Below are 128,265 nucleotides of genomic sequence, written 5' to 3' on the forward strand. Positions count from 1 at the left end.
TCTTCTGAGGTCATTCCATGCTGCTTTCTCCAGCGGCTGCACCAGTCTGCATTCCCACCAAACGCACCCCTGTGTTCTTCGCAGCGTTATGTACAATAGCCAAGATTTGGAAGCAGCCCAAGCACCCATCAGCAGATGAGTGATAACAAGTTGTGGTGATTTACACAATGGAATACTACTCAGCCCTAAAAAAGGAAACCGTACCCTTTGCCACAGCATGGACGGACCCGGAGAGTATTATGCTAAGAGAAATAAGCGAGAGAAAGACAAGTACTGTATGATTTCACTCATATGTGAAATCTAATGTACAAAATAAACAAAATAGAGACAGACTCATAGATGGAGAGCAGACCGACTGCTGTGAAGGGAGGAACTAAAGGGTGGGCAGATTGAGCGAAAAAGAAAACTCATGGACAGGAAACAGTGTGGGGGCTGGGGGGCTGAGGGGCGGGGCAGGTATAGGAGGGATAGAGGGCGATCTAGGGAGACTTGACTTGGAGTGGGAAACGCACAGCACCGTGTACAGGTGATGCGTTGTGGAGTTGTGCACTTGAAACGTGTATAATTTTGTTAACCAGTGGCACCCCAATAAATTCAATAAAAAAGGAAAAAACGAAAAATAAAGGAAATAGGAGACAAAAAAATAAAATTATTAGGAAAAGAGTCTCAAGGTCTCCATTCTTACTAAATGCTATTCTTGCTAAATGTAAAATGTAGCACAGTATTTTGCAGACCAGCTATAAACAGGATAAGATTGACAGGAATCCAACCTGATAAGTAGCCAACTGCAAAGAAGACATAAACATGTGATTAGCCAAATTAAGCAATGGCTGGCTCCCTTCCCACCTGGGAGGTGAATCCGGTCTCCTTGACTTACTGCAAGTAAATAAAACGTCCTTGCAACAACCACGTCTCATTTTTTAATAGAGGGCCCCAAGTAGTGAACCCCTGAGTTCAATAACAAAACCAGAAGTCATGGTGCTCAAACCGCCCGTCGTCCTCCCCCCCTCCCACCACCACCCTCTGTGTTTACTGCCCAGGGCCCCTGAAGAGATGGGGTAGAGCAGGGATCATGCACCTTTCGGGGTGCTTTGGCTTCTGTAAGAAGTGGAGGACAGCTCAGGAGCCTCTTCCCGGAGAAACGCCTGTGCACGCGGACTCAGTATTGTAGGCGGTGGCTCTAATGAGAAGTCCTGCTGCCCAGCTTCCCTCGTCCTTTCGGTTTGACCTAAGGCTCACCCTGATTGGGTTAAGGGAGCTTTCTCTTCTACCTGATGACGTTTCAAATGCAGGGGAACTCATCTGTCAACTTACCCTCAAGGATAATTAATAAAAAATGGCTTGAAAATGTCATAGAAAACTCAGGCTCCATACTGTACTGTATGTTCAGTTGATTAGCATATTTGCTCTCAGGCTAGCCCTTACTTCCAGGATTACATTTCCCACCCTGGGCCCAGCTCTGCAAACTGACATCTGAAGGCAGCCAGCCCTGGAATTCCTGTGAGGAACCCCCTCCTTTTCTCAAACCTTCAAAATGTAGGGTCTTGGATTTCTGCTTCCACTGCTGTGCAATTCTCTGCCTCCTTCAAAATCTGGCCCAGGTGAGTGCTAGGCACTGAAATCTGGAGCCTTCAAAAATTAAGAGTACTAGTAGATGAAGCAAGTTTGCACATACACACATAAATTAATTTGGAGATGACTTCTTAACCTCTGATTCTCTAGAGCAGTGGTTCTCAACCTTCCTAATGCCGCGACCCTTTAATACAGTTCCTCATGTTGTGGTGACCCCCAACCATAAAATTACTTTCGTTGCTACTTCATAACTGTCATTTTGCTACTGTTATGAATCATCATGTAAATATCTGATATGCAGGATGTATTTTCATTGTTACAAATTGAACATAAAGCATAGTGATTAATCACAAAAACAGTATGTAATTATATATGTGTTTTCTGACGGTCTTAGGCGACCCCTGTGAAAGGGTCGTTCGACCCCCAAAGGGGCCGCGACCCACAGGTTGAGAACCACTGCTCTAGAGTGTATTTTGTAAGTATTTAAATAGGCTACAGTGAATTTAAATGTATCAAAATTCACTAAAAATAGCTCTTCCGGAATATGTATCTTATGGGTGTAGGACCCCAAACTTCACCTCCCATGCCTCAGTTTCCTCATCTGTAAAATGAAGATAACAGCAAGTACCCCCTTGAGTTGTTAAGAGGGTTAGATGCGTTAAATGTGAAAGAGCTTAGAGCAGTGCGGGCTTGCACAAAGCACTATTTAAACATTTGTTAGGTGAGTAAAGTGAGATCAAAGCTGGCCCTAGGCAGGATGCTCCCCGCTTCCCTCCTCGGCCCACTCCCCAGGTGGTTCTTACGTGAACAGAAGCCAAGCTTTCTCATTCTAGGTAAGCCATCTACACCCATGTGAGTGGTTTATCTAACCCATGTCTGGAGAATTCACTTCTGTTTAAAACATTCAGCTGAGTAAATTTTAAATATCTTGTTGGTTTCATGCAATAACTCACGAATCAGGCAGCCTCCCATCTAGTAGATGGAAAGGAGCTCTAAGGAGCTGCAGAAAGTGAAAGACTTAATAGGCAGAAGGGACAAGAAATGATACCGCCCCCAAAATGGAGCTGGTCATTGCAAGGTCACTTAGTTTAGGGATTGGCAGGGCCTATCAGGCAGATGACCTCACTGGTGCTGACCACATGATTCACGATTGACTAGCTAAGATCCCATTTCCGGGACACCCCAAACTACTTACACCTCCGTTTGGTGACATGGAGCTTAAGCATAGCTACAAGATTTTGGGCCTGTTGTCTTATTTTTAACTTTCTCTGAGGAAGCAATAAGTATAAAATTTTGGACAGCAGGGAAGAAAGGGGAGTGGGCTAAGACACCTGAACTAGGTCTGGCCTTTCCCACACAGTTCCCGGTAGCAGCCAACCCCAGGGAGACGGAGAAACCATCCACGCTCCCAGAGGCACTGCCGCTGCGGGCTCCATGGTCTGTCCAGTGAGGCACTCCCTTGGTCTCAGTACTTTAGGGAGCAGCACTTCAACCTCCTGCTGATCGCCTCGCATCCAGGCGAGGACAGGTGTGCCTTTGTCAGCTGAGCCAATGCATCATTTATGGGCATCAGTGTCTCAGAGCTTTTGTTGTGGGATATAATTCATAATCTGGCCCTGCTCACAAGGTCACATCTGCTAGGAAATGAAGCTAATAATTAATATACAATGTTGCACTGTTCATATTTAATGTTATTAGAATTACAATCCCACATGAGGACATCATGGAGATGTTAAGAAGTCACCGAGGCCCTTAATTCAGACCTGCATCACCTCTTGTGTGCACAGACCAAGCACAGGGCCCCTGAACACAGCACCGCTTTAAAAAAAAAAATGTGTAGCTTACACGCGGACAGAGTTCTGACCTTGTGGCTCATTACTGAAGAGAATTTGTACGGGGAGCTCTGCTAAGGAAATATTTACTTAGGACTAGATCAGTAGCAAATAACTAACACCAAAAGTGATAAAGCAAAAAATAACAAAGGAATGTAGATAAGGACACAGGTGTGCGCCTCTATCACAGATGGCGCCTCGGAAGCCAGCTTCCCGCAGAAGCGGCTTAGAGGATTGCCTCCCGCCCCAGGTTCCTGCCACGTTCGCCTGAGGCTCCTCCAAGGAATAAGCACTAACAGGCACCAGCCTCAAACCCAAGTTCCTCAGGCGGGGTCCCGGTGGCCCGCCGGGGTGAGGTGCACTGATGGACCTTAACAAGTGTATCCCAGTGGGATCGTACACTTTACACCGCGCCGGCTGAGAATGGGGGTTCAAGTTGCTCTGCATCCCCACCAACACTCTGAGCGCAGTCAGTCCTCTTACCCAGCTGTGTGTCCTAGTCTCTGGGGATGTGGTGAAGGGGAACTGTTCTCAGAGGACCTCTCACCCTGTCCTCTGGGTGCTCAGGAAGTCAGGGTTGCGGGGTTCTCCAGAGGAGATGCCGGGAAGGCTTAGGGAGGGCAGCAGGGCCGCCCCCTCCCTCCCAGCCCCGCCACCCAGCCCTGAGCGGGCTCACAGGTGTGTCAGGGTTTCCCTCTGGTTCCCTGGTCTCTGCTCTTCCTGCAGAGACCACACGCAGTTAGAACCCACCAGCTTTCTTCCCAAGAGGCCTGCAGCCAGGACACAGCATTCACTTCCTCTTGAGTCTGGTGAGGGCATCGGATCAGCAATTCTCACCGCAGCGGGGAGGAAAGGAAATGTTTGCCGTCTTGGCAATTATGCAGCTATAAATAGGTTCTCAGGGCCAGAGCGGCCTCTGATGAGGAACCCGGTTCTGCACAAATGTTGGATCTTCATTATGAGAGCAGATGGCACAGGGTCCAGAGAGGAGGCAGGGCCGAAGACCCCTGCAAACACGTGCGGAAGTGCTTTTCCTGGAGACAACCATGATGCTCCCGTGTGCAGACGTGTTTTATGCATGCTTCCCTTTTTGCCCATTAAAAAACATGTACCTGCAGGTTGAAATTTAATGAAATAATTATTGCTTCATCAAGGACATTCTTATGAGAAATTGGCTTAAATTTCTTTTTTTTGTCAATCCTCACCCAAGGATATTTTTTCCATTGATTTTTAGAGCAAGTGGAAGGGGGGGGGAGGGGGCAGGAGAGAGGAAGAGAGAGAGAGACAGAGGAAGAGAGATGTGAGAGACACACATCAACTGGTTGCCTCCTGAATGATCCCCGACCAGGGCCAGGGATCGAACCTGCAACCCAGCAATGTGCCTTTGACTGGTAATCGAACTGTGACTTCCTGGTTCGTAGGCACTCAACCACTGAGCCACACTAGCCAGGGCCTGGACTTTTTTCTTTTATGTCAAGTGCATGATGGTGAGAATACAATGATTAGGTACAGTTTGGTGTCACTGTCCAGATTCCTGCTACAGTGCTGGGAGTCTTACCCACCACTGCTTCTATACAATGAGAGAGATATTTACACAGTGAGAAGGCAATGCATGTCTTCATGCTCATGAGAAATAGTTTAACCTTGCAGACCTCCCAAAGGGCCTCAGGGACACACAAGCACCTGCAGATCACACCTTGTGAACTGCTGGACCAGCACGAGGCATAAAGTATTTGTTTTTAAAAAATATTTTTATTGATTTCAGAGAGGAAGGGAGAGGGAGAGATAGAAACATCAATGATGAGAGAATCATTGGTGGGCTGCCTCCTGCATGCCCCACACTGGGGATTGAGCCCACAACCTCCTGGGCTTCTGCCCTGACCAGGAACCAAACCTCTTGGTTCATAGGTCAATGCTCAACCACTGAGCCAAGCAGGCCGGGTGAGACAACCAGTATTAACATCAGCTATTGCTAGAAACAGGTAGGGACCCCTTCAGCTTCTAAGTCTAAGGCACAGGAAGGCTTGGTTCGGGTCCTGGGCAGATGGAAGGCCATTAGCTGGGCCTGGTTCATTTAAAACAGACCCGCCCCGCAGCCCTTTTCTGGGAAGCGCTCACACATTCGCTGGAGCAGACGGGGCCAGAACTGACCCTCACTCATGCCCAACTGGATGCTGTGTGAGGTGTGCTCCGGGGAACTCAGATGGAAACCAGGGAGGTTCTGGAGGAGAGAAAGTGGGCCAGGACTTCCTTCGGCAGATTGTGGGAAGGGCACTTTAAATTGTGGGCTCTGACATTATGCTAAGTGAAATAAGCCAGTCAATGAAGGAAAAATACCACATGATCTCACTCATTCATGGATAATAAAGACCATTATAAACTTTTGAACAATAATAGATACAGAGGTAGAGCTGCCTCAAACTGATTGTCAAACTGCAGCGGGAAGGCCAGGGAGGGTTGGGGGGCAGGAGGGAGGGGGGTAAGAGATCAACCGAAGGACTTGTATGCATGCATATGAGCATAACCAATGGACATAAGACACTGGGGGGTAGGGGAGGCCAGGGGATTGTCAAGGGCGGGGAAATAAAAAGGACACATATGTAATACCCTTTGTAATACTTGAAGCAATAAAAAATAAATATATAAATAAATAAATTGTGGGCTCTGAAGTGTGAGTGGCCCTGAGGACAGAGTGGGGAGAGGTGCAGTTTAAGGTCTAGTGACCCAAGATCCAGGATGCGAGGTCAGTCAGGGCTGTAAATGCTAACCAAGGAATGTGGGCTTTATTTAGCAGGCAACAGGGCGTTTGTTCACGATATGTGATCCTATACTTAAGGCAAATGAAAAAAAATTAAGGTATCGATCTGAGTAAACTTTTAGGAATGTTGACAAAATAGTCAGATGTCTAGTTATAATACCTAATTTATTTAGTTACACATGCATGTTTAAAATAACATTATATACAACAATACAGTAATACAAAATATTGCTTTTTCCCTCCATTCACATTTCAAGTAAAAATTTTATTCAAGCTCTCTACATGCATCTTAGGTGTCAATGTCTTCATCATCATCTAGAGCCACAGTCCTGAAGCGCATCTCCCTCACTGCGTCTAAGTTGCTTGGGAGGCAGCGTTTTAAAACACTTGAACGACAGTGTCATTGGGAAGTCTGACCCAAGCCGTGACGTTAGGACAGTCCCGCCCCAACTGATCATGGAGGTGCATGTTTGTGATCCTTACAACAAACTACGTACTCACTTATTGCTTTTGAAATTGCTCTTTAAAAGGCTGGTGTACAAAACTTGACTCTTATAATAATGAGGGAATATCCCCTGGAATAGTTACCAGATTCCTTACCTCCCCTCCTTTAACTCATGCGATAGGAGGAGCTGCTAACCGTGCCTGGACTAAAATAAGAGGAGAAACCAGAGGTAGAGCAGTTGTGGAGTGGACCGCGCCTGGTTATGGGTGTGTCTGTGAGTAAAGTGTGTTTTGGGAACAGAAAAGGAAAGAGCTCTGGGTCCGTTTTTTGGGGTGAAAAGGAAGGCATGACAAAAGGTGGGAGTGGACATCAAGGACTTGGAGAAAGGCAGTGAGGGGTGTCCTGCAGGCAATCAGGTGGCCGAGAGGACGGCCTCCCCAGGGAGTGATGGAGGAGGGAGCAAGGACCCAGAGTCACTGGCCAGGAATGTGTGGCCACGGACAACACTGAGACACAGTCCTGGTCTGGTTGGGGAGGAGTGGCCCGCCCATGTTAGGACTGGGAAGAAATTACACCATCTTGAGGGAAAAGCTACATGCAGATGTCCTGGGGGGACACTGTGGATTAGAAAAGGGGGGGCGGGTCCACCTAGACTTTGCAGGCCCCCAGCCCCCCAACAGGTTCCTTGCTCACTCCCATAATTGGCAGCTGATGAGCTGTCATTATTTGCTTCCTAGACTGCAAGGAGAGCAGGCGGCATGTGTGTCCTGGGTCCGCAGCTGTATCCGCAGCCAGCAGAACAGGCACAAAACAGGCCTCAGGAAACATGTGCTGAAGGAGAGGAGGGAAAACTGAAGAGGGAGAAAGGAAGAAGGAGGTGCCAGCAGCCTAAGTGAGGGACTTGCAAAGGACAGCAGGAGACAGGTCAGAAAGGCACGGCCAGGACCCCAGAGGGCAACTGGCATCAAGGCCCCGGGGGAGAAACTGAAAGGAAATGGACCGACTGCATTTGAGGAAAAGGTGCCCGTGGGACTGTGGGTGTGATCCCAACAGCCTGGTCTCAGCAGGAGGAATGTCACCTGCACCGTCTCCAGCAAAGGCACTGGGGCTGGGGAGCTGAAGACGGTGGGGCTGGGACTGGCCTCTGGTCTCGGACCTGCGCACTGACGACGACAGTGTGAGTGTCTGGGCGCTCTGGGCTTTGATAAGCATCTGAATACTAATAAAGGTTTATGTGCTTGTTTGAGTGGATCGTGAGTAGCAGGTCTCCAATTACATTTCTGAAAAGCCTGGGCTTTCCCAATAAAAAGGAATGAAAATATTCACTTCCCAATTCAGAGACTTTAAGGCAGTGATTCTCAAGTGCGGTCTCTGGAGCAACAGGGGCGGCATCTGGGAATCTGTTAAAAATTCAAAGTCTCAGGCTCCACCCCAGGCCGACTAAGTCCTGCTAAAACCCTGGGCGTGAACAAGTTCCCCAGGGGCCCCGATGCCTGTGAAAGTTTCAGAATGACTTTAAGGTAATGGATGACATGGAGTTAATTTGCATGTGTGTGTGTGGAAAGAGCATACACTGTATTTTTTGAAATTAAATACACTGGGGAAACATTGGTTAATGAGATTACACAGGTTGCAGTGTGTGATTCCACGCTGCATCATCTGTGTGCTCACCACCAGAGCCAGATCTCCTTCACCTTTTATCTGACCCCCGTCACCCTTCACATAGGTACTAAACTTAGGGATTTTGGTCTTAGAGAGGATTTTATGAATTTGACCCCAAAGCCAAGGGAAATAAAAGCAAAAATAAATGAATGGGACTATTTCAAACTAAAAAGCTTCTGCCCAGCAAAAGAAACCATCAAAAAACAAAAAGGCAGTTGAACGAATGGGAGAAGATATTTGCAAACAGCTCCTACAGGGGGTTAATATCCAAAATATATAAAGAACTCAAACAACTCCACACCAAAAAGACAAATAATCCAATTAAAAACGGGCAGAGGACCTGAACAGACACTTCTCCCAAGAAGACATACAAGTAGTCAACAGATATATGAAAAGATGATCAACTGCACTATTAGGGAAATGCAAATCAAAACTACAACGAGATACTCACATCTGTTAGAATGGCTATCATCAACAAGACAAGAAGAGGATGTGGAGAAAAAGGAACCCTCATTCACTGATGGTGGGAATGTAAACTGGTACAGCCACTATGGAAAATAGTATGGAGGTTCCTCAAAAAATTAAGATTGGAGTTACTATATGATTCAGCAACCCCTCTTCTGGGTATTTCCCGAAAAGCTTTAAAACATTTATTCTTAAAGATACATGCAACCCTATGTTCACTGCATTATTCATGGTGGCCAAGAAATGGAAACAAGCAAGTGTCCTGCGATAGAGGACTGGGTAAAGAAGATGTGGCACATATACACAATGGAATACTACTCAGCCGTAAGAAAAGATGAAATACTGTCATTTGCGACAACATGGATGGACCCTGAGAACATCATGCTAAGCAAGTAAGTCAGACAAAGTCAAGAACCATGATTTCACTCGTGAGATATACAACTGAAAGCAACAAATGAACAACAAGACAAACAAAAACTCTAAGACACACACAAAATTATGATGGTTTCCACAAGGAAAGGGGGATGTGTTTCATTTTAAAGCCACAACCCCCTAATTTTTCTTAAGCACGGACATCTGCTATACTAGTCTTTAGCGAGTACCAACCAGCAGCACATGAGAACAGCCAACAGCTGGCAGTAGAGTGGAGCAGTGGGAAGAGGGCGGTCTTGCCGTCGGACTTGATCCCTGGCTGTGAGACCTTGGAGAAATGCCTTTACCTCTTAAGCCTGTCTCCTCACTTACAACATGGTAAAAGTACCATTAATATTGCCACACGGGTCAGGTGAGATGGTGCTTGACACACAGTACGCACTGTTATGCTGGTTATCATCGTCAGCATTACAGTAGAGCTCAGGAGCCCATCACCGCATGGCATCAGCTCAATAGCCAGCTATGTTTCCCCAAGGCCAGGACTTTGAATCACATGCAGAGACTAACGTCAAAGGTCTTATTGGTAGTTCCTAAGAATTCACAGGGCCCCTACCCCTGCAGAGCCCGGGGCTGAGACGATCCCTGGCCTCCTCTCAGCCTTGCCCTGTGCAGAGAGACTTGCCACCATTCAGCCTCAGACAGCAAGGTGCCACCTCTTCCTGTCAACCAGGGCTCAGCACCAAGTGTCTGGTCTTGAGTGAGCAAACGGAGCGGCACAGCAATGGGTCCTGAGGGGCTCTGGAAGGCAGATGCTGAAAAAGGGTGAGGTCAGAGGTCACGGAAGGATGGAGCCCTCTCCTTGAAGGTCTCCCTAAGGGTTAGGAAAACCTGATGACTTCCAGGAGGACTTTGGAAGGACAGGGTGTTGAATAACAGGCTCAAGAGGTCATTTTGAGTCAAAAATACCAGCACACATTTTTGATGGAACTTTCAACTTTTATCTCCTCTGTAGAATGGGAGCTCCAAGTGGCCCGGGAGTTGGTTTTCCTGCTTCCTGTGTCCCTGCACCACGCCTGGCACTTAGTAGACATTAACATGCTTCTGAGAGCGTGAGCACTTGCTAAACCAGTGGTCTTGTCATCCAAAGGAACAAAGGTTGCTCTTTGCCAAACCTCAGGTCGGGGAGGAGCACTGGGACTCTGGTGAGCCCACGAGGCTCGGTCCTGCTCAGAGCCACCCATGTTAGTTGGCGGCCCAGGTGCTCCTCAGCTAGAGCCTTTTCCACAAGGTGAGCGGCATGTGGGACTCTTACTGTGACGCAGGCAAAGGCCAGCTTGGAATCATTTAGGGGTGAGCCCAAAGGTACATTCAAGACAGGGACCCTGGTGCTTGCTCCTTGGCAAATCCTGGTTCCCTTCACGCTGAGCTTAAGCCCTCTCTTCCTAGGCATCGTGCCCACCCCAGAGGGGCCAGCTGCCCAGCCTGTGCTCCTATAGGTGCCGGTGGTGTCGGGGGGTAGGTGGGGTGGATGCATTATCACCCTGAGGCAGGGGCTTGTTTATTCCAGATGAGATCCGACACCCTGCCTGTGCCTGACTAGGTGGTTTGATGTTTGCACAAAATTATGAAGGCAGAAACACCACCCTGTGTGACAGGCAAGATAGCTTCTGCCTCTGAACATAAATGCCCCCAGACCTTTGCTGCCACTGGTCCCTCCAATGCCCTCCATGGCCCTTTCCACATGTCCCAAAGCCACCGTACCGAACTTCCTACTAGGAGCCAACCCCAATCCTCCCTATGCAGAGGCCTCCTCAGTGCCAGTGCTCACAGAGTGACTGTCAGTGCGGGTCTGAGTTGCAACCTTGAAGGGTTTTGCTGGGATTTACGTCCACTCAGCTAATGGCCAGAGACCTTGATCAGCATTTACAAATTTTCTAATTATGCCCTCCACCATTTTAAGTTTGTATCAGTTACCCAATAGAAATGCCCTCTACTTTGTGGGGGTTATTACAGTTGCTAAAAGTGGCGATGGTTTGTCCTTCAGAAGGATGCTGGGAAATATGGAAGGCCTGAGTGCTAATGGGGACTATCCCACAGCAGGGCAAGGACTCGCCCTTTTCCTGGGCCCGAGGAGCTTGTCCCTGCAAAAGAGGGAGTGTCTTTTAGTTCTATTAGTTTAGGACTCCATTTGGAGAGAATACACAAAATGACCAAGATTTACTAAGGACATATTCTCCAGAATTCAGTGGTCCTTGGCACACACAATCATAGAGCAGCCTGGTAGCATTTTACCAAGGGCCTTTGAGTGCATGCAACAAAAGCTCACTTTAGACTGATTTCAAAAAGCCAAAATTCATCCTCAGGCTGCCTGAGGGGTTAATGGAGTCCACAGCAAGGCTCTCGAGCTGGATCCAGACCCCATCAAGTCCTCAGGCTCCCAGGGCAGCTGCTTTTCAGACCCCTTTCTCTCTGTATTTCTACTTCTAAACCGCTCTGCCTGTCCATGCAGTGCTGGCGAAAGTGTCCTACCTAACTTTTAAGATGGTGTCCGGTATCCCTTATTCCCCCTGCAGAATTCTTAAGATAAAGAATTTTCTTGGGCATGTTTGGATCAGGAGTTCAACCCTGGTCCAATTGACTGCTATGTGGGAGAGGGGAGGGAAAGGTCAGTGTATGCGAACATGGGCCCCACTCCTGTCAGAGTGAGGGCAGGGTCCGGGTGAGCCAGGCAGGCACCCTCACTCATTAGAGTGAGGTCAGCCACTTCAGGTTCTTAGCTATCAGTACTTCAATGAAACAGCAAAGTATGTAACTTTCTACGATTCAGTGACCTTCCCCTCCAAATTCCTACTGAACTAGTCAGTTTCAGTTCCGTAAATTACTTACATTTCATAAAGCTCTACTGAATACTGCTTCCTGTTTATTGCTCTTCACTGGACTGGAGCAAGTTAGATGACCTGGAGCACGGAACTCCAGCGGAGAAGTCCTAATGCTCACATTTGCTTCTTACTTTTATCAAATCTTTCAGGAGTGATAAGGATAGATCAAGTTGCAAAAGCTATCACTTTCTCACTATTTTCCTAACAATATGCATTGATCTCAACAACATAAGGATGGATATTTAACTAATTCCTTGAACCTATAAAAACCCTGCCAGGGAATCATTTCTTTTTTTTAAATCCTCACCCAAGGATTTTTAGAGAGTGGAGGAGAGAGGGAAAGATAGAGAGAAATATTGATGTGATAGAAACACATAGATTGGTTGTCTCCTGCACGAGCCTGACCAGGGCCTGGGCCGGGGAGGAGCCTACAACCAAGGTACGCACCCTTGACAGGAATCGAACCCGGGTGCTCTACCTACTGAGCCCAACGGGCTGGGGCAGGAATCACATTTTGTGGGCGCACTGCACACAGTCTGAAACACAGTGGGTAATCAAGATAAGTACAAGGATCTACTTTAGGTCACATATTAAATCTGGCAAATATTTCAGGTCACATTCTGCTTCTGTCCCATGGCAGGTGGGGCAGACAAAGTAATCGAGTCTCAAACTTGCTATTCTTCCTAGAAGAACCCTACAACTACTAACATCCTTAGCTCAGAAGCACAAAATGTACACAAAGAATTGATCAGATGGTATCTTAATGAAAAGCACTAATTTAAATAGCCTAGAGCTTCACAGAAATTGTTACTCCAAAACATGCAGAGGCAGCAAGAGTCACCTAAAACCACACTTTATCCTATGACCTTTATGTTGCTTTTCTTTAATTTAAAGATTGAAGCAAAGTGAAATGGATGGAGATATTTTGTTAAAAGAACAAAATGAGTTAGTCACAGAACATACACCTCATAAAACATTAGGTCTAAGTCTAGCAGTAGCTCATATTCTGGGTTTTTGTAAAGCAAATGGAAATATTTGGAAGAATCAACAATTTTAATAAGAGCTATAAATGCCCTGAAAGCAGAAAGTTGACACAATTTTAAATATAATTCAGATATATATTTAAAATCAAACACAATTAAATAGAATATGGTTTAAGTACATGAATACTTCAGCTCTAGAAGAATAACAGAGGTGGTACATAGTACCAAAAACTTATACACAGCCTTCTTGCTTCTTCTGTTGATGAAAGAGTGTGCCTCCCTCTATACAATCAAATATTGCAGTGGAATAAATTCTCTATTCATTCAAGACTTTCTCAAGGACAGAGGTGATTAATAATTACATATATTTATATATATCTTTTAAATCTTTTTTTTGTGTGTTTTTTTTTTGCAAAGTCTAAGCACAAGCAGTCACACCTAAGAACACTCTTTCCTCTCAGACAGTCTTATGTGGTGGGAACCGCTACATCGCCTGGCCAGCGGAGTGCGTTCGCCAACGCGGCAGCCCAACAGCAGACCCAGAAGCCAACGGAGCAGAAGTGCAGCAAGGCAGTCTATGACTGTCCTAGAGACAGGCAGGAGGGAGGCCACCCGCTGCATACTTTCCAGCTCAGAGCAAAGAAAGAGGAGACAATTAAAAATGAGTGCTTTTCCTCCCCCCAGACCCTGCTCTCTCACCTTCTTAAAAACAAACAACCATACAATCCAGCAATAAACATTGCTCAAGGTCCCACAGGGGGACACTGGAGTGACCGTTAGGATGTTTTCTGAAGGGAAGTTAGATGACCTGGAGCACGGAACTCCAGCGGAGAAGTCCTAATGCTCGCAGCACAGGAGATTCGCCCTGTGGCTAGCGGGGGAGAGACCGGCTGTAAGTATACTGCATCTCAGGAGCCATTAAAATAGGAAAATTGGATAGTGTCGCCAAAAGGAAGGACAATGTCACTTGGACTTGACCTGTGACATATCAGCTTCCTTCCAAACCAATGCCTTTGTGCAGGCAGACTACACAGTGAGCCTCGCCCCGTGCCACTGAGGAACAGGGTCTGAGCACCGCACCGCCACCCTAGCTGCCCGGCTCTCTCGGAGGGGCTGACTCCCACTTGTTTCAAGAGGCCAAAGCAAAGCACCTCTGGTACCCACTTCACGATGCCGTTAAGGGTGGGCGACCACTACAGAATGTGCATCAACTACCAGCTCTACGCTTACCTGCCTGCCACAGTATGTGGTCCCTGTCTGTTCCAGTGGACTAAAACTCTCTCATAAATGGGTTATTGCCATTAGAAACTACTAATGTTCTAATAATGTAAACAATACCACTTTGTCTCTTTATGACTTTCGCTTGTGAACATCTTGTGCAGCAAATACGTCTACGTGTCACTCTGCTTATGGTGGAAGTCCAGGATTGTCTGCCACTCTGCTGGGATCAACAGCTGATACATCAGAGAAAAGAAACACAGAGCTTTGTTTTCATTGGCCGTGTGAGAAATCCAACCAAAGGAAAAACGTTCTTATTTTTCAAAAGCAGATTTCCTTTATCTCAGGGATTGAGTCATAGCTGAAAAAAAGAAAAAGAAAAAGGTCAGATTCATTTCTATAACCAGGGATACAGGATGTTACAGACTAAGGAAGAAGGGAACCAACACTTAGTGAATGTTTACTACACACCAGTTCCGACTACCACACGAGAGGTAAAACACTACAATTATCTTTATTTACAAATGTGTGAATGAAAGTTTAAAGAAGTTAAGTAACTTATCCTAAGGTTACTACATAATAAGGACTGGCACCCAGAATTGCTTTTATCTTTCCGTTTTGGCAATAGATATTAGAACAAAATATCTACTTTCTGACAGACTAATTCTGCCTCTAGGAATGAACCCAACAGCATACTCCTAAGAGAGGGCAAGGACTTACATATACAGACTCTCATTAGAATATTGTTTGTAACAGGGAAAAACCCAAAACAACCTAAATGACCAGGCACAGCGGATTCATTAAGTGAAGGAAGAACCACGATATGAAAGTCAAATGCCCTCGGAAGAAAAAATGACCACACTTGTGAGGCCGAGAGCCTGTTTGCTCGCAGGACTGGGAGGAGACAAACATCACAGAAGACATCATGGTCCGTGTTATTTGTGAGGTGGGGCATCCACACAGGAAACAATTCGGTAATGCTTGTAAGGCAGTTTATGTTCAATGCCAAGTGCTCTTTCGGCAAATGCAGAGTAGCCGATTCAAAGCAGAGAGGTAGCAACACAGGATAAAGAGGACTTCTCACGTTCATAAAATCATGGAATGAGAGAAGGGGATCTTAAGAGATTTTTCTTGTCCAATTTCTCTGATTTCTGGTGAGAATATAAGAGACTGGAAAAGGATAGTAATTTGCAAAAGGCCACACGTACTGACTGAAATGCGCTTCTGGTGAACCAGTGCTGCTGGCCGTGTGCTTTCCCACCAGGCACTGCTGGTCCGAGAGGGCACGCAAACAGACACCCTGGCAGCCAAAGAGAAGGCCCAGCAAGCCTAAAACACCCAAACACTGCAAAATATATCTGTGCACCTTAAACATGAAAAGCACATGGCAATAACATCTGAATATACCTCGAATGAAAAGCCTAATTTTATACATATGCTTTCCAAAATGGTTTTTCTTTTTTTAATACAGTGGAATCTCAGTTCTTGATCTTAATTTGTTCTGGAAGGCTGTTCGAGAAGTGATTTGTTCAAAAACAAAATCACTTTCCCCCGTTAGAAATAATGTCAATTAATTCGTTCCAGACCTCCAAACAATTCCATTTTAACCTTTCTTATATACAGTAAAAGTCTAATGCACTATTTAATCTATAAACAAACACTTCATTTCTTAAATTTATCGAACCATCCCTACTAGCCTTAAAGCAGCGGTTCTCAACCTGTGGGTCACGACCCCTTTGGGGGTTGAACTACCCTTTCACAGGGGTCGCCTAAGACCATCGGAAAACACATATATAATTACATATTGTTTTTGTGATTAATCACTATGCTTTAATTATGTTCAATTTGTAACAATGAAAATACATAACAGTAGCAAAATGACAGTTATGAAGTAGCAATGAAAATAATTTTATGGTTGGGGGTCACCACAACATGAGGAACTGTATTAAAGGGTCACGGCATTAGGAAGGTTGAGAACCACTGCCTTAAAGGAATCACTTCCAGCACTCATTCCAGGAGTGTCTTTCACGATTCAGCAGGTGGCTTCTTCTCTTGCTGTCACTGGCTACCTGCTTTTCATTTATCCAAATCAATAACAGTTTTGTTTTTTAAATATACTTTTATTGATTTTAGAGAGAAAGGGAGAAGAAGAGTGAGATAGAAACATCAATGATGAGAGAAAATTATTGATCAGCTGCCTCCTGCACGCCCCACACTGGGGATCGAGCCCACAACCCGGGCATGTGCCCTTGACCAGAATCGAACCTGGGACCCTTTAGTCCACAGGCTGATGCTTTATCCTCTGAGCCAAACCAGCTAGGGCTCAACAATCGTTTTTCTACCTCTTTATTTGCTTGTGATCATTGTTTCCTTCACACCTTAGCAACATTAGCACTCTTGATTGCCTACGTTTTAAAATTGTGCTCATTTCTCTAGCAACAACAACAACAAACCCACAAAAATATTCACAGCACAATTTCTTGAGATGTTATGGTAAACTGACTCATACTAGCACATTCTCTCCTTTGTGGCCTGAGAAACACTTTTTGTCATGCTGATGTATCAGCCAGAAAGGGTTGTAGAAAACCAAGCTCTTTCAATAACTGAGACATTTTTTCCACGTGAACAACTTGGTTGAGAACGCATTGTTCGAGATGGGAGATATTTAAAAACCAAGGTTTGACTGTATTTTTATTGATTTTTAGAGAGAGATGAAGAGAGATGGAGGAAGAGAGAAACATCGATGTGAGAGTCAAACATTGATTGGCTGCCTCCTGCATGCCTCCCATTGGGATGGAGCCCAATGGAGCCATAACCTGCGCATGTGCCCAATTGGGAATCCAGCCAGCAACCTTTCAGTGCACGAGACAATGCCCAACCAACTGAGCCACACCTGCCAGGGTCCAAAATAGTTTCTAAAAAACATTTTCATATTCACAAACATTTGACCATCAACATAATGGGGAATCACAAAAAAACAACTACCTTGCACTTCTTAATACACCTTTATCTTGCTCTCTGCTATTCTAGGTTTGAGGGAGCCAATAACATTAAATATAGACAAAAATTATCACCCTCAAGAAGAAAAGAAGATAGAGTCTGCAAAACTGAACAGAGCTTTGGCAAGAATCAGCTCAGTAAAAACATAAAAATTAAACCAAGCTCTGTATATCAACTGTAATTAAAAAATTAAAGTTAACAAAATTAAATCAAGCTCTGCTAATGACAGTTCTTAGAGTGACAAGTTGGCTAGAAAGTTAACAAGGAAAAAGTGGTATTGGACCTAAATCTAAATTCAAGCCCTCCAAACTATTGAGGGTTATATGGGATGTTATTTGAACATATTTAATGATTCTTAATTTTTGGTAATGTAAATGATAGAGGAGTTTAATGATGTCACAAAAATATGATGAGAAATTCTCCTATCACATTAAATTTTTGTGACTCAACTGAAGTTAGAGAAAGCAACATGGTTGAAGGTTGAACTAAGAATGTTCGGCTTGAAGAACAGACTGGGAGGGAACTAAGTGGCTGTCTTCAATTTTCTAAAGGTTACTTGTGTGGTTCTTGTGGGCAAAGCTAGAACTAGCTGGTGAAGCTATAGAGAAAGAGTATTACTTCTTGGCAAGTCAGAATTCCCTAATCACACCCATTCAATTCACTCCTTCTTAAAATAGCACTATTAAAATGCCACACTACTTCAGATATTAAAATGCCACACTACTTCAGATGAACGAAAATACTGACAGGAGAGGAAACAACAACAAAGCTGCAAAAGCTGGAAGCAAGTGGAGTAACAGAAAAGGGAAAAAAGCTGGGAAGCAACCTGATTTACAACCCGGAGCTCCTCATAGCCAGGGGATTGGTGTCCCCAGTACTTATGGTAAAGGGAGTAGGGTGGATACAAACATAGGGATTTCTTCAAAGCCTGGTTTTAGAAATTAACACTCTACAGCTATTCCAACATTCTGATCAGCCCGAAAACCAACACAAGCAGAATCATCTGAGACTGCTTCTCTGAGCAGATTAAAATTTAGGGTCATATATTAGGCAAGACCAAGGACAAGGGTGCTATACTGAAAAGAGAACAATTGGGGGGGAGGGGTATAAATAATGAATACTGAGCCTTCTCTAGCTTTTTTCCACGTGGCTCCCAGAACATAACATTAGCAGTCTGATCTTTGTCCTCCAGGCAGGAGACTGGTACAGTTTTCATTGAGGAATATGATCAGTCCAACAATAAAGAACTTAGTTCCCTAAGGAAACCTGCGTAGCTTATGTTTCACTTATTAAGAAACTACCAAATGGTTTTTCAAAGTGGCTGTAGCATTTTACATTCCCACCAGTAGTGTATTGAAGTTCAAATTGCTTTACAACCTTGCAAACACATGATACTGTCAGTCTTTTTAATTTTAGCCATTCTATTGGGTATGGAGCTGTATATCACTGACTTTACCTTGCATTTCCCTAATGACTAATGATGTTGAGCTAGCTCTTTGCATGTGAATATTGGCCATCTGTATATCTGTGTGTAATGTCTGTTGATATCTTTTGACCATTAAAAAAAACATCAGATCGTTGCTCTTCTTAATGAGTTGAAAAGTTCTTTGTATTATTTTGGATACAATTCCTTTATCAGAAGGATGTTTGGCAAATATCTTCTCCCAGTTCATAATTTGCCTTTTCATTTTCTTCACAATGTCTTTTAATGAGTAGTTTTTAGTTTTAATGAAGTTCAGTTTATCAGTTTTTCTCTTTTATATCTCATGCTTTGTATGAACTAAGAAACTTTGCCTAACTTAAACCACAAAGATTTTCTCCTATAAGTTTTATAGTTTTAGTTCTTACATTTAGGTCTATGATCCATTTGGGGTTGATTTCGTATATGCTGTAAGGAACAAGACTCATTTTCTCCTCCCTTCTCCATATGTATATCTAGTTGTTTCTATACTATAAACTAAAAAGACATTATTTTTCTCATTGAATTACCTTGGCACATACAGGGCAAAAGGAAGTTTACAGTTGTTGGTATGGAAAATAATACAATAATTCATAATAATACAAGAATAAACTTTGTTTCGTGCACTCACAACTGTAAACCTACTTTTGCCCCACCCTGTATATAAAAAATCAATTGACTTCATAATTAGGGTCTGCTTCTGCACCCTATTTGTTCAACAATCTTTGTCTACCCCTATGTAATATTACACCACCTTGATCATGTAGCTTTACAATACGTGTAAAGCCAAGCAGTGTTAGTCTTACAATTTTGTGCTCCTTTTCCACAACTTTTTTGTTATTTTAGTTCATTTACATCTCCCAATAAATATTATTATGATCTTGTCAATGTCTATAAAAAAAAGACTGCTGGAACACTGAATCTATTAGTAATCCTATATAATAAAAGCTAATATACAAATTTTCTCCCTTGGAAGTTCAACCACTCACTATGACGTGTGCTGACCACCAGGGGGCAGTGCAGAACAAAGGAAGGCTCTGGCCAGCAGCCAGCAGCCGGGGAAGGAAGGCCTCGATCAGCCTGATCGCAGGCCAGGCCTAAGGACTCTACCTGTGCAAGAATTTTGTGCACCAGGCCTCTAGTCTTGAATAATGTACAACATAGTAACTATAATTAATACCACTGTATTGTGTATTTGAAAGTTGCTAAGAGAGATCTTCAAAGCTCTCATTACAAAAACAATTGTAACTGTGTATGGTGAATTAAGTAGACTTATTGTGGGGATCATTTCCCAATGCAAACAAATATTGAATCAATATGCTGTATACCTGAAACTAGTATTATATGTCTATTATACCTCAATCATCATCATCATTGGGAGAAATAACACCTTAGCCACATTCTTTTGATTCACAAACATGATGTTTTTATTTAAATCTTTAATTTGGCTCAGTTGTTTTATAGTTTATATTGTACAAATCTTATACATATTTTGTTAAACATATTCCTAAGAATTTGATGGTTTCCAATGCTACTATAGATTGTATTGTTTTTAGATTTTCAATGTCCAATTGTTAATTGCTAGTATATAGAAATGCAATTCATTTTTGTATGTTAACCTTATATAATGCAGCATTGCTAAACTTAGCAGTTGTAATAGCTTTTCTGTAGATTACTTAAGACACTACTGCCCAACAGAACTTTCTGTAATGTTCTGTATCATTCATACATGGCTCCTCAGTCACTACCATATTGGATAAAGCAGCCTTAGGAATTTCTAAAGAAATAATGATGCCTTCTGCAAAGACAGCCAGTTTTAGTCCTTCCTTTATGATCAATATGCCTTCTTGCACTGGCTAGGATCTCCAGTGCAAATGTTTTAAAATGGACATCCTTGCCTTCTTCCTACTTAAAAAGAAGCATTCATTTATATGCATATATGCATAACCCATGGACACAGACAAGAGGGTAGTGAAGGCCTGGGGCAGGCCAGAAGGAGTTATGGGGGAAAAGGAGGATGTATGTACTACTTTCAACAATTAAGATAAAAAAAAAATAGAAGCATTCAGTCTTTTCCATTAATATGATTTTAGCTGTCAGTTTAATCAGGTTTAGGAAGTTCCTTTCTGTTCCTTGTTTCCTTATAGTTTTGTAATCAACGATTGTTGATTTTTGTCAATTTTTTTCTGCATCTATTGCAGCAGTTCTCAACCTGTGGGTCGCGAACAATGAAAATACATCCTGCATATCAGATATTTACATTATGATTCATAACAGTAGCAAAATTACACTTATGAAGTAGCAACGAAAATAATTTTATGGTTGGGGGTCACCACAACATGAGGAACTGTATTAAAGGGTCGTGGCATTAGGAAGGTTGAGAACCACTGATTGAGATGATCATGTTTTTGTTTTTATGATGAATTACTATAATTGATTTTGAAATATCAAAACAACCTTGCTTTCCTGAAATGTACTATCCTTTTTATATATTTCTGATGTATTTCCTTATATTTGTTAAGGATTTTACATGTATGTTCATGAGGTATATTAGTCTCTAGTTTCCTTTTCCTGTAATGTCTTTGATGTTTGGTGTTACAGTAATACTGGCCTCATTAAATGTACTGAAAAATATTACCTCTTTAATTTTCTGGAAGTCTGTCTAGAATTGGTACTATTTCTTCTTTAAATTCTATCTAGGCCTGGAGTTTTCTTTGTGAAAAGGTTTTTAACTACAAATTCAATTCCTTTTATCTCCCTGCCCCTGCAATTTGACTGATATCATGTAAATTTAAGGAATGTAACATGATTTGATACACATATGTAATGCAAAATGATTACCACAATAAGATTAGTTATTATATTTATCACCTTACATAATTATTATTTTTTAAAATATAGAATCTGCTTTTTAAAAAAAAAAATATATATATATATTTTTTTTTTAAATATATTTTATTGATTTTTTACAGAGAGGAAGGGAGAGAGATAGAGAGTTAGAAACATCGATGAGAGAGAAACATCGATCAGCTGCCTCCTGCACATCTCCCACTGGGGATGTGCCCGCAACCCAGGTACATGCCCTTGACCGGAATCGAACCTGGGACCTTTCAGTCCGCAGGCCGACGCTCTATCCACTGAGCCAAACCGGTTTGGCAAAAAAAAATATATTTTTTAAAATTGATTTCTGAGAGGAAGGAAGAGGGAGAGAGAGAAAGAGAGAGAGAAAAAAACATCAATGATAAGAATCATTGATTGGCTGCCTCCTGCAGGCCCCACACTGGGGATCAAGCCTGCAAACTGGGCATGTGTCCTGACCAGGAATCTAACTGTGACTTCCTGGTTCATAGGTCGACGCTCAACCACTGAGCCTCGCTGGCCGGGCCATAATTATTTTTTTAAATAGTGAGAATATTTAAGATCTACTCTATAAGTAACTTTCAAGTATATAATACAAAACTGTTAACTATAGTCACCATGGTGTGCATTAGATCCCCTGAACAAATTCCTCCTATAACTAACTAGAAGGCTGTACTCTGTGACAAATGTTTCTCCATTTCCTCAAACCCTCAGCACCTGATAACCACCATTCTTCTCTTTATTTTTTTTAAATATATTTTATTGACTTTTACAGAGAGGAAGGGAGAGGGACAGAGAGTTAAAAACACTGATGAGAGAGAAACATCAATCAGCTGCCTCTCGCACATGTACCATGGTTGCAGGCACATCCCCTTGACCAGAATCGAACCTGGGACCCTTCAGTCTGCAGGCCGACGCTCTATCCAGTGAGCCAAACCGGCTAGGGCTGAGTTCAACTTTTTAGATTCCATGAAAGTAAAATCACACAGCATTTCTTTCTCCATCTGACTGTTTCATTTAGCATAATGTCCTCAACGTCCATTCACATCGTAACAAATGGCAGTATTTCATTCCTTGTTTTGGCTGAATAATATGCCATTACACACACGCACATATTTTCTTGGCCCATTCATCTGTTGATGAACACTTAGGTTATTTCCATATCTTGGCTATTGTGAATAATGCTGAAATGAACATGGAGGTGCAGATATCTCTTCAAGATATCCTCAAATATATTTCTAGAGGTGGGATTGCTGGATCATGTGGTAGTTCTATTTTTAATTATTTGAGGAACCTCCAAGTGGCTGCACCATTTTACATTTCCACAAATAGTGAACAAGGGTTTCCTATTTTCTATATCCTCACCAACACTTATCTCATGTCTTTTTCATCACTGCCATCCTAACAGATATAAAGTAATATCTCACTGTGGTTGTAATTAATTTGCATTTCCCCGATGATTAGTAATATTCATGTACCTGTTAACCATGTGTATGTCTTCTTTGGAAACAGGTCCTTTGTCAATTTTTAAAAAAATATATTTTATTGATTTTTTACAGAGAGGAAGGGAGAGGGATAGAGAGTTAGAAACATCGATGAGAGAGAAACATCAATCAGCCGCCTCCTGCACACCTCCCACAGGGTATGTGCCCGCAACCAAGGCACACGCCCTTGACTGGAATTGAACCCGGGACCCCTGAGTCCGCAGGCCGACGCTTCATCCATTGAGCCAAACTGGTTAGGGCACTTCGTCAATTTTTAAATCAGAATATTTGGGTCCCTTTGGGCTTCTGAGTTGTCTAAATTCCATATATATTTTGGATATTAAACCCTCAAGTTCAATTTTTTATATTAACCCCTCAAATTCAGCATTATTCAGGTTATCTATTTCTTCTTGATTGAGAAGAAATTTGTTTTTCAAGGAATTTCTCCATTTCAACCAAGCCGTTGAACTTATTAGCACGAAGTTCTAATATTACCCTATTAGAATTTTAATAATTGTTGGATTTGTATTGATGTCTCCTTTCAATCCTGGTATTGGTAATTCATGCTTATCTCTTCCTCCTCCGCTCCCCCATCTAGTCTGGCTAGAAGTTTATCAATTTAACTGGTGTTTTAGAGAACCAGGTTTTGATTTTTCTCTATTGTCTGCCTGTTTTCTATGTAATTGATATTCACTTTTATCCTTATAATTTCCTCCCTTCTGCTTTCTTTGGGTTTTACCCATTTCCTAGATTCTTGAAACAGACTGAGACCTTTCTTCTTGTCTACTAAATTTAACGCTATAAGTTTCCCTGTAAGTACTGCTTTAGCTGTATCCTCCAAATACTGTTTTAATTTTAATTCAATAAAAATATTTTCCAACTTCTCTTTTAATTTCTTCTTTGACTAATGAGTTACCTTAAGAAGTATGCTGTTTAATTTCCAAATATTTGGGGATTTTCTACATATCTTTCCATTATTGATTTCCTGTTTAATTCCTTTATGGTCTGAGAACTGTATGATTTAAATCCTTTAAAATTCATTGAAACTTGTCTTATGGGCCAGAATATGGTAAATGTTCCATGTAAATGCCAAAAGAATATATGTTCTACTGTTGCTGGATGCACTGTTTTATAAATGTCATTTAGGTCCTTGAGGAACTGACCTTCTTACCAGATAAATGTCCTTTGTGCATGGTAATATTCCTTATTTTTTTTTGAAGTTTACTCTGACTTGTAGTAACATAGCTATTACAGTTTACTTTTTAAACAAATGTTTTTATTGATTTCAGAGAGAGAGGAGAAGGAGAGAGAGAGAAACATCGATGTGAGAGTGGAACATCAATCAGCTGCCTCCTGCATGCCCCCTGTCAGGAATTGAGCCACAACCTGTGCACATGCTTGACTGGGAATCAAACCAACAACCCCTGGGGGCACGGGTCGATGCCTAGTCTACTGAAGCACACCAGCCAGGGCTAGTGGGTTTCTTATAGTGCAGATTGACCCTGAATGATACTGGGGGGGCAGGTGGCCACAATTGCTTGTACAGCTGAAAACCAGCATGTAACTTAAGTCAGCCTTTCACATACATGGACTCCCAACTTCCAGCTGACCCTCACTGAACACCACAGGTTTTTTTGTTTTTTAAATCCTCACCCAAGGATATTCCTCCATTAATTTTTAGAGAGAGTGGAAAAGAGAGGGAAAGATAGAGAGAAACACATCAATTGGTTGCCTCCTGCACAAGCCCTGACCAGGGCCTGGGCCGGGGAGGAGCCTGCAAGCAAGGTCTGAGTGGAATTGAACCTAGGACCTTTCGGTCCACAGGCTGACACTCTATCCACTGAGCAAAACCGGCTAAAGCTAACACAGGTTTTGGAATTCCACGGAAAAACTGAACTGCAGTCAATGGAAAAATTTTGTGTGTAAGTGGACCTATGCAGTTCAAATCATGTTGTTCAGGAATGAACTGTATATAACTGGGTTCTGCCTTTTCAATCTGATAATGTTTGTGTTTCAACTAGACCAGTGGTTCTCAACCTTCTGGCCCTTTAAATACACTTCCTCATGTTGTGACCCAACCATAAAATTATTTTCGTTGCTACTTCATAACTGTAATGTTGCTACTGTTATGAATTGTAATGTAAATATCTGCTATGCAGGATGGTGTTAGGCGACCCATGAAAGGGTCGTTCAACCGCCAAAGGGGTCGCGACCCACAGGTTGAGAACCGCTGAACTAGACTATTTAAATCACTTATGTTTAATATAATTATTAGTATGATTTAGTTTAAATCTACCATTTTACTATTTATTTTCTATTTGTCCCATTGATTCTTTCTTCCTTTTCCTCCTTTTTCCTGAGTTCTTTTGTATTCAGTATTTTTTATATAGTTTGTTTGCTACACATTGTGTTTCTCCTGATTATGAGTCAAGTTTTTCTGCTTCCTTGCATGCCTGGTAATTTTTTGTGTGTGCCTGGTAATTTTTGATGGGATGTCAGACATTGTATTTTTACACTGTTAAGTGCTGAATTTTGTTGTTCATTTAAGGAGGGTTGGCCTTTGTTCTGGCATGCAGCTGTTACTTACAGAGCAGTTTGATCCTTCCAAAAACTGCTTTTAAGCTTGGTTAAGGTGCTTTATTCTAGGGCTAAATTAGCTCAGATAGTAAGGCATGTTTCCGAAGACACTCACCAATGACTTGTGTATTACAAGATCTGTCCACAACGGTTAGTAGAAACGTCAAATATTCCTAGCCCCATGTTCCAGGAGTTGTTTAGCATGCTAATTTCCAGTATTCTTTCCCTGGCCATGGACATTTTCACCCAACACATGTACACAACCAAGGCTTGAAGGGACCTCTCTAAATATCTTTGGAGCCTTCTTTCTGTGTAGCTCCTTTTCTGGAATCCTGTTCTATGACTTCTAGCCACCCTGGCTTGGGCTCTCCAGTTCAGTTTATGACTCGTCAATTCAGCAAGACTATGAACTCTGTTAGGTTTTCCCCTACCTGCACTTTAGAAATTGCTTCTGAGAAGTGAGCTATGGATCACCTCAATGTTATCCTTCTTTTAAGGATTACAGCCCTCTCCTTCCTGTTGCCCAATATCTGGAGATAGTTGTTTCATTTAGTTTGCCAGTTCTCTAGTTGTTTATGATGAGAGGGTAATTCCTGTAGTAATTCATCCTTCAAAGGCAGAAGCAGAAGCTCTTTTATGTCTTTTTTAAAATACACAGAACCTGGAATCTAATGCTTTCCAGTTTTAAACAAGCTACATCAGAACAAAAATCATCCTTACCTTCGTAGACTTCTCTAATGGTTGATCATATTGCGCCTGCTGCATAACATCACTAACTATCATTTTAGCAATCTTCCAAGCTAGCTCTTCTTGGGCCTAAAAGAAATAATTGAAACTGTTGATAACAGTTATTAAAAGAATCAAGACATACATTTCAGTGCTCTAAACACAATTGTATATGCATATAATTTCTACCTGTTTAGATAAGCACACTGCCATGTCTGAAAGAACCTGGGCCACCCTCTGGCTATGATATATATATATATATATTTTAAATAAATTAAAAAAAAATATATTTTATTGATTTTTTTACAGAGAGGAAGGGAGAGGGTTAGAGAGTTAGAAACATCGGTGAGAAAGAAACATCGATCAGCTGCCTCCTGCACACTCCCTACTGGGGATGTGCCCGAAACAAGGTACATGCCCTTGACTGGAATCGAACCTGGGACCCTTGAGTCCGCAGGCCGACGCTCTATCCACTGAGCCAAACCAGTTAGGGCTGGCTATGATATATTAATATGCTACTCATTGTCTTCCAAAATCAGCTACCGGTACCTGACATGACACAATCTTCATGTTAGTTCTCAAAACAAAAACATTTTTCTTTCTCTACTCCCATCTCTCAATGTACTTTACTATTCAAAAAGGAGGCCTCCATTCCTGAAAGTAAAAATGACAGTGAGAAAGGAAGCTTTTGTGTCTACACTGATTACTGATGCCTGCTGTTTGATAGAAACTTAATTACAAGGTTATCTGTCAGTGGCCAGAATCTCTGGGCTGAAGATACCTCCATAGCCTCCACCAGGCAATTATGAGTTGTTAAGAAGGCCCACCCTTTCTTGTTACGTTCTGGGTAAGGGAGTAATGATGTGCCACGCTGGTTCAACATGGCAACTAAAGAAAGAGAAATCTTGAAACCTTAATTAGACAAGGTGCTGCTTACAAACGGGAATCTCTTTACACTAAAAGTAGAATTTACCTCATCAGTATTTCCTTGCACCCATTTCTTCATAGCTTGTGAGAACATGGACCCTAGTAAACAAAGCCAAAGATGAATGTAGATTTCATGCATAATTTGACATTAAAAATGCTGTTAGTTACAAGCTACTTCCAGACATGGAGGACATTCTTTTTTTTTTTTTTTTTTTTTTTTTTGGTACAATCTTCTCTAAAACATTAAGGAATACTACTATTGACAGAAACTGATTATGATGTCTCCATAATAGAGTATTTAACTGTCAAACATCATGCTTTGAAAAACCTTTGAAAACCTGTTTCTGAGTTCTGGATTTTTCTTCTATTTGATATAAGAAACTTTCATGTGGTGCTAGATTTGCAGCAAACTAAAAGAGCAAAAGCAAACCGTGGCTTAGATTTAATTCTGGGTAAGAATCTAGGAGATATAATCTACTTGCTTATGTAAGCAAACCTTCCCGAGCAACTACTATACAAAAGGGCTTCAAGTGTAGATTATGCTGCCACATGCTGTATGAATTAGCTGAGTAAGTGGAGTTTTAAATAGTCATCCTCTGTCCAAGTCATAGTACACCTCAACTTCCTAGTAGACACACAAGCCTATCTCCAACTGTACTCAGATGCTGAAAAATCACCAAGGCAGTAGGTTAGCCTCTATCTCCATGAATGAAATACACAGCTTTCCCTTTCATTAATACAAATAGGTTCAAGTCCTAACTTTGCCTTAAACCAAGTGGTTGGTAGATTATTTCTTAGGCAAGGTCCTGATTAATTCAAGGACTGGGATAGAACTATACATAGCATTCATGAAAAATACAAAACCTGATTCTCTGCCCTTAATGATTTGTATTTCTAGCTAAAAGTTTGAATACTGTGTAGTTAAATTTTATGGTCAAGCAGAGTCAGCAGAGCCACACCATCACATGCTCTGCCTGGCGTCTCAGATGGCTGTCACTTACCCAACGCATCCTCTCTTCAGGCTCCCCCGCAGTCGCACTGTTGACAAGCTCCTACTTGCTAACACTCTCCCCTTTACTTTTACTCCCCACACCTCTGACTCTCCTCTGCGTATTCCCTCCTCTTTAACCTGGGCTTCTCCAGGATCCCATTCCAGCCTTCTTTTCTCCCTCTTTGCTCGGTGGGGCATCTCATCCCTTCCTGTGTGTTTACCTTCCTTCAAAATGCAAATAACTAAAACTGGTCCTTAGGTTTCAAACCCATGCTTACAAATTCTCCTAAATGCATCCCAAACTTAACATGTTCTGAATGGAGCTCTGTCTCCCACCTACTTTTTCTCATCCTCCACCTCAGAAATTAACTTAATCCTCTATTGAAAATTAACATAATTGTTCATCCAGGGAACCCATGTTTAAAAACTCAACCTACCTCTCTCATTTACTCTCCATATGAAGTCTGTCACCAAATTCTACCTTAAATGCAGTCTCTTAAATTCCACCCTGGAAGTCTTATAAATCTGACCTTCTTTCTAATTCCTGCTACTACTATCTACCTTCAAATCCTCTTTTTTTTCTATCTACATTATTAGCTAACCCTACTACCTGACTGGTTTCTCTAATACCAGTCTCTCCTCAACTCCAATTCATTCCTATACTACTACCAGAAAAATGTATCTAGTCAGTATTCTGCTTAGAAATCCCTGATGCCTACATGACAGGAATCGGGTTTCTCAATATGACATGCAAGGGCTTTCGCAATATAAGACAGCTTCTTCTCCCACCACTGCATCCAACACCAGGAACAGCCACTCCAGGGACCACATGTTCACAACATCCTTTAGAATTCCTTCTTGATACACTTTCACATTTCAAGGTACCTTGCTTGCCCCACAAGCAAAGTTGTCATACTCTCAGAAGCCTCCGAGATAGACCCTTCTCAAACTCAACCTTGTCCTCTGTGCTCTATTATCAGAGTTTCAAAATCCAAACTGGCCCGGCCAGTGTGGGTCAATGGTTGAGCATCGATCCAGGAAGCAAGAGGTTACCAGTTCAATTTCTGTTCTATTCCCGGTCAGGGCACAAGCCCCGGTTTGGGCCTTGATACCCAGTAGGGGGTGTGCAGGAGGCAGCCGATCTATGAAGTTTCTCTTTTATGGATCTTTCTATCCCTCTCCCATCCTCTCTCTATAAAAAGTCAATTAAAAAATATTTTTTAAAAAACAAACTGCAAATTGATCCTACAGACTGGCAAATAATGAACACTCTTTGCAGCAGCCCTCAGCAAAGGAGGAGAAGAGGGAGACGGGGAGCCAAATTGCAAACTGTTGTCAAAATGGTATTCTGAACCAAAGCTGGAGTTGCTTTTAATCTTGCCATGTGATCCCTAACAAGTTACAATTTCCCTCACTCTGGACTTCTTCGTATATAGATTAAGGAGGTGGTATCCACAGATATATCATCTAAGATTTGCATGAGCTTGAAAAATGCTAAGAAATCTCTACTGTATTGGGGTCTGAGAAGGGAGAGTGTGGCTCTGTGAATATTCTCAGAATAAGAATGTAATCTGAATAAGAAAATTTAGTGTCCATGTCAGTTTTAAAAATGATTTTTAAATTAAATAATTAAAATAAATATGAGAGAAAATCTCTACCAACTCTTCTAGATTAATTAATCCAATCAACAAATATGTAATGAGTGCCTACCATGTGCAAGGGTTAATTTTTGAATCAGGGAATATAGTGTCAAATATGAGAGACAAAATCCCTACTTTCAGAAAGGCAATATTCTAGCCATGAAAGAGAAAGAGACTATAAAACAAGTATGCAAGAAATGAGCAAGACAGCTTCAGCGCTCTCCCCTAGGGAGCATGCGGCACCTTTCCTCGCCCCTCCTTTTTCAAACCCTTCTCTCTCCTAAGCTCAAGGGGTCCTTTGTTTGCCTCTGTAACTTGTTTCCTGAACCCATTTCTTCTACAATTCACTTCTTCTATCTCTGTGACTTTCTAAATAAACTTTCTCTTATAAAAATAAGTTCAGACAGTGACTAAGAAAATGAAGAAGTGGTATGTGAATGGTCTGAACGATTTAGTTCATTTGGGCTGGGGAGTCCTCTCTGAAGGGAGAATACTGCGATGAGAAGGATCCAGGCGTTGTGAAAGCCATGGAAGGACTTTCATGGCCAGAAAACAGCTATGTGGAGGCCCTAACAGGGAAGGGACTTCAGAGAAAGCTTAGTCAGTGAAAGGAAGAGTGGTGAAAGGTAACCAGGGGATACCGATAGGTTACAGCAAAGAGTTGATAGGAAGCCATGGGGGAAGAGATGGGTGGGTGATTAAGCAGCAAAACATGCCGGTTAAGAAAATTCAAAAAGTAAAGGAAAAGGCTATAATGAAAAGTAAAAGGTACCTCCCTCTCCTCATGCTATACTTTTGAGTGTATTCTTTTAAAAATACCATATACAACATCACCTAGAATCTAGGTCCTAGATGTACTCTAAACAAATTATCAAGACCGAAGTACAACTAAGAGTTTACAAGAAATACAGGAGAGAAAGGAATAAACTAAATAATGCAACAACAACAAAAAATCCAGAAGGTTAGGCATTTCATAGGAAAACTAGGGTGATAGACTTAGCAGTCAAGGTGACAAAAAAATGGGAGTAAACTAGATTAAAATAAACCGACATTACTGGTACATCCTCTTGTTTATATCTTTGGCATCTACAGTGTCTGCACATAGAAATCATTTAATTGCCTTCTGAGTCAATTAACTGAATCTGCAGGCTCCTACATTACATAATTTACTTGCCCCAAAAAAACCACAGCACATCACTTAAAGAGACATCTAAACAACTAAAGGAAGCACCAGGCATACAGACTTATTTCGTCAACTGCAGACATGACTATTCATTGTTCTACATAGGCATGTCTCAAATTAATAATGCAGGTAACTCAATGGATGGGCTTGCTGTTGGAGATACAATCCTGTTGCCTCTATCTTTACATATAACCCAAATCTGGCCATTCTCCCACTGCCGAATCCACCACCACCACCACCACCACGCCTTATGTAGACCATAAGTAGGACAGCAACATTCCCCACTTCTCCTCTTAAACTCCTACACTCTACTTTCCAAACATCTGTCAGAACCGCCCCTTTAAAACATAAATCACATCATGGTCCTGCCCTGCTCGAACTTGCAATATGTCCCCTGCACTTTAAAGTCCCCACCATGGTTTGTGGTAACCCTCCGACCTCATTTGCCTTCTGTCGCCTATCCTTTTCCTCACTCCTCTTCAGGTCAAGGGTCCTGAAGTAAAGGTTTAATATTAAGTATAAAAACAGCACAAACCTTTTGATTTCTTTACATCAGGTTCAGGCTCAGATTCTCGGATGAACTGCCCCACATCACTGACTCTTCCAAATGTCATCTTCCTATGTAAGTATGAGAAGAATATAATTTCTAACAATTAACTTTAAATTAAAAAGAAAAAAATCAATTTTAAGTATCTCATGTTTTCCAAGTGAGGCTTATTTTAAATAGAAAGCAAAAGAAACTTTAATTCAACGCAATTTTATTCATAATCCTAAAAAGGTTTATGAAACATGCCGAGTTAACAGGTAATTCACATTTCTAAAATTCAAAGAGAAGAGAAAAGGCACAAGAACAGCCAAGGTAACTTTGTAAAAGAAGAGATAAAAAGGTAGGACAAAATGTCTTATAAAACTAGAGTAACACATAATTACTAGTATATTACTATGCTATAAAGCTATAGTAAAAAAGCAAAATTAAAAGGCAAAGCACACAGTGAAAGGTCTTATTTTTAAGAGATTACTACTAACCAATGTATATATATAAAGAGCTAGGGGCTGTCACCTCCGAAACAACCGAACGGATGACTGAACAGGCTGAGTGGGATGACCAGGCCGGCAGGGGGGTTAGTGAGGAACAACCAAACTACTGAGCAGCAGGCTGCGTGGGGTGACCAGGCTGGCAGGGGGGCTAGTGAAGGACGACCAAATGAATGAACAGCAGGCTGCATGGGGCGATCAGGCCGGCAGTGGGGGCAGTGAGGGGCAACCAGGCCGGCAGAGGAGGCACTTGGGGGCAACAAGGCCAGCAGGGGGCACAGTTAGGGGCAATCAGGTTGGCAGGCAGAGGTGGTTAGGGGTGATCAAGGCTGGCAGGGGGGCCAATTAGGGGCGATCAGGCAGGCAGGCAGATGAGCAGTTAAAAGCCAGCGGTCCTGGATTGTGAGGGATGTCCAACTGCCTAAACCGGCAGTTGAACATCTCCCAAGGGGTCACGGATTGGAGAGGATGCAGGCTGGGCTGAGGGGACCCCCCAGCCCCCATGCATCTCTAGTAATTAATACTCATAAACATACAGAATTCCAACAAGTCATTATGAAATCATCCAACAGCCCAGCTGGTGTGGCTCATGGTTGAGCATCGACTGCAGTTTGATTCCCGGTTGGGGCAGATTGTGGGCTAGATCCCCAGCAGGGGGTGTGCAGGAGGCAGCCGATCAATGATTCTCTCTCATCATTGGTGTTTCTATCTTTCTCTCCCTCTCCCATCCTTTCTGAAATCAATAAAAATATATTTCAATAAAATCACCCAACAGAAAAATGTGAAAATGAGATAAAGAGTCAATGCACAGAAGAAACACCTCAACAACCAACAAACATACCAAAAGAAGCTCTATTGCCCTGACCAGTTTGGCTCAGTGGATAGAGTGTCAGATTGCGGACTGAAAGGTCCCAGGTTCGATTCCGGTCAAGGGCATGTACCTTGGTTGCTGGCACAACCCCGGTGGGGAGTGTGCAGGAGGCAGCTGATCGATGTATCTCTCTCATCGATGTTTCTAACTCTCTATCCCTCTCCCTTCCTCTCTGTAAAAAATCAATTAAAATATATTTAAAAAAAAAAAAAAAGAAGCTCTATCTCATGAGCAATAATACAAGATTGGTAAAAAAATGTTGCCCTAGCTGGTTTGGCTCAGTGGATAGAGCGTCAGCCTGCGGACTGAAGGGTCCCAGGTTCGATTCCGGTCAAGGGCATGTACCTTGGTTGCGGGCACAACCCCGGTAGGGGGTGTGCAGGAAGCAGCTGATCGATGTTTCTCTTTCATCAATGTTTCCAACTCTCTATCCCTCTCCCTTCCTCTCTGTAAAAAAATCAATAAAATATATATTTAAAAAAAACCGTAAAGTTTGATATTATTTAGTGTTGATGTAGATGTGGGGAAAATTAGTACCTTTATTAATGACTGATAAAAATGTAAAATGTACAGGTACTTTTAATGGTAAATTAGTAAGATCTATTAAAATTTCAAATCTGCTTTTTGGTACAAGGAAGTATATAAAAGGAAGTGCTTTGCTATACTGGGTATAAACGTGAAAAATAAAAACAACTGAAACAATATCAAAATGACCAAATAGTGGCACAACACATTATGTGGAATATTTTGTCACAGTTATAAGCTATAATTAAAATTACACATAGAAACTATGACACAGTTAAAATGAGGTAAATCTATAAAACTCACTATGAATGAAAGCACAAGATACATACAGTGTAATATTAACTACATAAAAATAAGCAAAGAAAAAAAATACACTATAACAATGAGTAGGAAGAAGAGAAAATAAGGATAGGTGTGTGATCAAAGAGACATTAGCCTTATCTACCAATTAATTTTTATAAGACACTAGAGGCCTGATGCATGAAATTCGTGCAAGAGTAGGCCTTCGCAGCCACGGCGGCTGCCTGAATCCCTCCCTTGCAGCCACGGCGGCTGCCTCGGTCCTGCAGCTTCATCCGGAAGGTCGTCCAGTCTAATTAGCATGTTACGCTGTTATTATTACAGGTTAATATATTTGTACTTAAAAGTTAATTCAAAAAAGAAAACAGATTTTATGATGTCTCTATATTATCTCCTTTCAGGCAAAGGGGATCTGATTTTAGAGACGGCCTCCCAATAAGTCATCACTTCATATAGAAGCTTCACTACCCCAACTGCTACCATGTTTGCCTTGATAGAAATTTCAGGAGGCTGCTGAAATCATAAAATTAAAACAAACACTGGAAACTATCTTTAAAGATGGGAGAAAAATTATTTCTACTTATGACCATTTTATTAATTAGAAAAAAAAGAGAACTCATGGGCCTGGACAACAGTGAACAGTGGGTGATTGCAGGGGTGGGAGGTGGAGGTGGAAGAGGGCATAGAGGGGATAAATGGTGATGGAAAAGAATGAAAGTTAAAAATAAAATAAAATTCACAAAAAATTATATTTTACACACAAAAACACCTATGAAAGCAAAACATCTTGCAATTGATACTTCCTTAAGCAAGGTTTTAAACAAATGAGCCAACCATTCCTTAAGAATAAATATCTTTGGAAATTAACTCATCTAGGCTTATTGTCCACCATTTCCTAAAAGAAGAAATAAAGATTACTATAATGCCAACACAACTGAAGTGTGCTTTCCAAAACCAATGTGATCCAAGGACCTTTCACTTACCTCAAGTACCTTTCAGACTCCTTCGTCTCCCAACTATCATTGTTACTTTCAGATAAAAACAATTAAACATGTTGAAATCCCTTTTTTATGGCACTGCTAGGCCTAGGTTTGGGGTGGAGTAATGAAGCCTTTGCACAGGCTTATGTGTTAATCAAGCCATCTTTAGGGAAGAGGAATTACTTTATGATTTGATCTGTGGTAAAGTTTAATAAGTGGCATATCCTATGAATCACTATCTTTTTGTTGTAGAATGAAATAAACCAAGTTAATTCTAAAATACAAAGGAACAATTTTATTCCATTTTCCAAGTATTAGTTATACAGTCCATATAAATGATATTGGCATCTTTGTACTGAATTTTTCTTTTTGCTTTTAAGACAGAAATTTTGAAATCGCTAACATATGAACGAGACAGCCCAAAACATACCACACAAACATCACACCTAATCAATATCGCCTGAGGTGATGGAATAATGATGTAATATTTGTGGAGTGCTTACTGATACTAGGCCATGTACTAAATTCTTTTATGTGTGATCTCATTTAATACTCTCAATAACCCAATGAAGTAGTAATATTATCCTCACTTTATAGATGAAAAACTGAAACACAAACAGATGAAGTAGCTTGGCAATAAGTGGCTGAGACAAGACTAAAACCCAGGAAGTCATTCCTAAGCCTTCACTCTTACCATGTTCCACTGCATATTATATGTAAACGTTCTGGGCGCATAATAATAGATTAAGATAGTTCAGATTAAAATGCAAAAGATGCAAAATTTAATATACTTGATAAAATTCTAGACATGTGCCAAGCTTACCCTGCATACGTCCGTTGATATAAAGATTCTGGATCCAGACTTGCAGCATCCACAATTATTGCTTCATCAAAATTTTTCAGAATTTTAACACTAGCTTTTTTCATACTGGACTACAACAGAAATTGTAAAATTAGTGGTATATTATTTAGGAATCAAATCACTCCTGGGTTTGGAATATGACAGATTGGTACAAATCTTCAGTGTTTGAAATATATGTAATTTTCATTCAACCCATCATTTCTGTGATGAAACAGCAATGATTCTGAAATGTAACATCAATATATAACTACAGGGGGAGTGCAATATTAAAATGCACACCATATGCATTCACATGCCAAATGTTTTTCTCAAGTTCCATCCACCGATGCATATGCATCTTGACTAATACATGTGAAGCTCAACTTTTACAAGATAAGCCTGAATGCTTTTGATTCTCAGTGAGGCCATGTGACAAAAGAGAAGCTGAAGTTAACTTTCTAAATTAACCAGTTAAATAAGTGTAATAAGTTCCCCTCCACCATTCTATGTCCCCACTCCTAACTCCCACATAAAAAGCAAGTCAAAATGGATAGACCTGCCCAGCTGGGTGTAGCTCAGTGGTTGAGCGTCGACCCAGGAACCGAGAGGTCACCGGTTTGATTCCCGGTCAGGGCATATGCCCAGGTTGCGGTCTCAATCCCCAGTGGGGGGCGTGCAGGAGGCAGCCGATCAGTGATTCTCATCATTGATGTTTCTATCTCTCTCTCCCTCTCTGAAATCAAGAAAAATCTATTTAAAAAAAAATGAAATACAGAGCCATGGTTTGACCCACAAATTCCACTTCTAAAAATTCAATTACAGATGCACATGCAAAATGACATATACAAGATTATTCACTGCAGCATTGTTTAAAATAACAAAAGACAGAAACACGCCTAATATCCACAACTAAGGTATAGGTTAAATTAATAAAATAAATAATTGAACAGATACTTATAAACATTCTTTGGGGGTGAAGGTGAGGAAAGAGCTTTTTTTTTTGTAGCCAAAAGGGCACAGAATTAAAAAGAAAAGAGCCCTAGCCAGTTTGGCTCGGTGGATAGAGCGCCGGCCCTCTGATTGAAAGGGTCCTAGATTCAATTCTAGTCAAGGGCACGTACTTTTTTTTTTTTTTTTTTAAATATATTTTATTGATTTTACAGTGAGGAAGGGAGAGGGATAGAGAGTTAGAAATATCGATGAGAGAGAAACATCGATCAGCTGCCTCCTGCACACCTCCCACTGGGGATGTGCCCGTAACCAAGGTACATGCCCTTGACCGGAATTGAACCTGGGACCTTTCAATCTGCAGGCTGATGCTCTATCCACTGAGTCAGACCCGTCAGGGCAAGGGCACATACTTTAGTTGCAGGTTCCTTGGCCCTGGTCAGGATGCAGGCAGGAGGCAACCAATCAATGTGTCTCTCTCACATTGATGTTTCTGTCTCCCCTCTCCCTAAAAAATCAATGAAAAAATATCCTGGGATAAGGATTAACAGCAACAACAAAAAAATAAAATAAGAAAAGAGGCAACAGAATAAAGGAGTGGGAATACTTCTATGAGGCCATTGTTACTCAGATTCCCAAACCAGACCAATCTCTGGAGTTTAGACCCAAAATCCTCAATAAAATACTAGCAAACCAAATCCAGAAACATACGGAAATAATTATACACCACAACCAAGTGGGATTTATCCCAAGAATGCAAGCTTGGTTTAATAAATGGTAATCAATTAACGTTTCAAGAGTAAAAACCAAAAGCCTGCATAATCATCTCAGCTAATACAGAAAGAGCATTTGACAAAACCCAACATACTTTCCTTTTTTTTTTTAATCTTCACCTGAGGCCTTAGCTGGGTTGGCTCAGTGGATAGAGCACCGGTCTGTGCACTGAAGGGTCCGGGGTTTGATTCCGCTCAAGGGCACATGCCCGGGTTGTGGGCTCAATCCCTAGTATAGGGCATACAGGAGGCTACCGATCAATGACTCTCTCATATCATTGATGTTTCTCTTTCCCTCTCCCTTCCTCCCTGAAATCAATAAAAAAATATTTTTTAAAAAAATCTTTACCTGAGGATATTTTTCCATTGATTTTTAGAGAGAGTGGAAGGGAGGGGGCAATGTGAGAGAGACACATCGATTGGTTGCCTCCTGCACACACTCCAAACAAGGCCGGGGACCGAACCTGCAACCAAGTTATGAGTCTTTGACCGGAATTAAACCTGGGTCCCTTCAGTCTGTGGGCCAACACTCTATCCACTGAGTCAAACTGTCTAGGGCTCAACATACTTCCTTGATAAAAGAACATTCAACAAATTAGGAATAGTAGAGTACTTCCTCAACTTCATAAAGAGCATTTATTTATGAAAAACCCACTCTGAACATCTTACTATATGATAAAAAAATGAAAGCTTTCCCCCTGGAAGTTCCAGCCAGAGCAATTAGGCAAGAAAAGGAAATAATAGGCACCCAAAGTGGATAGAAAGAAAACTTTCTATTCACAAATGATGTGATCTTATATACAGAAAATCCTAAATAATCCACAAGAAAACTATTAGCGCTAACATGAATTTAGTAAAGTTGAAGGTAGATGACACAAAAAGCAGTTATAGTGCTATGTATTATCAATGATGAATCAAAAAATGAGATTAGCCTAACTGATGGGCGCAGTAGTTAGAGCACTGGCCTGAACACTGGAGGGTTGAGGGTTTGATTCCCAGTTGAGGGCATGTACCAGGGTTTCAGGTTTGATCCCCAGCCCCACAGTTGGGGCACATGCAGGAGGCAATCAATCTATGTGTCTCTCTGACATTAATGTCTCTCTCCCTCCCTTTCACTCTCTCTAACAAGCAATGAAAAAAAAAAAAAATCCTCAGGTCAGGATTAAAAAAAGAAAAAGAAGTAGTACAAAATGGCAGTCACAAAATAGTCATGGGGATGTAAAGTACAGCATAGGGAATATAGTCGATGATACTGCAATAACTCTGCCCAGTGCTAGGGGGGCACTTGAAATATCAGGGAGATCACTTTGTAAAGTATATGATTGTCTAAACCACTCTGCTGTACACCTGAAACCAATATAAAATAATATTGATGTAAACCGTAATTGAAAAATTAAATAAAAACCAATCCTATTTGTAATAGCATCAAAAAGAAAAAAATTCTTAGGAATAAACTGATCGAAGAAGGTATACCACTTATACACTGAAAACTATAAATGTTGCTGAAAGGAATTAAGGACAGCCTAAATTAGACAGAATGTCATTCCATATTCATGGACTGGAAGACTTACAATTGTTGAGATGACAATACTCCCAAGCAATCTACAGATTCAGTGTAATCCTGATCAAAATGGAAAGCTGATTCCAAAATTTACATTTGAAATTGCAAGGAACTCAGAATAACCAAAACAATCTTACAAATGATAAAAACGAAGTTGAAGGACAAATACTTCCCGATTTTAAAACTTACAAAGCCATTGTAATCAAAACAATATAGTACTGGCAAAGGGGTAGACATATAGGTAGGTTGACAGAGTAGAAATGAGAGTCCAGAAATACACTCATATATCTAGTTAAATGACTTTCGACAAGTATGTTAAAACCATTCAATAGTGAAAGAATAGTTTTTTTCAATAAATGATGCTGGGAAAACTGGATATCCACATGCAAAAGAATAAAGTTGGACCCCACCTCACATAATATGTAAAACTAACTCAAAATGGATCAGGGGCCTAAAACTTAGAAGAAAACGTAAGTGGCCATGGGAAGTCACTGCTCAAAGGGCACGAGGTTTCCATGTGGGATGATGAAAAAGTCTGGAACCAGATAGTGGTGATGACTGCATAACACTGTGAACATTCAAAATGCCACTGAATGGCTAAGTTATGTTAAATGAGTTTTACCGCAACAAAAATAATTACTTGCATTTCTATACACTTATAATATGAATATGAAATTAAGAAAACAATTCCATTTATAATAGCATCAAAAAAATAAAATATTTAGGAATGCATTTTTAAAAATACAAAACTTACACTTGAAAAGTACAAAATATTGTTGAAAGAAATTAAAAAAGATTTGAGTAAGTGAAAAGAAATCCATGTTCATGGATGTTCAAAATATTTAATATTGTTAAGATGGCAATACCCCAAATTAATCTATGGAGTCAATGCAATCTCGATCAGAATCCTGACTGGCTTCTTCATAGAAATGGACAAGCTGATCCTAAAATTCAAATGGAAACAGGAGGATTCCAAATAGTCAAAGCAATCTTGAAAAAGAAGAAGTTGGAGGAATTTCACTTCCTGATTTCAAAAGCTATTACAAAGCAACAGTAATTAAGGCAGAATTGAACAGTTATCAATGAATTCAGCAATTCTATTCCTATGTATATACACAAGAGAAATGAAAACATATATCCATACAAAAATTTGTACAGTAGTGTATATATAAAAGCCTAAGCGACCATTATGACTGGACTGGCCGGTAGCTATGACGCACACTGACCACCAGGGGGCAGACGCTCAATGCAGGAGCTGCCCCCTGGTGGTCAGTGCACACTCACAGCCAACCTCCCATCGCCCCCGCTGCCCCCCCCCCCCCCCCGCCTGGTTGGCCCCAATCGCCAGCCAGGCCAAGGGACCCACCTGTGCACGAATTCGTGCACCAGGCCTCTAGTTATTCATAATAGCCAAAGGTAGAAACAACCCAAATGTTCATCAACTGATGGATAAACAAAATGTGGCTGTGTCTGCATGATGGACTATAGTATGATTTAGCCATAATAAGGAATAAATTTTTTTACAAGCTTAATAGGGTTAAACCTTTAAAATATTATGCTAAGAAAAACCCCACATTATACTAAGTAAAAGAAGCTAGTCACAAAAGACCACATGTCATTTGGGTCCATTTATATGAAATATCCAGAATAAGCAAATCAATGGCACAGAAAGCAGAGTGGCAGTAGCCTGCAGAAATGGGAGATTTGGAGAGTGACAGTTTAAGGATACAAGGTTTTTCCAGGGTGAAAACCATGTTCTAAAATGGATTGTGGTGACAGTTAAGCAAGTCTGTGAATATACTAAATGCCATAGATTTATACAATTTAAATGGGTGAATTGTATGGTATATGAATTATATCTTAATAAATCTGTACACAAAAAAAAGAAAAATAAGACACACAGTTATAAAATGACAAGAACAGATCACACTAACCTAGGCCCGCGGTCGGCTAACTGCGGCTTGCGAGCCACATGCAGCTCTTTGGCCCCTTGAGTGTGGCTCTTCCACAAAATACCACAAAATACCACGTGCAGGCGCGCATATACAGTGCAATTGAAATTTCCTGGCCCATGTGCAGAAGTCGGTATTTTGTGCAAGAGCCACACTCAAGGGGCCAAAGAGCCACATGTGGCTCGCGAGCTGCAGTTTGCCGACCACTGACCTAGGCCAACAAAAGTTGGATTGTAACCACCCTTGCAGGGGGAGGCTAGTGACTGGAAGGGGATATAAGAGAGTTTCTGACATACTGATAAAGTCCTGTTTCTTGATCTTGATGCTGGCTATGTGGGTAGTTCTGTCTATGAGAAGTCTTCAAGCTATATATAGTTACGATAATGGCAAGTTTTCTGTATGTATATTATAAATGTAAAAATATATTTTACAGTTAGCACCTAGGTCTTTAAAGTGCCTAAAAGCCAAAACATTCCATCCAGCCTGTATGAAAAACAAAGTGGCAAACAATGCAGCAGATTTGCTCCAAGGTAACCTTAAGAGTAGGGAAATGTACAAGAAGAGCCTGTTGATAGCATTAAAATAGTTCTGTTTTATAAATTAAGAAAATTTGTCCAAGGCCCAGTGTCCAAAGAGATGAGAAAATAATTATGCTATATTATTAAACTTATGGTGAAAAAGACTAGACAGGGAATATAGTTCTGGCTCTCCCACTTGCTGTGTGATTTCAATAAAAGCAGTTAGCTTAATACCTCTTTAAATCTCTTCTCTTGAGGATAAACCACTTCCTGTGATTTTGGGGAGACTCAGGTAAGGTCTGATATATGAGAGCACTCCAAAACCAAACCAAAGATTAGGAAATATACAATTTGGAGGGTGACAGTTTGAAAATAAATTATTTAACAATATATACAAATTGTATATATTGAATTGTATATAATTCAAATGAAATTAAAAGCTCTTCAGTGAAATACAATAAGAAATCTAACAGTTCACTCAATTATTCTATAAAATGTATCCCAAACAATTGCATAAAGAGCTCTTCAGAGGCTATAAATGTATACTATATTTTGTGATTATTGAAAGGAACAGCTAGTGTCAAGCAGGAAAATGGCCTGAGTGAAACAGCATGATACCTTATAATATAATATACACAAGTACTTCGATTAGAATATATAGTAAGGAGGCTAATTTTATTTCACCTTTGTTTCTTCAACAACTTAAAACTTACAAATGGGATCTGTTACTGGTATTTAAAGGAAAGGATGTGTACACCTTTCTGGCAGAGGCAAATCGGTGAATACCTGAGATGCTGAGCTGTCAGAACCACCTTGGTGAGAGTCGTCAGGAGCACCAACGGAGCCATGAGCAGTCAGTGAAACATTCCCTCCCAGAAATTCATCTCCTCGAACCGAATGGATGAGATCATTCAAATATTTATAATACAGATTGCTGGACAGAAAGCCAGGCAAAAACACCTGAAAGAGAGGACAAGCATTATTTTAAATGCTGAAATCAAATACAACTAAAATTCTATTTTTAAAACAAAATTTCACAAATGACTTTACTTCTCCTTTTTACACTCCAAGTAATATCCCTTTATACAGAGTTTACACTGTAACTAAAATTACAACATGTATAATTCATATTTTTTTCCACAAAAAACCCCACTTTACTATGAAACTATTACATAGAATAGATATTTAGATTTCTTGGTGACCAGAAAATTGTCTAGGGAGTGAATATATATTGAAACTAGATTTTTCTGGTTTGTTATAAATATTAAAATCTTTGTGCATGTATTGATTTTTTACTTTTGAACCGATTTCCTTATGATAAATTACTAGGAGTGTGATTACTGAATTAAATAGTATGAACATTTTAGCTTTAATATATATGGGCAATTTACCCTTCACAAGGATGTTGTCAACTTGTTCCACTAGCAATATATCAAGGTATCTGTTTTTTTGTGTGTGTGTTTTAAATGATTTTAAACTAAAAAAAGAAAAAGAAAAACAGATAGAGGAAGGAAGAGGGAGAAAGAGAGAAACATTGATGTGTGGGAGAAACAATGATCGGCTGCCTCCCACAAGCACCCCTACTGGGGATCAAACTTAAAACTTGGGCACGTGGCCTGACCAGAATCAAACCAGAGGCCTTTCGATGCACAGGATGATGCTCAACCAACTCAGCCACCCTGGCCAGGGCAAGGTATCTGTTTTGACACAGGCTATCAAACACCAGGTTGTGGTTTTTCTTTTTTCTTTTCTTTTCTTTTCTCTTCTCTTCTCTTTTCTTTTCTTTTCTTTTTTTCTTTTCTTTCTTTTCTTTTCTTTTCTTTTCTTTTCCTTTTTCTTCCCTTCTCTTCTTTCTTTTTTTTAACCTTTAATTTAATGTTAATCCTCACCTGAGGATATGTTTCCATTGATTTTCAAAGAGAGAGGGAAAGACAGATAGAAACATCAATGTGAGAAAAACAGGGCCCAGGCCGGGAGTAGCCTGCAACAAAGGTATGTGCCCTTCACCAGAATCTAACCCTGCACCCTTCAGTCCACAGGCTGACACACTACCCACTGAGCCAAACCGGCTAGGGCCAGGTGGTGTTTTTCAAATTATTGTCAAATAAATGTCTAATAACTATGGGTGTTTTTATTTGCATTTAAAATTAAGAAAGATGCTGAATAAATTCCCATGCTTATTACTGGCTGTTGCTATTATCAACTTTTCCTTCACAGCACTTAGCACAGTTGTAAGCATTTGTCTGTGTGTAGCTGTGCCTTTTTTAGACAGAGCCCCGGGAGGGCAGAAACCAGGTTCCTTTTGTCTACCACTCTAACACCAACAGCCAGCACAGAACTACGCAAAGCACTGGCGAATGAATCACCTCTGCCTTTTTTCCATTTATCTACTTGATTCATTAAATTAGTTTAAGTTCTTTACAGACACATACATATTAATAAGAATTTTTTTTAGATTTTGTTTTTCTCTTTTTTTTTTAAAGGGGAGAATGATGATTTTTATTTTTATTTTCTTTTAATATATTTTATTGATTTTTTACAGAGAGGAAGGGAGAAGAATAGAGAGTTAGAAACATCGATGAGAGAGAAACATTGATCAGCTGCCTCCAGCACACTCCCCACTGGGGATGTGCCTGCAACCAAGGTACATGCCCTTGACTGGAATCGAACCTGGGACCCTTGAGTCCGCAGGCTGACGCTCTATCCACTGAGCCAAACCATTAGGGCCTCTCTCTCTTTTAAATGTAATACAGACTTGAAACTTTTTCTTTAAGATCAGAAAGATTATAATTTAAACATGGAAAAATTATTTTCCCAGGGCAATAGCTGATACTCTATTCAGTTTATCACTAGCTTTTCAATGATTTGATTTTTATATTGAACTCTTCCCTATCCCGGAATTCCGTTGTTCCATGGGTAGTATGTAACAGTGCGTGCTTAACCACTTCCCCTAGATACACACGACATACATAGCAACCTAACTTCATGGGCTTCTCCTGGGCTTTGCAATTCCTGGTAAAAGCTGCTCCAGTTATTGGAAGAATAAACCATTCACAAATTCTAATACTTCACTGTTGATAAGCTACTACTAATACCCTAATTAGTGATCATGATACTACACAAAACTAATGCTCCACACCTGTTGAGGGATATTGTTGAAATATTTGGATCATTCCTAAGCTAACTTTGCCCAATACTGCTCTCTAATTAATAAGCACTTTATTCATATATATATATCTTACCTCATTTTTATCCTCAAAATAACTTTAAGGTAAATTTCTATTACCCATAACATTCCCATTTCACAGATGAGGCATCAAAGAACTTCATTAACTGCCTGAAGCTACTTAGCCTGTAAAGATTAAGATTAATACATACCAAGTCAGATTCAAAGACTCTGCTCTTAATCACTATCTGCACTACTTCACTTTTCCACTGTCCAGTTGCATATCGTTTTTCTCATGCTCTATGTTCTGGTTCCGACAGTAAAAACTTCTGATAGGTTAATACTTTTGATGTTCTTGGTTACCTTCTCCATGGTTGTCCAGGCCTGACGTAATGGAGTTGTAAAACAGTTGGGGAGTGGCCCACCTTCCCTGCAGATATTAGATTCAATTTCTAATCTTACAATATCATCAAATCCAAGAGGATGTGTGGCCTGCAGGGAGAAGTACCTATGATAGAAAGACAGCCAAAGTAAAACCAAATCCCAAAGCAAATACAAGCAACTTCTGATGCCTACACCAGAGGATCTTCTGAAGGTACTTGGTTCAGCCTGCAGACCTAGCACTATTACGGCCTTGCTGCAACTGTTCCCCCCACCCCCCCAAGATCTCTGAGTCAACTTGCTACCTCCCTATCTGCCTTCCATCATACTTAGTTTTTGTTTAAGATTTTCAAGGGCCAGGCTACAACTGAGGTAAAGAAATCAATCAATCACACATATTTAATGGGAACCTATTCTCTGTTCAGCAACTCATAGAAAGAAATGGATTGAAAGAGGGTAAAACACTGTAATTTCTTCTAGAAACAGAGCAGAAAAAAATCCCTGCACAGGATTCAATGAGAACACACCATTGTAACTAGAAGGTATACGTAATTTACATATAGGAATTCAAACCAAATACTACTGATGGTAAAGTGGATGTATTTGATGTATTTGGATAGAATAATAGGACTTGCTGGTGATCTGGTATACAAGCGAAAAGTAGTAATCAATATCCTCAAAGATTTGTTTTAAAAATCTTCCCCTGTGAATATTTTTCCCATTGATTTTCAGACAGAGTGGTGGAAGGGAGGAGAGAGAGAGAGAGAGAGAGATGAGAGAGACACATTGGCTGCCTCCCCATGTGCCCTGAGTGGGGCCGGGGGTTGAACCCTTTGGTCTAAGGACTGACACTCTAACCACTGAGCAACTGGCCAGGGCTCAAAGATTTTTTTTTAATCCTCACCTGAGGATATTTTTTCCATTGATGTTTAGAGAGAGGAAGGGAGAGGGAGAGACAGAGAGAGACACCGATGTGAGAGAGACACATCAATTGGCTGCCTCCCATATGCCCCCAACCAGGGCCAGGAACCTGCAACCGAGATACATGCCCTTGACTGGAATTGAACCTGGGACCCTTCAGTCCCAGGCCGACACTGTCCACTGAGCAAAACTGGATAGGGCCAAAGCCTTTTGTAAAATCCTCACCCAAGGATATGTTTTTATTGATTTTCAGAGAGAAAGAAAGGCAGGGGGAGGGGGTGGGGGTGTGTGAGAGAGAAACACCAATCTGCTGTCTCACGCACGCCCTGATTGGGGATGGAACCTACAACCTAGGTATGTGCCCTGACCAGGAATTGAACCCTCAACCTTTTGGTGTACAGGACGACGCTCCAACAAACTGAGCCAGTAACTCAAAGATTTTTAACTTAACAGGACATAATGCAACTGGTGTTTTGGTAAGCTGATTATAAAGTGGATACTAAATAAAAGCATTAAAGGAGAAAAACATATATAGGGTATCCCTAAAGAATGTACACATACACTTTGAATAATTATAAAGGTAGTATTTATTAAAATACATTTCATTTGCAAAATTGAGCTACTAGCTGTTCAAGTGAGTACACTTTTTTGGGGGACACCTTGTTATGTTCCCTTCCAAGCATTCTAGAGAGTCTAACTCCTGTCTATAATACAAATACAGAAAGACTGATGAGGCATGATTACGATGATGCATAAGTAAGATATAAACCAAACAAGTTGGGACTGTAAAGTCAAATTTGGCACAACGAACTTGCCAAAATGACAGTGCAGCGGGATACGAACCAGTAAGCTTCATTTAGAAATGGCTCCTAGAGTGAGAATGGGATCCAGTGGGAAAACAGGGTCTCTGCTCCATGTAGGACTGCGTTCCAGCCAGTCCTTGCTAGTGCACTCTCCCGCTCCAGCATACAGAAAACGCTTCTTTTTTGTTATCAGTGTTTTCTTAACAAAAAGTGAGTCTTTTGTCTTATAACAAGTTCATAAATATTCCTCTATGATTTGAATTTGGGGCACCCCAGACTAAACTTCTAAATGTAAACACCTGCCATTTCTATGACCATGTAACAGTTCCCTACATAGTATCTTCCACAAATATACTAAAATAACACTGCACAAGCACAAAGCATTGCATTCCAGTCCAAATGCAGCCACTAACTTACCCTGTGACTTGGAGAAAGTCACTACCTCTCTGGGCCTTAACTTTCTTATCTGCAAAATCTGGCTATTCATCAGAATCAGCGGGGGTGTTTTCTAAAATGAAAGCTTCCTAGGTCCCACCTCAAACCTGCTGAGTCAGCATCTCTGAGAGAGGAGGACGAGAAACCCATCTTTAATCAGCTGCTGGGGAAGTCCTACGGACCTAGGTGCTCTCAGCTCCTTCCAACCCTGACATCCATGGAGTCTTCTCTACCTGCAAGTTATCCTGAGCACTTGCTTCTGGATACAAATAACACATTGCTTTTCTTTACAGAATAAGAAAAGTTCAGTGAAGCTGGCCACAGCTTTATCACTTGCCTGATGGGTTCAATTCCGTTCACTATAAGACTGTGCCACCCTCTGCTTTTCAGTGAAGACTAATGAAGAGCTATTACTCATTGAATAGTTAAACTGGCCGAGCAGATTTGCACCAGAAATTATGATACATCCATACACAGATCTATAGGACCTTTTACAATATATTCTAATTACTTGCATCTTTCTCTAATATTCCATACCCACGCTTCAATTACCCAAACTTGTTTCTTGAACGTGCTACATTTTGCAAATGTCCATGACTTTGCTTGTGCCAATGCCTCTGCCCAGGATGTTCTTGTCTGCCTTCTCTGGCTAGCAAAATTCAATTCATTCTTCAGGACCCAATTTAAATCTTTCTTCTGTGGAACCCTCCCTGAACTACACATCACTGTCCTGCCTGCCACACGCAAACCTCCCCTATTCTCTAGCAGGAAGTTTTATTCTAAGAGCCTCCAAAACTTGACACACACCATATAAAAAGCAGCTTGTATGCTGCTGCCTGTGAGTTCCTTGAAGCAGAGATTGAGTGTTTGCAGCTTTATTTCTGAAGTGCATATCGAATCCTCAATAAACAAAACTCACTTGTCATATAAAATCATGGCATCGTTTTGTGCCTCCTGCCCATCATACTGGCCCTTCTTGGCAGCAAGCTGAGACTGGAAGTTATCTGCTGCCAACCAGAACTGCAAGACATTCACTGCATCTTCTTTTTCCATGTACTAGAAAGGAAAAACACAAAAGAGGGAAATAAGACTATAAACAGATTTCACTTACCATCCCTAATTTATAAGCCCTAACTATTTATAGGATATAATTAACAAAACAAAACCAACAAAAAAACCTAACAGGTCCACTTGTTCAGTCAATGCCAATCAGTAATGTACAGTCATTTGAGATCGAAAAGTTTAAAAACATTCTTTTAGAGGGGGTAAAAAAAAAACCTAACAAAAACACAACCAGTACACAGCTGGATGCAATGTTAGTGAACTGGAGTAAAAATTACAGTAAAGGTGCATTAGTGCAGACTGGTGCAGCCACTATGGAAGGCAGTATGGAGGTTCCTCAAAAAATTGGAAATGGAACTCCCATTTGACCCTGTGATCCCACTACTAGGAATATATCCCAAGAAACCAGAAACACCTATCAGAAAGGATATATGTAACCAGATGTTCATAGCAGCACAATTCACCATAGCTAAGATCTGGAAACAGCCTAAGTGCCCATCAGTAGATGAATGGATTAGAAAACTGTGGTACATCTACACGATGGAATACTATGCTGCTGTTAAAAAGAAGGAACTCCTACCATTTGCAACATCATGGATGGAACTGGAGAGCATTATGCTAAGTGAAACAAGCCAGTCAATGAAGGAAAAATACCACATGATCTCACTCATTCATGGATAATAAAGACCATTACAAACTTTTGAACAATAATAGATACAGAGGCAGAGCTGCCTCAAACTGATTGTCAAACTGCAGTGGGAAGGCCAGAGAGAGTTGGGGGGCAGGAGGGAGGGGAGTAAGAGATCAACCGAAGGACTTGTATGCATGCATATAAGCATAACTAATGGACATAAGACACTGGGGGGTAAGGGAGGGTAGGGGTTTGTCAAGGGCAGGGGGGAAAAAAGGACACTTATGTAATACCCTTTGTAATACTTTAAGCGAAAAAAAAATAAAAAATAAAAAATAAAAAAAAAAAAGTGCATTAGTGGTTCCTCACTGGCAAACATGCGAAGAGTAAAGTAACCAGACCAAATCTTTTATACCTGATCATTTCCATCACTCCTTGCAGCCATATTAACCTGAATAAATGCTGACTTAGCCCTGGCCGGTGGTGCTCAGTGGACAGAGCATTGGCCTTTGCACCAGAGGGTCACAAATACAATTCCCGGTCAGGGAATCCGCCTGGTGACAGGTTCGATCCCTGGCCCACGAGGGTGGGGTGGGGGGTGGGGGCACAGCCAATCGATGTGTTTCTCTGAAATGGATGTTGCTCTCCCTCCTTCTCTTTCTCTGTCTCTCTCTCCCTACCCCCTTCTTTCCACTTTCTCTAAAAATCAATGGATAAAATATCCTCAGGTGAGGAATAACAAAAAAAAAGCTCACTTAAACTGTGGCAAACGGAGTGGAACATAAATCATTCTTGTGAAGAGATAGGATAGGTGCAAGTGTGTATTTCAGTTACCGCTTTGTGAGTTACCTCTTATCTCTACTTAATAGTCATGTGCTGTGCAACAAAAGATTTCATTTTCTGAAGCCTACAAATACAATTACACTAAAATGTGTGCCTCGAAGACATTAATATACTCACTGCTTTTTGCAAATGCTTTCCTGGGCAATCCTATGAAGTGGCTAAAGCAAAGGTAATGACAGTAGGAAAAAATTTATGACTTTTCTTTCTCTCTTCTCAAGTCTGATCTGAAAATATTTGCACTGGGATCAAGTATCAAACCCTGTGATTTTAAAACAACTCCAAATAATTTAAAATATACATTCTCTTAATTCCATTTTTCCAAATTAGAGTTATTTTACATTGCATTTTCATCGTCTCTCTTTAATCTGACTAATATGTCATTAAAATTCTCTTGCCACCACATACACCTTAAAACAATTACGCAATGATTCAAATCCAGCTATGTTATTTTCTATATACAGGGCCCCGGCATTAGTTTAGAGCAGTGGTTCCCAAACTTATTTGGCCTACCGCCCCCTTTCCAGAAAAAATATTACTCAGCGCCCCCTGGAAATTAATTTTTTAAAAATTTTAATAGCAATTAAACAGAAAGATATATGTATTAATGTTTCTACCTTTTTCGTAAAATATAGTAAAAAAAAGGTGTAAATTAGAAACATTGATGTTTGAAATTATGAAACTATTTCTTGAACTCAGAATAGAAAGGTAATACAAAAAAAGTTAAAACAAATGCACCTGTGGCCATCACCGCCCCCCTGGATCGCTGCAGCGCCCACCAGGGGGCGGTAGCACCCACTTTGGGAATCACTGGTTTAGAGGCTGAATGCTCTAACAGAGAATGAGGAAACGCAGACTTTACCTCAGAGAAATAAAAGAGGGCTGACTCACAGAAGAGAATGTCAGCCAGGTAAACAGTTCCGCTGGTCAGCACTTCAATCTGGTATTTACAGAAATGGTGACTCCGCAGAAACTCACTAAAGTGCCTGCACATGGACAAAAAGGGACACTTTGAGGGAACGACCAAGGGAAAGAACGTAATAGGGAAAAACACACTCTTTCCACATTGTGCCTGTTTGATCTTAAGAGCCTCCGTCAACACTCCCTCCCTTCCCATGGCGCTGTTCCTGAGCCCCCCACTCTGACGGACTCTGCAGCTCCCCTCTGATACTTAACACACGTGACCTCATATTACAGTAACAAAAGAACATGCCCTCTTTCTTCTATTAGGCTGTAACTTCCTTGCACAAAGTACCATTTTCACAAATGCTAAATGAATATGTAGGTTCTTTTTAAGGGTATGAAGCAGTAATTAATAAAAAGAAAAAAAGCCTTTGGAGGCCGTTTCAACAAATCTATATGGATTTAGTATTATGGCATACATTAAGCTTAAAGCATGCACTAACAAATTAGAATATCCATCTGAAGACATGCATTGTTTAAATAAACAAACCAATTCTAATAGTCACAATCACCCCCAAATGACTTTAGAATTAAAAATAAATTATTTTAACTTAGGAGGTATTAACATTAAAAATGAAATTTGTTTTATTTATTTTTATATTTTATTTTTTTGACCAATGTCATGCCAATAAATTTAATAAAATAAAAAAGCTAAAATAAAACAAAATATAAAAATAAACAAGAATACAAGAATATTCCATTAGCCTAAATACCTAATTGTGGCAAACTAATACTCTACATTGCATTTCCAAGTTAACTTGTTAGTCATTTACATGTAAAACAAAATACATTTTTACAAGAAGTGTCTTTAATTATGTTCCTGATTTTAAGGAAATCCTCACAGTCTTTTTATACCAATTGTATCAATATTTTAATTGAGTTCACAATGTACTTGTTTAAAAAGTCCATTAAAGTATGCCTATAAGATCCTGTAAACATTCAAAATACTTAAATCCTCAAAGTTAGTTTGTTTTTAGTTGTGTGAAGCCCATTCCAACACTAAACCCAAATTCTCAAGAATGCAAAATGTGAAAGTACGACATCAACTTACTCTTGCTCCATTGCACTAAAGACTACGGACTGTGCCAGAAGAAAACAGTTGGGGTCCACCTGCCCATCTTCACCACAAATCTTTGCTGTAAAACAAATGGTAAATAATTCAATTTCTATTAAATCCAAATGCACACATTTGTGAATCAAAGTAGGAAATGACTGTAAAGGCATATAAATTAGGTTTTATATGAAACTAAGAAAAAACACAGGTGAATAGCTGATCTTGAGGTAGAGGTCTTTCTAAGCATATACTAGTACATATGCAAAAGCAGAGACCAAGATTTAACATAAGCTTAATTCTATACATTAAAACACCCCCAAAACAAAATTAAAAGGCAAATTAGGGGGTAAATTTGCAGCATGTATAACAGGTTCTTCTCTGTATAACAGTATCACTCATATATCAAGACATTTTTTTTACAAATTAATAAAAAACATCTCAAAAGGAAAACTGAGCAAAGGATATGAAAAGACAATTCGTAAAGAACAAATATAACAGGGCCAATATGGAAAGATATGGATGCACACTAGTAATTAAATATAGTTACAGAGTAAAATAGGAAGGTACTCCAACTTTTGTCTAGGAAACAGGCACAAAAGTGTTTTAACAATCCATATGTTTAGTTGCTTACATACATACGTTTTAGCAAAGGCATGCGAAAAGGAACACCAGTGCTAGTGAGAATATAAACTGGTGTGTATTTCTGGAAGGCCATTTGACAATTTCTAGTCTAAGCTTTAAAAATGAACATACCCTTCCAATCAGCAATTTCATTTCTCGAACTGTAATACAAAATTATGGATTTGTGGAAAGATTTATCTACAAAAAAAGTTTATTAATAAACAAATGGGACTACATCAAACTAAAAAGTTTTTACACAGCAAAGGAAACCACCAACAAAATAAAAAGACAACCCACTGAGTGGGAGAACATACCATATTCACCAATGATACTTCTGATAAGGGGTTAATATCCACAATTTATAAAGAACTTATAAAACTCAAAACCAAAAACCAAACAATCCAATTAAAAATGGGCAAAGGACTGGAATACACTTCTCCAAAGAGGATATACAGAGAACCAAGATGGTGAGCAGGTAAATGCCAGTACTCGCATCTTCAGACAACCACATTGAAATTACAACTAAAATACAGAAAAACCATCATTCAGAACTGCCTGAAAGCTGGCTGAATGGAAGTCCCACAATGTGAGAGGTAAAGATGGAAGTACATAGAGACTGGTAGGAGGGGTGGAGGCACGGAAGCAGCTGGTCCAACACCCACGTGTGGCATGTTTTTAATCAGAGTGATATCGCCGTTGTTGAGGCCTCCTGGAGAAGCAAGAGGTCCCAGCCCCACACCAGACCCCCCAGCTCAGGGTTCTAGAGCTGGGAAGAGAAGTCCCCATAACTCTGGTTGTAAAAACCAGCAAGGATTGTGGCTGAGTAACATGGAGGCTGCTGGAGACCTAGGCAGTTCCTCTTAAAGGCTTGTACACGATCTTACACTGTCCTGCTTGCTTTGAGCTCCATCGCCAGGTGCCAGCATTGGGGGAACCAGGGAAATATGGGGAGGAACTGGATTGTTGGGATGGGAGCAGGAACTCGGGAGAGGATTTTTTTCAGACAGGGGTGCTCGTGGGGGTCATTGTTCCTGTGCTGGCACCTCCCTTGTCACAGAGCTGACTGGCAGCCATATCTGAGTTTCCATCAGCATGGCCCATGCTGTTTGTTCTGCCCTGGTGATTCCCTGAGACCCTGCCACATCCAACTTGCAGCCCCACCCAAACTGTTTGCAGCTTCCATATGAATGGCTTGCCCTGGCTCAGGCTTCAGACTTTTCTAAAATCTCTTAAACAAGCAGCAGCTGGCAGCAGCTGGCAGCAGCATGTCCAAGACCCAGCACTAGCACCAGCCTGCCTTGCTTCACAGCTGGGCCTCACCCAGGCACTTCCAAACCCAATACAAGTAGCAGCCACCTGCAGATTGCTTGGTAGCTCCTGCAGGGTGGCCCCAGGCAGTGGTTGATTTTGCACCTCCCAGCAAGCCCTAGAGCCAGTGAACCCGGTGGAAAGCTTCAGACCATAGCAGATTGCAACTCTACACATCCACAGCAACACACTCAAGGGGCAGACTCAGTGAACACCAAAGCCCCACTGAAGCAAGTCCTGCTCCAAAGGGTTGTCTCCTGCACAGCAGCTCTCCCACTGTAGTTGCAGCTGGTCCTCACAGCCAATTGGCCTGGAGGTGAATTCCTCCCAGTGACACCAACAGCAATCAAGGCTCAACTACAACAAGGCTGTGCACATAGCCCACACAGGGGCAAACCTAGAGTGCCCAGCTCAGGTGACTGAAGAGGCTGTACCACTGGGCCCTACAGGACACATATTGCACAAGGCCACTATGCTAATTCCAGCAGACACAGCTACTCATCCAATATGTAGAAACAAACATGGGGAATCAGCCAAAATGTGGAGACAAAGAAATATGTCACAAATGAAAGAACGGAAGAAATTTCCAGAAAGAGAAATAAATGAAATGGAAGCAAGCAAAATACTGGATACAGAGATCAAAACAATGGTTTTAAGGTTGCTCAAGGATCTTAATAAGAGTGTCAAGGGACTTAGTGAGAGTATAAAAGACATGAATGAAAAAGGACTAGTGAGAAAGTAAGCTTACACTAACTGAAATAAAGAATAATTTACAGGGATTAAACAGTAGAGCAGAGGATTCTGAGAATCAAATCAACTATTTGGAATATGAGGAAGTAAAAACACCCAACCAGAAGAACAAAAAGAAAAAAGAATCCAAAAATATAAAGATAGTGTAAGAAGCCTCTGGGACAACTTCAAGTGTACCAACTTTCACATTATGGGGGTACCAGAAAGAGAAGAAAGAGAGCAAGATATTAAAAACCTATTTGAAGAAATACTGAGCCTGGCGGGCGTGGCTCAGTAGTTGAGCATCGACCTATGAACCAGGAGTTCACGGATCGACTCCCAATGTGAGGTGTGCAGGAGGCAGTTGATCGATAATTCTCGTTCATCACTGATGTTTCTATCTCTATCCCTCCCTCTCTGAAATCAATATATTAAAAATAAAGTGAGAGATTAAAAAAATAAAAAAAGAATGAATGACAGAAAACTTTCCCTACCTGGTGAAAGAAATACTTACAAGTTCAGAAAGCCCAGAAAGTTCCAAACAAGAGGAACCCAAAGAGGCCTACATAAAGACACATTACAATGAAAATGCCAAGGGTTAAAGACAAAGAGATAATCTTAAAAGCAGCAAGAGAAAAGCAGTTAAGTTACCTATAAGGGAGCACCTACACTACTGTCAGCTGATTTCCAACAGAAACTTTGCAGGCCAGAAAGGAGTGGCAAGAAATATTCAAAGTGATGAAAAGCAAAGACCAAAGACTTACAACCAAGATTTCTCTACCCAGCAAAGCTATTATTTAGAATTGAAGGCCAGATAAAGAGCTTCACAGGCAAGAAAAAGCTAAAGGCGTTCATCATCACCAAAACAGTATTACATGAAATGTTTAAGAGCAAGAAGAGCAAGAAGAGGAAGAGGAAGAAATATGAACAATAAAATGGCAATAAATACATATCTATCAACAATTGAATCTAAAGGTCAAAATAAACAAGGAACCTAATGAACAAAATAAATGGATGAATGAAACAGAACCAGAGGCATGGAAACATGGAACAGATGAATGAATCTCAAAGGGTAGGAGGGTGGGGAGAGAATAACCAAAGAGCTTATATGCATAAATGCATTACCCAAGGACACAGACAATAGGATGGTAAAGGCCTGGGATGGGACAGGAACCAGGTGGAGAGAGACACTGGGGGGAAAAATGGGGACATCTATAATACCTTAAACAATAAAGATTAAAAAAAGAAAGAGGATATACAAATCACCAATAGACATATGAAAAGATACTCAATGTGACTAATCATCAGAGAAATGCAAATTAAAACTACAATGAGATATCATCTCCCATTGGGCAGAATGGCTTTCATCAATAAATCAACAAAAACAAGTGTTGGTGAAGATGTGGAGGAAAGGGAACACTTGTGCACTGTTGGGAATGCCAAGTGGTATACCCACAGTAAACTCAAAAAATTAAACACGGAACTGACTTATGACAGAGCGATTCTACTTCTGGGAATATATCCGAAGAAATCCAAAACACTAATTTGAAAGATTATATGCACCCCTATGTTTATTGCATCATTATTTACAATAGCCAAGATCGGGAAGCAGCCCAAGTGTCTAGCAATGAATGAATGGGTAAAAAAGCTGTGGTATATTTACACAATGGAATACTAATTGTCTGTTAAAAAAAAGGAAATCTTACTCTTTGTGACACCATGGATGGACCTGGTGAGCATTACGCTAAGTGAAATAAGCCAGTCAGAGAAAGACAAGTACCATATGATTTCACTCATATGTGGAATCTAATGAACAAAATAAACTGATGGACAAAATAGAAACAGACTCATAGACAGAGAAAAGACTGACAGCTGTCAGAGGGGAGAGGGTTGCAGGGCTGGCTGAAAAACATGAAGGTATTAAGAAAAAAACAACACAACCCTCATAGACACAGACAACAGCATAGTGATTACCAGAGAGAAAGGAGGATGGGGGAGGCAGAAGAGGGCATAGGGCAGATAAATGGTGATGAAGGATACTTGGCTTGGGGTAGTGAACACATAATACAAAATGCAGATGTGTTGTAGAATTGTGCACCTGAAACCTATATAATTTTACTAACCAATGTAGACTGTATATAGCTGGTGAGAATAAGGCAATAACGAAGAAAATTTTGATGTAAGAGAAAAGGGGGACAAATTCAATAAAAATTGAATTTCACCTCAACAAATTCGATAAGAAGTTTACCAAAATGTTATTCAATTGAAATTTAAAAACATAAAATATGCTAATATTAGGAACTGCCTAAATAAACTGTAGCACATCAATAACCTGATTAGCTAACTATTAAACATGGCTAAAAAAACTCATACAACCATGATGGCTGGTTTCACTTTAAGTTCATGACCTCAGTGGGACCTTAATGAAACCAACGATTGTACTAGTTTCCTGGTCCATTTACTCTCATATTCTCCTAGCCAGTGGTCGGCAAACTCATTAGTCAACAGAGCCAAATATCAACAGTACAACGATTGAAATTCTTTTGAGAGCCAAATTTTTTAAACTTAAACTACATAGGTAGGTACATTGTTATTAACTTAATTAGGGTACTCTTAAGGCTTGGGAAGAGCCACACTCAAGGGGCCAAAGAGCCACATGTGGCTCACGAGCTGCAGTTTGCTGACCACGGTCCTAGACAATACAGGGCACATCTTACCCTTTCTCCTTTAATGTCTTAACACCTCTTCCCCTATTCTCTTTGTTGATGACTTTGCTTCCTACTTCACTAAGAAAACAGAAGCAATCAGAAAATTATTTCTATCACTTCTCATCACATCTATCAACCAACCTGCACCTCTACCCATGTGTCCTGTTACTACAGCTATACTGTCCTCACTCCTATCTGAGTAACTATTTGAGCACTGGACCTCATCCTCTTTTGCTTTTTCAAGACTTCTTTCCTACAGCAACAGTCCCCCTTTTCTCTTACATCAAAATTTTCTTCGTTATTGCCTTATTCTCACCAGCTATATACAGTCTACACTTGTTTGTATGCTATCATACATCTTATCTTATGTAATAAAGAGCTAATATGCAAATGGTCATCATGCTGTAACAGCTCAGACACTCAACACTGGGGAGAGAGGAATGTGGACCAGCCAGGCACAAATGAGCTTGCAAGAGAGGAATGGGGACCAGTAAAGCTGCGGCCCAGGAGAGGGACAAGCCGCCCGCCCATAGTCCCCTGCAACTGTGGCCAGCCCAGGTGAAGCCAGCCCGGGTCCTGGGTGCCTGCGGCCAGCCAGAGGGAGGGAAGCTTGGGTCCCGGGTGCCTGTGACCGGCCAGAGGAAGGAATCCTGGGTCCCAGGTGTGGGGCGAGGCAGAGGCGGTTAGGGGCAATCAGGTCAGCAGGGGAGCAGTTAGGGGCAATCAGGCCAGTAGGGGAGCAGTTAGGGGCGATCAGACAGGCAGGCAGAGGTGGTTAGGGGCGATCAGGGCAGCAGGGGAGCAGTTAGGGGCAATCAGGCCGGTAGGGGAGCAGTTAGGGGCAATCAGGCCGGTAGGGGAGCAGTTAGGGGCAATCAGATAGGCAGGCAGAGGTGGTTAGGGGCAATCAGGCAGGCAGGCAGGCAAGTGGTTAGGAGCCAGTGGTCCTGGATTGCAAGAGGCAGCTGGACATCCCCCAAGGGGACCTGGATTGGAGTGGGTGCAGGCCGGCCTGTGGGACACCCTTCTCGCCCACCCGCAACGAATTTTGTGCACTGGGCCTCTAGTATGTTTATAATATGCCACCTTAAAAACAAAGAACAAAAATCATTGTTCCTTGGCTTAACAACATCCCCTTTTAGCTCATCTTTAGAGCAAAATGCTTCATAAGAGTTTCCCATATTTGCTGTCTTCATTCTTCCTCCCATTCTTTCTTAAGCTCCTCCAATTAAGTTTTTGCCCCTAAAGGTCCACTCTAATTAAGCTGACCAGGGGCCCAGTTGCCCATAGGGTTGCCAAATCCATTTCATTCCCACTATTCATCTTACTTAACCTATCAGCATGATTTAACACCTTTGATCACTCCCTTTTTCCCCAGGAACATTTTTCACTTGACTTCCAGGAAAAACTTCTCTCTTGATACTAATGGCTAGTCACTTTGCTAGTTCTTCCTCATCTCACAGACTCTAAATGTTACGCCTGTCTCAGAATTTGGTCCTTAGACCTCTTGTCTTCACTCATTACACTCAGTCTGATGGTAATCCAGTTTCATGACTCTGAACCCATTTATATGCTGATACTTTCAAACATAAATCTCCACAACCTGGACCTCTCTCATGAACTCCTAATGTTGATGTCCAACTGCCATTTGGATGTCTAAAACCCAAACTCCTGATTTTCCCCACATCTTATAAATGGCAACTCCACTCTCCCAGGTACTCAGTCATGCTTGATTCGTTCTTTCCTCTCATACCACTCACTTCCAAACTAATAGCAAATTCTGTCAGCTGTACCTTCAAAGTTTTTTTTAAATTCTACAACTTGCCTGGCTAGTGTTGCTCAGTGGTTAGAGTGTCAGCCTGTGCACTGAAAGGTTGGGGGTTCAATTATCGATCAAAAACACGTACCTGGGTTGCAGGTTCGCTACCCACTCCCACTCCCTCCCCTTCCCATTGAGGCTTGTGCGGGAGGCAACCAGTCATGTCTCTCCCTTTCCCCTCCACTCTCTCTGAAAAGCAATGGAAAAAATATCTTCAGGTGAAGATAACAAAATAATAATAAAAATATGTGACAACTTCAAGGATTTGTGGAAAATGGAAGAGGGTGTGGTAGTATAGTTTTGGTGTTATTCTGAATCCCCACATAAAGACAGAGTAATTAGATAGCAACATCAAAAACCCACCAATAACATTTACAATAAAATTAGGCTGGTGCAACACAGAATAATAATAGCTAAAGTGGGGGCTTCTTCAAATGATAACTTAAAATACAGCTATATTAAAATATTCCACCTGAAACAGGAGACAAATAATTAGGACAGGATTCAGAAGAATGAATTTCAAAAAGTAAAAGTGACTGCTCTATAAAGATATATATGTAATTAACATCTAAAAATGCATAACAGACACTGGATGGAAACTTTCTCAGATCCCCTGATCCTTCAGAAGATTTTCTCCCTCAAGGGATTACATCATTAATTTGATAAAGTTTAAGAGAAGGAAAATTAGAATTGCAATGACATTTCATTTCAAATGTTTTACTTGGCTCAAAACTCCTTCCTTTTCTCCCTACACCAGCCTGGTTATCAACTGGTACAAACAAACCTCCTATGGAATCACTAGCCAACCAATCCCTTAAACAGTCAAATTCTAATCAGGTAAGACACCCCAGTTGTATTATTAGAAAAAGTCAGTCTAGGGAAGTCTGGAAGATGGGAGCAACAAATTCCTACATGAAAATAGACAAAGGAACTACACAGAAAAACCAAAATGCCATGACAACTCTGCAATAAAACTGGGTGGAAAATCCCAAAAGATAAGCAGATAAGGACAGATGACCAAGAGTCATTAAGACCTGTGTTAGAGGAATCTGTGTGGGAGAAAGAAAGGGAAAACAATGCAGGCATCTGATGGACCCCAAAATAGCCAACAGTTGTTCACTAGAAAGTATGGTGGGCCAAGTAAGAGCCACAGCTGTGACTGGAGGACGTGTTGCTGTCTCCAAAAATGAGTGAGTGCAAAGGACTTACAGTAAAGATTGAAAGAGCCTCACACTGGGAAGAATCTGCTAGGAACAGAATAACATGCTCTATTTCATAAATCACAAGTATCAATTTTTGGTAATAAAAATACAAAACTTGGCCCTGACTGGTTTGGCTCAGTGGATACAGCATTGGCCTGTGGATTGAAGGGTCCTGGGTTCGATTCCGGTCAAGGGCATGTACCTTGGTTGCGGGCACATCCCAGTAGGGGGTGTGCGGGAGGCAGCTGATCAATGTTTCTCTCTCATTGATGTTTCTAACTCTCTGTCCCTCTCCCTTCCTCTCTGTAAAAAATCAATAAAATAAAAAAATAAAAAAAACTTACTACTAGGACTTGATGGGAATATATTTGTTCAATGAATAAATGAACCACTTTTGTCTGTGATTACAAGTACATCTAAGCCTTGCTGATGCAACACTGTAAGGCTTCCAAACTTTTTTTTTTACTATGGTTTACAGAGCAACATATTTATGTGACTCAGTACACACACACACACACACACACACACACACACGTAATGGAAATAATTTCCTGAAATGATGTTTCTTTAGCCATACTATAATGAAGGATTTTGATTTTTCTATTCTAGTATTTTTTTTGGCAATGGGATGAAGACATAGAGATTGATTGCAATACACAGTTTGAAAAACACTGCCAAGCACCATACTACTTAACATGTGGGGGTCTGGTTTCAAATCCCGCTGCCATGTCTGAGCCCTACTAAGTTAGGAAAACTACTTACCCTCTATGCTTCAGTTTCCTCTTTTATAAAACAACTAGAGGCCCAGTGCACAAATTCGTGCATGGATGGGGTCCGGCTGGCCCACCCCGATTGGGGCCAATTGGGCCAGGCCAGCTGTGGGGAGGAACCACAGTCAGTTGGCCAGCCGGCCCCTCCCACCTGGTCAAACTCCCGATTGAACTCCAAGTCAAGGGGACAATTTGCATATTAGGCTTTTATTATATAGGATAACTATATTTATGCTGCAAGATTCCTTTTAAAAAAACTCTTTATTGATTTTAGAGAAGAAGGGAGAGGGAGAGATAGATAGAAACATCATTGATGAGAGAGAATCACTGATTGGTGGTCTCCTGCACACCCCCTACTGGGGATCAAGTTGGCAACCCTGGCATGTGCCCCGAATGGGAATCGAACCCGGGACCCTACAGTCTGCAGGCCAATACTCTATCCACTGAGCCAAACTGGCTTGGGCTGAAAGATTCTTTAGAAGAGTAAATGAGTTTATCTGTGAGAAGTACTTAGAATATTGTCTGGGACACAATAAATACTCAATAAATGTGTGATATTATTGTTCTTGCTGTTGTTATTCAAATCAAAGTCTAAGAATTTGGTCTAACATATGAGAGAAAGTTTGTGAGTAAGCTACAACCAGGTATCTGAAAACAAACTAGGAAAGGGTATATTAAATTCCATGTTCATAAAAAATTCTCTTAATAACCAAAAACAGGCAACTTTCTTTTTGGACGTAACTTTAAGGACTGCTTACCTATGATATCATTTCTCATTGCTTCTGTAATAGGTATTGGTTTAGCAGCATCTGGAGATATATATTTGGTAAAGGTATTCACTGCATCTTGTTCTATACCTGCAAGGGAAGAAGGGAAAACTTCAAAAACCAAAACGCAACTTGAACTATAATGGACTATATTCATGAACAGCAGGGCTTAGATTTGCTGTAAGCCCAAGCATACATGCACGTGCACGTACACACACACACACACACACACACACACACACACACCTATGAACCAAGAGGTCACGGATCTTCTCTCGGTCAGGGCACATGCCTTAGTTGCGGGTTTGATCCACAGAGAATGTGTGTGTATGCATACATATATATTACAAATATAAGCATATATATTAGTAAAAGTATATTTAGGACAAAACAAGCCTCATCATAATATCGCTTTTTCACTATTTGGTTTGTGGAACACAGGAATTATATGTGAATTCCCCCTACTCCTCATCTAAGCGAACAAGCCCCTCAATAGCAATGATGCATACATGTTCTCTTTCCAGGTCTCTTCTTCAAAGTCTGAGCTTGAAGGATTTGCATAGCAATATAACAGTAGGAGCTCAAAAATTATTTCTAAATCTACATTTAAAATATTTTACAAATGATTTAATATTCATGAATATTCCATTCATTTGACCTTTATTAACCCTTTAATATTGAAACAATGAATCTCAAACTTCGTATTCTCAGGACTTTGATATCTTAAAAATTATTGAGGACCTTAACGAGCTTTTGTTTATGTTTTATGTCTAGATATTAAAATCCACTGGTCTTTTACTCATAATTTTGTAACATCATATATTTCCAAATATTTTGGAAAATATTGGTTTACTGGCTTATGCAGATTTCCCAAATGTTGAGACATTGCATCATATAGGGTAGAAAAGAAATCACATCATTAGCATCACCAATGATCTTGCTGGAACACTCTTCAAAGCTGTCAAAGCACACAGTGGTGAATACAAATTTTCCAAAATTCTAATTTTCACTTAAAAAGCTTTATTTTTTTACCATTGGGCAACAAATACTGTCAGTTGTTCTCCTTGAATAACAAGTTTACTCCATTCATTCCCAAGAAAATGTCTGCCAAACATCCAAGTCTGAATAACTGTAGTTTGCCAATAGTCATTCTTACAAATAAAAATCGTATTCCATTAAAAAAGCAGCTACTTTAACTCACAAAAACAACCAACTACACGTGTTTTACCTTACCACAAGTGTATGCTTCAGTAAGCAGAAGTGCTTCTGCATATTTCCCACATCACACATATTAAACAGGGTTTAGATTTTATAAAATTATCTACTTCTCCAAAGACACCGTGAGTGAAGGTAGCACTCCGTTTTCCTAAGAGCTATGTGGCAGCACAGTGACTACTAGTACATGTGGTTCAAAGCCAGCAGGTCTTCCCACAGCTGCCTTCCCACCACTATTGCAAATGTTAACAGAGTAAAAAGACAACCTGGCAGGTGTGGCTCAGTGGTTGAGTATTGCCCTATGGACTAGGAGGTCACGGTTCAATTCAGGGTACATGCCTGGGTTGTGGGTTTGATTCCTGAGGAGGAGGGAGGAAGTGCAGGAGGCAGCCAATCAATGATTCTCTATCATCATTGATGTTTCTGTCTGTCTCTCCCTTTCTCTCTGAAATCAATAAAATAATATATATATGTAAAAAGAAAACAAATAACATGGTAGCCAGTACAAAATTGATAAGTAAGTAAGTAAATAAAAAAATATTGCCCTGACGGGTTTGGCTCAGTGGATAGAGCGTCGGCCTGCGGACTCAAGGGTCCCAGGTTCGATTCCGGTCAAGGGCATGTACCTTGGTTGCGGGCACATCCCCAGTAGAGGGTGTGCAGGAGGCAGCTTGTCGATGTTTCTCTCTCATCGATGTTTCTAACTTTCTTTCCCTCTCCCTTCCTCTCTGTAAAAAATCAATAAAATATATTTAAAAAAAAATATTTTTTAGAAAGACAAATAACATCTTAGAATTGTTGTAGAAATCATTTGATCATATGGATCCCTTGAAAATGTCTCAGGGACCCTCTATAGATGTGCAACCACACTTTGAGAACCTGTGGGTTAGCAGAATAGCTTATTCCTATTTTTATAGAAAAGAAACTTATATACAAAACATTAAAAGTATTTGTCACAACCAAATTATTGCATGTTACTGCCATTCAAAGTGTACCCTGTTTTATTATATACTGTGTATAGTGAATGTGTAGTCTTCCAGAACTACATTATGATCTTTGTCTGATCAGTTTTTTTCTTCATAATGACAAAGTAGTGTTTACTTACAATATTATAGTAACTGGGTATCACCTGTGACAGTATAAAAAAAAAGGGAATGCTTTCTGAAAGGACTGCAGATTTTCTTTTAGAATTCTAAGTGGTAATTTTGGAACTCAGTTGCCAGTGCCAACCTATGGCCTCAAATATGTAATTCTTAATATAGATGTTAAAACTGTACTTGTATGAGTGGGTAAGTGTTGATTTTCCTAACTTGGTTTCCGTTTCAAAGGGTAAGTCTCTTAGATGCCATAATTAAATGTGTTTAGAGCTGATCATAAGTTTCTTAATCTGAATTATTCTGGAGTATTGTCCTAGAGATATTATGCTGTTCTTATGAAAATTCCAAATACCAAAAACACCAAGGATATTTTGTCACAGCATAATGATGGTGGTAAGTGGAAATGCATGTGACTGAGATACTGACTTCTAATTCAGTGTTTCTCAAAGCTCATCACTCTCCTCCAGGAAGCCTTTTTAGAGTTTTCTTATAGCACCCCAATAAATTTTATTACAGATAAAAAAATAAATAAATAAAAGTATTTGAGTCAAAACATGCTGGAGTGAGGAGGGGACCAGAGAGAAGTAAAAGCATAGAGTTTTTGTATGTGATTAAAGTTAAGTTGTTATCAGCTTAAAACAGATTATTACTACCCTGGCTGGTGTGGCTCAGTTGGTTGAGCATCGTCCCATACACCAGAAGGCGGGTTTGATTCCTGGTCAGGGCACATAACCAGGTTGCGGGTTCAATCCCAGTAGGGGGCGTTGTGCAGGAGGCAGCTGACTGGTGTTGCACTCTCACACTGATGTTTCTCTCTCTCTTGCTCTCTAAAAATTTCAATAAAACATCTTAAAAAAAAGGAATCACATGATCAACTCAACAGATACAGAAAAAGCATGTAACAAAATGCAATACTCTTTTCATAATTTAAAACTCTCAACTCACTAAGACTAGAAGGAAAATTACCGCAACATAATAAAGGCCATATATAATCTCCAAGCTAACATCATACTCAATGGTGAGAAACTAAAAGCTTTTCCTCTAAGATTAGGTACAAAGCAGGATGGCCACTCTCATCACTTCATTCAACATAGTACTAGAGGTCCTAGCTAAGGCAATTAGGCAAGAAAAAAAATGGCATCCAACTTGGAAAGGAAGAAATAAAATTACCACCTGTATTAGCAGGTGACATAATCTTATATGTATAAAAACCTTAAAGACTCTACAAAAAACAGAACTAATAAATGAATTATTAGTTACAGGATACAAAATCAGCATACAAAAATCAGTTGCATTTTTATACACTAACAATGAACCATCTTATCAAAAAGGAAATTAAGAAAACAATTTCATTTAAAATATCGTCAAAAAGCATAAAATACATAGAATACATTTAACCAAGAAAGTGAAGATTTGTACACGGAAAATTACAACACATTGCTTAAAGAAACTAAAGACACAAATAACTGAAAAGACAGCCTATGCTCATGAATTGAAAGACTTAATATTGTTAAGATGTTAATACTACCTAAAGTGATCTATAGGTTCAATGTAATCACTATCAAAATCTCAATATTTTTTTACAGAAATAGAAAAAACAATCCTGAAATTCATACGGAACCACAAAGAACTTGAATAACCACAATAACCTTGAGAAAGAATAACAAAGCCGAAGGCATCATACTTCCTGATTGCAAAATATATTATAAAGCCAAGTAATGAAAACAGTATGGTACTGGAAAAGACAGACATATAGATATAGACCAATGGAACAAAAGCACAATGAGATATATCTCGTACCTACTGGATGGTCATTTGTCAAAAAAACACACACAAAAGTGAGCAAGTGTTGGTGGCTTGTGGAGAAATTGGAGCCCTTGTACATTGTTGGGGGGAATGTACTGGTAAAATGGTGTAGCTATTATGGAAAACACTATGGTGATTCCTCAAAAAATTAAAAATAGAACTATTATATGATCCAGCAATGCCACTTCTGGAGATCTAGCCAAAATAATTGAAATCAGAAACTTGATGCGATATTTGCACTCCCTTTTCATTGCAGCATTTTTCACAATAGCCAAGATATGGAAATAACAAAATGCCCATCAATGGATGAATGGATATACAAAATGTGATATATAATGGACTACTGTACTACTGTTCAGCCATAAAAAAGAACAATATCCTGCCATATGTGACAACATGGGTGAATGTTGAGGACATAATGCTAAGTGAAAAAAGGCAGTAACAGAAAGACAAAATACTGCATGATTCTGCTTATATGTAGTATCTAAAACAGTCAAACTCATAGAAGCATAAAATATAATGGTAGTTGCCAAGGAATGAAAGGAAGGAGAAAAAGAATTGCTGTTAACAGGGATCAAGTTTCAGTTACTCAAGAAGAGTAAATTCTAGAGGTTTGCTGTATAACATCATACAATGTTATACTACATCATTGTATGTACTACATCATTTAAGTACTACACACTTAATAAAAAAAGAGTTCATAGTAAAGGAAACAGTGCCAGAGTTAGAACTTAACCATTTGTACACCATAAGCGTCTATAGATGCAAATGGTGGACCTTTTTAAATTAATTCAAATGATCGTGGCAGTTAACTGGTTAAGCTCAGGTCTGATTTCACAGCCAGTACTGTCTTCAATATAGAGTTATAAAATTATAGATGTGTTTCGGGGCAGGAAGGCTATGCTTGTTTGTGAATTAATTCTCTCTACAACCAGGGCCTTAATGAAAGTATCAATTAAGATTTTGGGGGACTGTTTTGCCCTTAGCCAGATCTAAAATAACCCAAGGTAATTCCATTCTTTCAATACTCACGCAAATAGCCACTATAAACAATTGCTAATCAGAACAAAGACACTGGGTTTGTACACAATGGCTGTCAAAAAGGCTAAAAATCAGTACTAGGGAGTTTCTAAATTCTTGCTTCTCCACTAACTAAAAACAGTTGCCAATTCTAGACAAATGCTGTTACAACTTGAATAGATGCTAAAGCACATTTATTTCTGGGGATTAAATTCATTAAAAGACATTTTGATATCCATAAATAAAATATTTTATTTCAGAAACACAGAACGAGATTACACTACCCTTTTTCTGGATCTAAACAATTCCGTTTTAACCTTTCTTATATACAGTAAAAGTCTAATGCACAATTTAATCTATAAACAAACACTTCATTTCTTAAATTTATCAAACATCCCTACTAGCCTTAAACCAGTGGTTCTCAACCTGTGGGTAGCGACCCCTTTGGTGGTCGAATGACCCTTTCGCAGGGGTCACCTAAGACCATCGGAAAACACATATATAATTACATATTTTTTTGTGTGATTAATCACTATGCTTTAATTATGTTCAATTAGTAACAATGAAAATACATCCTGCATATCAGATATTTACATTATGATTCATAACAGTAGCAAAATTACACTTATGAAGTAGCAACGAAAATAATTTTATGGTTGGGGGTCACCACAACATGAGGAAGTGTATTAAAGGGTCGCAGCATTAGGAAGGTTGAGAACCACTGCCTTAAAACATCAAAACAAAATACTGACTCCATGAGATAATATTAATATATCTAGCACTTTACCAAAGACTTTCATGTAACCAAGATACTACAGAATTTCATTAAAATTTTAAGACAAAGCTGGGATAATGTAGTTTTAGGGCACATAAATTAACAAATTTAAATATGAACAGTTACAGTACAAAAGATAAAAGTTTTACATATTTTTAAAAAGAAGTTCTTTGGACTATAAACTTCATGCAATGGTCAAAAATTTTCCTGAATGTCCAATCTGTGAAATTTCATTTATTTTTGCATCCTTGGTATCTGGTATTATATAATAGGTGCTTAATAAATATTAGTTGAAAGAATAAACTTACCAAAAATATCTATTGAAAGATTAAATTTACCTCATATTACCACATTTTTTCTATTTTAAATTATTAGCAACAGCATCTTTTTAAAAATGTTTAATCATTGAATTATTTATTTATTTATATTTCAGAGAGGAAGGGAGAGGAGAGATAGAAACATCAATGAAAGAGAATCAAGTTTAATCATTTTTAATAAAGAATAGAAAATCTGTTTTTAAAAAAATATATTTTTATTGATTTCAGAGAGGAAGGGAGAGAGAGATAGAAACATCAATGATGAGAGCGAATCATTGATCGGCTGCTTCCTGCATGCCCCCTACTGGGGATCGAGCCCACAACCCAGGCATGTGCCCCTGACTGGAACCGAACGTAGGCCGATGCTCTATTCACTGAGACAAACCAGTTATGGCTAATTATTGATTTTTACAGAGAGATAAAACATTGATTTGTTGGTCCAATTAGTTATGTATTCATTGGTTGATTCTTGTATGTGCCCAGACCAAGTTTTGATCCCACAACCTTGGTGTATCAGGACAGTGCTCTCACTAACTGAGCTACCTGGCCAGGGCCTATTAGCAGCATCTTTATGAAAACAAAAACAAAACAAAACAAAAAAAACCTGAGGTCAGGAATTTTTTTGTAGTTAGACGGAAGATGTCTTATGATAAAGACAACTTAAAGTAGAGAAGATAACTAAGGAAATGAAGCTCCAGCACAAGGAGCATGCAAGCGTATTCCTAACGACCATACATTAGTCAGCCAACTAAGTGGCACTTGGAGTGCGGGCGCATACTCCGCGGGAGCCGTCTTTAACTCGGTTCATATAGATTTGCGGTGGAGTGCGGGAAACGTGTAAACTCGGGCCGATTGTAACTGCGTATTACCAAATATTTGTTTGTAATCCACCCTTTTGGTGGATGGAACAAAACCAAAAGACAGAGCCATCTTATATTTTGGCGGGAAATTCACCCGCACTCCAAGTGTTAAGGAGAATGTGTATTAGCAAAATACAAAATCAATACACTTCTGAAAAGTCAACTCAGCTCAGAAGAAATTATTTTGTTAACCCCTCCTACTATGAACGAATATCCTAAAACGTAGCATCTATTTAAAAAAAAACATATCCTTGGGTGAGAATTTTTTAAAAAATCATGAAATTGAGAACAGAAAAACAGAACACGTCAAGTCAAAAGCTAATTCTCAAAAGTACAAATAAATCCCTATACATACTTACAAGAGAAAAAAGACAAAATTACCAACATCAGAAATGAAAGAGGGCCTGGCTGGTGTGGGTCAGTGGTTAAGCATCAATTCATGAACCAAGAGGACAAGGTTTGATTCCCGGTCAGGGAAGATGCCCAAGTTGTTACCTGCCACTCCCACTCATCCTGGCCCCACTGTGCCTGCCATGGGCCCACACCCAATCAGTCCAGATCGGCAGAGGCTCGAGCTGCTGCAGCAGCGCTCGCCAGCCATGAGCCCTGCATCTGGTGCCCTCCCAAGGGGAGTGGCCTGTGGGATCAGGCAGAAACTGGCTCTCTGACATCCCCCGAGGGGTCCTGGATTGTAAGAGGGTGCATGCCAGGCTGAGGGACACCACTGATGCACGATCGGGCCAGGGAGGGACCATGGGAGGGCTTCAGGGTGTGTCTGGCCCATCTCACTCGATTCCCTGATCAACCAGACCCCAGAAGTAAGCTAACCAACCAGTCGAAGCATCTGCCCCCTGGTGGTCAGTGCACATCATAGCGACTGGTTGACCAGTTGACTGTCTGCCCTCTGGTGGTCACAGCGAGTGGTTGAACAGCCTTAGCATATCATTAGCATATTACATGTTGATTGGTTGTTCATTTGTTCTGCCATTCGGTCTATTTGCATATTACCCTTTATTATATAGGATATGGATTACCTATGGACATAGACAATAGTGTGACGAAGGCCTGGGGCGGGTGGGGGGGGTAACGGGGGGGGGGGGGGAAGGGGGAGCACCACTAATAATCTCAACAATAAAGATTTAAAAAATAAATAAAAATAAACAAATTGATGCTACAGGAATACCAAAAAAAGAGAGAGAGAGAAGTGAAAGGGATATCACTATAAACTCATCATTAAACAGATGTAATGGTAGTAATTACATACCCATATATTCAAGAATTTGATGAAATAAAATCCACAAACTACTAACATTCACTCAAGAAAAAAAACACATATAATCTGATCAGTCTTATTTCTAATAAAAAACACACACACACACTGAATTCATAGTTTAAAACATTATTAAAAACAAAATTTCAGACCCTTGCAAACTCTACCAAACATTTAACAGCAATTCTACACAATCTCTTTTGGAAAACAACAGAGGTGGGAAACTTCCCAACTCATTTTATGGGGCCAGCATCATAGTGATACCAAAACCAGCCAAAGGCAGTATAAGAAAACTACAGACACTCGAAGGAGGGAGGCCAAGATGGTGGAATAGGTTAACACAGTACTCACTGCCTGCCACAACAACATCAAAATTACAACTAAAGCACAGAATTACCATCATTCAGAAACACCTGAAATCTGGCTGAATAGAAGCCCTACAACTAGAGAATTAAAGAAGCCACCTTGAGACTGGTAGGAGGGGTGGAGGTGTGGAACAGGCTGGTCCTACATCCACGTGTAGTGTTTTTATAATCGTGGGGGATATCTTGGCCTTAGAGGCTCCGGTGAGGAACTAGGGGTCACAGTTCCACACCAGACCCCTTAGCCCAGGATATCAGTACGGGAAGAGAAGTCCCTGTAACTTTGGGCTGTAAAAACCAACAGGGATGTTGGCTGAGAACTACAGTCTGCTGGAGTCCCAGGCAGTTACTCTTATAGGGCCAGTGCACAGATTTATTTGGACTCACTCCCTCTGAGCTCCAGCGTTGGGGCAGCAGTTTGAAAGGATTCAGGGACATACATGGAGGAACAAAATCATATGGCATCTAACCAATATCTTGGGGGCACATAAGAGTGCTGGCAGAGGTCCCTGTTCCCCATCACAGAGCCCACAGGCAAATGCCATATTTGAGTATCCATCAACCTGGCCCACAGTTTGTCCCATCCTGGTGAGTCCATGAGACTCTGCCCCATTTAATTCGCAGCCCCACCCAAGCTATTTGCAGTACCTTTTGCATATAAATGGCTTGTCCTTACTCAGGGTTCAAATCTCCCAAACAAGCAGCAGCTGGCCTCAATGTGCCCCATGCCTCTTGTTAAATGATCCCAGGACCAGCACTAGCAGCAGCCTGCGTTATTTCACAGCTTGGCCTCTCCTGGACAGCTACAAGCCCAGCATAAGTAGCAGCCATCAGCTGGTCGCTCTGTAGCTCCTGCCTGGTAGTCCCAGGCAGGGCACAGGCTGTAGATGACTTTGCATCTCCCAGTAGGCCCCAGAGCCAGTGCACCCAGTGGTCAGCTTCAGACCATACCAGATTGCAACCCTACCACATCCACTAGTGACACACTCAAGAGGCAGACTTGTTGAGGACCAAAGCCCCAATGAGGCAAGTCCTGCTTCACAGCGGCATCTCCTGCACCTCAGCTCTTCCTTTTTACTCACAGCTGGTCCAAGTAGACGATTGGCCAGGAGGTCAATCCCTCCCAGTGACACCAACAGCAATCAAGGCTCAACTATAACTACAATAAAACAGTGCACACAGCCCACATAGGTGCACACCTAGAGTGCCTAGCTCAGGTGACTGGGGAAGCTGAGCCCTGGATCCTAAAGGACACCTAATACTCAAGGCGACTCTACCAATTCCAGGAGACACAACAACTCTACCTAATACATAGAAACAAACAGGGAAGCATCCAAAATGTGGAGACAAAGAAACATGTCACAAATGAAAGAACAGTAGGAATCTCCAGAAAAGGAAGCGAAATGGAAGTGAGCAAACTACCAGATACAGAGTTCAAAACAGTGTTATGAGGATGTGCAAGGAATTTAATAAGCACTTCAAGAAACTTAGTGAGAGGAGAAACCAAGATGGCGGCATAGGTAAACACCGGAGTTTGCTGCCTCGAACAACCACTTCAAAAATACAACTAAAAGACGGAACAGACATCAACCAGAACCACAGGAAGGCTGGCTGAGGAGAGACTCTTCAACTAGAAGGAAAAACAACAGCATTTACGAGGCTCAGAGGAGGCGCAGTGTGGAAAATTTAAAGGTACGGTGGTGCGGTGGTGCGCGCGCAAAGCGGGCTGGTGGCTGAGGGCGCGGTTGTCGTTTTCAATCAGGAGTGAGTCTCAGACTCTGGGCTACAGATCCGGGAGAGTCTCTAGGGACCCAGACTCAAACGGGAGAAGCGGGACTGTCTGGCTACGGTCCCTCCGAGGTTTGCAGCGGTTGCGGGGACAGAGAGGCAGAGCCCCAGGGGACGGACTGAGAGCAGCCATAGCTGCTCCCTCCCCCCGCCCTGGTGAGCCCGCCCCACCCAAGCCCTGCGCAGAGCCATTTGCCGATCGCCTCAGGCAAAGGCTGGACTAGCGCCTCCCCAGAGGACTGAAGTTTTCCACACAGCTGATTCCTACAGCCAGTCGGCCTGGTGGTCAAATCCCTCTAGTGTTAACTACAACAATTAAGGCTTGGCTAGAACAAGACTGTGCACAAAGACCACAAGGGGGTGCACCAAGAAAGCATAAAAGATGCGGAGACAAAAAAACATGACAGAAATGGAGGATATGGAGCTAAAAATCGCAATTTTGAGGGCTTGCTATAAACTTGAGCAGAGCCTCACGAAAACTAATGAGACCCTCGATGCTACAATAAAGAAATTAGAAAGCAAGCATACACGGACTGAAATAAAGAATATTATACCCAATAGCAGACCAGAGGAGCACAAGAATCAAACCAAAGATTTGACAAAAAACACCCAACTGGAAAAGCAAAATGAAAAAAGAATCCGAAAGTGTGAAGATAGTGTAAGGAGCCTCTGGGACAGTTTCAAGCGGACCAATATCAGAATTATTGGGGTGCCAGAAGATGAGAGACAGCAAGATATTGAAAACCTATTTCAAGAAATAATGGCAGAAAACTTCCCCCACCTGGTGAAAGAAATGGCCTTACAGGTCCAAGAAGCGCAGAGAACCCCAAACAAAAGGAATCCAAAGAGGACCACACCAAGACACATCATAATTAAAATGCCAAGAGCAAAAGACAAAGAGAGAATCTTAAAAGCAGCAAGAGAAAGAGACTCAATTACCTACAAGGGAATACCCATACGGGGAAGAGGAACAAATGTAACCTGAACAATAAAAATTTAATAAAAAAAATAATAAAGTGTTTAAAAAAAAAAAAAAAGAAACTTAGTGAGAATATCAAAGACATAAAAAAGGACCAGTTAGTAATGAAGGACACACTAACTGAAATGAAGAGTAATTTACAGGGGATCAATAGTAGAATAGAGGATTCCGACAATCAAATCAGCGATTTGGAACAAGAGGAAGCAAAAAACACCCACTCAGAAGAGCAAAAAGAAAAAAGAAAAAAGAAACCAAAAATATGAAGATAGTGTAAGGAATCTCTGGGACAACTTCAAGCATACCAACATTCACATTAGGGGGTTACCGGAAAGAGAAGAGAGGGAGCAAGAAATTGAAAACCTATTTGAAAAAGCAATGACAGAAAACTCTCCTTACCCAATGAAAGAAATAGACATACAAGTACAGGGAGCCCCGAACAAAAGCGGCCCAGCCCACACCAAGACACATCGTAATTAAAATGCCAAGGGTGCCATAGCTGGTTTGGCTCAGTGAATAGAGCATCGGCCTGTGGACTGAAGGGTCCCAGGTTCAATTCCGGTCAAGGGCATGTATCTCAGTTGCATGCTCCTCCCCAGCCCAGGCCCTGGTTAGAGTGTGTGCAGGAGGCAACCAATAGGTGTGTTTCTCTCACAATGATATTTCTCTGTCTCTCTCTCTTCCATTCTCTCTAAAAACCAATGAAAAAATATCCTTGGTTGAGGATTAAAAAAAAAGCCAAGGGTTAAAGACAAAGAGAATCTTAAAAGCAGCAAGAGAAAAGCAGTTACCTACCTACAAGGGAGCGACCATATGACTGTCAGCTGATTTCTCCAACAGGCCAGAAGGGAGTGGCAAGAAATATTCAAAGTGATGAAAAGCAAGGACTTACAACCAAGATCACTCTACTCAGCAAAGCTACCATTTAGAATTGAAGGTCAAATAAAAAGCTTCACAGATAAGAAAAAGCTAAAGGAGTTCATCATCACCAAACTTTAATATTTACATGAAATATTAAAGGGTCTTCTTTAAGAAGAAGGAAAAAAAAGATGAAAAATATGAATAATATAATGGCAATGAATATATATCTATCAACAACTGAATCAAAATAAACGAACAAGGAATGTAATGAACAAAATAAACTGATAAATAAAACAGAGCCAGAGTCATAAAAACATGGTATACCAGTGGTTCTCAACCTTCTGGCCCTTTAAATACAGTTCCTCATGTTGTGACTCCCAACCATAAAATTATTTTCGTTGCTACTTCGTAACTGTAATGTTGCTACTGTTATGAATCGTAATGTAAATATCTGATATGCAGGATGGTCTTAGGCGACCCCTGTGAAAGGGTCGTTCGACCGCCAAAGGGGTCGCGACCCACAGGTTGAGATCCGCTGGTATAAACTAATGATCTTAGAGGGAAGGGGGAGAGGTATGGAAAGGGATTAACCACTCTTGCCATATTTTGGGATAAAGAACTCTTATGCATACATACATTACCCATGGACACAGACAATAAATAGGGTGGTGAACACCTAGAGTGGGGCAGAATCTGGGTGGAGGGGGGAAACATGGGATGGGGAGAGACATCTGTGATATTTTCAACAATAAAGAGTTTAAAAAGCCCACCAATTACAGTCCAATATGCATCATGAGCCTATAAATAAAAATGCTTAGGAAAACAAATCCAGCAACATAAAGAAAATAATATACTACAAGCAAATGAGTCTTACCGTGAGAATGGAAGGTTATTCAATATTTAAAAAATAATAAATCAAGGTTATAGTAACAGACAAAAAAATATTACATGGTCATATAAAATGATACAGCAAAAACATTTGACATAATTCAACACCATTCATGATTCAACAACTGTCAGTAAAGCATTAAGGTAAAAGAATTTCTTCAACCTGATAAAAGGCATTTTCAAAACCCCATAGCTAGTCTCATTTTTAATAGTGACTGTGTTCTCTCACCACTCCTAATCAACATGGTAGAGGAAGTCCCAGCTAGTGCAATAAGGCAAGAAAAAAGAAAAAGAAGTTTGAAGAGGAAGAAAAAACAATGTCTCTATTCACAGATCATGTGAATGTCTATGTAGAAAATCCTAAGCAATCTACCAAAAAAGCCCATAAAAGTAGTGAGTTTAGTAGGTCACAGACTAGAGGATCAACATATAAAAGTCAATCCTATTTCTATAAACTAGGACTGAAAAAATTAGAAACAACATTTTAAAAAAATACCACTCACAATAGCACCAAAAAAGAAATACTAGACATTAACTCTAACAAAACATGTAAAGAATCTTTATACTGAAAGTATAAAATGCTGATGAAAGAAATCAAAGACCTAAATAAATGAAGAAGCACACCATATCTATGGATTATAACATTCAATACAGTAAAGGTGTAAATTCTCCCCAAACTGACTTATTATTTAAATGCAACTCCAATAAAAATTCCAGCAGGGTTTCTCATAGATACAGATGAGATTATTCTAAAATTTATATGAAAATAAAAGAAACGAGAACAAAAGAAAAAACATAGTTGGAAGACTCATACTACCCAAATTTAAGACTTACTATAAAGCTACAGTGTTGTATCGGTGAAGAAATAAACACATAAAGCAATAAACAAACAAACAAACAAACACATAAAGCAATGGAACAGAACAGAATCCAGAAATAGACCTAACTAATATGGCCAAAGCAGAGGCAATTAATTCAATGTAGTAAAAATAGTCCTTTCAATTAATTATGTTGGAACAATCAGGTATCAACATGTAAAAATAAAACAAAAGACTTGATCTAGGAAGATGGCGGCATAGGTAAACACCGGAGACTGCCGCCGTGGACAACCACTTCAAAAATACAACTAAAAGTCGGAACAGACATCAACCAGGCTGGCTGAGGAGAGTCTCTTCAACAGGAAGCAAAAACAACAGCATTCCGACGCTCAGCGGAGGCGCAGTGTGGAAAATTTAAAGGTACGGCGGTGCGGTGGTGAGGGTGCGCGCGCAAAGCGGGCTGGCGGCTGAGGGCGCGATTGTTGTTTTCAATCAGGAGCGAGTCTCAGACTCTGGGCTACAGATCCGGGCGAGTCTCTAGGGACCCAGACTCAAACGGGAGAAGCGGGACTGTCTGGCTACGGCCCCTCCGAGGTTTGCAGCGGTTGTTGGGACAGAGAGGCAGAGCCCCTGGGGACGGACTGAGAGCGGCCATAGCTGCTCCCTCCCCCCGCCCTGTTGAGCCCGCCCCGCCCAGGCCCTGCGCACAACCATTTGCCGACCGCCTCAGGCAAAGGCTGGAATAACGCCTCCCCAGAAGACAGACGTTTTCCACAGCTGATTCCTACAGCCAGTCGGCCTGGTGGTCAAATCCCTCTAGTGTTAACTACAACAATTAAGGCTTGGCTAGAACAAGACTGCGCACAGAGACCACAAGGGGGGGCACCAAGAAAGCATAAAAGATGCGGAGACAAAAAAACATGACAGAAATGGAAGATATGGAGCTAAGAATCGCAATTTTGAGGGCTTGCCATAAATTTGTGCAGAGCCTCACGAAAACTAATGAGACCCTCGATGCTACGATAAAGAAATTAGAAAGTAAGCATACACGGACTGAAATAAAGAATATTATACCCAATAGCAGACCAGAGGAGCACAAGAATCAAACCAAAGATTTGACAAAAAACACCCAATTGGAAAAGCAAAATGAAAAAAGAATCCGAAAGTGTGAAGATAGTGTAAGGAGCCTCTGGGACAGCTTTAAGCGGTCTAATATCAGAATTATTGGAGTGCCAGAAGATGAGAGACAGCAAGATATTGAAAACCTATTTCAAGAATTAATGGCAGAAAACTTCCCCCACCTGGAGAAAGAAATGGACTTACAGGTCCAAGAAGCGCAGAGAACCCCAAACAAAAGGAATCCAAAGAGGACCACACCAAGACACATCATCATTAAAATGCCAAGAGCAAAAGACAAAGAGAAAATCTTAAAAGCAGCAAGAGAAAGAGGCTCAATTACCTACAAGGGAATACCCATACGACTGTCAGCTGATTTCTCAACAGAAACTTTGCAGGCCAGAAGGGAATGGCAAGAAATTTTCAAAGTGCTGAATACCAAGAACCTACAACCAAGATTACTTTATCCAGCAAAGCTATCATTCAGAATTGAAGGTCAGATAAAGAGCTTCACAGATAAGGAAAAACTAAAGGAGTTCATCACCGCCAAACCAGTATTATATGAAATGCTGAAAGGTATCCTTTAAGAAGAGGAAGAAGAAGAAAAAGGTAAAGATACAAATTAGGAACAACAAATATGCATCTATCAACAAATGAATCTAAGAATCAAGTGAATAAATAACCTGATGTACAGAATGAACTGGTGATTATAATGAGTCAGGGACATAGAAAGGGAATGGACTGACTATTCTTAGGGGAAAAGGGGTGTGGGAGATGCGGGAAGTGACTGGACAAAAATCATGCACCTATGGATGAACTCAGCGGGTGGGGAGTGAGGGTGGAGGGTGGGGTGGGAGCTGGAAGGAGGGGAGTTATGGGGGGAAAAAAGAGGAACAAATGTAATAATCTGAACAATAAAGATTTAAAAAAAAAAAAAAAGACTTGATCTATCCTTCACATCTTACATAATAATCACATATCTAAATGTAAAGTATAAAATACAATAATACTTTCATAAGAAAACATAGGAAAAAATCTTCATGACCTTTGGTTAGGCAAAAAGAGCTCCTAGATATGACACCAAAAGCAAAATATATAAAAGAGAGGTAGATAAAGTGGACTTATCAAAAGGTTCTTTTGCTTTGTGAAAGACACTGTTAAATGAATGAAACGTCAAGCTATAAACTAGGAGAAAGCATTTGCAAATCAAGGTATTATATCCAGTACATATAGAGAACGTTCAAAATTCAATAATAATAAAACAAGCAATACAACAAAATATGGCAAAGATCTGAATAATTCACCAAAGAGGATAGATAGATGGCAAATATGTACATGATTCAATATCATTCATTAGCCATTAGAGAAATGCACAGGAAAAGCAAAATGAGATATCACTACACATCTGTTAGAATGGCTTTAAAAAATCTAAATAAACAAAAAGCCAATTATACCAAGTGCTGACAAGGAAACAAGAAATAGAACTATCATATATTGCTGATAGGAATGCAAAATGCTACAGCCATTCTACAAAACAGTCTGGCAGTTTCTTAGATAATCAAATACACGCTTATCACATAATCCAGCGCCCCTCTGAAGAATCTGCCCTAGAGAAATAAAACTTTGTTCACACAAAAGCCTGTAAACAAATGTTTATAACAGCTTTATTCATAATTATCAACAATTGGAATAACATACAAGTAAATGGATAGTAGAGCCATACAGTGGAACACTACTTAGCAACAGAAAGCAATGAACTATTGATATAAGCAGCATGGATGACCTTCAGAGCTATTATGCTGAGTAAAAGAAACCAGGCTCAAAACTATGGAATATAGCCTGGCTGGTGAGGCTCAGTGGTTGGAGGGTCATGGGTGTAATTCCTGGTTAAGGGCATGTACCTGGGATGCAGGTTTGAACCCTGGTCCCAGTTGGGGCATGTGTGGGAGGCAACCAACCGATGTCTCTCACATAAATCAATCAATCAATCTCTCTCTCTCTCTCTCTCTCTCTCTCTCTCCCCGCTCCCCCTCCTACTTTCTCTAAAAACCAATGGAAAAAATATCCAAGCATGAGAATTAACAAACAAACAAAAAAGCTACATACTATACAAATTCACTTATATGGCACCCAGGGAAAAGGCAAAACTAGAGATATGGACAGTGGAGGTTCCAAGTGTTGGGATACAGAGGATTGGACTACAAAGATCTTCCTGCTTGTGGTGACAGTGACAGGGATCTATGCAGGTGTCAAAATTCATACAAGTATACATCAAAAAAGTCAATTTACTGCACATAAATTTTAAAAATAATGAAAGAGAAAACAAATACTTTAAAAATAACCCCACTACTATTTCTACTTTTTATTAAAATAAAGTACCATCCAATGATAGTTTTAAAAAATAATACAGTATATTTTAATGTAAGAAACGGATGTTGGACTTCCATTTGCAGAAACAGGCCAGATTATGTGTTCAAAGAAACTCCCATAATGCTTTTTAAAAAGTGTGCCAGACATAATGTTAGAAATAAACTACAATAAAAACAACCCAAAATACTCAAACACTTGGAAGCTGAATAGCATGTTATTAAATTATTGATTGGGTTACCAATGAGATCAAAGAAGAAATTAAAAACATCCTGGACACTAATGACAATGAAAACACAACAATCCAAAACCTATGGGACACAATTAAAGCAGTCCTGAGAGGGAAGTTTATAGCTCTACAGGCCTATCTCAAAAAACAAGAAAAAATGGTAGTAAATAATCTAACTCTTCAACTCAAAGAATTAGAAAGAGAGCAACAAGAAAACCCCAGAGTGAGCAGAAGGAAGGAGATAATAAAGATTAGAGCAGAAATCAATGACATAGAGACCAAAAAAACAATACAGAAAATCAATGAAACCAAGAGCTGGTTCTTTGAAAGGATAAACAAGATTGACAAACCCCTAGCCAGGCTCACCAAGAAGCAAAGAGAGAGGTCCCAAATAAACCAAATCAGAAACGATAGAGGCGAAATAACAACAGACCCCACAGAAATACAAATGATTGTCAAACAATACTACGGACAACTCTACTCCAACAAACTAGACAACCTGGAGGAAATGGACAAATTCCTAGAAAAATACAACATTCCAAAACTCAATCAGGAAGAATCTAAAAATCTCAATAGGCCAATAACTATGGAAGAAATTGAAGCAGTCATCAAAAAGCTTCCAGCAAACAAAAGCCCAGGACCGGACGGCTTCTCAGGGGAGTTTTATCAAACTTTCAAGGAAGAACTAAAACCTGTCCTCCTCAGATTACTACAAAAAGTTCAAGAGGAAGGAACACTTCCAAGCATATTCTATGAAGCTAGCATCACCCTAATACCAAAACCAGGTAAAGACAACACAATGAAAGAGAACTACAGGCCAATATCCCTCATGAACATAGATGCCAAAATCCTCAACAAAATCTTAGCAAATCGGATCCAGCAGTACATCAGAAGGATCATACACCATGACCAAGTAGGATTTATCCCAGGGATGCAAGGATGGTACAACATCCGTAAATCAATAAACGTGATACATCACATAAACAAATTGAAAGAAAAAAACCACATGGTCATATCAATTGATGCAGAAAAAGCATTCGACAAAATCCAACACCCATTTTTGATAAAAACTCTCAGCAAGGTGGGAATAGAAGGATCATACCTCAACATAATAAAAGCCATATATGACAGGCCCACAGCCAACATCACACTCAATGGACAAAAACTAACACCATTTCCCCTAAGAACAGGAACAAGACAGGGATGCCCACTCTCACCACTCCTGTTCAACATAGTCATGGAAGTATTAGCCATTGCAATTAGACAAGAAGAAGAAATAAAAGGCATCCAAATTGGAAAAGAGGAAGTAAAACTGTCCTTATTTGCAGATGACATGATATTATACATACAAAACCCTAGAGACTCCATCAAAAAACTACTAGACTTAATACATGAATTTGGCAATGTAGCAGGATACAAAATTAACCCCAAGAAATCCGAGGCATTTCTATACACCAATAGTGAACTTTCAGAAAGAGAGATTATAAAAACAATCCCATTTACCATCGCACCAAAAAAATTAAGATACCTAGGAATAAACTTAACTAAAGAGGTAAAAGACCTCTACTCAGAAAACTACAGGACGTTGAAAAAAGAGATAGAGGAAGACATAAAGAGATGGAAGAACATACCATGTTCTTGGATTGGTAGAATCAACATCATTAAAATGTCCATACTACCCAAAGCAATCTATAAATTCAACGCACTTCCCATTAAAATACCAATGGCCTTCTTCAAAGATCTAGAATGAACTCTCCAAAAATTCATCTGGAATAAAAAAAGACCCCGAATAGCTGCAGCGATCCTGAGAAAGAACAAAGTAGGTGGGATCTCAATGCCAGATATCAAGCTGTATTACAAAGCCACTGTTCTCAAAACTGCCTGGTACTGGCACAAGAACAGACATATAGATCAGTGGAATAGAATAGAGAGTCCAGAAATTAGCCCGAACCAATATGCTCAATTAATTTTTGACAAAGGAGGCATGAACATACAATGGAGTCAAGATAGTCTCTTCAATAAATGGTGTTGGGAAAATTGGACAGATACATGCAAGAAAATGAAACTAGACCACCAACTTACACCATACACAAGAATAAACTCAAAATGGATAAAGGACTTAAATATACGACAGGAAACCATAAAAATTCTAGAAGAATACAAAGGCAACAAAATCTCAGACATATGCCCAAGCAATTTCTTCACTGATACAGCTCCTAGGGCAGTTGAAACTAAAGAGAAAATGAACAAATGGGACTACATCAAAATAAAAAGCTTCTGCACAGCAAAAGAAACCATCAACAAAACAACAAGAAAACCCACTTCATGGGAAAACATATTTGCCAACGTCATATCTGATAAGGGCCTAATCTCCAAAATTTATAGGGAACTCATACAACTTAACAAAAAGAAGATAAACTATCCAATCAAAAAATGGGCAAAGAAGCTAAATAGACACCTTTCAAAAGAGGACATTCAGAAAGCCAAGAGACATATGAAAACATGCTCAAAGTCACTAATCATCTGAGAGATGCAAATCAAAACAACAATGAGGTACCATCTCACACCTGTCAGAATGGCCATCATCAACAAATCAACAAACGACAAGTGCTGGAGAGGATGTGGAGAAAAGGGAACCCTCCTGCACTGCTGGTGGGAATGCAGACTGGTGCAGCCACTATGGAAGACAGTATGGAGTTTCCTCAAAAAATTGGAAATGGAACTCCCATTTGACCCTGTGATCCCACTTCTAGGAATATATCCCAAGGAACCAGAAACACCAATTAGAAAGGATATATGCACCCCTATGTTTATAGCAGCACAATTCACCATAGCTAAGTTCTGGAAACAGCCTAAGTGCCCATCAGTAGATGAATGGATTAGAAAACTGTGGTACATCTACACGATGGAATACTATGCTGCTGTAAAAAAGAAGGAACTCATACCATGTGCAACGGCATGGATGGAACTGGAGAGCATTATGCTAAGTGAAATAAGCCAGTCAATGAAGGAAAAACACCACATGATCTCACTCATTCATGGATAATAAAGACCATTACAAACTTTTGAACAATAATAGATACAGAGGCAGAGCTGCCTCAAACTGATTGTCAAACTGCAGTGGGAAGGCCAGGGAGGGTTGGGGGACAGGAGGGAGGGGGGTAAGAGATCAACCGAAGGACTTGTATGCATGCATATAAGCATAACTAATGGACATAAGACACTGGGGGTAAGGGAGGGCAGGGGATTGTCAAGGGCGGGGGGGGATAAAAAGGGCACTTATGTAATACCCTTTGTAATACTTTTAGCAAAAATAAAAAAAAATAAAAAAAAAGTATTGGGTTGACATAAACATTGAAAAAATAAATAAATAAATAAATAAATAAATAAATAAAATAAAAAGTGTGCCAGAGCTTGTGGTAAAGGACGGGAAACGAGAGGCAGAAGCAAGTACAGCAGCTCCTGTGTCTGAACCCTCTGGGGCTGGTAATCTTCTAGATTCAGAACTAGAGTGTGGGGGCATTTACAGAGGTAATATACTGTATTTATATATACCGTTACCATAATCCCAGCAGCATGTGGGACAATACCCCAGAATAAAACACATTCTGTTTCTGCAATAAGTTCATAACAGTTCGGGTCAAGTTTTGTTCAGTTTAAAAATAACTTGTGGCAGTCAACGCTTTCTGTATTTCTGAATTGCAGGTAAGGAATTGTGGACCTGTAGAAGCTAGTGGCAAATCAAGATGGGTAAAAGTGCAAGACCCGGAGGGCATTCCCCTGAGAAAAGCCACCAATTTCAAGAGACTTAGAGCTTGCACTTTCAAAGCCAGTTGCCCCAGGACCCAAAAAGGGTAGAAGATTAAACCAAAACAATGCCTAGGCAGTACCTGGGCAATCTGTACCTTCCCCAGAATTTTGCTGTGAACACTAAACTGCTCTAAAAAAATAAGCAAATGAGAAAAAAACAGAAAGAAAATCACCTAGCCCAGTGGTCAGCAAACTCATTAGTCAACAGAGCCAAATATCAACAGTACGACGATTGAAATTTCTTTTGAGAGCCAAATTTCTTAAACTTAAACTAAATACGTAGGTACATTGTTAACTTAATTAGGGTACTCCTAAGGCTTAGGAAGAGCCACGCTCAAGGGGCCAAAGAGCCGCATGTGGCTCGAGAGCCGCAGTTTGCCAACCACAGATCTAGCCCTTTTGAGAAACAAAGAACACGTAGGATAAAAAACACGAAGGCTGGCGAATTAGATTTCCAGAAGGTGATAATGGAAAAATAAGAGTGTATAATTTCCAAATAGAGAATAAAAAAAAAGGAAGGTTGCTGCTGTGAAATGCCTGGGCTATAATTCTAGCTTCCCACTTACTATAAAACCTAGGGCAATTTACTTAACCTTTCTAAGCCGTGGTTTTCTCATGCAAAACAGAATAATGAAGCCTACCTCACAGAGGTGTCCTGACTACTAAATGAGAACACAATAACTGTCACTTACTACCAATTAAAATATAAATTTATTTGCAAAGTACAGTAAAAGTGTAATAAAATTAAGACAGACAGGATGGACTAAGCCTATCTGGACAATGCTTTGATTTAAAAAATCTATGGAAGGATAAGGAGGATGGTACTTGACCTTTCTTCATTTGTTAATTCTGCTAACATTCTTCTTCGAAAATCCAATCACTATATCTATCCCTGTTCCTTTTTTATACACTGATCCTACTCCAGGACCCTCTCCAAATCTTTCCAAATTTAAAAGTAAATATGGGAGAAAAAATATGTCTGATCCTTTTATTCTCCATCTCAAGTTCCACTTTGTACACTGATTTTTTTAAAAAAAAGGAAAAAGAGAAAGATGGAAATCACACACTTACTTTTCATTAGTTTTCCTGATAATTCCTTTAGTGGAGAAGAAAGACTATTTCTACTGGCTACTGTAAGTCTGGGGGAGGATTCTTGGGTTTCCATGGAAAGTTGATGAGCTTCTCTTCTGGCCATTTCAAGATGGAGAGAATGGGCACTGTCACATTCCTCGGAAAGGAGCAAGCGATTCTGGGTGTTGCTAGTTCTATTATTCAGGTCACTTTCTTCTGATTGGGTCACAAGCAATTGGGCTGAGCTAGAATCCTCTAATCTCTTGTCAAGAGACTCGGTTACAAAAGGAGCTGCAGTTTCTTGCTTTTTAGATGGAGAGACAGGCTCAGCCAATGAGCTCTGCTTCACTGTGCTCAGACTGTATGCTCTTATTCGGGACCAAGTTGTAGAGTGAAAACTTTCAGCTTCTAACCAAAATTTAACCAAATGTTCCATTCTCCGAAGTTCCATGAATTGAATGAAATAAGGGAGGACAGTAGTGTCATGCAAGACTTGTTCAAGAGTCTTTGAAAGACTTGATTTGGCCTCTTGAATCTGGTAGTCCAGACAAGACCTGCCTAAAAAAAGCAAAAGAATTAGCAGTTCAGTAATAAATAGTTTAAGACTGACCTATTAGGCAACTTTAGCATTAAAGTCCTTAAATAAAGTTTACTTCCTAGCTATTTAAATGGATAAATAACTAGAAATACTATGGTTTTGGTTTCTAAACAAGCAAAGAAACTACTGTCCAAAACTTACTTAAATTATTAAAAAGCTCTTTGTTACTCAAATAATCCTCATCTTCTTAAATGGAAATTCAGACTGTATTGGTGAAAGTGGGGAATCCCCTTTCCCAGTGGATACTAGGGAGTCGGGTTTTTACAATATCTCAAGAAAAAGAATTATTGCCCTAGCTGGTTTGGCTCAATGGATAGAGCGTTGTTGGCCTGTGGACTAAAGGGTCCCGGGTTCGATTCCGGTCAAAGGCACATGCTCAGGTTGTGGCTCGATCCCCAGTAGGAGGTGTGCAGGAGACAGCCTATCAATGATTCTCTCTCATCCTTGATGTTTCTTTCTCTCTCTTCCTCTCCTTTCCTCTCTGAAATAAATAAAAATATATATATATATTTTTAAAAAGTATTATCTGAGACTCCCACAGGAAAATGAATTATTTTTATTTGTGTGGAATTATCTCTGGATTTCCAAAGTCCCATTTCCCTTAATCCAATCCTGGAAGATGTGCTGCTGGGGATTCAGCAGAGCTGGGAGCAAAGTCAGGATCCAAAGCTCCCATTCCATGGGGTGCTGAGTCGTTCACCATCAGGCTAGTTGCAGTCCATTAGCCCACTGTGTGTGGTCCACATAGCCGAGAGCCATGTGGGCGAGTGAGGGGAGTCAAGAGAGCATGCTCTGCAACAAGAGTTCCAAGAGTCCCCAAAACACAAGCCAGCAAGAGCGCAGAGAGCAAACTCCTTTGTTTATTAGGAGATTAAATATCTCAAGTCTTCTTGAGCTTGCAGTCGCTACGCTTACTCTTGCCAATGACCTCTTCCCAGGTTTGACTGACAAACAAGTACCTTCCCTATGTCACCCAGACTTTACTGGGTATGCGTCTATTCTTCCTCCGTCTAGTCCAGCCATGGGCAAACTACGGCCCCGGATCCAGCCCCAGCCCGTTTGAAATGAATAAAACCAAAAAAAAAAAGACCGTACCCTTTTATGTAATGATGTTTACTTTGAATTTATATTAGTTCACACAAACACTCCATCCATGCTTTTGTTCCGGCCCTCCGGTCCAGTTTAAGAACCCATTGTGGCCCTCGAGTCAAAAAGTTTGCCCACCCCTGGTCTAGTCCCTTCCCCCAGAGATCTGTGGCAAAGCACACAAATGGCGTGCCTGAACTATTTGGCCTCCCCACTGCTCCTTTCCAGTTATTAGTAACTAGGTTTGCTACAACGATTAAGACCATGTATATTCTTTTCTTAAAATCTTATGGCCTGGCCGGTGTGGCTCAGTGGTTGAGCATCGACATATGAACTGGGAGGTCACAGTTCGATTCCCTGTCAGGGCACATGCCCGGGTTGCAGGCTTGTCCCCAGTGTGAGGCATGCAGGAGGCAGCCAATGAATGATTCTCTCTCATCATTGATGTTTCTATTTCTCTTTCCCACTTCCTTCCTACCTAAAATAAAAAATATATACATAAAAAAAAAATCTTATGGTACTAGTCCCAAAGAAAGAAAAAAGGCTAATAATTTTTAAAAAAATATTCAAGCTCATTAAAAATTCCAGAAAAGCAAATTAATACAAGATAACCTTTTTAGCTTGTCAAACTGGAAGATATTTTTTTCAAAAAATAATAGCCCAGCTGGTGTGGCTCAATAGTTAAGCATCGACCTATGAATCAGTAGGTCTCGGTTCGATTCCCGCCTGATTCAGGTTGCGGGTATAATCCCTAGTGGGGGGAAAATGCAGGAGGCTGCTGATCAGTGATTATCTCTCATCATCAATGTCTCTCCCTTCCTCCCTCCCTCTCTGAAATCAATAAAAAAAATTTGAAAAAAAAAATAATAACAAGCACCATCAAGAATGGAACAGGAAGCACTCTCACCACTGATAATGAGAGGTTTTTTGAGGAGCATTCAGTAACAGATAACAAACCTTAAGCAATCTGCATGATTTTCAATTCAAAAACTTCACTTCTAGGAACTTATCCTGGGGAACAATTGTGGTTGTGTGGATATAGCTAGAAAAGTGTTATGAACTCTCAATATTATTTAAAACAGAATAAAGAGTAGCTCTGGAATTTTATCTTAAAAAATAAAACCAAACTTAATAAAAACAAGTTTATTTTACATTTAACTAAATTTAAGTTGTGATTATAACCACAGCAATTAAAAAACAAAAAATCAAATCTTGGTGTGTTTTTTTAAATTTTCACAGGATGACATAAAGAGGTTTATTTTCATAAAATTAACTGATGGTTACGTCAATTTTTCAAAAGGGCTTTTCTTAATCCTTTGCTATTCAAATAATTTCCTTTGAAGCATTTTACATGTCATCATCCTTACTATCTTATTGTCAATGTTAGCTAGTTCATCTTTGTAGACATCCGTTTCATGAACTTCAAGAAATCCTGATCCCCTGCAAGACTTACAATTTTTCTTAATTAAACTTTTAATTCTGATATAGTAGATTCATGTGCAGTTATAAGAAATCTCCTGCATATCTTTTTTTTTTTTTTGCATGTGCAGAGGGTGGGGAGAGAAAGGAGTTATTTACACAACAGGGATCCTATTATACATACTGCTATGTAAGCTGCTTTTTCACTTTAACATATCAGACATTTCTCCATGTCTTTTTCAGACTTTAAATGGCTACACAGTATTCCAGAGTATGGGTATACCAAAATTTAACTATTTCTCTATCAGTGGGTATTTATATCTTGTTCCTAATTCTTTCCTATCACAAACAATACTGCAATGAATAGCCTTATGTACATATTTATGTATACACCTTTGTGCATACATGTGAGCATACTGAGGACTAAATTGTATACATTTTGATAAAAATTTCCAAATTATCTTTTAAAAAATCTTCACCAATTTTCACTTCCACTAAAAAGAAGTGGCTCTTTTTTGCATCTACATTAACAAATTGTCAAACTTTAAATATTTATTTACTTTAAAAAATTTACCTATTTTTTAAATATTTTTTTTATTGATTTTTTACAGAGAGGAGGGGAGAGGAATAGAGAGTTAGAAACATCGATCAGCTGCCTCCTGCACACTCCCCACTGGGGATGTGCCCGCAACCAAGGTACATGCCCTTGACCAGAATTGAACCCAGGACCCTTGAGTCTGCAGGCTGACGCTCTATCCACTGAGCCAAACCGGTCAGAGCAAATTTACCTATTTTAATTTGCATTTCCCTGAGTATCAGTGAAATGAGGCATCTTTTTCACACAATTAAGCCAAATGTATTTCTTCTTCTGGACATGGCCAATTTTTCTATTGGGTGTCCTTTATATTTTGTATTTATAGGAACAAAACACAGTGCTTCCATTACACTTACAGCTGTTATTTTCATTTGTATACATTTTTTAATTATACAGTTCAGTATCCTTTGGCAGGAATTTCACATGTTATACTGAACTCCTTCCTCCTATTGTAAGTTAACAAAAAGTGATTGTCACTTACCCAAGTCACCAAAATGAGCGGCCTCCATGTGGCTTGGCTGCTTCTTAAGTGTTGCCGTCCTGCTACTTGAAAAGGAGTCCATGTTGGCAGAAATGGCATTGATTGCAATATGACTTGGTCCTGCAGCCTCCAGCAAGGCATGATTTTTAGTGCTTTTTTGTGGGGAATATACAGGATTTGAGGCTATAATTTTTCAAAAAAATTGTTAAAAATTAAAATTTGATAGTTTCTTAAAATGATCTTAAAGGTTCTATTAAAGCCCTCTGTTTTCTCAAAAGAGGGCTTTGAAAGAACTTTAAAAATTAAGTGTTTTTTGCCCACCAGCATGGCTCAGTGGTTGACCATCCCAGTTCGATTCCCGGGTTGCAGGCTTAATCCCCAGTATACGCCCTACTGAGAATCAAGCCCACAACTGGGGCATGTGCCCTGACCAAGAATCGAACCATGACCTACTGGTTGATGGGTTGACATTCAACCACTGAGCAACACTGGCTGGGCAACACCACTTATTTTATTGAGCAGCCAACAGACAGGTGCTCTCTATCTTAGTAAATAGCTCCCAGACACAGAATCTGAGTAATACTTGGTAATAGTTCTTATGAAAAACAAAATACATAGTACTGTAATTTAATCTATTACTCCTTGAGACCTGTTTATAGAATAAAGCAGAGAAAAACATGAATGTCCATACCTGTTTCCAGGTATCTATATTTATCAATTATTCAACAAGAGTTGGGAGAATTATGCAATGAAGCTGTCTTCAAATTATTTTTTTAATTATGTCAGGAATGCTAAGCACAGATTATATACAGTCATAAATAGAATACAAGCATGGAACTTTTTTTAGCCTGGTACAGATGTAGAAGTTAGGTAGGCCAACCCTCTTAACCTACAAATGAAGAATCTGAAGGAAGTTACATGACTTCCAAAGTTATACTGTTAGTGTATAAGACTGATATGCTTGAGCCATCACGATCCCTCCTTCTTACTACCATCAAATCTAGTCTTCACAAGCCTCTGCTTGCTAAGGGCTTTTAGCCTCTATTAATGCCAATCAAATTGGAGGGCAATATGAACTAATGTGGAATTCAAATGGCTTTAAATCAGTGGTTCTCAACCTTCCTAATGCTGCAACCCTTTAATACAGTTCCTTATGTTGTGGTGACCCCCAATTTCATTGTTACAAATTGAACATAATTAAAGCATAGTGATTAATCACAAAAACAATATGTAATTATATATGTGTTTTCCAATGGTCCTAGGTGACCCCTGTGAAAGGGTCATTCGACCCCCACGACCCACAGGTTGAGAACCGCTATTTTAAATGATCAGAAATAAGCAGGAAACCATCTTACAAATCTCTTAAGTTATAAATAGTCTCTGGCAAACTGAATATATAGAGTTAATACTCAATGCCAGTCACACAACATATAAACATTTGAAAGAAAAATCTAAATAAGTAGCAACCCACAGATTTCATATAAATAACTTCTATTTATAAAATTAATATGTAATGGCTATGGAAATAATTTCCATTATAATTTTCCCATTATAATCTTTGTACATTGAAAGAATGAAATCAGTCAAAACTACAGCAGAGAGTATAAACTAAGAATGTCTTATAAATAGGGCTAATACACCGATTCAAATAAAGTTCTCAGAATAAATTTAAGGCCATTCATCCAAAGTAATGAAGTGAAAACTGTTACCATCCACACTGGTGGACAAACAGAAAACCAAGCCTGGCAAGTGGCAGTGCTTTCACTCAGCTAGCTGTTGGTTAAGAGTATTTTTCGATTTTTGCTGTTTTAAAATAAAATCAACTAATCACTTTTAGGGAACAATCAAATGTGTGATTAACAAGGAAGGCACTGATTCACTGTAATCACTGGAACAGCCAACAGATGCTTAGTGAAAACCTATTTATTATATGCTAGGTGTTGGGGAATATAAAAGTTAAACAGGGAAATAAGTAAATCACAAATAATTCTAAAAAAGGGAAGAAATGATGAATGGCAAATGAAGGGAGAGGATAACAGGATTGAAGAGCTCATAAATGCAAAGCACATCCTTTTTTAATACAATGGAATATTGCTGAACTCACCTTTAACTGTCTTGGCATCTGAAGTCTTATCTTGTTCTTTGCCTTTCACTAGAAGAAAAAGAGCTTCATGACCAACCTTTATAGTAAAAAAGATACATTCTAGACATTGTAAATATTAGATGAGCTTTATTCTAACAGATAAGTATTCAAAATTCTACATGGAGGGACTAACTGCCTGGGGGCAGGGGGCAGGGCATGCATCAGGGGAGACTCTCTAAGGAAGTGACCTCTGGACAGCATTCAGTCAAGGACACCGAGTATGCTATGGAGAGACAATGTCAGAATACCTGCGCCCAAATTCTGACTCTGCTGCCTATTGGCCATGTGATCATGGAAAAGTACTTTACTCCTCTGGGTCTCAAGTTCATTGATTTCTGAAATTAGGTCAATACTAATAATACCTACCTTAGAGGGTTGTGGATGAAAAAAATACATACTTGTAAAGGGTCTAGAGGAGTAACTACCACACAGTAAATTTAGGGTGTTTGCTGATATTATTACTATGTACAACCCACTTCTAGATGCATGTTGAAGAAAGAGTTCTTTGGTTGTACATCATATCTTATTTATTGTGTATTTCCCCCCACAGCACCAAATACAAACATTCCAAACTTAAAAACACTTTAAACTTCTAATACTTAAGGTTTAACAATTTGTTTCTTAAAAAATTATACAATCTCTCCTGTATCATACAAAACAGTAGAAATTCTACTGCAGATACGCTACCAATATTTCTAAGAAAGGAAGGTGCATGGCAGCCTAGGCCAAGTGTGAACTCTTACAGATCTAACGTAAGACTATTTTCAACCCTCCTTACTTTTCTTGTGTTTTTCCAACATTAAATTTTCTTTAACCTCATCATGAAAAGCCTATCAAAATAAATCCCAAAATGTACTCATCTTTCTAATTGTGCTCTTAAACATTAAAGGCTACTAGCAGGAAATAACTAGCTCTCATAGTATCTGATAAATCAATCCACAACAAATATTTGAGTACCTATTATGTACCAAGTACTTGCCTGGCTCGGAGAAGATAGTCCTGCCTTTAAGAAGTCCACATGCAAGTATGTGGAGACAAACATGGACAAAAATAAGTTAAGATCATTTCAGGTACTGATCACTGCTGTCAGACAGAGAGGTGAAGAAGCTGCAGAAGAAAGTTCGAAGCTAGCCGAGGTTGGTTCATGAGGCTTAAGGAAAGAAGGCATTTCCATAACAGAAGTGCAAGGTGAAGCAGCCAGTGCTGATGTAGAAGCGGCAAGTTATCCAGAAGATCTAGCTCAGATGATTAATGAAGGTGGCTACACTAAACAACATATTTCACTGTAGACAAAACAGCCTTATATTGGAAGAAGATGCCATCTAGGACTTTCATGGCTAGAGAAAAGTCAACGCCTGGCTTCAAAGGACAGGCTGACTCTCTTGTTAGGGGTTAATGCAGCTAGTGACTAAGTTAAAGCCAATGCTCATTTTCCATTCCACAAATCCTAGGGCCCTTAAGAATTATGCTGATCTACTCTGACTGTGCTCTATACATGGAACAACAAAGCCTGGATGATAGCACATCTGTTTATAACATGGTTTACTGACTATTTTAAACTCACTGTTGAGACCTACTGCTCAGAAGAAAATACTCGCTTTCAATATATTTCAGTAAACCCTCAATTTTTTGGACTTCAATTCAACGGACTTCAGACTTAATGGACAAAACTTCTGGTCCATATGTTATATGTGAAAATTAACACCCTGTTAATTTTAAAATGCTTTGAACTAAGATCTGCTTATAATTAAATCAACAGGTCATTTTTGTTATTAATTTACTGTTATTTTAAACAAATTTTAGCAAATAGGCCTTATGTTAGAAAAAACACTGTAGTAATTCACTGCCATAAATAAATATTACATATCTACAAGTATAATATACATATTTAAATCCAAGGTCACAGATCTTAAACAATGTTCGGGAAATGATTAACACATGATCACCATGCATTGTGTGGTAATTGGTTCTGTTGTCCCATGTCATGACTTTCTGCAGCAGGTTTTTTGTTGTTGTTAAACCTCACCCTAGGATATTTTTTTTCCATTGATGTTTAGAGAGAGTGGGAGGGGGAGAGACGAGAGAGAAACATTCAATGTGAGAGAAACACATTGATTGGTTGCCTCATGCATATGACCTGACTGGGCCAGGGATTGAACCTACAACCAAGGTACATGCCCTTGACAGGAATCAAACCTGTTACCCTTCAGTCCAAGGGCCAACGCTCTAACCACTGAACAAACCAGCTAGGCCTCTGCTGCAGTTTTAATGAGTGCTAGCCAAGGTTTGGATGTGTGCTAAGCCACACCCCAGCCATATGCATTTATTTACTCACAGTGACTACTGAGTGTAGTATGTATAGAAAACTTTTCTGGGGAATTAAACTTTTCATACATACTTAATTACACAAACCTATCTACATAAGTAAAAACAGGTAAACTAATTTGTCAAATTTTTAACATATGCATTCAGAAAACCTACTTTATTATATAATAGACTTTTGGCTTTAATGGACACCCCCTTGCCTGAATTAGTCCATTGCATCAAGATTTTATTGTACTGCTCACTGACAATGCACCTGGCCACCCAAGAGCTCTCATGGAAATGTACAATGAGATTAATGCTGTTTTCATTGACTACTAACACAATATTCACCCCATAGACCAAGGAGTAATTTCGACTTTCAAATGTATTTCTTATTAAAAAATATACTTTGTAAGGCTATAGCTGCCAAAGTTAATTGAAAATCTGGAAATAATTTACCATTCTAGATGCCATTAAGAACATTTGTGATTCATGAGAAGAGGTCAACATAGCAACTTAACAGGAGTTTGGAAGAAGGTGATTCCAGACCTCATGGATGACTTTGAGGGGTTCAAGACTTCAGTGGAAGAAGTAACTGCACATGTGGTGGAAACAGCAAGAGAACAAAAATTATAAGTGGAGCCTGAAGATGTGATTGAATTGTTGCAATCTTAAGATAGATCTTTAACAGATCGGAGTTGCTTCTTATGAATGAGCAAAGAAAATGGTTTCTTGAGATGGAATCTACTCCTGGTGAAGATGTGAACATTTTTTAAATGACAACAAAGGATTCAGAACATTACATAAACTTGAAATAGTAGTATCACGGTTTGAGAGGACTGATTCCAATTTTGAAAGAAGTTCTATGGGGGTAAAATGCTATCAGACAGCATTGCGTGCTACAGAGAAAGCATTCACAAAAGGAAGAGCCAATCAATGCGGCAAACGTCATTACTGTTGTACAGGCACCACCACCCTCATCAGTTATTAGCAGCCACCGTCAGAGGCAAGACCCTCCACTAGCTCAGATAATGGGTAGCATTTTTTAGCAATAAAGTATTTTTTAGTTAAGGTATGTACATTGTTTTTTAAACATAATGCTATTGCTTACATACTTCATAGACCAGTGGTTCTCAACCTTCTGGCCCTTTAAATACAGTTCCTCATGTTGTGACCCCCAACCATAAAATTATTTTCATTGCTACTTCATAACTGTAATGTTGCTACTGTTATGAATCGTAATGTAAATATCTGATATGCAAGATGGTCTTAGGCGACCCCTATGAAAGGGTCGTTCGACCGCCAAAGGGGTTGCGACCCACAGGTTGAGAAGCGCTGTCATAGACTATAAAGATAACTTTTATATGCACTGGGAAACCAAAATATTTGTGTGACTCACTTTGATATTTGCTTTACTGCAGTGGTCTGAAACCAAACCTACAGTATCTCTGAGGTATGCTTATGTTCTTCTACACATATCTTACACTTGCATTCATATAATAATTCAACATTTGTCTATATTGATGCAATTCTAGTTTTCATGTAGCTCTAGTTCATTTTAGCTGCTCAATTCCTTTAAATAAATATGCCTTTATTTACCCATTTTCCTGTTAAGTAACATTTAGATTTTAGTTTCTAATTTCCACAAACATTGATGTGATGAACATTCTATAGAGTACATGTCTTCCTATGTGTATATATAAGAATTTCTCTAGGATAAATCCCTAGTAATGGCACTGCTAGGTAACATATTATGTGCATTTTTTTTTATTTTTACGAAAGTAGTGATATCAATTTACACTACCTCTGCACTTCATCTTTATATCCTTGGTACTTTTAATTTTTGCCAACTTAATAGTTCCCAAATGGTATTTGATGGTGTTTTTAATTCATTTCCTTGATTTTCTTTGATGTAACATCCATTTTTTTTGAAGTATAATTAGCATTTAATAAGCTACACATTTGAAGTGTGTAGTTTATTTGACATATATTTACACTCACAAAACCATCACCACAATCAAAATAATGAAGATTCATCACCTCCAAAAGTTTTCTCTCCTCCCTTTCCTTTCATCCATGTAAGCTATTGCTCTACTTTCTGTTACAATAGATTAGTTGCATAGGTATTTTAAAGTTCCCTGGGTAATTCCACTGTGCTGGCATGTTGAAACCACTACAAAGGGACTCAGGTTGAAGAAATGTTATGCTTGTTTCTTTACATTCTTTTTTTTTTAAATTAAATCTTTATTGTTCAGATTATTACATTTGTTCCTCTTTTTTTCCCCCCCCATAACTCCCCTCCTCCCAGTTCCCGCCCCACCCTCTGCCCTCACTCCCCACCCACTGTCCTCATCCATAGGTGCACGATTTTTGTCCAGTCTCTTCCCGCATCTCCCACTCCCCTCTCCCCCCCAAGAATAGTCAGTCCATTCCCTTTCTATGTCCCTGATTCATTATAATCACCAGTTCATTCTGTACATCAGATTATTTATTCACTTGATTCTTAGATTCACTTGATAGATGCATGTTTGTTGTTCATAATTTGTATCTTTACCTTTTTCTTCTTCTTCCTCTTCTTAAAGGATACCGTTCAGCATTTCGTATAATACTGGTTTAGTGGTGATGAACTCCTTTAGCTTTTCCTTATCTGTGAAGCTCTTTATCTGACCTTCAATTCTGAATGATAGCTTTGCTGGATAAAGTAATCTTGGTTGTAGGTTCTTGGCATTCAACACTTTGAATATTTCTTGCCACTCCCTTCTGGCCTGCAAAGTTTCTGTTGAGAAATCAGCTGACAGTCGTATGGGTATCCCCTTGTAGGTAATTGACTTTCTTTCTCTTGCTGCTTTTAAGATTCTCTCTTTGTCTTTTGCTCTTGGCATTTTAATTATGATGTGTCTTGGTGTGGTCCTCTTTGGATTCCTTTTGTTTGGGGTTCTCTGCGCTTCTTGGACCTGTAAGTCCATTTCTTTCACCAGGTGGGGGAAGTTTTCTGTCATTATTTCTTCAAATAGGTTTTCAATATCTTGCTCTCTCTCATCTTCTGGTACCCCTATAATTCTGATGTTGGTGCGTTTGAAACTGTCCCAGAGGCTCCTTACACTATCTTTGTATTTTCGGATTCTTTTTTCATTTTGCTTTTCCGGTTGGGTGTTTCTCGCTTCTTCGCATTTCAAATCTTTGACTTGATTCTTGTGCTCCTCTGGTCTGCTGTTGGGTGTCTGTATATATTCTTTATTTCAGTCCGTGTATGCTTAATTTCTAGTTGGTTCTTTATCACAACATCGAGGGTCTCATTAGATTTCTTGAGGCTCTCATCAAGTTTATCGGCAGTTTCTAGCAAATTATTGAAAGCCCTCAATAGTGCGTTTTTTAGCTCTATATCCTCCATTTCTGTCATGTTTTTTTGTCTCCGCATTTTTTATGCTTTCTTGGTGCACCTCCTTGTGGTCTTTGTGTGCAGTCTTGTTGTAGCTAAGCCTTAATTGTTGTCGGCAATACTAGGGGTGAATTGACCTCCAGGCTAACTGGCTATGAGAGTCAGCTGTGTCTGCAGTGGGAGAGCTTCTGTGCTGAATCTCTAGGGCGGTGCTAATCTAGCCTTTGCCTGAGGCTATCCGGCAAATGCCTCTGTGCAGGGCTTGGGCGGGGCGGGTCCCCAGGGGATCTACAGGGCGGGCGGAGTGAGCAGTTATGGCTGCTCTCAGTTCTGTCCCCAGCGGTTCTGCAACCGCTGCAAACCTCGGAGAGAAAGCTGCCTTCCCGCTTCTACCGTTTGAGTTTGGGTCCCTAGAGACTTGCCCGGATCTGGAGCTCAGAGTCTGAAACTCCCTCCCGATTGAAAACAACAACCGCGCCCTCCGCACCTTAGTATTTCACCTCCACACTGCGCCTCCTCTGAGTCTCGGTATGGATTTCTCTTTCCTTCTAGTTGTAGAATCTCTCCTCAGCCAGCCTTCCTGTGGTTCTGGGTGATGTCCGTTCCGTCTTTTAGTTGTATTTTTGAAGTGGTTGTTCGAGGCAGCAAACTCCAGCGTTAACCTATGCCGCCATCTTGGTTCTTCTCTCGATGTAACATCCTTTTATGTTCATTGGCTATTCAGGTTTCCTCTTTTATGGACTACTTATTCATGTTCTTTGTCTTTTATTATTTGTAGAAATTCTATACATATCCTGAATACGAATCTTTTGTTGTTTGCACTGCAAATGCCTTAGGTATATTTTATTGTATGAGTTTTTTTTATTTTAACATCAAATTTACTCACGTGGATTGTATTTTCCTGCCTTATTTTTTAAAATATCCTTTCCTGCCCCAAATCAGATTTTCCTCCTTCTATTTTCTTCTATATGATTTCAAGTTTTGCTTTTTCAAATTCTGGCTCTTATCTACTTGGTATTTATTTCTGTATATGAAGGATTGGCAAACTATAGCACATGGGCCAAATCCATCTCACTACCAGTTTTTTTAAAAAAAATATTTTTGTTGATATCAGAGAGGGAAAGTGAGAGATAGAAACATCAATAATGAGAGAGAATCATTGATTGGCTGCCTCCTGCACGCCCCTACTGAGGATTGAGCACTCAACCCAGGCATGTGCCCTTGGCCAGAATCGAACCCAGGACCCTTCAGTCCACAGGCCAACACTCTATCCACCAAGCCAAACCGGCTAGGATGCCACTACAAGTTTTTTTTAAAAAATAATGTTTTATTTTAGCACAGCCATGTCCATCTGTTTATATATATACACTGCCTATGGCTACAAGGATAGACAGTGAGACAGAGACCATATGGCCTGCAAAGCCTAAAATATTTACTATCTGTCCTTTTACATAAAAAGTTTGTTGAACCCTGAATGTATATAATAAGAGATAGGGAATCTTATTCATTAATTCATTATTTATTTACTAGAGGCCCGGTGCATGAAATTTGTGCACTGGGAGCAAGGGGGTCCCCTCACCCCAGCTTGCACCCTCTCTAATCTGGGACCCCTCGGACATCCCTACACAATCCTGGACCACTGGCTCCTAATCGCTCACCTGCCTGCCTGATGGCCCCTCACTGCCCCTGCGTGCCGGCCTGATCGCCCCTAACTGCCCTCCCCCCCCCGCCAGCCTGGTCACCCCTTACTGCCCCCCCTGCTGACCTACCTGGTCACCCCCAACTACACCCTCCCCCCCGCTGGCCTGGTTGCCCCCAACTGCCCCCCTGCCGGCCTGGTCGCCCCCAACTGCCCCCTGCCAGCCTGGTTGCCCCTCACATCCCCCCGCCCCACCAGCCTGGTCGCCCCATGCAGCCTGCTGTTCAGTCGTTTGGTCGTCCTTCACTAATCCTGCTGCCAGCCTGGTCACCCCACGCAGCCAGCTTGTTCAGTTGTTTGGTTGTCCCTCACTAACCCCCCTGCTGGCCTGGTCATAGGCAACCATCTTGTGAGAGTGTGAGGGTCAATTTGCATATTACCTCTTTATTATATAGGGTTTATTTTGCCAAAGGAATAACAAGCTTCATTTTGTCCCAAGTGAATAGGAACTCTTTATTTACCAAGCACCCATATATACATGATCTGTTTCTGGGCATTCCATTCTACTGTCTTAATTACTAAACTATATAATAAGCCTATGGCAGGACCAAGTCCTCTATCTTTTTCAAAACTATCTTCAATATTAATTATATGATCAAATTCTCCTTATCTTAAACTCCCAGGGGAATTTCTTTTTAAACATCACTAACTTAATGATTAAGTTGGAAGAGTTCACATCTTTCTGGTATTAAATCTTTTTATCCATATGCATGGTATACCTTCCCATTTATTCGGTTCTCCTTTTATGTACAATTATGTTTTGTAAATTCCTTAAAACTTTGAGTCGTTTGTTTTAACTAGAATACAGGGAGACACAATTGAGTTTTATTTCATTTTAAATATATTTTTATTGATTTCAGAGAGGAAGGGGGAGGAAGAGAGAAAGAAACATCAATGAGAGATAACCATAGATCGGCTGCCTCCTGCATGCCCCACACTGGGGATTGAGCCTGCATGTGCCCTGACCAAGAATCAAACCATCACCTCTTGGTTCATAGCTCCACGCTCAACCACTGAGCCATGCTGACCGAACACAATTGATTTTTAAATACAGACAGTCCTTGGGTTAAGTCAGAGTCGAAGTATGTCATTCCGTGGTTACATCGCCATCTCCCATTTATAAAAAAAAAGTTCCGTCATTTCAACATATGTACATATGTGCTTTCTGTTTTTTATTATTTATTTACCACAAGGTCAGGAATTTATCTTTCTTTTAAATTTTTTTTACTGTTTCACTTCATTACTGCTGTGTCTGTGCTCCATGTGAGTGATGTAGATGCTTATGTAGGTGGGTTCCGACTTACGGCGAAAATCGCGTTATATCACGCCATAGGAATGGATCTCCAACGTAACCTGAGGATCTACTGTACTTGGATATTTTTAAAACCCAGCCAAACTCTTCTGAGTTCTAATGGTATGTGATTTTTCTTGAATTTTCTATCTATATAATCATATTACCCCAAAATAATGACTCTTTTGTTCTCCGCCCCTCCCAAACTTAATTTTTCCTTTTTTTTTCATGTATGTGCTATTATAAAGACATTAACTTTCTTTTTTTAAAAAAAAAAATATTGTTACTGATTTCAGAGAGGAAGGGGGAAACATCAATGATGAGAATCATTGATCGGCTACCTCCTGCATGTCCCGCTACTGGGAATCAAGCCTGCAACCAGGCATGTGCCCTGATCGGGAATCGAATTGTGACCTCCTGGTTCATAGGTCGATGCTCAACTACTGAGCCACACCAGCTAAGCTAGCTTTCTTTTTGTTTGTGGATCTGGGATGGTATTTTCCCGTATTTTTACTTTTAACCTTCCCATGATCTTTTTTATATTTAAACTAGAGGCTCGATGCACAAAATTTGTGCACAGGTAGGGACCCTAGGCCTGGCCGGCGATCAGGGCTGATCTGTGAGGCGACTGGTGGGGTGATCAGGAGTGGGAGGGGGGCCCGCTGGCACCCGCCATGGCTAGTCTGGGGCCTGAGGTCTGGGGGCAGCTCCTGCATTGAGCGTCTGCCCCCTGGTGGTCAGTGTGTGTCATAGTGACCAGTCATTCCCAGTCTTTCTGCTGTTGGGTCAGTTTGCATATTACCCTTTTACTATATAGGATAGAGGCCTGGTGCATGGGTGGAGGCCACTGGCTTGCCCTGAATGGTGTCCCGGATCAGGGTGGGGGGGTCCCACTTGGGTGCCTGGCCAGCCTGGGTGAGGGGCTGATGGCTATTTTCAGGCTGCTCACACCCCCTTTAGGGTGGGGGTCCCCACTGGGGTGCCTGGCCAGCCTGGATGAGGGGCTGAGGGCTGTTTTCAGGCGGGCCAAGCCTGCAACTGACGCTCCCAGTCTCTTCTTTTTTTCTTTTTTATTCTGGGATTTATTTACCTTCTGTAATTAAAACTTTGTTGCGGCTCCGGCTCTGAGGCCGGCTGGCTGAAAGCAGGTATTAGGGTTTGTTTAGCTTCTATAATTGCAACATTGTTGCTTAGACTGGAGCTCAGAGCCCGGCTGCGGCAGGCGGGGAACCTTGGCTTCCTCCATCACTGAAGCAAGCAAGCCTCATGTTCGCTTTGGCTGCCTGGCTTCCAGCCGCCATCTTTGTTGGCAGTTAATCTGCATATTGCCCTGATTAGCCAATGGGAAGTGTAGCGGAGGTATGGTTAATTACCATGTTTTTCTATTATTAGATAGGAGGACTAAAGGCCTGATGCATGAAATTCGTGCACAGGTATGGTCCCTAGGCCTGGCCTGCGATCAGGATCATCTTCCCTAGCTGCCTGCAGCCGGCCTCGCCCCCAGCCGCCACCCACCCCCAGTTCCCCATTCGCCATTGGGTGATCAGTGCCTGATGGCTGGGGGAAGGGACCAAGAGGTCAAATGTTCCCACCCGCTCACCGGCCCCACCCCTGCCACGGGTGGCCATCAGGCAATTGGAGCCTACCAACCTAGGAAAGGGACCAAGAGGTGGTCAGTGCGCCTCATAGTGAGAGGTCCAGCTGTTGTTCTGCCGTTAGGGTCAATTTGCATATTACCCTTTTATTATATAGGATAGAGGCCTGGTGCACAGGTGGGGGTGGCCGACCTGCCCTGAAGGGGGCCCTGGATCCGGGTGGGGGGTTCCCACTGGGGACAGGGCCGGCCTGGGCTTGGGGCCACTGAGGGTTTGCAGGCCGGCCATACCCCCAATTGGGGTGGGGGTCCCCGCTGGGGGGCAGGGCGGGGCTGGCCTGGGCAAGGGGCTGTGGGAGGTTTGCAGGCCAGCCATGGCCCTGGCTTTGTCAGGAAGGACGTCCAGAATGATGTCCAGTCTATACAGTCTAATTAGCATATTACTCTTTTATTAGTATAGATAGTACATAGCAGGAATCCGATCCATATTTGAACTGTCTGGGTTAGTCCATTTCTGTTTATTTCTAAAACACAGCATTCCTAAAACTCTAACTATGACTATGAATTTGTTGATTTCTCCTGGTAACTCTGTATATTTTGCTTTAAATATTTTGAGACTGACATTAGGTACAAACTAGTTCAGAATTTTATTTTCCTAGTACCCTGTTCATTTTATAATGTAGTGACCTTTTTGCCCTAACAAAAATATTTTTGCTTTATGCTTTAAAATATTTCATCTGTGACACAAACTTTCTTCTGATGAACACCTGTCTAACGCAGTGATTCCCAAAGTGGGCGCTACCGCCCCGCGATGGGCGCTGCAGCGATCCAGGGGGGCGGTGATGGCCACAAGTGCATTTGGGGGCAATGAGTAACTGCTATTAAAATTTTTAAAAAATTAATTTCCAGGGGCTGAGTAATATTTTTTCTGGAAAGGGGGCGGTAGGCCGAATAAGTTTGGGAACCACTGGTCTAGTGAATTTACCCATTTATTTTAAATTTTGTTATGCCCTTATGTTTCGGTTGTCTCTCTGGTAAATGGCTTATGGATTCATTTCAGTCTATCATCAAAACTGAGTCTTTATCTTTAGCTATATGGACTTTTTACTATATATTTAGCCATATGGATTTTAGTCTATTTACATTTATTGTGATTATTGATCCATTTAGGTTTATTTCTGCCACCTTATTTTGTACTACTAAGTTTTTCTTGTGTATTTATTTTCATTATGAAACATTTAAAACTTAAAAAACAGACCTTAATATGAGGTATATTCCAATTTATCAAATCTTAACATTGTCAGATTTGTTTCAGAAGAACTTTCAAAAGAAATAAAACATTGCAGGTGCAACTGAAACATCACCTTGATTTCATTACACCTCTCCCAAGAGAAACAATTTCATAAATTGAATGCTTATTGTTTCTAATGCATTTTTACTCTTTAACAGATTTGTGCATCTATGAACAACATAGAGTACTGCTTGAGGATTTTAAACGTCATACAAGGGGTTGTACCGATTGACATTTCCAGCAGCAGTGGATTCTAGCCAATATTTGTATAGCCAGGTTTTAATACCAACTCCACAGGTCTTCTCAAGAACTTCACTCATGCAAGCTACACCCTCTCTTCCAAATCAAACTCTCCCTCTCTAATGAATCATTCCTATCAGCATACAAACATGCTCTGGTATGTTTTATCTTAAAAAAAAAAAAAAACACATCTCAACCCAATATCCCCTTCCAGCTATTGTCACTTTTTGTTAATTTTCATTGCAAAGTTTTTTGAAAAGGTGTTCTTAATTACTCCATTTTCCTCACTTCACATTCTTCCCTCAATCCATTCCACTGACACCACTCTTATATAAGTCATTGATCACTTACACATTATCAAATTGAGTAGATAGTTCTATTTATCTTGACCTTGCAGATAACATTCCACACAATACTCCCCCTTTTAGAAATATTATCTTCCTTAGCTTCCATGACATTGCACTCCTACATCCCTGACATTTTATTTTCAATTCTCCTCTGCCAAGGATGTATGTTCCTCAACTTTTAAAATCTGGATTAACCTCAGAGCCCTCTCCTAGGCTCCTGTCTTGTCTATAGTATGGTGGGAGATGCTACCAGGCCACCGAACTCATCTTCCCCTTAACTACAGTCTGGCACATAACTGGCCCACTATTTTTCATTTCCCAGAAGCCTTTGCAGTTATCTATGACCATATGACTAGGCTCTCACCAACAGAATATGAATAGAAATGGAATGTGCAATTTTCTGGCCAAAACTTCATTCCTTTATACTTTTTCCCCTTACCATGGGTGAGAGGACAAAGGACAGACAGAAGAGGTTATGACCTGCCTTTGATGAAACAGCCCACAATCCAAGGGAAAGAGAAATAACAAGATGGGAAGAAAACGATCCTTTAATGACTGTGAAGCAAAGACACCCAATGACCAGGAATCTGGACTGTTACACAAGAGAAAAATAAAGGTCTATCTTTAGTGTCTCTTTGTTTTGGTAGCTTAGCTGTTCAACCTAATTCATATACAGTAGGTCCTTGGGTTACGTCGGAGATCCGTTCCTACGGCGCGACATAACGCGATTTTTGCTGTAAGTCAGAAACCACCTACATAAGCACTACGTCACTCACATGGAGCACAGACACAGCAGTAATAAAGTGAAACAGTAAAAAAAAAATTAAAGGAAAGATAACAATTCCTGACCTTTACTTGTGGTAAATAAATAATAAAAAACATAAAGCACATACGTCGAAATGACAGACCTTTTTTTTATAAATAAATTGGAGATGGCAACGTAACCATGAAACAACATACATAGAGTCCAATGTAACCCAAGGACTGTCTGTATGTAGTCCGTAGGTCAGTGATGGCAAATCTATGACATGCGTGTCAGAGGTGACACGCGAACTCATTTTTTTGGTTGATTTTTCTTTGTTAAATGGCATTTAAATATATAAAATAAATATCAAAAATATAAGTCTTTGTTTTACTATGGTTGCAAATATCAAAAATATAAGTCTTTGTTTTACTATGGTTGCAAATATCAAAAAATTTCTATATTTGACACGGCACCAGAGTTAAGTTAGGGTTTTTCAAAATGCTGACACGCCGAGCTCAAAAGGTTCGCCATCACTGCCTTAGGTGAATTCATATAGTTCCATGTCTTTATCATGTATGCATAGTACTTCTAAATCCACATCCAGATCTTGAGTTCTAACCTCCTTCCAGGACTACAGACTTGTACATCCAACAGCTTCGGTGACATATGCATATGGATGTCCGGAAGTTATGGCAAGCTCACAATAGCCAAAAGAGAATTCCTGATTCCTTTTACCCCAAACTCTGAGCTCAAAGCTTTCCCAGTTTTTCGTCACTCCACTCACTTATTCAAGTGCTATCTCTACCTCTAAAACATACCCCATTCCCATCCTCTCCAAGTGAGTTCCAACCTTCTTTCTGTTCCTTGAACACAGGGAACTCATTCCTGCCTCAGGACATTTGTACTACCAGTTCTCTCTAGCTAGAATGTAGTTCCTTTTATCTTTAAAAGGCTGGCTCTCTCCTCATTCAGATCTTAAATACCATTTTGTCAGACAAGTTGTCCCTTTAATGTAAATTGTTTTCCCAGGTCTGCTCCCACATCAGTTTAAATTCCCTGCACAGCACCTATTGCTACCTGATATTTCTCTTATTTTTTTATTCACTTATTCAACAAATATTTACTAAATTCCTAACTATGTTCCAGGCACCGACCTAGACACAGATACAGCCATAAAGAAAAAAAAAGTCGGCTTTCATTCTAATAAAATACATAGTAAAGCAGATGGTGATAAATGCTATGGAGAAAAAATAAAGTAGGGCAAGGGAGTGCAGGGCCAGTGACTACAATGTTAAGTAGGATGGCCAATGAAAGCTTCACTAAGATGACAACTGATCAAAAACCTGAGAGATGTGGAAGCAAAATAGGTAGGTATCTGAGAAGTTGTTTCCAGCAGAGAGAACAAGTGCAAAGGCACTGAGGTGGGAATACACGGGACAAGGAGGGCAATATAAATGGAAGAGTGATGGAGGAGAGCAGGAGATGAACCTAACAAGGAAATGGGACCTAGATTATGGAAGCCACTAGAGGAATCTGAACAGATATTTTGAAAATATACTATAGGGGTCAACGATGAAAGAAAGGAAACCAAATTGTAAGCAAAATAATGCTGCTTCCTCAATTTTCATAAAACCAGCTCCCTCGTGACATTTAAACGGAGATTGGAATGGCATCCTCTCAGAGGACTTCCTTAACCACCCAACCTAAATAAAGATGACTGCCTAGACGAGGGTGGTGAGAAGTGGTTGAATTTGGATATGTCCTGGGGTAGACCTAACAGATTTGCTAATAAATTAAATAGAGTAGGAGTGAAAGAGAGGTCTACAAATGTACTAAAGTTTAGCCTGAGCAATGAAAAGGCCAGAAATGACATTTATTGAAATGAGAAAAGCAGATGAACAGGTTTAGGAGAACTATATATGGAGTTAAGTTTTAGATATAGTAATTTAAAGATGTATCTAATTATATATATCAACAGTAATAACTAACAATAGTCTATTAATTAGATATCTATTGTGCACAGGTATAAAGTGGACTGACAACAGATTAGGCCAGTCTGAATTCAGTGGAGGTGTAAATTTGGGAATCATCAGCATATGAGTAATATTTTAAAATGGTATTTAAAGACTGGATGAGAGTCCTAAATAAATAAGACCATCTCAACTTCCATTCAGTCTCCAAAACATATCTAGAATAATCTTTTTAAAACATAAAATAAGATCAAGTCACTCCTCCTTAAAGTTTTAAAAATATTGTCTCTGCACTTGGAATAAAACCTACACATGGCCTATAAAGCTCTGAATCATCTGACTCGTCTCCTTCTCTAAGCCTGAGTCACATGGCCTTTCTTTACTTTCTTGAAGGGCACCAAATTTCCTTGCCTCCCCATCTTGGAACATGCTATTCTTTGCCTGGAATGCTATCCCCTGGCCTCTACAAGCGACGTCCTGCTGATCCCTCAGCTCTAAATTTCAAGGCCACCTGCGGACGCCTTTCTCTAACACCTAACCTAAATGTTTCTTCAGTCAAGTTACCACTTTCAAAACACTGTACTCAACTGAGAGAAAGAGAGATTGACTGTGTACTCTCTCGGTTGACGAAAGCTCCACTTCTCGTTCAGTGCTCTACACCGAGGGCCTAGCACAGTGCCTGGCAAACAGTATTTGTTGAATAGAGACAACAGTCCATTGTGCAACACGCAATTTGTCTCACTATACATAAAATGCTCCCCCCCCCCCCCCCCGTAAAAATAAATGACAAAAACAACTAACCACTTCAAAATTGTCAAACAGCCCTAGCTGGTTTGGCTCAGTGGATAGGGGGTGGGCAAACTTTTTGACTCGAGGGCCACAAATGGGTTCTTAAACTGGACTGGAGGGCCGGAACAAAAGCATGGATGGAGTGTTTGTGTGAACTAATATAAATTCAAAGTAAACATCATTACAAAAAAGGGTACGGCCTTTTTTTTTTTTTAGTTTGCCCAGGCTGGGATAGAGTGTGGGTGGGACTGCGGACTGAAGGGTCCCGGGTTGATTCCGGTCAAGGGTACATGCCCAGGTTGTTGGCTTGATCCCCAGTACGGGGCGTGCAGGAGAGGCAGCCACTCAATGATTCTCTCTCATCATTGATGTTTCTCTCTCTCTCCCTCTCCCTTCCTCTCTGAAATCAATAAAAATTTTTTAAAAAACAAACCTGTCAAACAAATTACACACTTATTAACGAAAAGGTACCTTACTTCCTTGTACCACTTTACTGGGTTCATTTATTCAGCAGTGTTTTCATTCATTCACCAAACTTTGTATGCACTTAAAAGGAATTCTTTAATTCATAGTCACAGTTGAATGAAGCCTTTAGGGAACAACTAATTATCAGTTGACAGAGAAGTAGCTACACAGTTAGTAGGCAGAGCTGTCAGGTGAACAGAAGTCCCTGATGTAGTTGAGTGTTTTTCCAAAACCAGTTTTGATCTGGTACATTTTCTCTGAAGCAGCAAGAATTTATACAAGAACCACTGTCATCCCAAGACACTTGTTCACTCTGGACATGTACGTTTTAAATAAAATGCAACAATCCAGTATACACACACACAATCATGCTGCCTCTACTGAAAACGGGGCATCTACGATTAAACTTGAAAATCAGAAATGTGAGTATTTTGTTTATGAAGTTAGAGTTCCAGTAGTTAGTAAACTTGCTAGGTCGTCAAAAGGAGTAGTCTTCTTCCTTTGGGAACTTTTAGCAATTAGTAATGTCATTTTAGGAACAGCAGGACCTCCTCCGCGCAAAAAAAATATGCAAACTGGAAAGAAGCACTAGTTGAAATTTTTTTATGTTGCTTTTAGACAATATTCTGAAAAGTCAGGGACTTCCGCAACAAGGTACGAAAGGAATTTCCTTTTTCTTGATCCACCGTGTAAATACACGCAAGTACGCACCCGCACCCGAAAAGAGATTCTTTCGCGAACAGTCATTAACTTGCATACGTTTCCGCAAACAATTGTGGACCCATTTCCAAAAGTGGGCAATTTCCCGGTGACCTCGCGGAGGAGGCCGCCTCCCCCTCCCCGCGGCCCGGAGCACCGCGAAGCACGCACTGGCGTCTGCGCGGAGGCCCACGGCCTCGCTGCCCCGCAGGAAGCCCCCGCAGACCCACCGCCCACCCCTGCCCGAGGCCGCCCTGGTTCTCCGCCCGCGCCCCCTCAGCTACCTTTCCGCCGGAAGAAGGACATGGCGGGGCCAGGGTCGGGGCGGAGGGCGCGGGGGGACTGTCGCGGGGACGGCCCAGCTCCCCTCATTCAGCCACCGGCCCTGACTTCCGGCCCGCAGAGGCCGCCGCACTAGCCCGAAAAGAGACCCTTCCTCCAGGCGTGGGCCCCGCCGCCTCCTCGCGACGCCCAGGCACCTCCTACCGCCATATTATCAACCAGCCGCCGGCCGGAGTTCCGGTCCTTCCCCGCGCGAGGCTTCACGGGAGGCGCCGCGCGCCGGCCCCGCCCCGCGCGCCGGCCCCGCCCCGCGCGCCGGCCCCGCCCCGCGCGCCGGCCCCGCCCCGCGCGCCGGCCCCGCCCCGCGCGCCGGCCCCGCCCCGCGCGCCGGCCCCGCCCCGCGCGCCGGCCCCGCCCCGCGCGCCGGCCCCGCCCCGCGCGCCGGCCCCGCCCCGCGCGCCGGCCCCGCCCCGCGCACCTCCTCCCGAAGGGCGGATACCAGGCTCGCACCCAAGCGCCCGCCGGACCCTGCGCCTGGGTAGCCCAAGCCCTCGGTTCCCGGGCGCTGAGCCCGCCCGCGGTCTGCGGCCGCGTCTCCCAGTGAGCGCGCCCGGCTCGGCGGAGCCGGGTGGCCGCAGCGTTGGCGCCGAGCCTGGGCACCTTCTCTCAGAGCGAACCCTAAAGCAGGGCTAATCCCGGCTCAGCCCCTCCCGCTTCTCCGGGTTTGGCTGAACGGCGATGGCGGGCGAGAGCAGCTGCACCCGGAGCGCCTTCCCGTGCTCTCCCGGGGAGCCGACCCCCACCCCACCCGCCGCGGGCTGGAGGCCATGGGTGTTCCGGGTGGAGACTGGGAGGCATAACCTGTTTTAAGCGGCTCCACTGGCACCTCCGTCTGTGGCCTTGGTGATGAAAAGGGATGGACTTGCCGTATTCTCAGGAGGCAGGCTCTGCGACAGCTGAGATTTGAAAGGCGCCTAAAGCGAAAGCCTCGCCATTATTGACCCGGCCAACTCCAGTGAATCATCCTACAAGCGCTGTTCAGATACCATTTTCCTGTGAATCTGATGACAGTCCATTTATCAGAAACCAGAGTGAAACAAGCCTCCCCGCTTCTAGTGCCCTCACCACCTCAGGGACTGGGTGACTGTTGTAACCTTGAGCTCCTGCTGCTAAGAGCTGGGAAATCATAGCTCAGTAAATGTTGAGTGGGTTTTTAAATTTATGAAGTTCCATCAGGTGACGGATAGGGAAACTGAGGCCCAGAGAGAAGAGGCAACTCGTCTACGATTATGCAGTGTGTCAACATTGAGACTGTAACTAGAACTCAGGCTCTTGTATTTTTCAGTATATAGGTCCTTCACATCCTTTGTTAAGTTTAATCCTAAGTATTTTATTCTTTTTTGTTGCAATTGCAAAAGGAATTTTTTTCTTTTTCTGCAGTTTCATTGTTAATATATAGGAATACAGTGGATTTTTGTACATTGATTTTGTATCCTGCATCTTTGCTGTATTTGTTTATTGTTTCTAACAGTGTGTTGGTAGAGTCTTCAGAGTTTTCTGTATACAGAATCATGTCACCTGGAAAAAGTGACACTTTTATTTCTTTATTATTTAAATATATTTTATTGATTTTTTTACAGAGAGGAAGGGAGAGGGATAGAGAGTTAGAAACATTGATGAGAGAGAAACATCGATCAGCTGCCTCCTGCACACTCCCTACTGGGGATGTGCCTGCAACCAAGGTACATGCCCTTGATCGGAATCGAACCTGGGACCCTGGAGTTCGCAGGCCGACGCTCTATCCACTGAACCAAACCGGTCAGGGCAACACTTTTATTTCTTAATCCCCTGTTTGGATGCCTTTTATTTCTTTCTCTTGCCTGATTGCTCTGGCTAGAACTTCCAGCACTATGTTGAATAAGACTAGTAAGAGTGGGCATCCTTATCCTCTTCCTGATTTTAGAGGAAAAGCTTTCAGTTTTTCACCATTGAGTATGACATTGGCTGAGAGTTTGTCATACATATGGCCTTTATTATGCTGACTACTTTCCTTCTGTACCCATGTTATTCTTTTAACCATAAATGGATGATGTGTCTTACCAAATGCTTTTTCCTTTGTCCTTTGTTTTGTTAATGTGGTGTATTACATTGATCAATTTGTGTGGGTTAAACCATCCTTTTGCCCCTAGGATGAACGGCACTTGATCATGATGTATTTTTTTAAATGTATTGTTGTATTCAAGTTGCTGGTATTTTGTTTAGGATTTTTACATCTGTATTCATCAAAGATATGGGTCTGTAGTTTTCTTTTTTTAGTGTTATCCTGGCCAGGTTTTGGTATCTGGTTTATGTTGAGCACATAAAATGTGTTAGGAAGTATTGCCCCTTCTTCAATTTTTTTAGTTTGATTAGGTTAGGTATCAAATCTCTCAAACAAGCAGCATCTGGCGTCAGCTCATCCCATTCCTCTCAATAAGCGGCTGAGGCCAGGCACTAGCACCAGCCTGCCTTGTTTCACAGGTGAACCTCACCCGGACACTTCCAAGCCCAATACAAGTAGCAGCCATCTTCAGATCTCTCTGTAGCTCCTGCTGGGTGGCCCCAGGCAGTGGCTGACTTTGCACCTCCCAGGAGGCCCCAGAGCCAGTGCACCAGGTGGACAGCTCAGACCTCACCAGATTACAACTCTATACATCCACAAGCGACACACTCAAGGGGAAGAATCAGTGAGCACCAAAGCCCCACTGAAGCAAGTCCTGCTCCATAGGGGTGTCTTCCACTACAGATCTTCCACTGTAGTCGAAGTTTGTTCTAGAGCCAATTGGCCTGGAGGTCAATTCCTCCCAGTGATGCCAGCAGCCATCGAGGCTCAACTACAACAAGACTGTGCACACAGCCCACACAGCAGTGTACCTAGAGTGCCCAGCTCAGGTGACTGGGGAGGCTGAGAAACTGAGTACTACAGGACACCTACTACAAAGGCCACTCTACCAATTCCAGGAGACATAGCAGCTCTTTCTAATACCTAGAAACAAACATGGGGAAGCAGCCAAAATGTGGAGACAATAAAACATGTCACAAATGAAAAAAATGGAAGCAAGCAAACTACTGGATACAGAGTTCAAAACAATAGTTATAAGGATACTCACAGATCTTAATGAGAGCTTTAAGAAACTTAGTGAGACTTTCAAAAATCTTAGCGAGAATTTCAAAGACATGAAAAAGGACCAGTCAGAAATTAAGCATACACTGACTGAAATAAAGAATACTTCATAGGGATTAAACGGTAGAATAGAGGATTCTGAGAATGAAATAAATGATTTAGAATATGAGGAAGTAAAAACACCCAATCAGAAGAGCAAAAAGAAAAAAGAATGCAAAAATATGAAGATAGTGTAAGGAGCCTCTGCAACAATTTCAAGTGTACCAACATTTACATCATAGGGGTGCCAGAAGGAGAAAAGAGAGAGCAAGATATTGAAAACCTATTTGAAGAAATAATGACGGAAAACTTCCCTACCTGGTGAAAGAAATAGACTTACAAGTCCAGGAAATGCAGAGAGTTCCTGTGGGAGCCATTTCAGAGTTGCTGGATGCTCAAGGCCGATTAGGGTGTGAAAGGCCCTGTCTACAGTATGCTGGATGGCCAAGGCCACTCTGAATATGGAAATCTTTTTTAAAATATATATATTTTTTAATTGAATTTTTACAGAGAGAAAGGGAGAGGTATAGAGAGTTAGAAACATTGATGAGGGAGAAACATCGAACAGCTGCCTCCTGCACACTCCCTACTGGGGATGTGCCCGCAACCAAGGTACATGCCCTTGACCGGAATCGAACCTGGGACCCTTCAGTCCGCAGGCTGACGCTCTATCCACTGAGCCAAACTGGTTAGGGCTGAGCATGGAAATCTTAATCAGAGTGTCCAAGGACTATGCAGGTGCAATCTCACAGAACACTGTGTCCTTCTATAACCCAAATATGATGTTACCATTTGGCAAGAAGCCTCTTTTGTCTAAGTAGTACAATACATGTTACTGACTAGCCAGTGTGCTAGAGAGAGAGCTCAGAGGAAGTTCAGTGTGACTACTAAGACTACAGAGTGGGAGAGAGCTCAGATGCAGCTACTATGAGAGGCTGTAAGTCTAGAAGCAGCACACAGCTGCTCAGATAATGGCTATGAGTACAGAGGCCATGGCTTTGTGAGAAAGATGTATTTATTTATCAGCTAGTGTGTGGCTGCCTGTATAGAACTGTTGTGAAGAACTGTTTTGTTTAGTGGCTCCTTATTAGCAACTAGAGGCCCGGTGCACAAAAATTTGTGCACTCGGGGGGGAGAGGGGGTCCCTCAGCCTGTCCTGTGCCCTCTCGCAGTCTGGGACCGCTCGGGAGATAACAACCTGCTGGCTTAGGCCTGCTCCCGGGTGGCAGAGGGCAGGCCCAATGCCTAGGTGCAGCCCCTGGTCGGGCTCAGAGCAGGGCCGATTGGGGAGTTGGGGCTCCACCCCCTGTCATGCACAGAGCAGGGCGGATTGGGAGGTTGCGATGCCACCCCTAGTCACGCTCAGGGTAGGGCCTATTGGGGGGTTGGGGCACCGCCCCCTGTCACACTCAAGGCAGGGTGGATAGGGAGGTTGCGGCGCCACCCCTGTCACGCACAAAGCAGGGCCGATCAGGGGGTTGGGGCACTGCCCCCTGTCATGCACAGAGCAGGGCCCATCAGGGGGGTTGGGGCTCCGTACCCTGTCACACACAGAGCAGGGCTGATCAGGGGGTTGAGGAGCTCCCCCCTGTCACTCACAGAGTAGGGCCAATAGGGGAGTTGAGGCACTGCCCCCTGTCACACACAGAGCAGGGTGGATCAGGGGGTTTGGGAGCTCCCCCCTGTCACTCACAGAGTAGGGCCGATAGGGGAGTTGGGGCACCGCCCCCTGTCACACACAGAGCAGGGTGGATCAGGGGGTTGGGGCACTGCCACTGTCACACTCAGGGCAGGGCCGATGGGGAGGTTATGGCTCTACCCTGTCACACACAGAGCAGGGCCCGTGTGTGGGGGGGGGGTTGGGGCGCCACCCTCTATCACCCACAGAGCAGGGCCGCCACACCCTGTCACGCACAGAGCCACAGGGTGATCAGGGGGTTAGGGAGCTCCCCCCTATCAGGCACAGAGCAGGGCTGATCAGGGGGTTGTGGCCCCGCCCCCTGTCACACACAGAGCTGCAGGGCGATCAGGGGGTTAGGGCGCTGCCCCCTGTCATGCTGATCCCGGTGCCGGGAGGCCTCACAACTCCGCTGATCCCGGTGCTGGGAGGCATATTACCCTTTTACCATATAAGATAGAGGCCTGGTGCACAGGTGGGGGCCGGCTGGTTTGCCCTGAAGGGTGTCCTGGATCAGGGTGGGGGTCCCCACTTGGGTGCCTGGCCAGCCTGGGTGAGGGGCTGAGGACCGTTTTCAGGCTGGCGGGTGACTGAAGCTCCCAACTGCTTTTTTTTTTTTTTTTTTATTCTGGGCCAGCTTTAGCTCTGAGGCCTTGGCTGCTGAAAGCAGGTTTCTGGCCTTTGTTACCTTCTGTATTTGATACAATGTTGTGGTCTGGCTGGCTGAAGCCCGGCTGACTAAAGCAGGTTTCTGGTGTTTTGTTTAGCTTCTATATTTGCAACATAGTTGCTTAGAGTTGCAGCTGAGAGGCGGGCAAGTCAGGCGGGGAACGTTGGAGTCTGCCATCACTGGAGCAAGCAAGCCTCCTTTTCGCTTCAAGCTGCCTGGCTGCCGGCCGCCATCTTGGCTGGCAGTTAATTTGCATATCGCCCTGATTAGCCAATGGGAAGGGTAGTGGATGTACAGCTAATTACCATGTTTCTCTTTTATTAGATAGGATGGCTATATGGCCACTGGCTCCTACAATAAAGACTTTCTTATACACCTACAACTTCCCAGGGCTTCTCCATCTGATACCCGGTGTTCAAGGAGGTCCAGCCCCTGGGAGAAGGCTCAGATCCAACAGTCCCAAACACGAGAAATCCAGAGGCCCACACCAAGACACACATAATTAAAATGCCAAGGGTTAAAGACAAAGAGAGAATCTAAAAGCAGCAAGAGAAAAGCAGTTAGTTACCTACAAGCGAGCACCCATGTGACTGTCAGATTTCTCAACAGAAACTTTTCAGGACAGAAGGGAGTGGCAAGAAATACACAAAGTAATGAAAAGCAAGAACCTACAACCAAGATTATTCTACCCAACAAAGCTATCATTTAGAATTGAAGGTCAGATAAAGAGCTTCACAGACAAGAAAAAGCTAAAGGAGTTTGTTACCACCATACCAGCATAACAAGCAATGTTAAAGGGCTAGAAGAAGAAGAAGAAGAAGAAGAAGAAGAAGAAGAAGAAACAATAAAATAGCAATAAAACATATCTTTCAACAATTGAGTCTAAAAATAAAAAAATAAGCAATCTAATGAACAAAATAAACTAATGAATAAAATAGAAGCAGAGATGCCTGTGCCGGTTTGGCTCAGTGGATAGAGTGTCGGCCTGTGGACTGAAGGGTCCCAGGTTCGATTCCGGTCAGGGGCATGTACCTGGGTTGCGGGCACATCCCCAGTGGGAGATGTGCAGGAGGCAGCTGATCGATGTTTCTCTCTCATCGATGTTTCTAACTCTCTGTCTCTCTCCCTCCCTCTCTGTAAAAAATCAATAAAATATATTTTTTTAAAAAATAAATAAATAAAATAGAAGCAGAGGCATAGAAACATGGAATAGACTGATGAATCTCAGAGGGAAGTGGGGGAGGGTGGGAAGTGATTAACCAAAGAACATATGCATATATGCATTACCAAAGACACAAACAATAGGGTGGTGAAGGCCTGTTTCAGGGCAGGAACTGGTTGGAGAGTTAATGGGGGAGGGAGGGGGACATCTGTAATACTCTCAACAACAAGATTTTAAGAAATTAAATTAAAAACTCACAATATCATTTTTTTAGAGAAATAGAACAAAAATCTTCAGATTTGTATAGAAAACTCAAAAGACCCCAAATAGACAAAGCAATTCTGAGAAAATAGAATGAAGCAGGAGATATCACACTACCTAACTTCAAATTATACTACTGAGCTATGAAAATCACAACAGCACGGTATCAGCAGGAGAACAGACACACAGACCAGAGGAACAGAACTGAGGGCCCAGAAATAAAACCACAGGTATATGGGCAAATAATTTTTTTTGAACTTGTGACGTTAAATCCACAGAAGTAAAAACCGTATTGCGAGGGGCCAGGGAATGGGGGGCTACCAAGGAGTGGAAGCCTGACCACTAGAGGGGAGGGCAGGGGTGACAGGACACACCCAGGCTGAGCTGGCTCAGGGGCCACTGGACAGCTCCTGGGAGCTCAGGCCGGCACCAGGCAGGCTCAGTGGTAGGGGCTCCACCAGCACAGCAGAGAACTTGGTGTCACCAAAGGCCTCATTCATCCGAGTCTCAAAGAAGCGCTGCAGGCCGATGATGGACTGCACGTCTGCCTTGTCCTCCGTCAGCTTGTACTTCTTGAGCATTCAGCCCACATCCTGGGCAAACACTTGGGGGGAGCTGTAGGGGCGACAACTTCTCCTGGAGGCGGCGTGGATCAGGGTCAAGTCTAATGTGCCGCCAGGCTGATCCACAAAAAAGCTGGAGTTGGTAGCCAGCTGGTGCAGGGCCAGCAGGGCTGCTGGCAGAAAAGGGCCAGCAGGACGGTGCTGTCCCCACCGTCCAGGCTCAGGCTGCCAGCCTCCTTCTTCAGGTCAGGCAGCACGTGGCCGAGTGAGCAACTCCACTCCTCCCCAGGCACATCCTGCAGGGCCGGCAGGTGGCAGTCCAGGTGGAAGCAGAACTCACACTGGTTGCACACAATCAGGTCGCGTGGCTTCTGACACACGCGGCAGATGGTGGCGCGGTCATCCAGGCTGGGGCTGAGGTGCCCTGTGAAGCCACCACCTCCAGGCTGGAGCTGGTGCTGCAGCTGGGTGAGACCAGGCAGGGCCCTCCGCACCCGGGCCCTCCCCTAGGGCCATTAGCACGGGCTTGGTGTCAGGGCCCTCGGTGGCAGGCAGGGCGCGGATGGCACCCTCTGTCTCTTCCTCCTTGACAATGGTCATGCCAGGCAGGGGCTGGGCACCAGGGGTGCCCGGCAGCAGCAGCTGCAGCCCCGCGCTTGGGGGACAATCAGGTTGTAGTCCTCGGGGGTGCTGCCTGGGAAGACCTTGAAGACTGGCGGCTGACAGTCAGCTGTGAGGTCAAGATCCAGGCACTCGAGGCTGACCTGGGGCACCTTTTGCATGAGGCCACTCACTGCACCCTCACCTGAGCGGGACCTGCGGGTGCAGCTAGGCGTGGACACCCCTATCCCTATGCCCGCCGGCTCCAAAGGACAGCCACACTCACCGAAAAGCACGCAATGGAGAAGAGCCTCTTCAATAGATGGTGCTGGGAGAATGGGGAAGCCACATGCAGAAGAATGAAACTGATTACAGTTTGTCTTCTTGTACAAAAATTAATTCAAAATGGATCAAAGGCCTAAATATAAGATCCGAAACAATAAAGTACATAGACTACAGCATAGGTACTAAACTTATGGACCTGGGTTGTAGAGACATTTTATGAATTTGACCCCAAAGGCAAGGGAAGTAAAGAGAAAAATAAATGAATGGGACTATGTCAAACTAAAAAGCTTCTGCACAGCAAAAGAAACTGACAACAAAACAAAATGGCAACCGACTAAATGAGAGATGATATTTGCAAACAACAGCTCTGAAAGGGATTAATATCCTAAATATATTAAGAACTCATATAACTAAATACTGAACAAACAATCCAATTAAAAAACGGGTAGAGGATCTCAACAGAACCCTTTCCCAAGAAGACATACAAATGGCCATCACATATATGTAAAGATGTTCAACTTCACTAGCTATTAGGGAATTGCAAATAAAAACTACAGTTATCAACAAGACAGGCAACATCAAGTGTTGGAGAGGTTGGATAGAAAAAGGAATCTTCCTTCACTGCTGGTGGGAACTAAAAATAGAGTTGCCATATGACTCAGCATTCCCTTTTCTGGGTATTTACCCCCCAAACTTGAAAATATTTATTCACAAAGCTCTATGCACCCCTATGTTCATTGCAGCATTATTCACAGTGGCCAAGACATGGAGACAACCAAAGTGTCCTTCCATAGAGGACTGGATAAGAAGACATGGTACATATATGCTAAGGAATACTACTCAACCATAAGAAAAGATGAAATACTGCCATTTGCAACAACATGAATGGACCTTGAGAATATTATGCTAAGTGAATAAGTCAGTCAGAAAACGCTAAGAACCATGTGATCTCACTCATATTTCAGACACAGAGGTTACCAGAGGGAAGGGGTTTGGGGTAGTAAAGAGTAGAGGGGTGAAATGTATGGTGACAGAAGATGGTTTGGCTTCGAGTGGTGGGACACAATGCAACATACAGATCATGTGTCATAGAAATGTACATTTGAAACCTATATGACCAATGTCATGCCAATAAATTTAATAAAATAAAAATGTTAAAATAAAACAAAATATAAAATAAACAAGAATACAAGAATATTCCAGTAGCCTAAATACCTAGTGGTGGCAAACGAATACTCTACATTGCATTTCCAAGTTAATTTGTTAGTCACTTTAATTGACATGTAAAACAAAATACATTTTGACAAGAAGGAGTTTCTTTAATTATGTTCCTGATTTTAAGGGAATCCTCACAGTCTTTTTATACCAACTGTATCAATAACAACAAATCAGTGAGGTAAGATCAGCAAGTCAATAGATTTCTGGATGTTAATTTTGTATCCTGCAACATTGTTGAATTCATTTATTAAATCTAGTGGTGTTTGTATGGAGTCTTTAGGGTTTTCTATGTACAATATTATGTCAACTGTGAATAATGACAGTTTTACTTCTTGCTTTCCAATTTGGATACCTTTTATTTATTTTTCTTGTCTGATTGCTATGGCTAGCACTTCCAATACTATGTCGAACAGGAGTGGTGAAAGTGGGTATCCCTGTCTTGTTCCTATTCTTAGGGGAAATGGTTTTAGTATTTGCTCATTGAATATGATGTTGGCTGTCAGTTTGTCATATATGGCTTTTATTATGTTGACATATGATCTCTCCATTCCCACTTTGCTGAGAGTTTTTATTAAAAAAGGGAATCAGATTTTTTTTCAAATGTTTTTTCTGCACCAAATGATATGATCATGTGGTTTTTGTCTTTCAATTTGTTTATGTGATGCATCACTTTTATTGATTTGCAGATATTGTATCAGCCTTGCATCCCTGGAATAAATCCCACTTGGTCTTGATGCATGACCTTTTTTATTGCTGGATATGATTTGCTAATATTTCACTGAGAATTTTAGCATCTATATTCATCAGGGATATTGACCTGTAATTCTTTTTTTGTAGTGTCTTTATCTGGTTTTGGGATTAGGGTAATCCTGGCTTCATAGAAAGAGCTTGGAAGTGTTCCTTCCTCTTGAATTTTTTGGAATAGTTTGAGGAGGATAGGTGTTAGTTCTTCTTTGAATGTTTGGTAAAACTCTCCTGTGAAGTTGTCCAGACCTGAACTTTTGTTTGCTGGAAGTTTTTTTTGTTTTGTTTTGTTTTTTACTGCTTCAATTTCTTTGGTAGTTATTGGCCTATTCAGATTTTCTGATTCTTCATAATTGAGTTTTAGAAGATTGTAATTCTCTAGGAGTATGTCCATTTTGTCTTGGTTGTCCATTTTGTTGCAATAGAGTTATTTGTGGGTGTTTTTTTTTGTTTTTTTTTTACAATCCTTTGTATTTCTGTGGGGTCAGTTGTTACTTCACCTCTTTCATTTCTGATTTTGTTTATTTGGGTTTCTTTCTCTGTTTCTCTTGCTAGAGATCCATCAATCTTGTTTACTCTTTCAAAGAACCAGCTCTTGGTTCAATTGTTCTTTTGTATTTTTTTTTTAATCTCTATGCTATTTATTTTCACTCTGATCTTTATTGTTTTCTTCCTTCTACTTACTCTGGGCTTTCTTGTTGCTCTCTTTCTAGTTCTTTAAGTTGTAGGATTAGATAACTTATCACCAGGTTTTTGTTTTTTTTTTGTTTTTTTGACGTTGGCCTGTAGTGCTATGAACTTCCCTCTCAGGACTGCTTTTGCTGTGTCCCAGAAATTTTGGGTTGTTGTGTGTTCATTTTCATTTGCTGCAGGATGTTTTTTATTTATTCTTTGATCTTTTTGGTAACCCAGTCACTGTTTAACAGCATGCTATGTAGCCTCCATGTGTTTGATTGGTTTTTTATTGTTTTTATTGCAGTTGATTTGTAATTTTATGCCATTGTGATCTGAGAGGATGCTTGCTACAATTTCAATCTTCTTGCATTTGTAGAGGCTTAGCTTATGTCCTAACATGTGGTCTATATTTGAAAATGTCCCATGTGCACTTGAGAATATATACTCTGTAGTTTTAGGATGAAATGTTCCAAAGATGTTAATTAGTTCCATCTGATCTAGTGAATTGTTTAGGATTGCTGTTTCTTTGCTGATTTTTTTGTCTTGAGGATTTATTCAGTGATGTCAATGGGTATTAAAGTCCCCTACTATGATTATATTGCTGTCAATCTCTCCCTTGAAATCTTCCAGAAGTTTTTTTAATGTATTTGGGTGCTCCTATATTGGGTGCATATATGTTTATCAGAGTTATATTCTCTTGTTGGATTGATCCCTTTAGTATTATGAAGTGGCCTTCCTTATCTCTTGTTATGGTCTTCACTTTGAGGTCTATTTTGTCAGATATAAGTATTGCTACCCCAGATTTTTTTGCATTTTCATTTGCCTGAAAAATTTTTTTTCATCCCTTCACTTTCAGTCTGTGTGAGTCCTTTGTTCTGAGTTGGATCTCTTGTAGACAGCATATATATGGGTCATGTTTTCTTATCCATTCAGATACCCTACGTCTCTTGATTGGAGCATTTAATCCATTTACACTTAAAGTTATTATTGATAGGTACTTGTTTGTTGCCACTTTTATTCTTAATGCCTGTGTTCTTTTCTATTTCTTCTTTTTACAGCAATTGCTTTAGCATTTCTTGCATTGCTGGCTTGGTGGTAATAAATTCCCTTAGCTTTATTTGTCTGCGAAGCTCCTGATATCACCTTCAATTTTGAATGATAGCCTTGCTGAATAGAGTATTCTTGGATTCAGTTTCTTACTTTGCATCACTTTATATACTTCATTCACTTCCCTTCTGGCTTTATGTGTTTCTGTTTAGAAATCAGCTGATAGTCTAATGGGAGATCCCTTGTAGGTAACCTTCTGTCTCTCTCTGGCAGCCTTTAAGATTCATACTTTGTCGTTGACATTTACCATTTAATTACAACGATTTCCTCCCATCATTGATGTTTCTATCTATCTCTCCCTTTCCCTTCCTCTCTGAAATCAATTTTTAAAAATCTTTTTTTCAAAAAAAAAAAAAAAAAAAGACAGTACCTGACAGTGGTCAGCACCTCAGTACCTAACAGGGAGCCCAGAATTGGCAGACAGAAGAGTGGGGTCCTAAACCAGCTCCCATGGGACATTAAAACTCAGCTGAAGCGAACAACACTCACTTTTTAATATTCTTTTGCACCCTTTTCTTCCTTTCTTCTCTTTTTTTCCTCCCATTTTTCTTCCTTTCCACGATTTCGTTTTTCTCTTTCCTGATCGATGTTTCTCCCTCATCGATGTTTCTAACTCCCTATCCCTTTCCCTTCCTCTCTGTAAAAAATCAATAAAATATATTCATAAAAACAACAACAACATTGGTGTACAGTTAAGTTCCTGCTTTCATTTCTTTTGGATACATCCGTAGGAGTAATTGTACTGGATCATATTATAGATAATTCTACTTTTTGAGCAACTTGCAAACTGTTTTTCAAAGTGGCTACATCAATTTACATTCCCATCAGCAATGCACAAGGGTTCCAATTTTTCACCAGCACTTGTTATTTTCTGTTTTTATAAACAACTACTAGCCCGCTGTACAGATTTGTGCACATTGAAAGGAAATTAATTAGAAGAAATATATTTTTTCTTTTTTTCTTAAATATATTTTATTGATTTTAGAGAAGAAGGGAGAGGGAGAGAGAGATAGAAACATCAATGATGAGAGAGAATCATTGATTGGCTGCCTCCTGCAGGCCCCTTACTGGGGATCAAGCCCACAACCCAGGCATGTGCCCTTGGCCGGAATCGAACCTTGGACCCTTCAGTCTGCAGGCTGATGCTCTATCTATTGAGCCAAACCAACTAGGGCTAGAAGAAATATTTTAATATCACTATTTTCCCTCTCTCTATAATAGAAGTGTCAGAGATGAAATAGAATTAGTAAAATGTATATGAAAATAATATATAAATTGATTAATAAACAAACAATAACATGATATAACAAAGACATGATATAAAAACAAAAACATGATATAAAAACAACATTGATAAGAAACAATGACTGATAAAGTGATTAAACTTATTCTAATATCTCCCTGTATACCACCAAGTCACTGCAGCTATGCAGTAAACCAGATTCAGGGCTGACAGTGCCCCAGCAACAACGTAGCCCACGGCCAAAGGTGGAATCACGGGGCTCAGCAAGAAATCGGGCTCCCTTCTCTCTGGTTCCAGGGTGCATCACCAGAGAAACACTTGTGCCAAGTCACCACAGCTCTGCAGCTCCTGCATTGAGCATCTGCCCCCTGGTGGTCAGTGCATGTCATATGTACTGCTGGTCGGCCAGTTGGCCAGTCACTTAGCCTTTTATATATATAGACTAGAGGCCCGGTGCACAAAACTTTGTGCACTCAGGGGGCATCCCTCAGCCCAGTCTGCCCCCTCTAACATTCTGGGAGCCCTCACAGGATGTCCTACTGATGTCCCTGTGGGGAGCAGGCCATCCCATCCCAGGAAGTGGCCATCCCGATCACCATGGCTCACTCCCGGTGCAGTTGGGCCTGCCCAGAAAGCATGTAGGCAGGAGCTGGGCCTCTGAGGGGAAGGAGGAGGGATGCGCGGGCCAGGGCAGAAGTGGGGAACTTGGCGGTGTAAACACAGCCCCCCCACACATCGTGCCAGCCCCTCGCGCTGCATTCCCGAACCCCTGGGTGCCCCTGCCCAGCACTGTGCTCTCAGGTCTGGGGTGGGGGTGAGGGACCTGGAGCTGCGGCCTGAAGGCAGCCCTCGCTGGCTTGGAATTGCAGTGGTCGATCAGGGAGGGATGCGGGGTGCCAAATTCCGCCTCTCTCTCTCTCTCTCTCTCTCTCTCTCGGAGGCCCCGTGTCCCCGGCAGGCGGGGGCTCAGGCGAAGTGATCAGCGATCGCTTTGCCTGAGCCCCCGCCCCCAGGTCGCACACAGGGGCCTGGATGGCGGCTTGCGCTGTCCCTCCCTGCCTGCAGTATGCAAATTAGCCGCCATCTTTGTTGGCAGTTAATTTGCATTTCGCTCTGATCAGCCAATGGGAGGCGTAGCGAAGATATGGTCAATTACCATGTTTGCCTATTATTAGATAGGATAGCCATACTATTAGAAGTGGTATTGCATTATGGGTTTTTTTTTTTTTAATATATTTTATTGATTTTTTACAGAGAGGAAGGGAGAGAGATAGAGAGTTAGAAACATTGATCAGCTGCCTCCTGCACATCTCTCACCGGGGATGTGCCCGCAACCCAGGTACATGCCCTTGACCGGAATCGAACCCGGGACCGTTCAGTCCGCAGGCCGACGCTCTATCCACTGAGTCAAACCGGTTTCGGCGCATTATGGGTTTGATTTGCCTTTTTCTCATGGCCAGTGATGGTGAGCATTTTTTCATTTGATAATTGGTCATTTGTATATCTTCTTTGGAGAAATGTCTGTTCAAGTTCTTTGCTGAGGCCGTTACCAGTAAAAGCTGATTCTGTACTTTCTCCAAGTCAGTATAGGCTAGATTATGCTGCAGCAATAACCAGCTCTAATATCTCAGTTGCTGAAGACAACAGAGTTTATTCCCCACTCCTCTTCCATGTCCTGCACAGGTCCACAGGGAGCTCTGCTCACTGTGGTACTCAGGGACACAAGTTGACAGTGACTTCATCGCTATAGGTCCACTGTGACCACAGTACTGTGAAAGGGCATGTCAAAGCACGGGCTTGGGCTCAGAGCTTCTGCTCTCATTCCATTTACCAAAGCGAGTCACATGGTTATGCCCAACTTCAAAGGTGAAATTTAAGTGAAGTCAGGAACTATTCTGGCATGAACTTGGAAAAAGAAGAAACAGTATATTTGTGAAGAGCAACAATGACTGCTACCCCTGCCCAGCGACACTACACTCCCCCCCAGGCAGTTCTTTCCCCAGCCTCATCTGGGGTTGGGTTAGAGCTGGGAACCTAGCCCCATCCAGAACAATGTTAGTTGTTACTAGCATCTCTGGTCTCTTCCTCGGCTGCCAATCTTTGCAGTTTATTGTATAAGATTATATCCCCTTTCTTGAATTGCCTCTGTGAATTTTTTACTGTTTCCCCCTATATTTTACTAAGTTATTATATTTCAGATCAGGGAGATTCTGGTGCCCTGTGTCAGTTGGCACCTGGAACTCTTCTCTTGCACAAATATTAAAGGTGCAATGCAAAGGCAAGATCTGGGTAATGTCCTACCAAGCCCTGAACAGGAAACCCATTACAGGCAACGAACACTTAACATTCATTAAACATTTATTCTATATCAGGCACTGGATATATCCTTTACATTTATTATCTCATCTAATCCTCCCCCTAACCTCTTAAGATCAATACCATTACTATACTCATTTTGTATCTGGGGAAACTGAGGCTGAGATCAAATGCTACACACATGGTAAATGATGCATCCTGCATTCCCTGGGGCCTGCCCGCTGCTCACCCTGCCCACTTCTCTGGAGCAAGCAGAGGCCTCCTCCGAGCTGAACTGGAGATCAGGGGAGACTTGACTCGGCCTGACTGGCTTGCTCCGAATCCACTCCACTTCCCCACATTATGTGTGTCCCTCTGCGGAACAACATCGCACTGGGAACTAGAACAAGTAATTAGTTCAGAAATACAGTTTGCAAATAGATGAGTTTTGAGCCTGTTTTCGAATTGTAATTGTATTGGAAATTGAATTGAGTGCTGAGGCTTTAGTTAATTCCCATGTAAAACAGAGGTTCTTACTGGGCACTGAGCTTGCGTATGATCTGTGGTCCTGGGCCCTGGAAGCAGATTGGATTGGTGTGAGAGTTTCCCAGGACAGTGTTCACTGCTTCATCACATCTTAAAACGGGTTCGCGAGCCCTGGCTGGTGTGACTCACTTGGTTGGGACGTCACTGGTACACCAAAAGGTTGCGGGTTTATCCCCTGATATCTCTCTCCCTCCCTCCCTTCCTCTCTCTCTAAAAAAACAACAAAAACAAGAAACATCCTCCAGTGAGGATTTAAAAAAAAGAAGGGGGGGGGCGCATGACCCAGTGCTATTAATTCCTATCTTAAAACATCTATAATGTTTTGTTCAAAATTTCAAATAATCTTTAAAATTAAAAAGTATATATCTTTATACCAGGCCAGTGAGGCTCAGTGGTTGAGCATTGACCTATGAGCCAGGAGGTCACGGTTTGATTCCAGTCAGGGCACATGCCTGGGTTGTGGGCTCGATCCCAGTGTGGGGCCTGCAGGAGGCAGCCGATCAAGGATCCTCTCTCATCATTGATGATTCCACTTCTTTATTCTTCTTCTTTATCTCTGAAATAAATAAAAATATACTTAAATACATATATATATTTTTAAATTTTATTCTGTTGAAACAGCCTTCTCTTCGGGGCTCTGAATTTCAGCGCACACAGTTCACTACTAGATCATTCCTCTAGGTGGCAGCAAAACCCTCACATAAACTTACTCTCTCTTGGTTTCTGAATTTTCTAATCACAGATTTTTTTATGCCAACGATGGAATCGGGACCTCGAACTTCTTTCAGCCTTTTCAGTCGTTTACCGCGGAGTGAGCTAAATGTGCTAAGGTGCTGACGCTGTTATTGCTTCAGGTTTGAGTGCTGGGTGATTGTTGGGAGGGCTCAGGTAGCACAGATTTCCCCCAACTGACTACAAACACTGACTAGACCTTTGACATTTTTGTGTCCTCAGTCCCTGGGCAGAGTTGGTTGAACAGGTAAATGAGTGCATAACCGTCAGAAACACACAATGCTAAGTATCTAGCTTGCGAAAAGGCTTTAAATGGCCATTTCTGTGGGCACCCCAGTGCCCCAGTCAGGGTCCATAATATCAAGGAGAAGAAAGCAACTCTGGCTGTCTTAGCTGAAACGGCATTTATTGGGACGATACGGGAGTATATTTTAGAATCTCGAGGAAGGTCCACCCTGGACTGTCCCCTCATTTGCATCAAGCATCCCAGGCTTCTGGGCGGTGCATCCTCTGCCCGAGCCGGTCACGTCCCAGAGCCGCGGCTGGAGGGGCCTGACAGCCCCCAGGGAGCACCCAGCGCCGGCCTCCAGCCAGGGGCAGGCTTCACCCGGTGGCAGGGCCTCGGCCAGCTCCGCCTCCTCGCGTATTTTGTATTACCGCTCATTTACTCTCCTTAACTTAGAAGAGTTGTGAAGAACGTAGACTTTGTGGCTGGACTTTCTCTGGCTCCAGGTGTTTCAGCAGGAAGCGCTCTGTTTACTGACAGCTTCTGGTCGGTTATCTACCAGGTTTAGAAATGTTCTTCGTAGCCCAGCTTACTAAGAGTTTCTGAAAACGGAAATCGGTATTGTATTTTACCAAATTCCTTAGGAGCACAACGTTTTTCTCCCTTAATGTGTTTCTACAGAGAGTGACATTGACATACTTACTAATATTGACCCTGTCTTGCATTTTTGAGATTAATTCATCCAACAATTCATCACAGTTCATTACAATAGGACAAATGCCTGTTGAGTGCTTGCTCAGTACAAGCAGTGCTCTCAGCCGGGGACGAGCAGAAGAACACAACCGCAGGGAACAAAGCAGAAGGGACTGCCCACCTGCGGGCACCCAGTCCAGCTGCAGGGGGCAGACAGTTATTTTAAAATGTAAAATGGAAAGTGTTGATAGGGGAGGGTCACGTAATAGACATAGAATCCCAGTCATTTATAGCTACTCACTGTTTAAAAACAGAGATTTTCTTACAGACCCTGGGGACCTGAAGGCTGTATTACAAGGAGGAGAACAGGCCCCGGAGGCCAGGCAGCCCAGCACCCAGGTCGGGGAGGGAGCCCACCGGAAGGGAGGCAGCGGCTGGCTAGTCTTTGCAGCTTTCTGGGGCTAACGTTTGAAGGACAATGAAAAGGCAGGCCCCGGGAACTCGTTATCTCAGATTTCCCCTGACTCACTAACCCACCGTGAGAGTTTGTTTGGAATGAATGTCGGAGAGCACTTTGTTTTGTGGGTTTTGGGTATTATACCTGCTGCTCCCTCCCATTGCCGGCAATGTGGAGTAAACACTCATGCATGGCTCAGCCTTGTCTCTGCTTATCAACTCAGGAGACAGGCAGTGACAGACTTGATTTTGTGTCTGGTTTCAGTATGTCGGAGGGTGATAGTGCTGTGAAGAAAAATAAAACGTGGAAAAGGTTGGGAGGTGTGTGTGTGGGGGGGGGGAGAGTTTAAGATTTTAAACATGGTGGGAAGGAAGTGACATTTTAGAAAAGTCCTGAAGGAAGTGAAGGGGAGAGTCATGTGACTGTCCGGAAGAGCATTCCAGGCAGAGGGAACTGCATATCCCAAAATTCCGAAGCAGAAGCATATTCTGTCCTATTCATGGGACATAGAGGACAGTTGTATGACTGGAGCTGAGTGAGAGGAACAAAGTTGGAGGTGATAGTAGGCTGTTAGATCGTGTCCAGTGGTCGGCAAACTGCGGCTCGAGAGCCAGATGCGGCTCTTTGGCCCCTTGAGTGTGGCTCTTCCACAAAATACCGACTTCTGTGCATGGGCCACGAAGTTTCAATCGCACTGTATGTGCGCGCCCGCACGTGGTATTTTGTGGAAGGGCCACACTCAAGGGGCCAAAGAGCCACATGTGACTCTTGAGCCACAGTTTTCGGACCACGGGTGTAGGCCATTGGGAGGACTGGCATTTAATCTGAATGAGAATAAAATGGGGACTCACTACAGGGTTTTAAGAAGAGCAGTGGCATGGCCGATTCATGCTGAGCAAGGATCCCGCTGACTATTCTGTTAAGACCGTGTGCTGATGTGGAACAAGCACTGAATCAAGGAGGCCAGCGAGGAGGTGGCTGCAAGGATCCAGGCGAGAGAGGAAGATGGCGAGGCCCAGGTGCTAACAGGGCACGTGATGAGAATTCATCAGATTCGGAATAGATTTCAACACTGGGCCAACGGGATTTGCAGAAAGGTTGGGTAAGATATGTAAAAGGGAAGAGTCAAGAATCACTTCAAAGTTTTTGCCAGAGGATAGATTTGACATTACCTAAATGTGAACGACTTTGGGCAATTTTGAGAAGAAAAGTATATTGCACTTGAGATGCTAATTATTGCAGGTGGATATATGAGAACGGAGTACAGAGGACTCCCAGCCAGAGATGAAAATGTGGGAGTGGTCAGTATAGAGAGGGCATTTAAAGCCACGAGGTAGGATGGGCTCACGAAGGGAGTGTGTGCAGAAAGAGATGTCTGAGGACCGCTCTCTAACACACTCCAAGTTCAAGAGGTGAGGAAGATGAGGAAGAACCAGCAACGGAGACTGAGCAGGTGCAGCCAGAAGTAGCAGGAAAATCAGAAGAGTGCACTGAGAAGAGCATTTGAAGAGGAGGAAGTGATCAGCCGGGCCGGACGCTGCTGAAAGGCCAAGTGGAATTAGATGTAGCAGCGTAGAGGTCTTTGGTGACCTTGAGTAGGTTCGTGGAGTGACTGGTACAAAAGTCTGAGGGGAAGGGGCTCACAACAGAATGGGAGGAGTCAGCACATATTGACAACTCTTTAGAGAAATCTGGGAATGGAAAGAAACAAATGGGATCGTAACTGGCGGGAGGAATGCAATTCAAAGAGTATTTATCAGATGAGAGAAATATGGTTGAGCTAAAAAATGAATGTAAGAGCTGGTTCTTTGAAAAAAATGTAAAAGGTAACAATCAAGAAAGCCAAAAATACACAAAATAAGAAATTAGGGAAAAATTAAAAGGTTCACAAAGTTCTGCTTCATTCAACTGTATGCAAATGCACTTGAAAATCTAGATGTCTTGGATAATATGTTTCAAAGAAAATATAATTTATAAAATTTAACTCTAAGAGAGTTTTAAAAATCTAAATTGTGAACTTACCACAGAAGAAATACAGGAGGTTGTCAGAGATACAGTAAAGAAGGTTGCTTCTGCACCGCTGCCTCGATGGAAACAGAGACCTCTCTGAGAGCACCTTCTCCTCAGCAGCGATTCTCAACGGTGCGCCGCGAGAAGCTTTAAAACATGGAACACCTGACTACGTAGTCAGGGGCACTGACCTCTTTCCCCTTAAACCAGTGGTTCTCAACCTTGGCTGCACATTAGAATCACCTGGGAGTCTTTTTAAAATCCTGATTTCTGGGCCTCATCCTCCGGAAATTCTGTTTCTTTGTTACTAATGTTGTGG

The 128,265-nt window shown here is 41.3% G+C and overlaps 1 protein-coding gene across 3 annotated transcripts; it reads right to left on the reverse strand.

Annotated features, from left to right (window-relative positions):
* Window positions 1–6,310: 6,310 nt before the first annotated feature.
* On the reverse strand, window positions 6,311–107,814 carry AKAP10 (A-kinase anchoring protein 10). Of its 3 annotated transcripts, XM_070394734.1 has the most exons (15): window positions 107,582–107,814; window positions 90,446–90,493; window positions 88,342–88,524; window positions 84,163–84,720; window positions 61,508–61,606; window positions 51,590–51,674; window positions 50,438–50,561; window positions 47,962–48,098; window positions 44,866–45,010; window positions 42,123–42,296; window positions 35,567–35,676; window positions 31,568–31,650; window positions 27,265–27,317; window positions 26,286–26,381; window positions 6,311–14,547 (listed from the first exon to the last, which is right to left on the reverse strand). In XM_070394734.1, the coding sequence occupies exons 1-15, from the start codon at window positions 107,667–107,669 to the stop codon at window positions 14,542–14,544; spliced, it is 1,989 nt and encodes a 662-aa protein (XP_070250835.1). In that variant the 5' UTR covers window positions 107,670–107,814; the 3' UTR covers window positions 6,311–14,541. The 3 variants fall into 3 exon arrangements, 2 of the variants coding, with proteins under 2 accessions (XP_070250835.1, XP_070250836.1); XM_070394735.1 differs by lacking the exon at window positions 84,163–84,720; XR_011468462.1 differs by lacking the exons at window positions 6,311–14,547; window positions 26,286–26,381; window positions 35,567–35,676.
* Between the last annotated feature and the right edge of the window lie 20,451 nt (window positions 107,815–128,265).

Source organism: Myotis yumanensis, unplaced genomic scaffold, assembly GCF_028538775.1.
Source record: "Myotis yumanensis isolate MYYU_CA2020_CCGP unplaced genomic scaffold, mMyoYum1.0.hap1 SCAF_16, whole genome shotgun sequence".
In the NCBI taxonomy this organism is placed as follows: Eukaryota; Metazoa; Chordata; class Mammalia; order Chiroptera; family Vespertilionidae; genus Myotis; species Myotis yumanensis.

Bases quoted from the DNA above. Each gene is read 5' to 3' on its own strand.
- AKAP10 (XM_070394734.1), bottom strand. From the start codon at position 107,669: ATGAGGGGAGCTGGGCCGTCCCCGCGACAGTCCCCCCGCGCCCTCCGC. The intron at 51,675-61,507 runs GTAAGCAGTCCT...TTTGTTTTACAG, and splicing joins AATGAGAAATGATATCATAG to CAAAGATTTGTGGTGAAGAT. The intron at 35,677-42,122 runs GTATTCACCGAT...TTTCTGTTGTAG, and splicing joins CTGACAGCTCAGCATCTCAG to TCCAGTATGAAAAAAGCTAG.